The sequence below is a fragment of the Hemitrygon akajei genome, chromosome 10, assembly GCF_048418815.1.
Source record: "Hemitrygon akajei chromosome 10, sHemAka1.3, whole genome shotgun sequence".
In the NCBI taxonomy this organism is placed as follows: Eukaryota; Metazoa; Chordata; class Chondrichthyes; order Myliobatiformes; family Dasyatidae; genus Hemitrygon; species Hemitrygon akajei.
Window position 1 is genome coordinate 30075935 of NC_133133.1, and position 144179 is coordinate 30220113.

The 144179-nt window shown below is 40.0% G+C and overlaps 2 protein-coding genes across 2 annotated transcripts in view; both read right to left on the reverse strand.

Moving 5' to 3' along the window:
• Positions 1–16891: 16891 nt before the first annotated feature.
• atp7a (ATPase copper transporting alpha) lies at positions 16892–97884 on the reverse strand. The gene is made up of 23 exons (XM_073057985.1): positions 97766–97884; positions 94174–94314; positions 79492–79954; positions 77580–78308; positions 75019–75258; positions 63441–63604; positions 61998–62159; positions 60594–60670; positions 57014–57236; positions 55505–55738; positions 52206–52297; positions 51596–51723; positions 49056–49210; positions 40728–40862; positions 36076–36270; positions 34447–34629; positions 29431–29647; positions 24374–24523; positions 23526–23668; positions 22817–23020; positions 21692–21809; positions 18399–18501; positions 16892–18077 (listed from the first exon to the last, which is right to left on the reverse strand). Exons 2-23 carry the CDS (start codon positions 94273–94275, stop codon positions 17810–17812), a joined length of 4485 nt encoding a protein of 1494 aa, XP_072914086.1. The 5' UTR covers positions 94276–94314; positions 97766–97884; the 3' UTR covers positions 16892–17809.
• Positions 97885–134178: 36294 nt separating this feature from the next.
• cox7b (cytochrome c oxidase subunit 7B) overlaps positions 134179–144179 on the reverse strand; it is a 10569-nt gene continuing 568 nt past the window's right edge. The window contains exons 2-3 of the mRNA XM_073057986.1: positions 138029–138153; positions 134179–134383 (exon numbers count right to left, since the gene is read on the reverse strand). Of these exons, the coding sequence (XP_072914087.1) occupies positions 134306–134383; positions 138029–138153 (203 nt within the window). The 3' untranslated portion in view covers positions 134179–134305. The remainder of the gene's footprint in view (positions 134384–138028; positions 138154–144179) is intronic.

The window sequence follows — 144179 nt, forward strand, 5'->3', positions numbered from 1 at the left end:
CAATGTCTCTCTGCAATCTTTGACAATCCTCTACACTATCTACCACACCACCAATCTTTGTGTCATCTGCAAATTTGCCAATCCACCCTTCTACCCCCACATCCAGGTTGTTAATAAAAATCACAAAAAGTAGAGGTCCCAGAACAGATCCTTGTGGGACACCACTAGTCACAACCCTCCAATCTGATGTACTCCCTCCACCACGACCCTCTGCCTTCTGCAAGCAAGCCAATTCTGAATCCACCTGGCCAAACTTCCCTGGATCCCATGCCTTCTGACTTTCTGAATAAGCCTACCATGTGGAACCTTGTCAAATGCCTTACTAAAATCCATGTAGATCACATCCACTGCACTACTCTCATCTATATGCCTGGTCACCTCCTCAAAGAACTCTATCAGGCTTGTTAGGCACGATCACCCTTCACAAAGCCATGCTGACTGTCCCTGATCAGACCATGATTCTCTAAATGCCCATAGATCCTATCTCTAAGAATCTTTTCCAACAGCTTTCCCACCATTGAAACATACAATTTCCAGTGCCCCCAGTGTAGCCTCCTTATGTAAATTGGGAGCTACTAGATTTGTCTCGCATCTTGGCTCTATCCGCCAAAAGCAGAATTGTTGCTTGGATTTCCAGCATCTACAGATTTTCTTTTGTTTCCTGGTGACCAACCATTTGAATTCCTATCGTCATTCCCACAAGACATAGGAGCAGAATTAGGCCATTTGGCTCATCAAGTCTGCTCCACCATTCAATCATGACTGATCCTCTTTTCCCCTCCTCAGCCCCATTCCCTGGCTTTCTCCTTGTAACTTTTGATGTTGTGCCCAATCAAGAACCCATCAAGCTCTGCCTTAAATGCACCCAACGACCTGGCCTCCACAGCTGTCTATGGTAACAAATTCACCGCCCTCTGGCTAAAGAAATTTCTCTACATCTGTTTTAAGTGGACACCCCTCTATCCCGAGGCAGTGTCTCCTTGTCCTAAACTCCCCCATGGGAACCATCCTTTCCACATCTACCCTCATCCTTCTAAATTCCAGCAAGTACAGACCCAGAGCTATTAAATGTTCATCATTTGAAGACCCTTTCATTCCCAGAATTGTCCTTGTGAACCTCCTCTGAAACCACTTCAATGCCAGCATGTCTTTTCTTAGATGAGGAGCCCAAAACTGTCACAGTACTCAAGGTGAGGCCTCACCAATACCTCAGAGAGCCTTGGCATCACATCCCTGCTCTTGTATTCTAGACCTCTTGAAATGAATGCTAACATTGCATTTGCCTTCCTCACCACTGACTCAGCCTGCACGTTATCCTTTAGGGTATTCTGCACAAGGACTCCCAAGTCCCTTTCCATTTCAGGGTTTTGGATTTTCTTCCGTCTGTGCATTTATTTCTACTACCAAAGTGCATGACCATGCATTTTCCAACATTGTATTTCCTCTGCCACTTCCCTGCCCATTCTCCTAATCTGTGTAAGTCCTTCAACATCCTGTTTCCTCAACACTACCTACCTCTCCACCAATCTTCCTATCATCTGCAAATTTGGCAACAAAGCCATCTATTCCATCATCTAAATCATTGATATACAGCATAAAAAGAAGCGGTTCCAATACCGACCTCTGCAGAACATCACTGGTCACTGGCAGCCAACCAGAAAAGGTTCCTTTTATTCCCACTCGCTGCCTCCTATCAATTAGCCATTGCTCTGACCATGCCAGTAACTTTCTCATTCTGACATGTCGATCCTCTTCTGCCGCGATGAGGTGGCCCTCAGGGTGGAGGAGCAAGTACCCTCCAGTCTGATGGGATACACATGGATTTCTCCTTCCTGTAAATTTTTCCCTTCCCTTTCCCTCTACTATTCCCCACACTGGCCTCTTACCTCTTCTCCTTAACAGCCTATCATCACCCCCCCCTCCCCCGGTGCCCTTCTTCCCTTTCTCCTATGGTCCACTCTCCTCTCCTATCAGATTCCTTCTCCACCTTTTCACCTTTCCCCCCAATCTGGCTTCACCTATCACTTTCTTGCTAGTCCCTCCCCTCCCCTACCTTTCTGGCATCTTCCTCCTATCTTTCAAATCCTCAACAAGGGTCTCGGCCCAAAACATTGACTGTTTATTCATTTCCGCAGATGCTGGCTTACCTGCTGAGCTCCTCCAGCATTTTATGTGCATTGCAGTGAAGTGTGTTGTTTGCGTTAACAACCAACGCACCCAAGGATGTCGCCACACACTCCAGTGCCAACATAGCATATCCACAATGTATAACTGGAGAGGAGTTCCAAGTTCAAGTTCATTGTTATTCAGCCATGTACATGCATACTGCCAAATGTTCCACCTGACTAAAGTGCACAACAGGGTACACATAACTCACACACAACACATAGAATAATATTACCACAAATAAATTAACAAGTTATAATAATTCTGTAAAGAAGGCAGGTGGTATGCTTGAGTTCATGAGTCAAGGCATTTAAGAGACAGGAAGTTATGCTACATCTTGATGACATTCTTAACATTTAGAGTATTGTGTTCAGTTGGGGTTATAGGAAACATGTAGTGGTTTTGAAGATGGTGCAGAGCATATTTATCGGGATATTACCTGGTATGGAGGGATGTGTTATGAGTGCTTGGATAAGTTATAGATGTTTTCTCTGGAATGGCGGTGGCCTTGGGGAAGGCAGCATCTCTTTCCCAGTATTGAAATGCCTTATATTACAGGGTGTGTGTTGAAGGTGAGAGGAGGAATGTACAAACAAAATGTTCACAAAGAGTGGCAACGATCAGGAATGTACTGCCAGTGGCGTAGGTGTAAAGGCAGATAGCTTGGAGCATCTCAGAGTCTTTAGATAGGCATATTACAAAGAAGGCATGACCGCACCTCTGCTTACTGAGAAGGTTGTGCTGATTTGGCACGTCATTTAAAACTGACAAGCTTCTCTAGATGCACAGTGGAGAGCATCCTGACTGATACCACGGCCTGGTATAGAAACGCCAATGTTGAAGAATGGAAAACCCTACAAAAAGTGCAAGATAAAGCCCAGTCCATCACAGGCAAAACCCTCCCCACCACTGAGCACATCTATAAGGAGCACTGCCACAAGAAAGCAGCATCTATCACTGATGGCCCCCACCATCCAGGCCTTGCTCTCTTCTTGCTGCTGGCATTGGGAAGGAGGTACAGGAAGCTTTGATCCCATACCACTAGGTTCAGGATCAATTATTAATCTTCAACTGTAAGGCTCCTGAACCAGTATGGATAACTTCACTCATCTTAACTCCATAACCAATGGGCTCACTTTCAAGGACTCTACAACTCATGTTCTTAGTATTATTTACTATTTATTAAGCAGGGCTTGAGAAGCAGGTCCTGAAAAACCTAAAAAGCAGTACCTCCAGCATAGTAATCTCTGGATTGCTGTCTTGCTCTGAACCAGTGAAAGTAAGAATTAGACGGTTTGGCAAATGAAAGCCTAGCTATGGAATTAGTGCGGGGGGTGGGGGGGCAAGGTTTCAGATTTCTGGATCATTGGGATTTTTTTGGGGAAAGATATGACCTGCACATAAAGGACAGTTTACACCTGAACCTGATGTGGACCAACATCCTTGTGGGGAGGGTTTAAACTAATTTGGCAGTGGGATGGGAAGCAGGGTGATAGGGTTCAGGATGGGGCAGTACGTATACATGTAGATGCAGTGTGTAGCGAGACTGCAAGGAAGATAGGCAGATAGGGCAAAATTGCAGTCAATGGGGTGACTTGAACATGGGCAAAATAGAAAAGGGCAATGAATATATTTGAATGCATGCAGCATACAGAATAAGGCAGATGGGTTTGTGGGACATTTAGACGTGGGAATCACTGAGTCGTGGCTGAAAGGAGATCATAGTTTGGAGCATAACATCTAAGGATACATATTGTATTGAAAGGACAGATAGATAGGCAGAAGGGGTGGAGTGCCTCTGCTAGTAAAAGAAATTAAATCCTTAAGAAGAGGTGACATGGGATCATAAGATATAGAATCCTTGTGGGCAGAGTTAGACTGCAAGGATAAAAAGATCCTGCTGGGAGTTATTTACAGGCCTCTGTGCAGTAGCCAGGATGTGGGCTACAAATTACAACAGGAGGTAGAAAAGGCATGTAAAAAGGGCAATGTTATGATAATCATGGGGGATTTCCATATGCAGGTAGATTGGGAAAATCAGGTTGGTGCTGATGTGTATCAGTATTACAGTGGAGTAAAGAGAATAACAGAGGCTTATGAGAGGAGCTGGCCAAAGCTGATTAGAAGGGAATACTTAAATGATAATGGCAGAACGGCAATGGCTGGATTTTCTGGGAGCAATTCAAAAGGCACAGAAGAGAATACACACCAGAGATGAGTATTCCAAAGGGAGGATGAGGCCACCATGGCTGACAAGGGAAGTCAAAGACAGCAAAAAAGCAAAAGAGGGGTCATATAATATAGCTAAAAATAATGGGAAGTTAGAGCTGAGAAGTGTTTTAAAAACCAACAGAAGACAACTAAAAAAAAGCCATAAGGAGAGAAAAGACGAAATATGAAGGTAAACTAGCTAATAATATAAGAGGATACTAGTCTTCACTTGTAAGGCATAAGCAGTATGCCAGCGTCTCATGTCTCAGTTGTTATTACTAAGAAGGTGCTTGGGAAACTGAAAGGTAGATGACCTGGACCAGATGGACTATGCCCCCGGGTTCTGAAAGACGTAACTGAAGAGATTGTGGAAGCATTAGTAAAGATACTCAAAAATCACTAGATTCTGGAATGGTTCCTGAGGATTGCAAAATTACAAATGTCACTCCACTCATCAAGAAGGGAGTCAGGTAGGAAAAAAAGAAATTGTAGGCTATTTTGCCTGAATTCAGGGGTTGGGAAGGTGTTGGAATCCATTATTAAGGATGAGGTTACGGAGTACTTGGAGGCACATGATTTAATAGGCCAAAGTCAGCATGGTTTCCTTAAAAGGAAATCTTGTCTGACAAATCTGTTTGAATTCTTTGAAGAAATAACAAGCAGGATAGACAAAGGCCTTTGACAAGCCCATGGTATTACAGGAAAGCTACTAGCATGTATAGAAGATTGTCTGACTGGCAGGAGGAAAAGAATGGGAATAAAGGAGGCCTTTTCTGATTGGCTGCAGGTGACTAGTGGTGTTCAAAAATCTTAAGTGCAAAAGGACTTGGGAGACCTCATGCAAAATTCCTTTAAGGTTAACATGCAGGCTGAGTTGGTGGTAAGGAAGGTAAATGCAATGTTAGCACTCATTTTGAGAGAACTAGAATATAAAAGCAAGGATGTAAAAGCTAAGGCTTTAAGTTATTGGTTGGATGGCACTTGAAGTACTATGAGCATTTTGGGCTCATAAAAGAAAAGGACTTGCTGGCATTGGAAAGGAACCAGAGGAGGTTCACGAGAATGATTCTGGGAATGAATGAGTTAGCCTATGAGGAGCGTTTTACCACCCTGGACCTGTACTTGCTGGAGTTTAGAAGAATCAGGTGGGTTATCATTGAAACTCGAAGGCCTAGATAGAGTGAGCCATAGAACCATAGAACACTACAGCACAGTACAGGCCCTTTAGCCCTCCATGTTGTGCCGACCCATATAATCCTTTAAAAAAGTATTAAACCCACACTACCCCATAACCCTCCATTTTTCTTTCATCCATGTGCCTGTCCAAGATGCTCTTACATACCCCTAATGTTTTAGCCTCCACCACCATCCCTGGCAAGTCATTCCAGGCACTCACAACCCTCTGTGTAAAAAAACTTACCCCTGATGTCTCCCCTAAACTTCCCTCCCTTAAATTTGTACATATGCCCTCTGGTTTTCGCTATTGGTGCCCTGGGAAAAAGGTACTGACTATCCACCCTATCTATGCCTCTCATAATCTTGTAGACTTCTATCAAGTCCCCTCTCATTCTTCTACGCTCCAAAGAGAAAAGTCTCAGCTCTGCTAACCTTGCTTCATATGACTTGTTCTCCAAACCAGGCAACATCCTGGTAAATCTCCTCTGCACCCTCTCCATAGCTTCCACATCCTTCCTATAATGAGGTGACCAGAATTGAACACAATACTCTAAGTGCGGTCTCACCACAGATTTGTAGAGTTGCAACATGACCTCTCTACTCTTGAACTCAATCCCCCTGTTAATGAAACCTAGCACCCTATAGGCCTTCTTAACCACCCTATCAACCTGTGCAGCGACCTTGAGGGATGTATGGATTTGAACCCCAAGATCCCTTTGTTCATCCACACTCTTAAGTAACTGACCATTAATCCTGTACTCAGTCTTCTGGTTTGTCCTTCCAAAATGCATTACCTCACACTTGTCCAGATTGAACTCCATCTCCCATTTTTCTGCCCAACTCTGAAGCCTGCCTATATCCTCTTGTAACTTTCAACAACCTACAGCTCTATCCACAACTCCTCCAATCTTAGTGTCATCCTGTATTCCAAAATAACTCAACAGCAGTGCAAAAATCTTCATGGGTTCTTACTCTTTACTACAATCTTTGAGGTGCATTTTCCAGAGTGGATATGAAGAGGATATTTCCTATAAAGGGGGAGTATTGGACAAGAGGGCACATCCTCAGAATGTAAGGATATCCCTTTAGAACAGAGATAAGGAGAAATTCCTTTAGCTAGAGGGTGGTGTATCTGTGGAACTGATTGCACACATGGCTGTGGGAACCAAGTCATTCAGAAGTTGTTAAGTTCTTGATTAGTAAGGAAGTCGAAGGTTATGGGGAGAAGGCCGGAGATTGGGGTTGTGGGGGATAATAAACCAGGCATGATGGGCCAAATGGTTTAATTCTGCTCCTGCCTTATGGCCTTATAAAGTGGCCACCAAGTGTACATAGAAATTGACTTTGAATGATGTTGCCAATGGGATGTGTAGATTGCAAGTAAGAGAGAGCCTAGAAAAGATCCTTAGTTGTCTCCAATGCAGATGCAGGAGGGAGCTATTTTCTGATTATTAATCATCTTTTAACCAAGGAATAAAAACTTATGTGGTCGCATCCAGCTGTGAAAAAGCATAGAAAAGGAGCTTTACATTTGAAAGGATGCAAACATTATTTTCTGTTTGTTAATTACATTTTATTTATTTTAAGTTTACTATAACCACTTATATTCTATTAAAGCACAACCACCATTGAAAGAGTATGCATTATGATCAAAGATTAAGGGAGCTAGGGCTTTACTCTCTGGAGAGAAGGAGGATGAGAGGAGACATGATAGAGGTATACAAGATATTAAGAGGAATAAATAGAGTGGACAGCCAGCACCTCTTCCCCAGGGCACCACTGCTCAATACAAGAGGACATGGCTTTAAGGTAAGGGGTGGAAAGTTCAAGGGGGATATTAGAGGAAGGTTTTTTTACTCAAGAGAGTGGTTGGTGCGTGGAATGCACTGTCTGAGTCAGTGGTGGAGGCTGATACACTAGTGAAATTTAAGAGACTGTTAGACAGGTATATAGAGGAATTTAAGGTGGAGGGTTATATGGGAGGCAGGGTTTAAGGGTTGGCACAACACTGTGGGCTGAAGGGCCTGTACAGTGCTGTATTGTTCTATGTTCTAAAACTATATGTGATTTTTTTTGTCGTGAGTACTAAAAGGTGCTCAGGAGAAAGCAATGCAATAGATTCCCCCCCCCCCCCCCAAGCAAAAGGAACATATTGTAGTGCAATAATGAACATTTGAGTGGAAAATGCACCTCAAAGATTGTTGTGAAGAGTAAGAACCCAGACAGATTTTTGCACTGCTGTTGAGTTTTTTTGGAATACAGTTAACTGGTTTTTAAAAATTAGCTTTGGGTTTCATACGAAGTTTAGCTTCTGTAAAATATTAATCAGTTTGGATAATTAAGAGTTTAATTTTTAATCAGAAACCATGTATGCAGCACTGAGACATCTTCAGAATTAGTTGAGACTTTTGCTATGACTAAGTGTTAAATTACCTGGCCCTTAAAGATTCATTTTCAGTGATTTGAATCATATTCCACTGTAGTCCAGGGTCAAAGGACAAGAACAAGCTTTTGAATATGTAATCTCTGAACTTGATTTTTGAATTGGGTGCAGTGGAGAAGTACTTGAAGGTGGTTGGTCAAGGGCTTCCATCCATGTACTCATACACAATGAAAGTTGTCAGTTCACAATTTTATAGTACTACTTCACATTATTTTGGTAATATGTACACTAATCGCACTTAGAGAATCAAAGAACAACCATTATTGTCATGAAGGCAACATTTGGGCTTTTATTAGGGATGGGTGAGTTCTGGGCTGGATGTCCTGCTCAATTAAGGAGCATGATGCGTCTTCCATAGCCTCTCCTTTCCAAGTGTATTGATCGCCGCAGGACCACTGTTTGGCTTGCCTTGCAGGAGGTTCCTTGCATATGCCCTCTCCTACACTACTGTGCCCATAGCAACGCCTTCACGTGGCGTCCCTGTTTGTACTGAGTTTGCTATGTCATGGCGTGACCAAGTGTCCAGCAGTATGACTGGGTGGGCAGGCTGGACTCATTAGCCTTGGTTGGCAGCCAGCTTAGGAGAAGGACAATTCCAATTCCAAACCTGGGTAGATGGGACTCATTAGGCTTGCCAGGCAGTCTGTCTAGGAGAAGGAAAACTCTGATACTCAACCTACAGCTGTGCCTTTGTGGAACGTACCCCCAGCCTAAAGAGTGGAATCGGTCTGTGCGCATTGATCCTCACTATAAATCTTTGCAGCACAGGCAGGAAGAAAAGTCTATAAGCTGGAGTTTCCCTCCAGATCTTCGCAAGCGAAGAACCAGCCGACATCATCATGGGCCTTTATTGTGATTTATACATATGAATTCACAAAACTGCACATTAAATCTGGTCAACAGCATATCAACATTTTCAAAAATAAAAACAAATCTCTGAACTTTAATATAAAATTTTTGGAAAAGAGTAATACAGGTTTTTATTATTCTACACTTTAACACAAAGCAATATAATAAAGTTTATTCTAGACACATTGAAAGAATATTATGCTGTTTAGGAAGCTTAAATAACTTTCACTGTGGGAGAAAAATAGAGCACAGAACAACCATATCATTTGAAGACAACATTGAATCTGAGGAATAGGGGGCAAATATTGTTTATAAAATGGAATGTGAACAAATTATGAAATTAGTAAAATTCGCAGAACTGGTGTTTAAATGGCTAATTACTTTCATTTTAAGTGCATTTTAAGAAGAAAGTATTGATGCAATGCACATCATTGTTTAAACAGAGGATCAAAGGGATTTCAGTGGTCCGCCTGAACTTCCCTTGATGGGCCTACTTCATCCCAGCAACTGTAGATTTGTTCATATTTGTGATATACAACTTCATCCCAAATAGTTTCTGTTACGAAAATTATAGGAATCATTTGATTGGTAACCTACCACATCTATGGGCAACATAATCCAATGCTTTCAGAAACTTTGCAAACAGATTTTATTGCAATATGAAACTAATTTACAAGAGTGCTGGCTGTCAGCTTAAATTCATATTCCAAAGTCGCAGTAATTCGCAAATAAAAATACTAACATTCAAGGTCCACTTTTCTCTACCCAGGCAGTGGTCAATATATTTCTAAACAATAAACACGCTCAACAGTAATGACAGCTATAGAACGACATGGTAATTTTAACAACTTAATTTTTGGTCCTTATAATTTAAATAATGAACTAGTTAACTCAAGTTCAGCAATTTTTTTTCTCTTTTGTATTCATTCCCATCTGGGTTTAATGACAAATCGCCTTCCAAAAAAATCAGCGGGAGTGCCTGGTGCAGGAATTTGTATTGTGTAAATGAGAGAAACAAATTTAATGTTAGTAAGAAAATACAGGGTTTGGAAGTCATCCTGTCTTGTTTAAATGTGCAAACTTCACTTTACATATTGTCGAGGAGTGTGATAGGTTAGTGTTTTGAATCTTAGTGAGCTAACTATAAATGTCAAGTTACAAAAATCAGTCGGGGACCCATCAGGATTCAGACAAAGCAAATGCCCAACGGCTACTAATCCTCATAGTAGGCAACATTAGGATTTAACTTGAGCCTACATATATAGAAATAAACTTACTAACCCTGACCATACGGGATTAGAATGTGGGAGGGAACCAGAGCACCCAGAGGAAGCCCATGTAGTCATGTGGAGAATATACAAACTCCTTACAGACAACAGTGGAAATCAAGCACTGATCGGTGCTCACTGACTCTGTAAAGCGATTGTACTAACCCCTACACTAGCTTGCCGTGCATATATAAATATAAAGGAATGATTTTCTTAGCTTTGAAAGGAATGAATAAGAGGCAATGCTGTAGCTGAGTTTGTCAGGATATAGCATGGAAGAAAAGACCAAAGTACAATGTTGAAAGACATACCAGCAGGAGAAAATGGGACTGGGATCACTCTAAAGCAGGGGTTTCCAACCTGGGGTCCACAAACCTCTTGGTTAATGGTATTGCTTCATGGCATAAAAAATGTTGGGAACTTCTGCTTTAGAGCCGGGCAAATTTAGAAGTGCTTCTTCACATGAAAAATGGTCTTTTAACTAAGATAAGGGACGCAACATCTCTGGAATCTCTTTAGAGGGGGACTGTGGTTTTATCTAGATGGGTGAACTTAGATAAGCAATGTGACTTCTTTATCATTCCGACCACATTGTAGGGACTTGAGTAATGTAAAAAAATTTAGCATGAATATAAGTATCTTTGGTCAGATCGATTACACATAAAATGTATCATCTATATCAGAACAGGTTGGAGGGTTAATAGACAATAGACAGTAGGTGCAGGAGTAGGCCATTCGGCCCTTCTAGCGAGCACCGCCATTCACTGTGATCATGGCTGATCATACACAATCAGTACCCCGTTCCTGCCCTCTCCCCATATCCCTTGACCCCGCTATCTATAAGAGCTCTATCTAACTCTCTCTTGAATGCATCCAGAGACTTGGCCTCCACTGCCTTCTGGGGCAGAGCATTCCACATATCCACCACTCTCTGGGTGAAAAGTTTTTCCGCATCTCTGTTCTAAATGGCCTACCCATTATTCTTAAACTGTGGCCTCTAGTTCTGTACTCACCCATCAGCGGGAACATGCTTCCTGCCTCCAGCACGTCCAATCCCTTAATAATCTTATATGTTTCAATCAGATCCCCTCTCATCTTTCTAAATTCCAATGTATACAAGCCCAGTCGCTCCAATCTTTCAACATATGACAGTCCCACCATTCCGGGAATTAACCTTGTGAACCTACGCTGCACTCCCTCAATAGCAAGAATGTCCTTCCTCAAATTTGGAGACCAAAACTGCACACAATACTCCAGGTGGGGTCTCACCAGGGCCCTGTACAGCTGCAGAAGGACCTCTTTACTCTTATACTCAATTCCTCTTGTTATAAAGGCCAGCATGCCATTAGCTTTCTTCACTGCCTGCTGTACCTGCATGCTTGCTTTCATTGACTGATGTACAAGAACACATAGATCTCGTTGTACTTCCCCTTTTCCTAACTTGACTCCATTTAGATAGTAATCTGCCTTCCTGTTCTTGCCACCAAAGTGGATAACCTCACATTTATCCACATTAAACTGCATCTGCCATACATTTGCCCACTCACCCAACCTGTCCAAGTCACCCTGCATTCTCATAACATCCTTCTGACATTTCACACTGCCACCCAGCTTTGTGTCATCGGCAAATTTGCTAATGTTACTTTTAATCCCTTCATCTAAATCATTAATGTATATTGTAAACAACTGCGGTCCCAGCACCGAACCCTGCGGTACCCCACTGGTCACAGCCTGCCATTCCGAAAGGGACCCGTTAATCACTACTCTTTGTTTCCTGTCAGCCAGCCAATTTTCAATCCATGTCAGTACTCTGCCCCCAATACCATGTGCCCTAATTTTGCCCACTAATCTCCTATGTGGGACTTTATCAAAAGCTTTCTGGAAGTCCAGGTACACTACATCCACTGGCTCTCCCTTGTCCATTTGTAGTCTTTTGCTGAGGTAACATGAGCAGATTTAATCGTGAATCAATTCTATAACATATGATCAGAAGATGTAGAACCCTTGTGGGTGGAAAGAAACTGCAAGGGTAAAAAGACCCAGATGGAGTTATATTCAGGCCTCTGTACAGGAGCCAAGATATGGGCTACAAATTATAATGAGAAATAGAAAAAAGGGCAATGTTACGATAGTAATGGGGGCTTTCAATATGCAGGTAGATTGGGAAAATCAGGATGGTGCTGGATCCCAAGAGAAGGAATCTGAGTAGTTCTGGGCTTATCTTAAAAAAAAAGAATTGCTGGAATTGGAGAGGGTCCCAAGGAGGTTCATGAGAATGATTACGGGAATGAAAGGGTTAATGTAAGAGGAGTGTTTGATGGCTCTGTGCCTATACTCACTACAGTTTAGAAGAATGAGGGAGGATCGTATTGAAACCCTTTGAATATTGATTATCCAGGGCATCAAAGGTTAAGGGGAGAAGGCAGGAGAATGAGGTTGAGAGGGATAATAAATTAGCTATGATAGAATGGTACAGCAGACTCAATGGGCCAAATGGCCTAATTCTGCTCCTATGTATTATGGTCTAAAACAACCATTGATAAATTTACGGAGTCAGGGAATCCCCCAAATCTTCAAATGAATGATTAAATATCAAGCTAAGTTTTCAACTTCCAAATATATTATCATTGATGGATTCCAGATGAGGGAAATTATCAGCACTTGTACAACACCTTTTCAATAGCACATAACTGATGCATTATGATCTAGCATACTTCATTGATAATTCCTGCAATACAATGAAAACCTAAAGCAATAAAGGCTCGCTATCTTTGGCCCAATCATATCCCAATGTGTCATCATCAGGAATGGAGGTTTGAAAGGCGCCAGTAATATTTTATTTTGTAATATTCTAACAATTTTCATTAGGATATAGTCATAAAATGGGTGCTCAAACTATCAAGCCATAAAATATGTATCATCATTTTCCAAAAAGATTTAAATGTTTTGTCAGAATTTTTCACTCTAGTATTTCTTCAATTTTATTCAACAATTCCCCATTTTAAATTTAAATCAAAAATAGAAGTTCCATAGAGACTCTGGAAATACATCGAGCAAAGAAACTACTACCATTTTAAATGTGGAATGCTAATTCTTTTGATTGCAGCAACATGATTAATTTTTGCATCTATAATGTCAAATGTAGCACAAATGATAAATTACTACCAATTATATTTGATAAAGTTATATACGAGTATATTTTTCTGCTCAAGAAAATGAATTAACTATACTGTATATATCATAACTACTATCTATCATCTACTCTTGAAAGAACGAATATGCCATCACTTTTACAAAGACACGATCGTTGGCTTGAAATTTCTGCACAAGATTGTGGCAGTTGTACATAGAATTGCTGGAATTTATTTGTGTACTTCAGTAATTTTGGGATTCCTTTGCAAACGTGCACATCCCAAACTGCAACACAGCTGATTGTTGTCATCAAGATCACTGCAGTCTGGAAGTGGGCCAGTCTGTGTACAGTAACTTCTGACTGTGATTAAAGTATGGGTGGTATCTGTAGGTGAGCATGCGAGCCTGTCCATGAATGCCTGCGCCTGAATGAGGGTGCATGTTTCTATGCATGTCTGTGTCTGTCTCTGTATGTACGCACTGGGAGAAGTGCATCTGCTGGAAACCTTCTCAAAAAGGCAATGTTTGAGGAGGAAGACCATCTTACCAGGCAGCTTTGAAAGACAGGCATTCATAAGGCTTTTCCTTCAAAAAGAGTAAAAAAAAATGCAGCATATTTTAACTAATTAAAATGTTTTAGAATCTCCCTTCAAAGCACATTACCCAGATCATAAAAAATGCTAGCTATACCCAAGAGCAGATTATTCTGTGCCATATACAGAAGTGCCACCTTTAGGGAAAAATAAGAAATATTGGAAAGAAAAAAATAGTTGTTCTTTAGAAATAAAAAATATTTTTTATTTTAGTGTACACCACACAATGCCTAGGGCCACTGGCAGTCAAACTAAGACAATGCATTTTGTCAAAAATTTGCAGGATCTGGAAAAAGTGCAGGAGAAAAGGGCTACCATTTATTACTAAATTATTTTCAATAAATTGAGTTATAAAAAGTGTCTGGCATCTGGTGGCTAGTTGAAATATTACAAAGCCCCGGCAACATTTGCAATCTTTATTTATACGCAGCTAGCAATCCCCTTTTCTGCATCAACGGCTCATAAATGCAATACCAGCTCATTACTGCACTCCATTGCAATCCCAACCCCACAGCGAATAAATATTGATGATACTTAACCTACAATTGAAACAGGCCAAACACAATTGGGCTGAAAAGCTGGGAGGTAGTTTAATCAGGGAGAAATTACACACATTCAATGTTGGTTCCTTCAATTTTCTTGCCGCAGAATGTGTATGCAAATATTATTATGACAGGATTGGTCTCCTTCAATACCCTTTCTAATTCAAACTGGACAACACAAAGTTTTGAGGAGGGAAACACAGGAAGGAAAAAAAAAACTTCAGTACAATGGAACAACATAAGACTTGCTGAATTAGATGGGATGAATGACTAAACAATAGTATTTAAAATAATAATAAAGTGTGACTAACATAACAATATATAATGCAGATAAACAAAACCAGAGGATATCTCTCAAAGTAAACCATCTGCATATATTAGGAACCTGTGACTGAACATATTGCACGGAATTAGGTAGATATGTGTCTGACCCTTGACATTCAGACAATGGCAAAACTATTGCTTAGGTATTGCTAAGCAGAAACTATTGAGAAATATAGTAGGAGTAGATGAATCGCCAATAACCATTGTGATAAAATCTACTATTCATGTCGTACCTTCACAGTATTCTCTGACTTGCAAATCTAAGACTGAAACCAAGGCACCAGGGAAATTAAAAGATCCCAGTTAATAGAACAATCTGGTTGGCATATATAGATTATGCAACAAAGTTCTTTAAGTTCCACTATCATATATCTACACTCATTTCACTTCATATATCAAAACTGAGGTGACCCGATGAACTTGGAAGGATCTTTTTTGAACTTCTGCATCAAGAGGCCCTGGTTAAGAGAAAAAAGGAGGTGCATAGCAGGTATAGGCAGGTAGGAACAAATAAGCTGCTTATGGAGTATGAAAATGAAAGAACACTTGAGAAAGAAATCAGGAGCACTAAAGGAAGGCATGAAGTTGCTCTAGCAGACAAGGTGAAGAGGAATCCTACGGGATTCTACAGATATATTAAGAGCAAAAGATTTCAAGGGACAAAGTTGGTCCTCTGGAAGATCAGAATGGTAATCCATGTGTGGAGCCAAAGCAGATGGGGCTGATCTGAAAGATTTATTTTTGCCTCTGTATTCACCCAGGAGATAGACACAGAGTCTATAGAAAAGAGGCAAAGCAACATCAGCTTCAGAGACCCTGTACAGATTACAGAGGGGGTGTTTGCTGTCCTGAGGCAGATCAGGGGGATAAATCCTCAGGGCCTGACAAGATGATCCCTTGAGCCCTAAGGGAGGCGAGTACAGACTCCCTGTGGGAGAAAAGTGACAGATGGAATTTAATGCAGACAAGTATGAGGTGTTGCACTTTGGTAGGACAAACCAGGGTAGGTCTTACACAGTGAACGGTAGAGCACCGAGGAGTGTGGTAGAACAAAGGGATTGGGGAATGCAGGTCCATAATTTGTTGAAAGTGGTGTCACAGGTAAATAGAGTCATAAAGGAAGCTTTTGGCACATTGGACTTCATAAATCAATTTACTGAGTACAGGAAATGGGATGTTATAGTGAAGTTCTATAAGAAGTGGGTGTGACCTGATTTAGAGTATTGTATGCAGTTATGGTCACCTACCTACAGCAAAGTTGTAAACAAGATTGAAAGCATACAGAGAAAATTTACAAGGATGTTGCTGTGTCTGGAAGACCTAAGTTATAAGGGAAGATTGAATAAGTTTGGACTGTATTATTTAATAAGTAGAAGATTGGAAGGAGATTTGATAGAGATATACAAAATTATGAGGGGTATAGATAGGTTAAATGCTAGCAGGCTTTTTCCGATAAGGTTGGGTGGGACTACAACTACAGGTCATGGGTTAAGGGATAAAGGTGAGAAGTTTAAGGAGAACATGTGTGGAAACTTCTTCACTCAGAGGGTCATGAGTGTGGTGAATGCGAGCTGGATTTCAATATTTAAATGAAGTTTGGATAAGAACATGGATAGTAGGGATATGGAGAGCTATCGATGGGAGTGCAGTGCAGATCGATGGGAGAATGCAGTTTAAATGATTTGGTATGGATTAGATGGGCTAAAGGGCCTGTTTCTGTGCTGTACTTCTCTTTAACTCTATTTATGACAGATTACCTCAAGATGATCATTTTCTTTGGGAAAAAAATTGTTTCCTATTGCCCTGCAAAAAGAAAAGTCCTTCATTTTAATACAAAGAAAATTATTCCTGTATTTCACCACATAACAATAGTATATTATAAACAAATCTTAACGGAAGTGAAAAATAATAAACTATCTTTAGTAACATTTACACCTTCTTTGAGATGTTTTCCCCAGAACATAATTGTCATTTCTACTCCACTGCTGAAATAACTCAGCAAGTAGTGAGAGCAGCTATGTCTATTAGTAGATGCTGAAGGAAGGATCACAGATTTAAGTATCAAGCTAACTGGCAGGCATGGTTTATCTTACAAAAACAAAAGATAATTCCAGAATCACTGAGAAAGATCTTCTACCAAATAGGAAAAGGGCAGAGAGAGAATATTTCAACAGACTGAATGCAGTATCCAGTGCCAATTGCATGAGTGTTTATTAAAACACAACTGACTGGCATATAGCACAGAATCAAGTAATATAGAATAATTGCAACTTGACATTATTCAAATTGATGAGTAAAGTTTCTTTTAAATAAATTTGGAAAAGGTATCATTTTTAATCTCCTCCAATCTACTACCACAAAATTAAAGTTCCTTCTATGATTACAGCAAGAATACAAATCTGTCAAATGAAGTGAATCATCGATGAATAGCGTCACCACTGTAGTGTAGTGTGCTGCTAAACTGGGTTAACTACACTACAAACCCGTTTATCAAATTTAAGTATTAGTTCTGAATCTTTGATTTCTGAGGTCACTTTGGTGTGTATTACACATTGTATGAGCTTTTAGTGAGAGAAAATATACAAGAGTGTGGATGTGTGTAGGTCAGCAAGGACTTAAATGATGGATTTGGTCCTTACTGGACAGCAAAGGGTACCATAGGCACCATTTTAAATCTCTGGAGAGAATAAATAAGCCACATGCAGTTGAGGCAGCTCAGAATTCCAGTTCAGACATGTAAAATCTTAGCTGGGTGAGTTTTCAGTTGGGCTTCTAAATAGAGTTGTGAAAAAAATGGAGAACTAACATTCAATAAGCCCAACATAATCTTTGCTGGCAGATCAGAGGTTGGAGGTTCATGATTCACGCCACCTTTGCCTCCTGTATACAGCGATAAGATGGAAATCAGAAAAATGTCAAAAAACAAAGCCTCTGGATAAAACATCACAATCAAAAATATGTGTATCAGGTGTAACAGCTGAGTAAAGCATTGATCTCTCCTATGCTTTTCATTCATCCACAAGAGTTCCAGACAATGACATTCTGGAGCAGAGATGAAAAATTGTTGTCAAAGGGTCAAATCTCCTGTGTTCATCTCGGGTCTGCTCAAACAGCATCATCTTCATCTCTTCCCAAAAGGAGAGAGTGTTTGTCTGGATCATGCAGGGGAATGTTGGTGATCGATCGCCTTTCTGACCTGACAGAGTTAATGGAGGCTTGGCTGAAGTGTATTATTCGGTGAAGTAGGCTTAACTTTGGCGATTCCTGCCTCATCTCACCCACACCAATGTGCACACTGATTTCTGATAGAGACCTCTGCTTCATGTGACTCTGTGCTCTGGCTTCCAATTTGACAGGATTGGGCTTCTTGTAACTGTGAAGATAAAATAAAGATAAAATTATGTTTACTGTTGAAATGGATGGCCAAATCAGATAATAGATAAAAGAATAAAATTTAATTACTGTATTTAAAGATAGAATTCAACTATAAATTGCAATAAAAGTTTCCTCTGGAGGGCAACAATGTCTGTTGGCCATTAACCAACCTACCATTTATGTAATGCTTCCCATTGTAAGCACCTACCCAGTTTGCATTAAGGATTAATTAAGAACAAATCTGGTCCATTTTTTGTTCTCTGTCTCCAACCCAGTTAGCCACTAGCACAAATATTGTGTGCAAGAAACAAATACTTACAGCTTTAAAAGGAGTGAAGACAGGACGACTGAAACAGATGATGCTGCCATTGCAGCAGATCCCATCCAAGGTTGTAGTATCAATCCCACTGGTAGGAAGACCCCTGATTAACGAAAAATTATAGTCCGGTATTGGTTCAGAATTTAATTATTTTCATACTTTCTCTAAGTAAAGTACATACGTGTCACTATATACAAACGTGAGATTTATTTTCTAGTGAGCTTACTCAATAAATCTATAAAATAATAACCATAACAGAATCAGTGAAAGACTGCCCAACTTGGCTACTCAATGAAGGTGCAGATGATAATAAACAGTGCAAATAAAACTAATATGTTGGTACCCTTATAATTCAAAATTACAGGAATCTGAGTAGTGTATTATATTGTGGAATATACAATTTAGCACAGGAACAAGCCCGTTAGCCAGCAATATCCAGGCTGGCCACGATGCCAATATAAATGCCACAGCAGCCTGCATGGTGTCTATATCTCTCAATTCCCCTCCTGTTCATGTGTCTATCTAAATGCTTCTTAAACAATGATGCCATATCTGCTTCCTACACTTCTTTTGGCAACAAATTCCATGCACCTACCATTATCTATTGTTTTAAAAATTGCCACATAAATCTTCCTTATACTTGCTCTAACTTTCTACTTGCTCTAACATTAAAGCTATCATTCTTGTAGTTATCATGCCCACATTGAGAAAAATGCTCTATCAACCATGTCTAAGTTAATGATAATTTTATATACTTTTATCAGATCATTCTGCAACCACCACCACATCCAGTGCTCTGAAGTAGCCAATTCAAGTTTGTCAAACTTCAAAGTTCAAAGTAAATTTATTATCGAAGTACATACATGTCACTATATACAACCCCGAGATTCATTTTCTAGTGGGGATACTCAATAAAAATATATAGAATAATAACCATAACAGAATCAATTTAAGTCCACCCAACTTGGGTATTCAATGAATGTGCAGAAGACAACTATCTGTGTAAATATAAAAAGAAAGAAAGAAATAATAATAATAATAATAATAATAATAACAATAATAATAATAATAAATAATAATTAATTAATTGATATCCAGCACGTGAGATGAAGAGTCCTTGAAGTGAGTCCATTGGTTATGGAAACATTTCAATGATTGGGCAAATAAAGTTGAGTGAAGCTATTCCCTTTGGTTTGAAAGCCTGATGGTTGAGGAATAATACCTGCTCCTGATCTGATGGTATGAGTTCTGAGGCTTCTTTCAAGAACCATTCAAGAACATTGGTGTTTCCATACCAGGCTGTGACAGACCCAGTCAGTATACTCACCATGACATATCTATAGTATAGGTTCGTCAAAGTTATAGATGTAGTTGCGAATCTCTGCAAACTTCTAACTAAGTAGAGATGCTACTGGGCTTTTATCATAATTGCACTTGTGTGCTGGGCCCTGGACAGGTACTCCGTAATAACAACATCGAGGAACTTAAATTTGTTCACCCTCTCCACCTCTAATCCTCCCATGAGAACTGGCTCATGGACCTCTAGTTTTCTTCTGCAATCAATGATCAGCTCTTTGGTGTTGCTGACATTGAGTAAGTGATTGTTGTTATGACACCACTCCACCAGATTCTCAATCTCCCTCCTATATGCTGATTCATCACCACCTTTGATTTGGCCAACGGTAGTGCTGTCGTCAGCAAACTTGAATATGGTATTGGAGATGTGCTTAGCCACACAATCGTAATTGTAAAGCGAGGAGAGGAGAGGACTAAGCACGCAGCCTTGTGGTGCATCTGTGCTAATGGAAATCGTAGAGGAGATGTTGTTGCCAATCTGAACTGACTGAGATCTGCGAGTGAGGAAATCCAAGATCTAATTACAAATGAAGCTATTGAGGCCAAGGAGTTTATTGACTACGGTAGTTTTGAGGGGATGTTGATGTTGAATGCTGAGCTGTAGTCAGTTAAGAACATCCTGATGTATGCATCTTTGCTGTCCAAATGTTCCAGGGTTAAATGAAGAGTCAGTGAGATGGCATCTGTTGTGGACCTGTTGCTCCAGTAGGCAAATTGGAGCGGTCTAAGTCTCCTCTTAGGCAGATATGTTTCATCATCAACCTCTCAAAACACTTCAGCACTGTGTATGTAAGTGCTACTGGGCAATAGTTATTGAGGCAGGTCACTAGGCTCTTCTTGGGCTCCGGTATAATTGAAACCTGCTTGAAGCAAGTGGGTACCTCACACTGCTGAAACAAGAGGTTAAAGACCTCAGTGAACACTTCAGTCAGTTGATCAGCATACGTCTTTACTACTTGGCCAGGGACCCCGTCTAGGCCGGATGCTTTTTGTGGGTTCACTCTGCTGAAGGCTGCTCGCACATCAGCCTCAGAGATTGAAATTATAAGATCACCGGGGGGGACATTGGAGTTGATGGATCCCCAATGCTTTGACGGTCAAAGTAAGCACAGAAGGCATTGAGCTGATCTGGAAGTAAAGCCCTAGCTAATACTCCCAAATCCCGGTGAACCTCTTCAGCACTCTCTCCAAGGCTTCCACATCTTTCTTATAATGGGGTGACCAAAACTCTACACAATACTCCAAATGGGGCACAACTAAAGCTTTACACAACTGTAACATGACTGCCTGACTTCTATACTCAACATCCCAAATGAGGAAGGCAAGCAAACCATACAGCTTCCTTAGCACCCTATCTACATGCGTTGCCACTTTCAGGGAACTATGGACTTGCACCCCAAGATCCCTCTGTACATCAATGCTCCTAGGGATACTGCCATTTACTCTATCCTTTCCCCTTAGCTTTGACTCCCAAAGTGTAATATGTCACGCTGAAACTAATTTGCCACTTTCAAACAAAAAAAAACTTGTGCATGCCCATAAGGAGTAGAAATAAATCAAAACATCCATGCATAATAATGGCCAGATAAAGCTTGTAACTTGTTATGTAGGAATAAAGGCAAAGTAATAGATTCTCAGTAGAAACTACCATATACAAATATCAGATTCAGAGTTCAAATTATGACTCAAGTTGTTTGTTGATAGATCCCGAGGGAAACTGGGAAAAGGACATAAAACTGGTGTTTGGGGAAAATAATATAATTGAAATTTGTTATAAGATAGATCTTGACACAGTTATACCTGAAACAATGATAAATGAAGTTTAGTTTTGATAATTTCATGTGAACATTCATCAGAAGAATCCACAAGTGAGTGCATATGCATGCATTAATAGCAGAATATTTAAGAAAATTGAAGAAAAAATTGCTCATGCTTACCAGCAGCTATGGGAATACCAACAATATTATAAATTAAAGCAAACACAAAGTTTATCCGAATTCGCCGGACTGTCTTTTTGGACAAATGAATACTTGCCACTACATCAAGAAGATCATTCTGTAAAGCAAAGAAAAGTGATATTAGTATTTTTTGGTACAGCCTCTCTACACTATTTTAACTCCATGGTGGGTGGTGGGGGTGTGCCTGCTTTCTGCTAGAATAAGTGTAGGGGGGGGGGAAGGTTGATGCTTTTACTGCTTGTGCATGGAAGGAGGGTGGGGGGGCCTTGGGGTTCTTGCACTTTTTCCAAGATATTAATTGGCACCACTGAACCATTCTCCATGAGTATGCCAGGGATGCAACCCAAATAGGAGGAGTGCTGAGGTTAACTTAATTTTCACAATTTATTCTTGAGCACGTGGTTGCCATTGGCAAGGTCCTTTATAGAACGGTAGTGGTATGCCTTCTGTACCATTTTGCTAACCACTTCAAATAAAAAAAAACAATGATTCTGATAATCAGACTGGCATCCTAAGGGCAGACAAAGTAAAGATAGTCGGTCCTCTCTTCTAAAAAGAATGTTTATCAGTTAGTTGGGTTTTTAATGACATATCACAGTAATATCTCCTGGTCTCAGTTTTTCATAATTGTCATTTCTAAGCTGCCACAATCAGGTTAATTTCATAACCAATGAAAGCTTCAAAATTCAATTCTGATGAAGTTATCTTCCTGAAACTTCAACACTGTTCCTATCTTCACAGATGCTGCTTAAACTGTGAACTGCTTCCAGCATTTATTGGAAAATGCAAATACATTCTGGGTGTATAATATGTTATTTGTACAAAATTAATGGCCATTCATATTTTCTATGTGGGAAATCCTTTTTGAAGGCTTGCAAATTTTCAAGACAGCACTTCTCATTTTTATCCCAAAATGAAACCTCAATTGCCTTCAAAACAGCATTGTACCCTGTGCTTCTTCAACATCTTCATTCTAGTTCATGCTAATTTGCATCACCATTGTGTTCCGTGAATGCTGTTGACTTGCCTCATGGATTTCCCATGTTCAGTCGCTGTGCAAATATTGTTGAAATACAAGTGATCACGAAAGAGTTTTCCACTCACCCGAATTAAAACAACATCTGCCGCTTCAATAGCTACATCCGTGCCTGTTCCAATGGCAATTCCAACGTCAGCCATCGCCAGTGCTGGAGAGTCATTCACACCATCACCCACCATTGCCACAATATTCCCTTCCTTCTGTAGCTGCGCCACTTTTGCCACTTTGTGTGAGGGAAGGACTTCAGCAAATACCTTGGTGATGCCAACCTAACAAAAAAGGGAAAAAAAATCAAGTTATTAGATTAATCTTTCATAGAAATATTGAAAAATGAAATTAACGCATCCCACTCACACTAAAGAATGGCCTTTTCCCTCTCCTCACACCAAAAAAAAAGCACTATTCCAAGAAGCATCTTTGCTAAGATAATTTAATAACCATTTGCTTGAAAGGAGAAGCTTGTGATCCATCCTATGGGTATGACTAGCTCACCCAAGAGGGAAAATAAACACTTCCATCTTTGAAAATCAATCACTTCATCTCTGTTAAATATCAGACTGGCATATTGAAGCCAAATGTTAGATCACAGCTTTTGAGAACAATGTCATCAGGTGAGGACACGACTGCCCAAGCCTACCACGTTTCCTTGGTAAATCAGTCTGCATGTGTTCATTCCCAAAGCTCACAGTTCCACAGCTTGAGCAAGTCTTGGTCACTAAAGGTCTTGTTAGCACAACTGCACAAAAAATGGTAAATATTGAAACATCAACCCACCTGAGCAGCAATGGCCCTGGCTGTTTTACTGTTGTCTCCAGTCATAAGAACCACATCCAGCCCCATGCTCCTCAAAGTGTGGACAGCTAAGTCTGCTTCTGGCTTCACAATATCTGCAATCGCTACCATTCCACACAGTACACCTGTTTCGTTTAATGAAACATGGACAACAGAAACAGAAATATTAAAATCTGACATGCATAGGATAGAAAATCTTTCAAACTTTTTGAAAGTAATACATATGGTTGTGCTTTACTTTTATCTGGTCTATTCTGCTTCTTTGATTGATTAGGTACAGAAACCTTTTGAAGACACTAGATGACAGGACTTAGAACCTGAACAAAAAAGCTGTATAGGAGCACCTAAGTGGGTAAGGCAGCATCTGTAAAGGCAAGAGGATTGTCAACGTTTCTGTTCAAGACCCTTCATCAGGACTGGTGCTCTTGTAGGGTCGCAACTCAAAATGCTGACCATCCCCTTGTCTCTACAGATCGTGCTTGACCTGCTGAGTTCTTCCAACAATTAATCTTTTGCTTTAGAAATCTTTTATGCTTCATATTAATTGCAAATGTACAGCTGATCTATCGTCCCCAATTTATTCCAAATTGATGTTGAAAATGTCCCCAAAAGTACTCTGGGGAGACACCTTTAAATAAGAAGCATCAAACTGTACTATCTTGCCAAGTAACTGATCATTCTAGCACAAATCTAAAGTGGAAAAGTCATTTGATTACTTGGACAGACAATTAGAATTTATTCCTCAAAAGAGTTCAATATTCAAGCATGTCTTTGTTTTCTTCCCACGGTGGAAATACTTGACTGAAATGAGAAACTGTTCAAATTCTCACCATCCACAGTGACCAGTATCGCTGTATGACCCTGGCTTTCATGTTCTGTCATGCAACCATCCACATCTTTACTAATAATTAGCCCATTCCTTTTCATCCACTCGCGATTTCCAATCAGCACTGAAAAGATCTGAGATTTCCCTGGGCCTGCTTCAGTAAAGAAAAATCAATAAAAGAACGTTGGTGGTATTTTGCAGAACAGTGATGTTTCCACAAGGTTTGCTTTATTAATTAGATTAAATTGGGAAAACATTAAAAAATCAGATCCACAAAAAAAAAGACAATAAAACTCAACACGTTAAATTCAATACATAAGTAAGTCATATTCAGTGTAACTAGATACACAGTAACAATTGCTCAGTACTGCATATAGTTCTATAGTATCATATAGTAAACGATACTGAAATAATCAACAGAGTGTAGAGAATATTTACAAGAAAAGTAAGACGATAAAACATAAGAGCAGAATTAGGCCATTTGGCCCATCATGTCTGCTCCACCATTTAGTCATGGCTTTTCATATTTTTTTCATTTTTTCCCCTCCTCAGCCCCACTCACCGGCCTTCTCCCTGTAACCTTTGATGCTGTGGCCAATTAAGAACCTATCAATCTCTGCCTTAAATACATCCAAGAACTGGCCTCCACAGCTGCTACTGGTAACAACTTCCACAAATTCATCACCCTCCGGCTAATAAAATTTCTCAGCATTGCTGTTTTAAATGGACGCCACTCTATCCTGAGGCTGTGCCCTCTTGTCCTAGACTCTGCCACCATGGGAAACATCCTTTCCACATCAACTCTGTCTAAGCCTTCCAACATTCGAAAGGTTTCAATGAGATCCCCCCTCATCCTTCTGAATTCCAGTGAGCACAGGCCCTCTGACATCAAATGTTCCTCATGTGATAACACTTTCATTCCCGTAATATCCTTGTGAACCTCCTCTGAACCCTCTCCAATGTCAGCACTTCTGTTCTTTGATAAGGAGCCCAAAGCTGTTCATAATACTGAAGATGAGACCTCACCAGTGCCTTACAAAGCCTCAGCAACACATTCCTGCTCTTGTATTCTAGACTTCTTGAAATGAATCCTATCATTGCATTTGCCTTCCTCATCACCAACTCTCTCTGCAAGTTAACCTTCAGGGTGTTCTGCCCAAGGACTCCCAAATGCCTTTGCATCTCAGAATTTTGGATCTTCTCCCCATTTAGAAAATGGGGTCTGCACACTTACTTCTTTTACCAAAGTACATGATGATGCATTTTCAAACATTGTATTTCATTTGCCACTTTCTTGCCCATTCTCCTAATCTGTCACAGTCCTTCAGCAGCCTTCCTGTTCCCTCAACACTAACTGCCCCTCCACCAATCTTTGTACTAACTGCAAACTTGGCAACAAAGCATCTACTTCATCATCTAAATCATTGATATACTGTATAAAAAGAAGCGGTCCCAATGCCGACTCCAACAGAACACCACTAGTAACAGGCAGCCCACATGAAAATTTATTCCCACTTGCTGCTTCCTACTAATCAGCCAATGCTCTAACCATGTTAGCAACTTTCCTGTAATACCATGGACTCTTACCTTGGTAAAAAGCCTCATGTGTGGCACGTCAAAGGCCTTCTGAAAATCCAATTACACAACATCCACTTCATCCCCTTTATCTATCCTACTTGTAATCTCCTCAAAGAATTCTAACAGATACATCAGGCAAGATTTTCTTTAAAGAAAACCATGCTAATTTTGTCCTACCTTGTCCTGTGTCACCAAGTACTCCATAACCTCATCCTTAACTATTGACTCCAATCACTGAGGTCAGGCTAACTGGTCCATAAATTCCTTTCTGCTGCCTCCCTCCTTTCTTAAAAGAGTGGAGTGACATTCTTCCAGTCTTCCGGAACCATGCCAGAGTCCAATGATTCTTGAAAGATCATACTAATGCCTCTACAATCTCTACCACTACCTCTTTCAGAACCTTAGGGTGCAGTTCATCTGGTCCGGGTGGCTTATTTACCTCCTCTCTTATATAAGTAATTGCCCTCACTTCTCTTCCCTCACACCCTTCAACATCTGGTACATTGCTAATGTCTTCCACAGTGAAGACTGATGCAAAATATTCATTTTCTAGTGGTCCTATATACACTCTCATTTCTATTTTATTTTTTTATGTACCGGTACTTGAAAAAGCTTTTTCTATCCACCTTGATATTGTTTAACTTGTTTTCATATTTCATCTTTTCCCTTTTAATGATTCTTCTAGTTGCTTTCTGTAGGTTTTTAAAAGCTTCCCAATCCTTCATATTCCCACTAATTTTTGCTTTTTTGCATGCCCTCTCTTTTGCTTTGCCATTAGCTTTGACTTCCCTCGTCAGCCATGGTTGTACTATTTTGCCGTTTGAGTATTTCTTTGTTTTTGGAATACATCTATCCTGCACCTTCCTAATTTTTCCCAGAAACTCAAGCCTGTCATCCCTGCCAGCATCTCCTCTCAATTTACTTTTTCTAACTCCTCTCTCATACTACTGCAGTTTCCTTTACTCCACTGAAATACTGCTACACCAGACTTCACTTTCTCCCTGTCAAATCTCAAATTGAACTCAATCATATTCTGCTTCCTATCTCCTAAGGGATCCTTTACCTTAAGCTCCCTAATCACCTCCAGTTCATTACAAAACACCCAAACAGTATGGCTGTTCCCCTAGTCCACTCAATGACAAACTGCTCTAAAAAGCCATCTCAAGCCATCTTAGTGCAGCTTGTGCTCGAGCCTACTCGGGGAAAGGCTATCTTAGATTGGGTGTTGTGTAATAACTCAGATCTTATTAGGGAGCTTAATGTAAAGGAACCCCTTGGAGGCAGTGATCATAATATGATTGAATTCAACTCACTTCTATCAATATCACAACGGAATAAAGAGAATTACAGGGGCATGAGAGAGGAGTTTGCCCAGGTGAATTGGAGGAAGATACTGGCAGGGATGACGGTAGAACCGAGATGGGTGAAATCTCTGGGAATAGTTCACAAGGTGCAGGATTGATATGTCACATAGAGGAAGAAGTTCTCAAATGGCAACCAAGGCTGACAAGGGAAGTTAAAGGACTGCATAAAAGCCAAGGAAAGGGCATATAAGGTAGTAAAAGTGAGCGGGGTTGGTTGACTGGGAAGTTTTTGAAATGCAGAAAAGGCAACTAAAAAAGCTATAAGAAGGGAAAAGATGAAATATGAGGGCAAGCTAGCCAATAATATAAAGCAGGGTACCAGAAGTTTTTTTTCCCATTAAATAAAGAGTAAAAAGGAGGTGAGAGTTGATACAGGGCCACTGGAAAATGATGCTGGTGAGGTAGTAATGGGGGACAAAGAAATGGCAGGTGAACTAGATAGATACTTTGCAATTGTCTTCACTGTGGAAGACACTAGCAGTATGCCAGAGGAGCATCAGTGTCAGGAAAGGGAGTGAGTGCCTTTGCTATTAAAAAGGAAAAAGTGCTAAGCAAACTCAAAGGTCTTAAAGTGGATAAGTCACCTGGACCAGATGGACTACAAACCAGAGTCCTGAGCGAGGTTGCTGAAGAGATAACGGATGCATTATTCATGATCTTCTAAGAATCACATGATCCTGTCATGGTCCTGGAGGACTGAAAGATTGCAAATATCACTCCATTCTTTAAGAAGGGAGGAAAGCAAAAGAAAGAAAATTATAGGCCATTTAGCCTGACCTCAGTGGTTGGGAAAGTGTTGGAGTCTACTATTAAGGATGAGGTTTCCGGATACTTGGAGACCAATTATAAGACAAAGTTGGCATGATTTCTGTAAAGGGAAATCTTGCCTGACAAATCTGTTAGGGTTCTTTGAGGAAGTAACAAGCAGGATGGACAAAGGAGAGGCAGTGGATGTCATTTACTTGTATCTTCAGAAGGCATTTGATAAGGTGTTCAACAAGATAAAATCCTGTGGTGTTACAGGAAAGATACTGACATGGATAGAGGAATGGCTGACAAGCAGGAAGCAGCAAGTGGGAATAAAAGGGGCCTTTTCTGGTTGGCTGACAGTGACTAGTGGTGTTCCTCAGTGGGACCGCTACTTTTCACATTGTTTGTCAATGATTTGGGTAATGGAATTGTGGCAAAGTTTGCAGATGATACAAGGATATGTGGAGGGGTAGGTAGTGCTGAGGAAGCAATGCAATTGCAGCAGGACTTAGACAAATTGGAAGAATGGGCAAAAAAAGTGGCAGATGGAATACAGTGTTGGGAAATGTATGATAATGCATTTTGGTAAAAGGAATGTAAGTGCAGACTATTATCTAAAGTTCAAACATCAGAGGTGCAGAGGGACTTAGGAGTCCTCGTGCAAGACTTCCAGAAGATTAATTTACAGTTTCAGTCTGTGGTAAAGAAGGTAAATGCAAAGTTGGCATTAATTTCAAGAGGAATAGAACATAAAAACAAAGAGATAATGCTGAGGCTTTATAAGACACTAGTCAGGCCGCACTCAGAGTACTGTCAACAGTTTTGGGCCCCGTATCTAAGAAAGGATGTGTTGTCATTGGAGAAAATCTAGAGGAGGTTCACAAGGATGATTAGGGAATAAAAGGGTTAACATACGAGGAACATTTAGCAGCCTTGGGCCTGTACTCACTGGAAATTAGAAGAATGCATGGAGATCTCAGTGAAACCTACCATGAATTGAAAGGACTAGATAGGGTGGATATGGAGAGGATGCTTCCTATGGTGAGGGTATCCAGAACGAGAGTGCACAGCCTCAAAATTGAGGGGCGATCTTTTAGAACAGATGTAAGGAGGAATTTTTTTAGACAGAGAGTAGTAAATCTGTGGAATGCTCTTCTATAGACTGCAGTGGAGGCCAAGTCCGTGGGTATATTTAAGGCGGAAGTTGATCGTTTCATCAGGGCATCAAAGGATATGGCAAGAAGGTAGGCGTATGGGGTTGAGTGGGATCCGGGATCACCCATGATGGGCTGAATGGCCCAATTCTGCTCCTGTATCTTATGATTACCCAGGGCGTCACATGGTGTGTTCTTCTGTAACAGGTACTTACTTTCAGATTGGGATTCTTGGATGAGAGGGCGTGCTAAAGCATCACCACCGCTTTTCTCATCAATCTGTATTAGCACCATGTTCCGAGCATTGTTCTCCGTCACCTCAATGTTCTTGTTCTTTAACAGAGATTCGATGTTTGAGACTTTGCACATGATACCGCAGCCTGGAACTGCTTGAAAATCTGAACATGAGCCAAGCACTTCTGAACCTAGTTCCTAAAATGATAAAAATAAATTTCTCACCACTCCTGCTGTCAATCGTAAGTGCACAATATTAAGAAACCTCCATGAAATTTGGCAATTGGCACTTTTACTTGTGTATGGCTACCTCAGCTGCAATGTTCCCTCTAAGCCATGTGCGTGTGTGCACGCATACATCTTTTGCTACTAGAGCACAAAGGAATTTAAGCTGCCAACTAAAGGTTGTCATCCTGGACTTCGTTGGCCTGTTAAATATATTTCATGATCATACACAATCACATTTTCTTTTCCCGTTTCTGATGCGGATGGTGTTGACAACGTGACATTTGCAATGATTTGTCTAGATTCTGGAACTGGCTTATTTATGCTGTTTCCATTGAAGACTTAAAACTTCAGTGTGCTCATGTTGTTGTCATTGGGCAAAAAATTGCATGAGCATAAGATTTTTGTGCATACTGGTCATTATAAATTAGAGGGAACATTGCTCAGGTGCCTTGAATTAATCAACTTGTTTTGTAACTAGCTCTGTTCAAAATTTATGGAATAGTTACACATAAAAACACATGATATATAAAGAATTGGAACTTAATTCTTCAATTTTATCCTTCGAAGAAAACCTTCCTGGAAAAATTTTTTTTGTATTTTTTCCTTCCTACTATCACTGTATCAGCAATAAATGTCAACCAAGCTAAACATACATTTTTTCATTCATTTTGCTTTAAGAATCTAGCATTTGGATTTCAAACTGCTCACATGGACCACATCACCAATCCATATGTTTACGGGGATGCATGGTCAGTGGTCTGATTAGTAAATGCACCGGAAATGGAGGAAGAAACAAAAAGCATTCTCAAATACAAAAATATTGTTAATTCGGACAAAATCTGAACTTTTCTTTAAATCACTAACAATTCCGAATTGTGCAGAATACAAAAAACAGTAAAGCATGGTACACCCTCCAAACTGAATAAAAATAAAAACAGAAAAGTTCAAGCCTCACACACAACAAGGTGTGACTGTTTAGTTACGTTCAGTTATGCCATGTAAAACTAGGTAGTGCCGCACTATGGCTCTGAAGTCAATCTGATGTAATTGCACCAACAGCAGATAGCAATAAAGGTACAGCCAACGATCTGTTTGACTGTATCTACAATACCTTATCTTCAAAAGTTCTCTACAGAGCAAACTCAGATTCTCATCAATGCTAAATGATCACAATATATACACATCAGCAAAGGGAATGGACAAGTCCTTGAATATATAACAGAAGCAATGTAATCCATGAAGTTCATAGGCAAAGCACAAAAATCAAAAGAATGAACACTAATTTCAAAGCTTCCAAGTTCCAGTACAAATATTTCCTTGTGAGAGTAGTGTATTCTCAAACATGAATATGTTTACCCAGTGAAAATCACTGCCTTGTTCTATTTCACATACAAAAGACAAAAAATTTAAGATAAAATTTCTACTTGGTCTCCACCGAACCAGACTTCTGCTATGTACTCTTAACTTCTCCCCCTTCTCTGAAATTTGCTGGTTTACAACTTTTCCGAGTCTGACAAAAGGTTGACTATAAATATTAACTCAAGTTTCTCTCTCCACTGACAGTGCATGACCTGCTGAATATTTCTGACATTTTCTATTTTTCACTTTTTAACGGATAGCACATATGCTCGCTGGTTCGTCAGATTTTGAAGGGAAAACCCGGATGTCTATAATCAGCTGTTGAACAACAGAGCACATACACTAGGTGGTCATGTTATTACGTATACCTGTACACTTGAACGTTAACACAAATATCTAATCAGCCAATCGTGGCAGCAACTGAATGCATAAAAGCATGTAGACGTGATCAAGAGGTTCAGTTGTTGTTCAGATCAAACATCAGAATGGGGAAGAAATTTAATCTAAGTGACTTTGACCATGGACTGACTGTTGGTGTCAGACATGGTGGCCTGATTATCTCAGAAACTGGTGACCTCCTGGGATTTTCACGCACAGTAATTTATATAGTTTACAGAGAATAGTGCAAAAACAAAATAAAAACATCTAGTGAGTGGTAGTTCTGTGAATGAAAATGTCCTGTGAATGAGAGAGGTCAGAGGAGAACAGCCAGACTAGTTCATGCAAACAGGAAGGAGACCGTAACTCAAAATAGGATGCGTTATAACAGTGGTGTGTATTAGAGTGCATCTTGAAGTGAATAAGCTACAGCAGCAGAAGACCACAAACATACACTTGGTGGACAATTTATTAGATATGCGAGATACCTAATAAAGTGGCCACTGAGTGTACAATTTAGAATCAGAATCAGGTTTAATAGCACTGGCATACGTTGTGAAATTTGTAGGCTTTGCAGCAGCCATACAATGCAATACATAATAACAGAGAGAAAAACTGAATTACAATAAGTATACATATATTTATTAATTAAATAGTTAAATTAAATAAGTAGTGCAAAAATAGAAATAAAAAGTAGTGAGCTAGTATTCACGAGTTCAATGTCCATTCGGAAATTAGATGGCAGAGGAGAAGAAGCTGTTACTGAATTGTTGAGTTTGTGGACTGTTCAAATACCCACCAATTAAAACTTGTCTATTGAGTTGTTAATTAAACTCAGCAGCATAGCAAACTAATACAATAAAAATGGTAAATAACAAATTCTCCAGTCCATTGTTGACAACACCATGAGAGATCTGCAGTTGTTCAAATATAAAAGATCACTAGAGGGAGCGCCAGCAGTTAAGCATTGCTTTCAGGGCCGTATTTCCCTTTCTCAGTTTCACTCTCTCCCCTGCATCTGCTCTCAAGAGACATCTTCCATTCCAGGAAATATGATCTTTTTCAGGAAACATAGCTTCCACCCCCATCCTCATCTCCTACCCCATTTGGCACCTATACCATTCTCACACATCTCCAGGCATTCCTGGCTTAAAACTTATTTTTCTACCATAGAAACATAGAAAATAGGTGCAGGAATAGGCCATTTGAGCCTGCACCGCCATTCAGTATGATCATGGCTGATCATCCAACTCAGAACCCTGTACCTGCTTTCTCTCCATACCCCCTGATCCCTTCAGCCACAAGGGCCATATCTAACTTCCTCTTAAATATAGCCAATGAACCGGCCTCAACTGTTTCCTGTGGCAGGGAATTCCACAGATTCACCACTCTCTGTGTGAAGAAGTTTTTCCTCATCTCAGTCCTAAAAGGCTTCCCCTTTATCCTTAAACTGTGACCCCTCGTTCTGGACTTCCCCAACATTGGAAACAATCCCTTTAGAATTTTATACGTTTCAATAAGATCCCCCCTCAATCTTCTAAATTCCAGTGAGTACAAGCCCAGTCGATCCAGTCTTTCTTCATATCAAAGTCCTGCCATCCCAGGAATCAATCTGGTGAACCTTCTTTGTACTCCCTCTATGGCAAGAATGCCTTTCCTCAGATTAGGGGACCAAAACTGCACACAATACTCTAGGTGCGGTCTCACCAAGGCCTTGTACAACTGCAGTAGAACCTCCCTGCTCCTGTACTCAAATCCTTTTGCTATGAATGCCAACATACCATTTGCCTTTTTCACCGCCTGCTGTACCTGCATGCTCACCTTCAATGACTGGTGTACAATGATACCCAGGTCTCGTTGCACCTCCCCTTTTCCTAATCGGCCACCATTCAGATAATAATCTGTTTTCCTGTTCTTGCAACCAAAGTGGATAACCTCACATTTATCCCCATTAAATTGCATCTGCCATGAATTTGCCCACTCACCTAACCTATCCAAGTCACCCTGCATCCTCCTCACAGCTAACACCGCCGCCCAGCTTCGTGTCATCCGCAAACTTGGAGATGCTGCATTTAATTCCCTCGTCTAAATCATTAATATATATTGTAAACAACTGGGGTCCCAGCACTGAGCCTTGCAGTACCCCACTAGTCACTGCCTGCCATTCTGAAAAGGTCCCGTTTACTCCCACTCTTTGCTTCCTGTCTGCTAACCAATTCTCTATCCACATCAATACCATACCCCCAATACCGTGTGCTTTAAGTTTGCACACTAATCTGCTGTGTGGGACCTTGTCAAAAGCCTTTTGAAAATCTAAATATACCACATCCACTGGCTCTCCTCTATCCACTCTACTAGTTACATCTTCAAAAAATTCTATAAGATTCATCAGACATGATTTTTCTTTCACAAATCCATGCCGACTTTGTCCGATGATTTCACCTCTTTCCAAATGTGCTGTTATCACATCTTTGATAACCGACTCTAGCATTTTCCCCACCACCGATGTCAGACTAACCGGTCTATAATTCCCTGGTTTTTCTCTCCCTCCTTTTTTAAAAAGTGGGGTTACATTAGCCACCCTCCAATCCTCAGGAACGAATCCAAAATCTAAGGAGTTTTGAAAAATTATCACTAATGCATCCACTATTTCTTGGGCTACTTCCTTAAGCACTCTGGGATGCAGACCATTTGCCCCTTGGGATTTATCTGCCTTTAATCCCTTTAATTTACCTAACACCACTTCCCTACTTACATGTATTTCCCTCAGTTCCTCCATCTCACTAGACCCTCGGTCCCTTACTATTTCCGGAAGATTATTTATGTCCTCCTTAGTGAGGACAGAACTAAAGTAGTTATTCAATTGGTCTGCCATGTCTTTGTTCCTTATGACCAATAAATAAATAAATAAACAAATAAAAAAAAATCCAGCCCTATAATGCCATTGATAGCTTACACTGATTGTTTTTGATTAAAAAATAAATAGCAATTTTACTAATCATTTGAAAATAAATTAGAAGGAATGATCATACCTGTTTACAGTATTTGGTTACTGCTACACCCAAAGGATGCTCACTGTTCGTTTCTGCTGTGCCAATGATGGCCAAAAGCTTCATTTCAGATATGTAGCTACTTTCTGTCAGCATCTTCAAGTTCATTACTCTGGGAGTTCCATGAGTGATTGTTCCAGTTTTATCAAAAACTACTGTGTTAATCTGGATAAAATAGAAGTCTTATTAATTGACTGAAACATTAACGTCAACACACAAAACAATCTACTTAACTGAATGGAATTTCAGAATACCCAATCCAAGAATCTAATCTTGATTTTGCAAAAACAATGGAGCTGGCAAAATATCAATTCTAAACTAGCTTACAAGTTGATACAGCAAACTACTATTAATAGAACAAAGAGGTTAATGCAATCAGTACAGGGGGGAGAAATTAACATGACAAGGCCTGCTGCTGCTAAATTAACAAATTTCACGATACATGCCAGTGATAATAAACCTGATTCTGATTTTGAGATTATGATAAAGAATTATAACCAGTTGGGATAAAGCCAAGATACAGAAAATGGGAGAAAAAAAATTGGAAGCGGTGTTGGGTTATTTCCTGGATACTAAACGGGAACCGTGGTTGTTATAGTGAGGTATGTTATAAATAGGGGAATTAGAGGTGTTTCAGAATGAGAGAAAGACATTTAGGACTAAGATCAGGAGAAATTTCTCTTCCCTAAAAGGGCTGTGATGGCTTAATCACCATTTAGTCAAGTAGATTTCTGGATATTAAGGGAAGGAAGTGAGTCAAGATTTGCCCGAGAACATTGAATGTTGGCATCGGCTTGAGCAACTATGACCTGCTCCTGCTCCTAATTTTTAAGTACGGATTTTCTCTTTTGGGACACTGAGGACATTTTTTTATAAATGAACTGAATTTACTCTATGCATGAAATCAGGCATCAAATCATTACAAACCTACAATGGAATGGTATTTTTAAAAATGAAGCAAGAATACCTCTGTTGAGTTTTATTAGATTCTGGTTAGAGACCCCTTCTACATGAAGGAGCATAAAAATTCAGACAGACTTTCCAATGTATTATCAAGAAAGGACAGCAACAGATGAAACAATCCTCTATATCCACTATCAAATCAATGCAAAAGATTCTATGGAAATATTTCTTATGGAAACAGTTATCCTTTGTTCTCGCTAATATTACCCTTCAATAAACACTTCGAACAGATTGCTGATCTTTTTTCCTGTGTTAATGTGATCAACCTTCAAAAAGTATTTCTGTTGGTTGTAAAAATCTTGATATCTTGAAAGGGACATAAAGGGTTCTAAGCATCTTCTCTATTATTAAAAAATGTGCGTTAGTTTTCAAAAGATATTTCAGGGATGTTCAAGTTTCACAAACTAGAGGCATTGCACAAGAATTTGGCATATCGTTCTGCATATTAAAAACAGCTTTACACCTGTACCTCATTTACTCTTATTAATCAATTGTTGATTATGAATATGAACAAGTGAAATTCATGGGACACTTATTTCATCTGACCAAACATGTTTGCAAATAGCAGAAAATATCAGAATCCCGGAGTTCAACAGTTATAGTATGAACGAGAATTGCAAGGACTTGTCAGCCAGTTACTGCGCCTACCTTGTGTGCCATCTCCAATGGCTCCCCTCCTTTAATCAGGATCCCATTCTGTGCACCTACTCCAGTCCCCACCATTACTGCAGTGGGGGTCGCCAATCCCAACGCACAGGGGCATGCGATGCAAAGTACAGTGATAGAGGCTTGGAATGCAAAGCGTACGATCACCTCAGATTGAGCCAAGCTTTTGTTGTAACCCTATGCATGAAATAAAGCAACAAAAAAAATTCAGTCCAGATTAGAATGTATGAATCAAAATCTGGTTTATTATCAATGGCATACGTCGTGAAATTTACTGTACTATGGAGGCAGTAGGACAAAAAAAAATTATGGTCACAATAAAAATAAATAGATAGCTAGCTAGATAAATAAATAAATAACCTGGATTTTTCTTAAAAACAGCCTGAATTAAAAATAAACTAGATTAAAAATGGCCTGAATTATAAACGACCTGAATTTTTAAAAGTTGCCTAAAAAATTGAATTTAAATAAAGATGAATTTAGAAAAAAAACTTGAATAAAAAATCTGAACTTAAATCAAATTTTTAAAAATCCTGAATTTTACAAAAGAAACTGAATTTAAGATCTTAAATAAAAGCAAAAGAAATAAGAGCAGAAGTAGGCCATTTGTCCTCTTGGGCTTGCTCACCTTCAACAGGATCACAGCTAATCTTTGATGACAATTATCATTTTCCTGCGTTTTACCCATATACCTTCACTTCTCTGATATCTAAGTACCGGTATCTATAAATCTCAGTTTGACTGATGTTATCAAGTGAACCTCTAGTCACAAAGGTAGAAAATTCCAAAAATCCACCACCCTTTTCATGAACTTTTCATTTCACTCTTAAATAGCATATAGCTTACTATGACACCATGAACTGTAGTTCTGTCCAAAAGATTAGAGCTGAACATTTCAAAAATGAAGTTAGGAAACACTTTGACATCCACCTGCACGTGTATAAATGCGTTCTGGGAATGGCAATGTTCATCAATTGCCAATTTGAAATCTGAGACGGAGAAAGTGCTCAAGTGTTTGAAATCAGTTGAGTGCATCTCCCAGTTCGTTTCTGGGTCTGTCAAAGCAATGAGGCAGATTCCATAATGGATTCAGGAAAGGGAGAAATTACATAGACAAGTCAGGGTAAGTGAACATGAACGACTCCAGAGTTCACAATGCAGTTCACGTGGCTGCAGCAGCTCTGACAAACAGGGATTGCAGCAAGGAAGGAATGTATGTATGTATGGTCTATACTGTCAGCAGTTCCCAGGGGTATGGGCCAGACACAAACAAATCTGTTAGAGTAGACCCAATCAATATAGAAGGGGAACTGCACAAACCCTACAAACAATATCCCAAAAAGGCTAACACACTGGTAGCTGTTCAAAGTATAGTAAAGGAATTGAAACAACAGGATATACTGAAGTAGACTTAATTGATCACCAACTCACCCATGTGGCCAGTAAACAAGCCAGATGATCCTACTAATTGACAATAGATTTACACTGCACTCAATCAGACCACACCATGATGCCACCCCATTGTGACCAGTCAGCCACAGTCCTTAATGGCCTCTCCCCAGCACACAGAAAATTCAGTCCTAGATATTGCTAGTGGATTCTGGGGGGCTGCCATTAGCTCCCAGCTCTCATTTGCCTTCACTTTGGAAGGGCAACAGTATACATGGACTAGACCACCTCAGAGATTGTCTGCCTGGTCTCAGTGGTCAAGTAACCAGGACTTGTGATACGCACCACCTGCTCCCATAACCCTGAAGGTGCTGCACCTTGCTTAAGGGTGATTCGCAGCCTAGTGGAGGGAGAGTGCCTTACATCTCCTTTGGCAGAGATGTGTATCCACCCCACCATCCTGCAGAGGTAGCAGTGATTACAGCAGAGGCTCAAAGATGGGAAAGTAAAGAGCCAATAGGAGTGGGCAGATCAAAGGGCAAATAGAGCAGTAGAAGAACACGAGCCAACAGAAGGAAAACCTACCAAAGTCAGTCTAGTAAAACTATAAGAGGATGGTGGTAAAGGAGGAGAAGTGGGGAAGAGGTGAAGCAAAGGAGGGACCAGATGGTAGCTGGACGCATGGGGAAGGAGTAGCTATAGCCCCAGCATGTATCAGGCAGATACAGCTGAAGTTATATCATGGGACGATGCACCACTTAAGGTACAATATGATCATGACTCTCCAACAGTCTTGCTGGTGGCCAGGGACAGGAAGGGACGTTGAGAAATTTTGTCAGACATGTATCATTTGTGCCCAATATAACCCCAGTGGGGGAATAAAGATGCCGCTCGTAAACCAGACATGGCAGAGGGGCCCTGGGAAAACATTCAACTGAAATGCTACTGTCTAGTGATCACGGACCATTTCACCCGTGGTTACAGGCTTTCCAAACGAGAGAGTGTACTGGTAGCATAGTAACACAGATTTTAGCTCAGGAAACCCTCCCAGGTGGGGAACCCCAGCCCAGGTGGACTTGAATCAGGGAGCACATTTCACAGGGAAAGTGAGGAAATGTGCGAGCTGTTAGGGATTCAACAACGATTTCATGTACTCTACCACCCTCAAAGCTCGGGACGAGTAGAAAGGATGAACCCAACAATCAAAGCAGCCTCAGATAAACCTCCAACAGAGACAGAAAAGACAAGAGATGTATTGACTTTGATCATAGTCTATGACTTAGGGTCTTATCAATGTATTTTTGTCATTCTAAAGATAATAAGGTAAATAGACAATTGCCAGGAATATGATGACATGTAAAAGGACAGCCTCACCAATAAAACAAACCCAAATGTTTACCTTCCAGTTATGATATTTTAATAAACACTAATTTCTTATTAAATAACTTTACATAAAGATCAAAGATCCTTCATCAGAATAGGAAAAGAGAACCAAAACTAAATTGGCGACAATTTCTGGATTTTGTGTTTTATGTAAGATGGATGCAATTTATTTAGGTTGGTTTGAAAGATGGGTACAACTGTCTGGGGAAAAAAACAACCATCACGGTATCCAGCTATAATGTTCTAGAAAGTTCATTTAGTGGTGGGATTCCTCCTTTTAGACAAAAAGGTCACAGCATTAGTGATAAATCATTCTTCTAAGCCTCCTGTCATCATATTGGAAACTGATAGCAGACAGAGAGATTATTTCTAGTGGTTGGGGAATCCAGGGTAAGGGAGCAAAGTCTAAAATTAAGAGTCAGCTCTTTAGGTGTAAAATTAGGAACTACTTCACACATAGGGCGGTAGAATTTATGATTCCCAATCAATTGCCAACCTTAAATCTTAGATTTCTGTTTCTACGTATAATCAATGTAGATGAAATTCATAAAACATTTGATACTGCTGGGAAGAACAGGCCCCCAGTCCTCGGGGTCGTGTTGCCGATGGCCGTTGGCGGGGCCGTCTTAATACGCTCGGCAGAGGATGGTGCTCGGAGACGCTGTGCTGGAGGGGATGGTCGTTGGCTTGGAGGTTCGACGGACTCGTGGTCCGCTGCGGTCAGGTCGCTTTCGGTGTGTGCTGCGTCTGCGAGGCTGTCGGGCGGTGCTGTGGAAGTCCATAGCGGGGGTATTCCCCTCTGCCGCCGGCGTGGGATGGCGAGTCTGTCGGGACCCTGGGGACTTGTGGAAACTGTGTAGTGATTTCTTTTGAACTTATAGTCCTTCAACATCTTTGGACTATTTTTACTGTGCCCATAGTCTGTTTTTTTTTAATCAATTATGCTATTGTTTTCACTGTTGTAACTATGTGGTTTTGTGCAGGTCTTGTAGCTTTAGTTTTTGGTCTTGTTTGTCTGGTGGATTTGGAGCTCCTTTCCAGGGAACGCGCTAAGACGGTAGCGCAATATTAATACGCAGCATCCTCTCCGGCCTCTGGATTGGGGATTGCCAAACGTTATGTGGATTTTCTAGTGTAGTCTGTTTTGTCATATGCTTTTGTGATATCATTCTGGAGGAACGTTGTCTCATTTTTTAACTGCATTGCATTTGTGGTTTCTAAATGACAATAAACTGAATCTGAATACAGGCCAAGAGCGAGTACTTGGAATTTGATCATTTAGCACCCACAAATTGACTAAATGGCTATGATCATGGGATTAAACAGTTTCTTCGCCCTACCTTAATAATAATGTTCCTAAACTGTCATTTCAATATATATCATTGATGTATCTATAAAAACATAGGACTTGCGTGTTTGTTCAAAGTTGAACAATCCAACTTTTTCCAGTATAAAAATTCAGTCCCTTAAAGTAGGGGTAAGTTAAAAGATTGTTATTTGAAATGTTTTCGCAGCCTGGACTCCTCTTTTGACTTTACTATCAGTGTTTTTCAGCGTTACATTTAATTCATTTCACAAATTAACTTTTATTTAAAGTCATGCTTGTTACTGTACCAAAGACACATTGGTGAAAAACTATCACTGTGTACTAGGTCACCCAACTATACACCTGCAAGCATCTGTAGAGACTAAATGTGGTCACAGTCCCTCCAGAAACTCAGTGCACCACAGTTGATATTACCGGCTATTTAGAATCACAGTCAATACATTCCCCACTGCCTAGTTGAACCCTGATGTGCACTATGAGCAAACCACTTCCATCCTTTTAAACATCTTATTCTTCTGCTAATGCTCATACTTACAGGAAAGTATTTTTCGACAAGTTCAAAGTCGAAAAATCCAATGATAATCCAGGCAATCAAAGCAAGAACCGAAACTCCAACGATGAATGGGACAAAGTATCCACTCAGCTTATCTGCAAACTGTTGAATGGGGGCCTGAAAAAGAAACACCACAAATTGTGAATTCTCTTGTAATTTTCATTTAGAGAAGCAAATATCTAGAAACTAGTGAAATCTGGGGAGGCACAGAAAAAAAGGAGAAAGCCATTCTACCACTTCTCATGCTGGTAGGAAAGAACTTCTGTGAGTGAAATTAATTTCACTTGAACTCCTAAATATGGGACTATATTGATAAGGTAAACATCAAGATGACATGAAGCATTTTCCAACATCTGTGCCTTTTTTTCATAGTTGGAAATAAGAATCCTGGCCTAATCCCAAATGCCAGCAATACTTTCTGCTGGAGGATGCGAGAGAAGAAATTAAATGTATTAAAAGGCAATTTTTTCAATTTTAGAGTAAATGATTAATTGTTTAAAGCAATTAATTTAACATGCAAATAAAACATTAATTTCATATTTCAGTTGACTCAACACCATATTTTGCTGGTACAAGAATCCACAGGAGCATCTCTCTGCCTATTTTCATCTAACGTGGAAAAGTGAGGTGGTGTGTTCAGCCCAAGAATTCAACCAAGTTATAAAGAGAAGCATTATCCCAGAAAGATTCTTTCAAATCAGAGGCTTAGAAATATGACACAAGAATGCCTCATAATACTGAAAACCTGCTGCTTTGTTCTAAACAGCAAAATTTTGCTGCATTAAATTCAACTGATAATATACAAGTCTATATTCATAGAAAAACAAATTTCTACAATTTCCATCATTATCTGAAAAGACAGTCATCCCTTCTTCCAAACTGTTTAGCCCCTTCCTAGAAAAAAAGTGGGGTAGCAGAGTTGGGAAGCTGACAAAGCAACTGTTCCACAGCTCCAGTCCTGACCTCTGGTGCTTTAAGTATGGAGTTTGCAAGTTCTGCTTGTTATTACAAGGATTTCCTCCAGGTGATTCAGTCTCTTCCCACATTCCAAAGATACACACCAGTACATTAATTGGCCACTGTAAATTGCTCCCAGTGTATAGTCAGGTGGTAGAAACTAGACAAAGTTGTTAGAAATGCTTGGAAAATAAAATGGGTGTTGGAAACCACTGACTTTTTAAAATAATACTTTTTATAAGAGTTATACTTTTTAACAAACTGATGTATTTTTCACACTTATTGGCAGTAAACAGTATAGTATATAAACTAACAGTTAATCACCTTTCTCATTTGCTAAATATTAGCACATTACCCTCATGATGTAATTGTTTTAATTATATAGACCATTAATTAATTCATCACTATCTAAGGAATTGTTTTTACCTTATCTATAAAAGTGATTTTTTTCCCCCAGAAGCACCATCTTTTATTTCTCTTTACTCCTTTGTCTTACACCCCTTAGCATTAATTCCCCTCTCAGCATTATTTCTCAGCTCTTTATTTAGTTTGCTTAAAATCAACTGAAATCTTGGAATTAAGACTGCTTGTTATTCTTGACTCCTGGAAGAACCCTAAAGATCAGAAATTAAACAGAGATCTAACAATTTGGCACCTGAACACTGGACAATTACTTTGAAGAAAAAAATGGACAAATGGAAGTCAAAGTGCAGCTGGGAGGTAAGACGTTCCTATGTTCCTTAACTATCTGAGAATAAATATCTTCAGTACATCGTTTAAAGGGAGTTTATGTGAGTGATGTCTGTATTTTAGTTGTGGTGGGAGTTTTCATTGTGGTACAACCAGTGTGGCGCCGGTATGAATTACAGGAAATCTGGAGTCTGATATTGAATTCACAATGGAGTTGTGATTTGTCGGACAAGAGGTCAACAGAAGTTCTAAGATCTGGATGGATGTTTGTTTGGTTGCAACCTGATAGCATAGTCACAACGAGGTTGTGAGTTTTGTGAGATTTCTGACTTCTGAAAGTGAAGAGTACTCCTTAAGATCGAAACTAATGCAATGGCCAAAGCTGAAAGAAAAAAATAGTGGAAATCTTAAGGGCTTATTTAAACTTGACACAGTTTGTAAAGAATTATGGAAGAAATATGTTATCGATGCTAAGTCTGCTGAGGACTGGCTGACAAGTGCAGTTGAAGTGATATGCTGTAAAATCAAAAGGATGTGGTCGAGAACTAAAAAGAAAGCTTAGTAATTTTAACAGAGCACGTATTTATTGAGATAAAGTGCTGATACTGAAGCGCAAACGCGCTGATTTAGAGAAAAACACATAACATGGGGGGTTATATGGGAGGCAGGGTTTAAGGGTCGGCACAACACTGTGGGCTGAAGGGCCTGTAATGTGCTGTACTATTCTACGTTCTATACTCAAAGAGCGGTAGGAAAAGGATAATAAATCAGGAAAAAACAAATCTCTGTATTGACAGAATGGATTAAAAACAGGATGCAATTACGTCTGTACTCAAAAGCTGTATTCGGAGTTGCAAAGTGAAATGAGACGAATCTGTATGTCATTGGGCAGACCTTCAGTGGTCAGTGTTAACTGTGATTTCAACGTGATTGACAGGCAGCGAACACTGTCTCCAGAAACAGCGACACCTTTAGAAGTCCATGGACTGCAAATTGATGATGACAGTAACCAAAGATTCATTTATTATCTGACCATGTATCCGTATACAAATGTGAAATTTGTCTTTAGATTAGATTAGATTCAACTTTATTGTCATTGTGCCGAGTACAGATACAAAGCCAATGAGATGCAGTTAGCATCTAACCAGAAATGCAAAGAATAGTGTTATTTACAAAATAACTGCGAATAAAAAGTAAGTGCTACAGCCCACAAATATAAAAGTACTGAGACAGTACAATATGGGTGCAATACTGCTTAGCGCTGTGATGTGAGGTTCAGCAGGGTCACAGCCTCAGGGAAGAAGCTCTTCCTGTGCCTGCTGGTGCAGGAGCGGAGACTCCTGTAGTGTCTACTGGATGGGAGGAGAGTAAAAAGTCCATGGTTAGGGTGAGATGCACCCTTGATAATGCTTTTCACCCTGCCCAGGCAGCGTTTATGGTAGATGTTCTCAATAGTGGGCAATTGGGTGCCAATAATCTGCCGGGCAGTTTTCACCACACGCTGGAGTGCTTTGCGGTCCGATACGGGACAATTGCCAAACCACACTGAGATGCAGTTGGTGAGTATGCTCACAATGGTACAGCGGTAAAAGTCCGTCAGTATCCTGGGACAGAGGTGAGCTTTCCTGATGCTCCGCAGGAAATAAAGGCGCTGTTGCGCATTTTTGATCAGGATGAAGTATTTCCGGGACCAGGTGAGATCCTCGGAAATGTGGACACCAAGGAATTTGAAGCTTGATACAGATAGCCATGAAATAAAGGAAGAACATAGAAGTCTTTCACAGAGAGAGAGAGAGAGAGAGAGAGAGAGAGAGACATATCAAACCCATCCCCCGCACGCCCACACTTAAAGTAACGGCATCCTGGTCATCAACCGCCAACATCCCCTTCCCCGGCACAAAATGGCACATGAACATCGACATCCAAAAAACAACCGCTCCTCCACAGAAAACCTAGCATCAAACTCCAAACACCCTCCCCTGCATAACAAAACGGAAAATGAAAACCATAAGTCTAAAATAAGTCCACAGTCCATACACAAAATAATCAAACCCGTAAATGCAGAAGCATGGTATCATACTATGGTATCACCAATATTCATCGAAAGAGAGGGACACCACATGAGGCAGAGAGGCCTACCCACTCGCCACATCTGCAGCTTAATGTGAAAAAGACTAAGGTCCATGGTTCCCTTCTGAAGTTAATAGTCAGCTCCTTAGTGTGACAGACATTGAGTAAGAGGCTGTTGTTATGTCACCATTCAGCCAGATTTTCAGTCTCCCTCCCATATTCTAATTCCTCACCACCTTTGATTTGGCCTATGATAGTGGTGTCGTCAGCAGACTTAATATGGTATTGGAGCTGTGCTTAGCCATGCAGTCGTAAGTTTAAAGTGAGTCGAGTAGGGACTAAGCACACAGCCTTGTTGCTGCACCAGTGCTGATGGAGAGTGTGGAGGAGATGTTGCCAATCTGGGATCCAATTGCTCAAGGAGATTTAGTTAAAAAGGTATTTTTAAAAAGACAAACTGCAGTTTAGCTGAATAACAAATTGTGTATTTAAATGAAATTTAAATTTAAGCAAATTAGACTAATCAATGTTGTTGTGTTAAAACTGTTTTGCATTCTGACAGTATATGCACCAGTGAACCCCGCTGACCACAAAGCTTGCCATTGGCCCCTCTCTCGGCCTCCATGTATGCAGCTGTGATGGTGTAGGGGGAGTGTCATACACGGGCTACAGGAGGAAAGAAATGTGAAAGGGTGTCAGTCTCCAAAGCTCTGCCCAAGTGATCTTGCACTTGGGAAGAGCCCATTTCGTCCAGGTGTCCTGTGACTCCAACTCCATTGCCTTCAATACCTGCCTTTCGTCCTCACAGTTCCGCACCTCTGCCTGGACCATGTCACACTTATCCCTTGCACTTGCACTCCCCCATCGTTGGAAGTGTGCAGAACCAAGGCCTTGCTGTCCCAGGGCTGCCGAAGATGTTGCTCAGATGCAGGAACCTCTGCCTGGTCTATGGCCAAGGTAGTAGCTAACTTACGGCATAATCTTGTTGACTCCTGCTTGATTTATTAGCTTGTTGTTGGAACCCCTCAGAGTTAACAGAACTCTACACTTTCCCATCTTGAACTCCTCCACTATCGATGACAATGGGAGCTTTAGCTGGCCTGATATTATGTAGAACCCCACTGAAGAAAAACTTCCCCAGCTACCTCCACAGGTGCTTGTTGACTTCTACAGTGGTCACGGGGAACTTGTACACTGTGAAATGCCAGAACAGCCTTGGTAGAAGACCATATTGGTACAGCCATGTTTCAAATTTACCAGTGAATCTGGTTTTACTGATCTTCAATCTGCTTTACAGTATCGGTGATGTTGGTGCTGTCCGTCATTGTTGTTTTAAACCACTTTCCAAGACACTTTACTGGGTTGCCCTCTATGGGTGAGTAACTTCTCCCTGTACTTGAAGACCGAACTTACTAGTAACTGCGCTCTTTTCAAACACCATGCATCTGGACTTACTGGCCTTGTAGATCATCTTCGCCCTGGTAGCTACATTGTCCAGGGTTTCCAATACCCACCTTTCTTGGACCTGGGTTACAGTGGTTACTGTGATGTCATCCACGAACCTCCATATTGCAGGGTGTCGGATGCTGGGCTCCAAAACTGGGCCTCAGCTTATGTCTGCTGCTGCTGCTGGTGGGAGGAGGTTCATACCCATGACAAACAAGATGGGTAGGTAGTACAGCCGGTTGGAATCCCTTTTTGGAGGTCTTGCCACTGGTTGTAAAGTGGGCTGAAGTGAAGTGTAGCTTGAATCCTCATAGGTAGCTGGTGAAAATGTCTCACGTTACATATAAAGGTCACTCTAAAATGACCAGGATGGAAAGCTGTGGAAATGCATTTGCAGATGAAACTGCAAAAAGGGCAGTGAGAGAAGGAGTAAAGAAAATCGAAGAAATGGAAGGAAACCCAATAACTGAAACCAAATTAAACACTGTCACAGACAAATATGTGAGATTTTCAAGAAATGCAAGATCAGTGCTCAGATGAAGAAAAGTGGTACTGGATGGAAAATGGTGGGTTATTGAATGACGATGGAGTATGGAGATATGGCACTAGTCACAGACTGGTAGCCCCAGCTGAGTTGCTTCCTTACCTGGCAGAGCAGATATACTCCGTAGGACACTTTGGAGTGCAAAAGATGGACAGCAGATTCTCCCAGTGGTGGTAAAATTCAAAGTTCAGGATGCAAGCTTGACGAACAGTTGAGAGATGTATGACATGCCAGAAAACAAACCCCGGATAAACGGAGAAGTTACCTCAACTAAGTACTCCTGCCCCATCTGTTCTATTTTTACTTCCACAAATGGACTACATTACTTTACCAAAATGCCAAGGATATTGCGGGTGCGTTAGCAATAGTGGACAAATTTTCAAGATGGGTGGAAGCCATCACAGCAAGAAAAGCTTCTGCCACACACTCAGCTAAAATTCGGATTAAGGACTATATTCCTAGAAGGGGATTGCTGTGCCACATTGACTCTGACTGGAAATGTTTGTTAAGAATTGTGTCAATTCATGAACAAGTTAATTGTGCCATCGGCTAGTCAGGGCACATGCTTATTTGGAAAAACACTTAAAGGACAAAAACAAATTAAAAGAAAATGGGATTCCCTTTAACAATGTTGCTTAGTTGAGACAGGAGACTGCTGCAGAACAGTTTCTAATTAATGTCAGTCATCTGCACTTGCATGGCCATTAAACACTACACCATGGTTCAAGTGATTTTTATTACTGAGGGCTGGCGAGAACTGAGCATTGAGACAATTCAGAACTGTTTTGCTCACTGCAATTTCAAGCATTCAGGCCTGAAGATGCCAGAAACGGCCAAGAACAAGAACGGAAAGATTTCACTACTTCAACAAGTTCTAAACTATGAAGGATAAAGGTACTCGGAATCATCTAGAATGTTACAGTGAAAGTGAAGATTTGGAGGATGCAATCATCGATAGAATTGTATAAAGGCAGTCCATATTCTACACTAGTGGTCTGTACTGATTTTGTTCATTTACAGTTGATCAAAGGAACACATCCAGTGTACACAGGATGAATTCTTCTGTTGATAATACATTGTTTTATGGTACTGTAGTAACATTGATTAGTCTAATTTGCTTAAATACATTTAAATTTCATTTAAATACACAATTTGTTATTCAGCTAAACTGCAGTTTGTCTTTTTAAAAATATCTTTTTAACTAAATCTCCTTGAGCAATTGGATCCCAGATTGGCAACATCTCCTCCACACTCTCCATCAGCACTGGTGCAGCAACAAGGCTGTGTGCTTAGTCCCTACTCGACTCACTTTAAACTTACGACTGCATGGCTAAGCACAGCTCCAATACCATATTAAGTCTGCTGACGACACCACTATCATAGGCCAAATCAAAGGTGGTGAGGAATTAGAATATGGGAGGGAGACTGAAAATCTGGCTGAATGGTGACATAACAACAGCCTCTTACTCAATGTCTGTCACACTAAGGAGCTGATTATTAACTTCAGAAGGGAACCAGTGGTCCATGAGCCAGTCCACATCGTAGAATCAGAGGCAGAAAGGGTCAGTAACTTTAAATTTCTCAGTCTTTCCATTTAAGAAGACCTGTTCTGGACCCAGCACACAAGTGCAGTGACAAAGAAAGCACAGCAGCACCTCTACTTCCTTAAGAGTTTGCAAAGATTCGGCATGGCATCTGAAACTTTGACGAACTTCTATAGATATGTGGTGGAGGGTATACTGACTGGCTGCATCACAGCTTCAGATGGAAACACCAATGCCCTTGAACAGAAAATCTTACAAAAAAGTAGCAGATAGAGCCCGGCCCATCACAAGTAAAGCCCTCCCTGCTGTTGAGCGCTTCTACATGAAACGCTGTCAAAGCAAAGCAGCATTCATCGTCAGGGACCCCCAGCAACCCAGAACATGCTCTCTTCTCACAGCTGCCATTAAGAAGGTGATTCAGGATGTTCAGGACTCATACCACCAGGCTATTACCCCTCAAACATCAGGCTATTGAGCTAAAGGGGATAACTTCACTTACTCTATTACTGAACTGTTTCTACAACCTATGGTCTCACTATGAAGGACTTCATCTCATGTTCTCTATTTATTGCTTATTTACTGATTATTATTATTTCTTTATTTTTGTATTTGCACACTGGTTGAACACCACAGTTGGTGTAGTCCTTAATTGATTCTGTTATAGTTATCATTCTATGGATTTATTGAGTATGCCCGCAAGACAATGAATCTCACGGTAATATATGATGACATAGATGTACCTTGATAATAAATTTACTTATAATTTTTTCCATGAAATTTTAGCTAACTGGGGAAGCTGCTTAATTGGGCCAAAAGGCACTGGTCCTGATGTGTCCCAATTAATTGGAATCCACTATTTTTTAATTTTTCTCCAAGTTGACCTTAATATGTGAGGATGCTGCCTTGTTAGGACAAAACAAAGCCATGGATTTCAATAAATGACAAAATAATCAATAAGAGAAGTTGAAAAGCAAAATCACAAAAGAGTCGACAGACAATAATCAGCATTTTTTCCCAATTCCAATAATACAGAAAAAAAAAGCAGGCACAATTCTATACCTTGGAGGTTTGTGCTTCTTCAACCAGCTTCACAATTTGGGAGAGGGTAGTTTCTGACCCAACATGAGTAGCTTCAATCAGTAAAGACCCATGCTGATTGATAGAACCTGCAATGACACTGCTTCCCAACTTCTTAGTAACTGGCATTGCTTCACCTAGTAACAACAGAAAACCAAAGTGAGACCAAAATGAAATATTAGTACTACAAACACTCAGATTGCCAAATACCAAATTCAATAGCCTAATTTAAAGATCCCCATATAACAACAACTAACTCTACAAATTTTCAGTGAAAGCCATATCCAACGGTACCCTATCTAGGAAGAACAGATTATAACTTTGTTTTACTAAGTTTCAGATCAATATGGCAGTTAGTGTATTTCAGTTAACAGAATTTAATAAATAGCCTATAAGAGGTATGCAGTATGACCGTTGCATGATTAACAGAGATTAATTTCTCTATTTTGTCTTAATGATTCTCTGTTGACTTGCTAACCTTTAATCAAAATGGAGCAATTACACCAGTTCTACAATAGAAAGACTAAAGATGGATTTGACTTTAGTTCTTTCTATTCCACCTGACTTCCTACAGAAATTCAATAAAGTTAAAATTCTGAACACAAAACAAATTGAAGGAAATGAAAAGTATTAATTATTTGTGAAACATAGTTTAATTCTGTTTGTAAATACTATAGATTTGCTGACATTGATGGAGGACGAGTGACCATTTAACATGGACTCTATTTACAATGCCACATCAATATTGCTCATCAGCATTTAAGAGGAGCTTGGGTAAGTATATGGACAGGAGGACTATGTCCAGATGTGGATGAATGGGATGAGGCAAAATAACAGTTCAGCATGGGCTGAATGAGATGAAAGGCCTGTTTCAATGCTGTAGTGTTCTATGACTCTATAGATTCTCAATCCCACCATGGGACTCAATGCTGAGAAAATGAGAACCGGTCTAGATCTTCAAGAAAAGCAGGTCCTTTTAGGGGAAGAAATGCTCCTAAGATCACCTGCTGACTTCCTCAGTCATTGTTAAATGTAAGTACAAAACTTTTAAAGAACCTATTTTGAGCTGTTACTAATCGTTCTACCTTCACACTCTAAACACTTAAATACTTCTATATTTTATGTCTAATTGACAAACTCCAAGTATTTTTTCTTACATAGAAACATAGAAAATAGGTGCAGGAGTAGGCCATTCGGCCCTTCGAGCCTGCACCGCCATTCAGTATGATCATGGCTGATCATCCAACTCAGAACCCTGTACCTGCTTTCTCTCCATACCCCCTGATCCCTTCAGCCACAAGGGCCATATCTAACTTCCTCTTAAATATAGCCAATGAACCGGCCTCAACTGTTTCCTGTGGCAGAGAATTCCACAGATTCACCACTCTCTGTATGAAGAAGTTTTTCCTCATCTCGGTCCTAAAAGGCTTCCCCTTTATCCTTAAAATGTGACCCCTCATTCTGGACTTCCCCAACATCGGAAACAATCTTCCTGCATCTAGCCTGTCCAATCCCTTTAGAATTTTATACGTTTCAATGAGATCCCCCCTCAATCTTCTAAATTCCAGTGAGTATAAGCCTAGTCAATCCAGTCTTTCTTCATATGAAAGTCCTGCCATCCCAGGAATCAAGCTGGTGAACCTTCTCTGTACTCCCTCTATGGCAAGAATGTCTTTCCTCAGATTAGGGGACAAAAACTGCACACAATATTCTAGGTGCGGTCTCACCTCCCTGCTCCTGTACTCAAATCCTTTTGCTATGAATGCCAACATACCATTTGCCTTTTTCACCGCCTGCTGTACCTGCATGCTCACCTTCAATGACTGGTGTACAATGACACCCAGGTCTCGTTGCATCTCCCCTTTTCCTAATCAGCCACCATTCAGATAATAATCTGTTTTCCTGTTCTTGCAACCAAAGTGGATAACCTCACATTTATCCACATTAAATTGCATCTGCCATGAATTTGCCCACTCACCTAACCTATCCAAGTCACCCTGCATCCTCTGAGCATCCTCCTCACAGCTAACATCGCCGCCCAGCTTCGTGTCATCCGCAAACTTGGAGATGCTGCATTTAATTCCCTTGTCTAAATCATTAATATATATTGTAAACAACTGGGGTCCCAGCACTGAGCCTTGCGGTACCCTACTAGTCACTGCCTGCCATTCTGAAAAGGTCCCGTTTACTCCCACTCTTTGCTTTCTGTCTGCTGACCAATTCTCTATCCACATCAATACCATACCCCCAATACCGTGTGCTTTAAGTTTGCACACTAATCTCCTGTGTGGGACCTTGTCAAAAGCCTTTTGAAAATCTAAATATACCACATCCACTGGCTCTCCCCTATCCACTCTACTAGTTACATCTTTAAAAAATTCTATAAGATTTGTCAGACATGATTTTCCTTTCACAAATCCATGCTGACTTTGTCCAATGATTTCACCTCTTTCCAAATGTGCTGTTATCACATCTTTGATAACCGACTCTAGCATTTTCCCCACCACCGATGTCAGACTTACCAGTGATCAGAGATTCATCAGCCATCGAATGCCCCTCAATTACTTTACCATCCACAGGGAATTTGCCTCCCGGGACCACCTTTACAATGTCTCCTCGCTGTACCAATTCCACATCAACCTGCTCTTCACTATAGAATCATCATGGAAAAAAAATGGTAGCTATTACAATTTGTTCAAACATAGCAAGATTAAGGTTCAAGTTTAGTTTTAACTGTCACAGAGACATCGAAGCATACAGTGAAATGTGTCATTTGCATGTCTGACGATGTGTTGTGGCAGCTCAGTGTCACCACACTTCCAGTGTCAATGTGGCATGCCCACAACTTACTAAACCCCAAGATGGAATGTGGAGAAGAAACCAAAGAACCTGGAGGAAACACATACAATTACGGAGAAAATGTACAAACTGCTTACAGACACTGATAGAAATTGAACTGGTGTGCTGGTAGCTGGGTCATTAAAGTACTGTGCTAACTGGTAAACTATAGTGCTGCCACACAAAACAAGGAAAATAGTTCACAAGGATCACGGGTAAATATAAATGCACAGCTTTATATTGTGTGGAATAGTTAAGTACATGATCTACACTATTTTTTGGAAATGCGCACACCTTAAAATGGAATGGTGATCGTTTATCTTCACTATTGTTGCCTCAGTTGCCTGCAATGACATGAGCTTTGCAAGTGCTTCAGACGTCTTGCTCTGCAATAATAACAACGCAGGTACATTTTATTGTTATTACCTTTGGCTTATTATTGTCACACATATAGTTGCAAGAAAAAGTTTGTAAATCCTTTGCAATTACCTGGTTTTCTGTATTAGTTACTCATAAAATGTGGTCTGATCTTCATCTACGTCACAACAATGGACCCGCATAACCTCCCTAAACTGATAACACACGAACAATTGCACTTCTTCTCTGCCATACCGAGTACACCATTTAAACAATCACAGTCTAGGTTCAAAAAGGTATGTGAACCTCGGGTAATGCCTCCTACAAAAGCTATTTGGAGTTAAGTCAAGGAGGTGGGAAAAAACCCCAAGGGTATCTCACATATTGTTCATACAGATCAAATCATTTTGCAGCACATTGAGGTAGAACAAGGTGAAGCAATAACAAGGTAAAGTGTAAAAGCCACAGACAAAAGTACAGATAAACAATAAAGTGCAAGATCATAACGGGGTAAATTTTAAGGTTAAATGTCCATTTTATCATACAATAGGTTCGTTCAAGAGTTTGATTACAGCTGGATAGAGGTTGCCCTTGAGCCTAGTGGTATGTGCTTTCAGGCTTTTTTATTTTCTGCCCAATAAATTAAAAGTCTCTATGAATTGGGAATGTTATAATTATTAATGGTTTGCAGTATTGCCAATCAGGAAGTGGCAGCATAACCAAAACTAGACTAACTTTACCCAGTGAAGCAAGAAATACTCTGATAACATTACAATTCAGCCAATATTAATGCAATTGGACAGCTGAACAAGACAGGATGTCCAAAAATTCTCATGATATTTTACTTAAATTCAAGCGTCATCTGTTTAAAATAATTTTGTTTACAGTGGAATTAAAATTGCAAATCACTATGATCAAGTTTTCTGCAAATAATGACAAGAGCATAAACAATTTTAGTCAACTATAGTCTGAACTTAATATATTTAAACATATTCACAATATTAAAACATTGAAAATATCAAAGAACAAAAAGATCTTGCTCTTTGGATCATGTGTTTCTTATTGTATATCAGATATTTTGCAGTAAATTCACTATAAGCCTGTCAAAATAGAATAACCAGCTAATAATGCTATTTATCAGGTGTTCCAACAACTTACTTTAAAAGACCATGCAAGGTTTAGTAAGTGGGCATGTGGCACACAATCATAGATTAGATTAAGACAAACATACCCACTTAAATTTAATTGTGTTGCTAGTTAATCATTAGACATTTTATCTCAATCTCAAAGTTAAAAAGAGAATGTGCACAGTAAACAAAATGTTCGTGGGTGGATTGTAATAGAATAATATTGTTGGAATACAGGGAGTGGTTCTGAAGCAATGGATGAATTTCATATCTCTCTCTCTGTTCCACTATTAAGCTGCTGTGTCAGAAGGTGTGGCAGAGTTATTGCAGGTATAGAAACTTCTTGCATTATTTGAAGGAGAAGGCCTAATTTCAAAAATAACATTTTTTCCCTATTTGTTTTGACTGGAGTTTTGAATGCAGTTTGACATACAAAGAAATTGATTTCAGTTTGTTTCACAGATCATGTAGAATTAGTGACCTTGGATTAATCTACTCATTTATTCTTTCGTGTGAAATTGCACACAAGGGCATCTTATACCCAAAGACAGATTAATTTAAAAGTTTAATATTCCAGTGTTGGAACCACACAGGGGACCTTCACAGCTGAGTGAAAGTCATTTCTGGACAGCTACATTTTCTGAAACTCAGAACACAAACTCATAAAATTTTTTGTCTGCCAAGAAAAACACTGAATGAGAAAGTCTTACAATTCAATGGCTAAGTCAGACTGTCTGATCATGGCTGTGATAGTGACAAGAGCATTTGGTCATTAAGTTTAGAGGCCTGGATTAACAGTCCAATTACCAAAACTGAAATCTTACATTTAAATTCACTTAATAACCTGGCATTTAAAAGAAAGCTAATCATTCATAAGGCTGGCCAAAATAACTGCCAGATTATTGTAAAAATCTATTTTTTTTTTCAAATTTACCATCTTTGTCCAGTCGGTCCTATACATGAGTCCAAACCCACCAATGTGGTATAAGCCCTCTAAAATAACTTAGCTGCACCATTATCTTCACTGAAACAGAAAAAAAAACCCAAAAACCAACTAGACTAGTTGACCTAAGAATCAAATTTGAACACAACAATGCCACAGACTAGTCAAATATACAAAGTCCTTCTCACAATCATCTAGGGGCTACAGTCTAATTGGGAAAGGTCAGGCAATAGCCAGACGTAAGTTCTAATGACACCTAATATCATTTATCACATCTCAGCTTGCTTCACCCCTCCCCCACCCACCTGGCTTCACCTATCACCTTCTAGCTTATACTCTGTCCCCTCTCCCAATCACCTTATTCTGGCTTTTCTTCCCCCCAATTCCTTTCCAGTCCTGATGAAGGGTCATGGCCCAAAACATTGATTGTTTCTTCATTTCCAGAGACGTTGTCTGACGTACTTAGCATTTTGTAAGTGTTACTCCGAATTTCCAGGATTTGCAGGATCTCTTGTGTTTATGAGCTCTTATGATTCTACTCACAGTCAAACCATAGAGACGTGCCCAACTTTTGTACTGTATGTTGCATCCAGTCAGCAGAACAACACCAGTGATGCACTACTGTGGTATACAGACAGCTAGAACCCTGGGAGCCCTCAACACTAGCTTCACACCCCACACAGTCCATCAGGCCAAATTTGGACAAGGAAATCTTCTCCTGATACCACTTCCTGTCCCTCCTTATGCTAATTATTCAGTGCCTGTCAATGATAAACAGCATTAGGAAAGAGCACAGAATGCCCTCTGACCAGGGGACTTGAGCTTTCAACAAGACGTAGATCAGTAGTGTCACCAATGAGCAAATTTGCCAGGTCCTGATGGATATATCCACATCACTGGGTCTCCAGTAAGCGTTAAATGAATCAACACGTGTGATGAGCCTAATTGAGCTCATCCTCAGGTTCTCCATTGTAGAAATCCTCCCTCACTCTATCGTGAGTATCAAGTCAAGGAGTCATGGAGTCATTCTGCAAGGAAATAGGCCCCTCAACTCACTGACCATCAAGATGGTACTGCGCAGAGGTATCAAAAACACAATCGGTAGTTTCAAAACAAAGGAAAATGACGAAGAATAAAAATGAAATTGCAGTCACAACTTTGCTTACCTTAGCAATGTGCTCAAGCCATCGTCCCAAACCAATGAAGACAAACAGCATAGGTGGTGTATCAAAGAAGGTAACTGGATTTACTTTGGCCTTCTCCACCATGGCAACAGCCAGTACAACACAGGAGTACAAGAAAGCAACTGTTGTGGCAAGAACTATCAGTACATCCATGTTGGCAGTCTTGTGTTTCAGTGCCTTGTATGCTTGAATATAAAAGTACCAGCCTCCTACAAACTGAAAGAACCAAAAATAACTTTAAAATGCTGCAAGAACAAAACATATTCAACATTCTCAGCTAGTACCAAGTCCCACAAAGAGATGTGTGTGACAATCATAATATTTGTTTTTAGGTTCTGATGAAGCAGTAAAAGTGATGCTAGAATATTCAGGAGAATTCCCAAATTCTTCAGAATTGTACCACTGATCTTGTACACAAAAGCTGAAAAGACAGCTGTGACCAACATTGATGTTTATTCCAAAAAGCAATATTGCTGACAGTGCCTACTTCATGTAGTGGACAGAAAGCTATAGCTATGCACCATATCAGGTAAGCAAAGCAATACTGGGCCATGGCAGACACCAGATTAATGGTCATCCTCTCACCCCACAGTTCTAAGATATTTGCCTTTGTATTTTCCAAATTTAGCGTCAGTGGAAACAATACACAAGTGCAGTCTGCAAAAGGAAGATTATGGTTTTAAAAATGCAAAATATAAAAAGGAAATAATTCTAAAAGGAATGCTTCCTTTTGACAATTAAATCAAAGAATTAGAAAGTTTAGATTTAGTCTAGAGTTTCTATAACCATTCTAACATGCCTTGACTGATGAATGGTGAAGACAGAGACGACCACCCCACACACATAAAAGAAATCAAATTTTCACCAGTGCTTGCTATTCAATGTTGCCACAGGAAAACTTGTGTTTGGAAACAAGACCGGGCTCAGCCTTTGTAATTATTTGGGTTAGATCACATTTAGATTCTTGGTCTGTAGCACAGTTTTGCCTTGCATTATCCTTTATTTAACCATTTGTCTTCTATTCTATATAACCAATCCTTTTGTATTTTCATTCTTGTCCTCTTTTCCCTGCCTCGGTACACAGTTAAAAGAGTTACATTTTCCTCCCAACTTCTAACAAAAGACCATTGATGTAAAACTTCAACTGTCCCCACAAGCACTCCCCATTCTCCACCAGAATGTTGATTTCTAGTTAGATAAAAGTTGTGGCTGTTACACATTGATGTTAAAGCTAGCCCAAGCTCAAATGTTCTGGTGTGTACAAGACTAACAAGGAAACCAAACTTTTTACAAAGAATTAAACAACTTCAGACAAGGAAGGTGTAAAATAAAAAGCAACAAGTTTCACATACTCAGTTTTAAATTGGCTATTGATGGTGCTATCCGAATTACACAAGAAAAAGTTGAGCTGTATGACTCCTTTCCATAGTCTATGCAGTCTAAGCAGTAAAAACTAAATTCAGCACACCTCTGTTAGACAAGAATACACACCTGAACTGGAAGACAGAGAATGAAGGACAGCAAATTCATAATGGAGAGCCCTGGAAGGAGCTGCTGTTCCAGAAACATCGAGGCATGGTGTTGTTCAAACTCATCAGTAGATGAGCCATTCTGATGGCTCTTGTAGAATGCATGATCTGCAACAATCATGTAAATCATCATGACCATCACAGGAATGCAGAAAAACAAACTGATGAGAAATGATCTCTTCCATCTGCAAAGGGGTGGGGAGGGAGGGAGAAATCACAATGAAAACATCAATCACTAGCAGATGTTAACAAGTTAAAATATATACAGCCTTTAAAAGAGAAAAGGAAAACAGTTGTGAAGAATTTGGTGAAATGTCCTAATTTAGTGACAAGTACATGATCAAGTCAAGTTATTTTTATTGTCATTTCGACCATAACTGCTGGTACAGTACATAGTAAAAATTAGATGTTTTTTCACTAACATACAATCAATTTTAATGACTGTACATTAAGAGAAAAGTTAATTTCAATCCAATGTTCACAATATCCTTCCTTCAATTCCACTTTATTGATTTCTAAAGACATATGATTGATTAGAATTGCAGTGCTGCTATGTTGCAAGTTAATACTGATTGATTCTTAAATCACAAGGACAACAGGTACAAGTGATTTGGTGCAGCACAAGTGATTACTTAGCATCTCGCCTAGTCTGTTCACCTCGATACAATAGCATTTAGTAACCATGGTGGGGAAAATATTCCTGTTTAATTGATCTCAAGAGGTTCTAAGTAAGAAAGAAAATTTCTAATATGTTTTTTTTCTGTTAGTATATAGCTAGTGCACGAGAATGGATTGGAAGTAGTGGTATGTTCCTTGTATGAAATGTGGGAAATTTGGGAGACTTCCAATCTCCCGGTTAACTATTTCTGCACAAAGTGCATCGAGCTGCAGCTCCTTAAACACTGTGTTAAGGAACTGGAGCTGCAGCTGGATGACGGTTGGATTGTGAAGCTTTTAAAATCCAACAAAAGGCAACTAAAAAAGCCATAAAGAGAGAAAAGATGAAATATGAAGATAAGCTACCCAATAATATAAAAAATGCAAATATAAATATGCAAAAATATTTTTTCAGCTATATAAAGAGTAAAAGAGTGACGAGAGTGGATATTGGACCTCTGGATGATGGACAGGTAGTAATGACGACAAGAAATGGCAGACTAACTTAATAAGTAATTTGCGTCAGTCTTCACTATGGAAGATACTACCAGAATGACAGAAATGCGAGTGTCAAAGGGCAGAAGCGAGTGTCATTGCTATCACAAAAAAGGAGCTACAAAATTGCACATCACTTCACTCTTTAAGAAGGGAGGAAGGCAGAAAAAAAGGCAATTATAGGCCAATTAGTCTGACCTCAGTGGCGGAACAATGTTGGAGTTTAATATTAAGGATGAGGTTTCCGGGCATTTAGAGGCACATGATAAAATAGGCCAAAATCAGCATGGTTGTCTAAAGGGGAAATCTTACCTGTTGGAATCCTTTAAGGAAATAGCAGGCAGGATAGACAAAGGAGAGTCAGTGGATGTTTACACGAGGAAATCTGCAGATGCTGGAAATTCAAGCAACAAAATTCAAGCTGCTGCGTTCCACCAGCATTTTGTGTGTGTTGCTTGAATCTGCTGTGTTCTACCAGCATTTTGTGTGTGTTGCTTGAATCTGCTGTGTTCTACCAGCATTTTGTGTGTGTTGATTGAATTTCCAGCCTGGCCTGCTGTGTTCTACCAGCATTTTGTGTGTGTTGCTTGAATCTGCTGTGTTCTACCAGCATTTTGTGTGTGTTGCTTGAATCTGCTGTGTTCTACCAGCATTTTGTGTGTGTTGATTGAATTTCCAGCCTGGCCTGCTGTGTTCTACCAGCATTTTGTGTGTGTTGCTTGAATCTGCTGTGTTCTACCAGCATTTTGTGTGTGTTGTCAGTGGATGTTGTTTATTTGGATCGTCAGAAAGCCTTTGACAAGGTGCCGCACATGAGGCTGCTTAACAGGATAAGAGCCCACAGTATTACAGGAAAGGTACTAGCACGGACAGAAGATTTGCTGACTTGCAAGAAACCAGGAGTGGGAATAAAGGGTGCCTTGTCTGGTTGGGGGTCGGTATTGGGACTACTTCTTTTCACATTGCATGTCAATGATTTGGATGAAGGAATTGATGGCTTTGTTGCCAAGTTTGCGGACGATACGAAGATAGGTGGAGGGGCGGTTAGTGCTGAGGAAAGGACTTAAACAGATTGGGGGAATGGGCAAGGAAATGGGAGATGGAATATCACGTAGGGAAGTGCATGGTCATACGCTTTGGCATAAGGAATAAAGACCTGGTCTATTTTCTAAATGGGGAGAAAAATCAAAACGTAGAGGTGCAGAAGGACTTGAGTGACCTCATACAGGATTCCTTAAAGGTTAATTTGCAGGATGAGTTGGTGGTAAGAAAGGCAAATACAATGTTAGCATTTATTTTGAGAGGACTAGAATACAAAAACAAGGGTGCAATGCTGAGGCTTTATAAGGCATTAGTCAGACTGCATGTGGAGAATTGTGAGCAGTTTTGGACCACTTATCTAAAAAATAGATGTGCTAGCTTTGGTGAGGGTTCACGAGAATGATCCCTAGAATAAAAAGGTTAACATATGAGGAGTGTTTAACAGCTCTTGGACTATACCCACAATTTAGAAGAATGAGGGGGGATCTCATTGCTACCTATTGAATATTGAAAGGCCTATAAAAAGTGGGTGTGGAGAGGATGTTTCCTTTAGTGGGGGAGTCTAGGACCAGAGGGCACAGCCTCAGAATTGAGGGACATTGATTTAGAACAGAGATGAGGAAAAATTTCTTTAGCCGGAGATTGGTGACTCTGTGGAATTAATTGCCTCAGACAATGTGCAGGCCAAGTCATTGGATATATTTAAGGTGGAAGTTCATAGGTTCTTGATTAATCAGTGCATCAGCGTTACGAGGAGAAGGCAGAGAATGGGGTTGAGAGGGATAATAAATCATCCATGATAGAATGGTGGCGCAGACCTGATGAGCCGAATGGCCCAATTCTGCTCCTATGGCTGATGGTCTTAAGGACTGCTTCTTGAGATGACGTTCTCGATGGCAGAGAGGATTGTGTCCATGATGGTGCTGGCTGGTATTTGTTTTTGTTAATAATTTAAACCATTAACAAAACCAAAGAGAAAACATTTATTTACAAAATGATCATGGGAAAATTCGATTTTTTGTTCAATAAATAAGCTGAAGTTGAAATCACTGAATTCTGAGAGAAAACTAGATAAATGTATGAAAGAAGATTTGGACAAAGGAATATTTGATGGAGTTAGATCAGTTTTAAATTGCAGACAGCAGGTACAAATGAAATGCGTTGAATGGCCTCTTTTGGTGCTGCAAACTCAGTGATGCTCTAAATTATACTGGCAGACAATGGGCATGATCCATCAGAAACATTAGAAAGTATCATTTACTATGAATCATCCAATCACTTAAAAAATAACAGAAGTCTGCACAAATCATCTTAATTAACTGCACATTTATTTTGAATATGGACCCTACCGTCTGATTTCTTCACGATGATCCAAATGACTTGCAGTGCGATCCTTTTTGACTAGGGAAGCACCATAACCTAGACCCTACAGAAACAAATTCAGGATTCCTCAGATCTATTTGTTGCTTACACCATCCTAGTACAATCCTTGAACAGAATTTGCACTTGGGCTTTGATCATTGTTGAAAATTTTAATTCATTCATATTATTTAATGTACATCATTTATCCATGTTCAGCTAACACTGATAGCTTTCTTTTCAATGAGCATATTGAAAAACAGAGTAACACAGTTTGTGACCATCTTTAATGGAGCATTGCGATCACAGGCAAAACACTTCATCCACCAACAACCATTGTGTCAGGAAATTTAAGCAAAAACAGAAAATACTTGAAACAGTTATCACTTCAAGCAGTGCCTACAGAAAGAGAAATGGAGCTAACATTTCAGGTCCAAAACAATACACACAAAAAAGTTGGAGGAACTCAGCAGGTCAGGCATCAACCATGGAGGGAAATAAACAGTTGCCATTTTGGGCAGAAACCCATCAGACAGTCCTGAAGAAGTTGACCTCCATAGATCAAACATGAGGAAATCTGCAGATGCTGGAAATTCAAACAACAACACACACAAAATGCTGGTAGAACACAGCAGGCCAGGCAACATCTATAAGGAGAAGCACTGTCGACGTTTCGGGCCGAGACCCTTCATCAGAACTACTGAAAGGAGAGATACTAAGAGATTACATTTCAGTTAGTCCTGACGAAGGGTCTCGGCCCAAAACGTCGACAGTGCTTCTCCTATAGATGCTGCCTGGCCTGCTGTGTTCCACCAGCATTGTGTGTGTGTGTTGTTGACCTCCATAGATGCTTAGTTCCTCCAGCATTTTGTGTGTGTTGCTCAAGATTTCCAGCATCTGCAGAATCTCCTGTGACTCCATTTCAAGTCGAAGGCTGGTCAGTTTTTCTTTGTTCAGATTCTGCCTGACCTGTTACATGACCATCATTTTCTATTCTTATTGCAGATTTCCAGCATCAGCTGTAATTTTGACTTTCAATTACTCTAAAGGAAGTTGCCAGTTGTTTACACTCGTCAATAACTTCAAACAATTGCTTTTTTAACAAGGTGCAGTCATGGGTAAGACAATCTAACATCCACTTAACATGATCCCCTGTCTAGGCTACTAGTGCGGCATCATTAGCAAACTTCTGTTAGAACAGATAAAAAAGTTTTTCCACCCAAGTGCCCATAAAATATTCCTCATCTATGATAATACAACAAACAGAAGTATAATTGAGAAATTTCTAATCTATACTACAACATAATCAAGAGACAAACATTATAAACTCAGCTATAAAATATAAATAAAGTAGATTCAAAAGCAGCACAAGATATTAAAAAATAAAAATTCACCTCTATGATTTTTATGATATCGCGAGGTCCGATACACTCAGGATCAAACTTAACATGAGCTTTATTAGTCGCCAGGGCTACTGATGTGTACAAAATACCTTTGGTTTTCATGAGTGTTGATTCAATATTATGAACACACGAAGCACAGGTCATTTCTCGCACCTAGATAGAAAATTGTTAAAAAGACTTGGCTAAGTTACTACTTAGGAGTAAATTTTAAAATGTTTTCTTCATACCACACACATGCCAATCTAATGGTGCTTATTTCTAGACTACAGTCAGCACCCATGGCACTGCATCTATGATATTTTTATACATCAGGGAAGTGAGTGGGAATAGTGGTAGGTGATGGAAAGAAAATATTATGAGCTTTTTTTTTCTTCAAAACTCATTCAACAAAAAACTGAAGCAATGTATCTCTAGAACCAACTCAATACTTAGCTTGAAAGTTCAATTATTCAAACGAAACATGATGTAACAGCTCCTTCGGATCCAGAATTTTACCGATGTATTTATCACATGTACATCGTAACATACAGGGAAATGCGTCATTTGCGTTAACAACCATCACAACTGAGGGATTTGCAAGTATCTCCACACCTTCTGGTACCATTATGGCATGCCCACAATGCTTGCCAACAACATAGAACACAACAAGCCACAAAACGACAACAGTAAAATGGGCCCCCTTCCTTACTCCCACTCACGTTCAGACGTGGACGGTCCCCCAACTCCAGGACAAGCCTCCTGCTTCCAGTTTCCAGGCTACAGCCATCAGGCTTCAACCTGTGGACTACCAAACAACTGTCGGGCTCCTACCTTCAGGACTGACCCCCGGACTAGCCGATGACAGGACCCCAAACTCGAGACATCCAAACTAATCTGCCCTTATACCTCCTGCTGAACTGGACTCCTGGTTGAAGCCTGGATTGCAGATGTCCTTTATCACTTAACGAATCATTGGCTTTTGAACACAGAGCGAAGGCCCGAACTGTGAATGGCTTATATCACCCGTTGACATTGTTGGACTTTGAACACGGAGCAGAGCCTGGATGGAGATGTTCTTCTCACCCATCCACATCACTGGATTTCAAACACAAAACACGGAGCAGAGATCTGACCTCTAATTCCTCCACATCCCTGTCCCTAAATCCCAATCTAATCTCTAAATTCCCCAAGTCACCGTTCCTAAACCCTGACTTGACTCCTAATGCTGCTCTCTGTCCACAAAACCATTCCTACAAATTTAATAAACAACTAAGTCAGAGCCACAATCTCACCAGAGGCAGCAACTTGGTACTATCTTGGGAAAAAATTAGTGCCTGTCCACGATTACTGTACTTCTCAAGATGAAACACAGCAAGGTTGGTAGCAGTCATGTCTTACTACATCAGAGAATTTTCTTAGGAATTCTTTTTCACAATATTTTAACTGAATACTCACAACCAGTTCCAAATGACCATTTGATCCATCACTGTCCTCCAGCACAGAAGCACCAAACCCCAGTTCCTTTATTAACTCAGCGATGTCTGAAGGGTTTATGATGGCTGGGTTGTACCTCACTTCTGCTTTCCCAGCCATTAAAGCAACCAGCACGGTATATATACCTTGTAAGGAACAAAAGTGCAAAATGAAAGTCAGTCAAGATGCTGTATCACACTTGTGGATTTCAAAAGTACTGTAATTTCAAAATGGACAACATCACCATCAAAACATTGACTTTGAAACATGAATTTAACATGGGGGAGTTAATAACTGAGGCTTCTAAGAAAGATGCAAGAGGTTAAGAAAGCCAACTTCAGTTAAGTTACTTGATGCCAGACAAACAAATCACTGAAGCTAATAACTTATAGACTGTTTAGTCTATACCAAAAAAGAAAATTTATATCGCATAATTCCACATCCCAGCTCTTGTTATATGAGCATAGGATATATAGCATATATGAACATTTGGGAACCCATGGTCTAATTAGGGAGAGCCAGTATGGCTTTGTGCATGGCAGGTCATGCTTTATCAAATTGATTGAGTTTTTTGACAAGGTGACAAGAGAAATTGATGAGGGTAGGGTAGTGGATGTTGTCTACTCAAGCTGGAAGTTTGACGAAGTCCCTCATGGAAGGCTAATCCAGAAGATGAAGATGCATGGAATCCGCAGTGAATTGATTGTTCAGATTCAGAACTGGCTTGTGCACAGAAGACAAGCGGTAGTGGTTGAAAGGACTTATTCGAGCTGGTGGTCTGTAATTAGTGAAGTTCTGCAGGGATCTGTGCTGGGACCTCGCCGTTTTTGATGTATATAAATGACCAGGATGAAAATGTAAATGGGTGGGTTAGTAAATTTGCTGATGATACCAAGATTGGTGGAGGTGTGGATAATGTTGAAGACTGGCAAAGAATACAGTGTAACATAGATCAGTTCCAAATTTGGGCAGAGAAATAGCAGATGGAATTTAACCCAGATAAATGTGAGGTGTTGCACCTTAGTAGGGCAAATGTAAGGAGACAGTACACTGTTACGGGCAAGATCTTTAATAGTATTGCTGAGCAGAGATCTTGGGGTCCAAATTCATAGTTCCTTGAAAGTGGCTGCACAGGCCGATAAGGTGGCTAAGAAACCTTATGGAATGCTTTGCTTGCATTGAGTTCAAATGTCAGGAGGTTATGTTGCAACACTGGTTAGACCACTCCTGGAGTATTGTGTATAGTTCTGGTCACCCCATTACAGGAAGGATGTTGGGGCTTTGGAGAGGGTGCAGAAGAGGTTTACCAGGATGCTGCCTGGATTCAATGGCATGTGCTATCATGTGAATCGAATTGAATTGAATTGACTTTATTACTTACATCCTTCATATACACGATGTGTAAAAATCTTTACACTTCTATCTAAATATGCAATGTGCAATTGATAGTAATTTATAACAAACAGTATGTACAACAGGATAGTCAATATAACAGAAGTACAGTTGTATCAGCATGAGTTCATTAGTCTGATGGCCTGGTGGAAGAAGCTGTCCCGGAGCCTGTTGGTCCTGGCTTTTATGCTGCAGTACCGTGTTCCAGAAGTAGAAGCTGGCTAAACTTGGATTGTTTATAAGACTATGAGAAGCACAGACAGACTGGATAGAGTATCTGCTCCCCAGGGTTGAAATGTTCAATACCAGAGGGCATGCACAAGATGAGAGGGGATAGGTTCAAGGGGGATGTGAGGGGTAAACTTTTTACTCAGAGAGTCACGGACGCCTAGAATGCACAGTCTGGTATAGTGGCAGAAGATACATTTGGATAGGCACATGTTTGTAAGGAAGGTGGAGGGATCTGGACATGGTATAGGTAGGAGGGATTAGTGTTGGGGAGTTTTTGATTTGTTTTGGAGCTGGTTCAGCACAACATTGTGGGCTGAATGGCCTGTTGCTGTACTGTACTCATCCATGTTCTATGTTCTTGGTCCACAGGATGATTACCTGCATATTTGTGAAGGCTGGTTATTTAGAAATTAGATACTGTGATTTCAACATAGCTTTCAAAACAATTTTAAGTATGTGTCACTGGCAAAAGTGATGTTCAATATTTAGCTCCAAGTAACTCAAGAAGTCTGCTTTGATTTTTTAAATAGTTTTAATGACTAACAAGCTTCTTTAGAATTAAGTCAAGCATGTTGTTGAACTGAGGGAAAAAATGTGAACAATGACCTTTTCTTTACAAATGTTGACAATTTCACAATATTAGTACTAATCTTCAGAATATTTGTTTATTGAAGTACAGGAGGAAAAGGCCCTTCTGACACTTCAAACCACGCTGCCCAGCAATCCCCCAATTTAATCCTAGCCTAATCACAGGACAATTTAAACTGACCAATTAACCTACTACCTGGTATGTCTTTGCACTGTGGGAGGAAACTGGAGCATCTGGAGGAAACCAACATGGTCATGGAGAGAATTTATAGCTCCTAACAGGCACCAGCAGGAAATGAACATAGGTCACCGGTATTGTAAAACAGTGTGCTAACTACTACGCTACTGGGCAGTCTCTAATGTTAAGATGACATTATATTCCCAGATTGTCACGGTGTGATTTGAACACACGTTCATTGGATGAATAGTCTAGATCACTGAGTTAGTGACTTACAGGGAATTGCAGAGGAATGAGAGAGGAGCTGGCCAAAATCAATTGGAAAAGAACACTGGCAGGATTGACAGCAGAGCAACAATGGCTGAATTTCTGGAAGCAACTTGGAAGCCGCAGGATATACACATCTCAAAGAAGAAGTAGCATTCTAAAGGCAGGATGACACAGCTGTGGCTGACAAGAGAAATCAAAGCCAACATGAAAGCCAAAAACAGGGTGTATAACAAAGTGAAAGTTAGAGGATCGGGAAGCTTTTTAAAGCAAACAGAAGGCAACTAAAAAGTCATAAAAAAGGAAAAGATGGAATATGCTGGCCAATAATATTAAAGAGAATACCAAATGTTTATTCAGATACATAAGGTGTAAAAGAGAGGTGAGAGTAGATATTGGTCCACTGTAAAATGATGCTGGAGAGGAAGTAATGGGGGACAAGGAGATGGTGGATGAACTGAATAAGTATTTTGCATCAGTCTTCACCATGGAAGACATGAGCGGTATCCTGCAAGTTCAAGAGTATCAGGGAGCAGAAATGTGTGAGGTTGCCATTACTAGGGAGGAGCTTCTTGGGAAACTGAAAGGTCTGAAGGTAGATAAGCCACCTAGACCAGATTGTATATACCTCACAGTTCTGAAAGAGGTGGCTGAAGAGATAGTGGAGGCATTAGTAATTAGATAGTGGAGCTTTAATGAATCAATTGATTCTGGCATGGTTCCAGGGGAATGGAAAATAGCAAATGTCACTCTTCTCTTCCAGAAGGGAGAGAGGCAGAAGAAAGGAAACGATAGGCTACTTAATCTGACCTCAGTGGTTGGGAAGATGTTGGAGTCAATTGTTCAGGATGTAGTTTCAGTGTATTTGGAGTCTCATGATAAAATAGGACATAGTCTGCATGGTTTCCTGAAGGGAGATCTTCCTTGACAAGTCTGTTGGAATTATTTGAAGAAATGACAAGCAGGATAGACAAAGGAGAAACAGTTGGTGCTGTGTACTTAGATTTTCAGAGGGCTTGGATAAGGTACCACACGTGAGAGTGCTTAACAAATTAAGAGCCCAAGGTATTACAGGAAAGATACTAGCAGAGGCCAAGTGTGAGAATAAAAGGGAGCCTTTTCTGGTTGGCTGCTAGTGACTAGTGGTGTTCCAGAGGGGTCTGAGTTGGGACCACTTCTTTTTAAGTTATATGTCAATGATTTGAATGACAGAATTCATGGCTTTTATGGCCAAGTTTGCAAACAATATGAAGATAGGTGGAGAGGTAGGTAGTTTTGAGGAATTAAAGAGACTACAGAAGGAGTTAGACAGATTAAGAGAATGGGCAAAGAAATGGCAGATGGAGTACAGTGTCAGGAAGTGTATGATCATGCACTTCGGTAAAAGAAATGAAAGCCTACACTATTTTCAAAATGAAGAGAAAACTCAAATATCTGAGATGCAAGGGGACTTGGGAGTCCTTGTACAGGATTCCCCAAAGGTTAATTTGAAGGTTGAATCGGTGGTGAGGAATGCAAATGCAATATTACGGCTTTATAAGACATTGGTGAGGCCTCACTTGGAGAACTGTGAGCAGTTTTGGGCCCATTATCTTAGAAAGCATGTGCTGACATTGGAGAGTACTGTATTTGAAGGAAGTTCAGGAAAATTATTCCAGGATTGAACAGCTTGTCATATGAAGAGCGTTTGAGTCAGCAGTATAGGCTACTTTCTCTATCATATATTTTAAGCACCAGAGGAAATGTAACAACATTATCAGTATCCTGTTTTTCATAACTTGAGATACAAATAAACATCACTGAGCTCAGTGCTATAGTTACACAAATATAGTTTCATAAAGTCTAGAGAACAAAACAATGAGTCATAAGCACATTTAAAATAAGACAAAACATGAGAAAAATGCAGAACACAAGAAATTCTGCAGATGCTGGAAATCTAGAAGATGCTGGGTGAATGCAGCATCTATGGAGAGGAATAAGCAGTTGATGTTTCAAGCCAAAATTCTTCATTGGTGCTGATATCCTGAGTTCGTCCAGCATATACATATTCAACTTCATAAATGTTTATATATAATGTATCAATAGGAAATTATTAAGTCAAAGTCTGGCAAGAGAAAGGACTTGCTTTTTCCAGAGCAGCAATTTTAGTGAGAAAATTCATGACCAGCTGTGTGGAACATTTGAGGCTGTAAATTAATCTTGGATTAGCACTGTGATTGGTAAAGATGCATCAGTTTGAGGTTTCGTATGTAGACGGTTGAAAGTTATGACCGGTCTGATTCTGAAACCATGATTCTCCATGAAAATTAGATTTATTAGATCTGGAATACTGAAGGACACATGAATGGGGCTACAAATGGTTGGAAGGATATGCTTAGTGGCTACATCCCTTTTGAAACTACCGTAAAATACTTATCTGAAAAATGCACATCAAAATAAAGAGCTGGAGAGCGAGCATAAAGGACACAATTTTTTTTACTGCTAACATGGTAAGAAAAATCCAGAAATACTTTGGTGTATGGACTGTATGTATTTTAGGTGGGATAGAGCGATGGATGAACACGAGTAAATTGTATGCAGTTCTGCAATTAATACAACATTATGAGTTCAAGTTCAAATTTAATTGTCATTCAACCATGCACATATAACATCTAAATGAAACAGCATTCCTCCAGCTCTAAGATGCAAAATACAGTACATACAGTCACACACAGCACATAGTTATGATAGCATATACAGTCATAAAAAATAAATCATAATAATAGTAACCCAAGGTCCTGAGTGGCCTGAAAATTGATGGTGCATGGGATGTTGTCCCGGAGCTACGTTTCTGCAAGAGTGCAGCAGTTCCTCAGCATGAGCCACTGCAGCCACAGACAAACACAATCCAACTTGTCTTCCACTGAGCGAATGCTGGAAGGCAGGACTGATGGGAGGAGCCAGACCCCAACCCAGCATGTACTCCAGCACACCCGCTGCAGCTCTGCTCTCTCCCACTCTGCCTCTGGTGTCTCCTCCTCTGGGCGGCTGCAACAGGCACTGCCGCAGCATGAGGACCTGATCCACACAATTACCAAGGCCATGCAGCTCGCTTGCCATCGGTCTTACTAATGAACTGGACTTGCAGTATTTACATTACCAATGCCCAGTCACATTGATTGAATGAATGGCATAGTGATGATGTAAACCTCTTATAATACATATGTGTAAATTGACTGCACATTCCTTTAACACAGATATAAACCATGCCCTCAGAGATGGGTTGCAAATCAGCATTCATCCCATCAGTTACAAATTAGATCTACAAAATTATCTCAGATAGTTGCAGTACAAATAGGAATGATGAAAATTTTAAAAAACTGACTTAGCTATAATTTAATCAAGCATCTGAAAAGAATGCCAAATGAAACTTCAGTGACTTCTGGATGTAAAATGCAATCCCATTCAAAATAAGAAATGTTTCTTTTTCCTTTTATTTGATTTGTACTAAAGTAGAATTAAATTTAATAAAATCATTAAACAGATTGGTTCTGGTCAGATCAAGAAGGAAGGCATTGTACCTAAAAGAGCTGGTCTTTCTACAAGATTCAGAAGATTGGCTTTTTAAAAAGTGTAGATTAGTGAAGGAAATAAAAATTTAAAAATAGAACTTGTTATAGGTTACAGAGAAAGAATAAATTTAAGTTTGAACTGGGAAGTAGCGGATTGTGTCAACTTAAATAACATGAGATACAAAACTGGAAAGAGCTTACAACAGAAGCCTAGAATTACAGGAAACAAGGAAATAAACTGTACCAATAATAGTATTAATGAGAGGTGAGTTAGTGAGAGCAGACATATAACCTTTACCAACACTATTAATTATAAAATTATAAAAAGATCAATGTTCATAGTTGAAGTAATAATTATGATTTTACAGGTCAACTGGTATCTGAAACAGAAATGTTCTATTCTTCGAAACAAAAATGTTGGCTTATTGCATCAAATGGCAAATGTCGCAAACTAAAACAATTTATAATAAGCTTTACATCTTACATAGTTTTATGCAGTAGATCATTAGACACCAAGTTCTTTTGGGAATTAATTGGAACAAACAGCAATACAAACAGAAATTGAATTGACTTTATTTCTAACATCCGTCACATACATGAGTAAAATTAAATTACGTCTCTGTCAATGTGCAATGTATAGTAATTTGTAATAAGTAGTATGTATAACAGGACAGTCAATATAGCATAGAAATACAATTGTATCAGTGTGAATTAATCAGTCTGATGGCCTGGTGGAAGAAGCTGTCCTGGAGCCTGTTGGTCCAGGCTTTTATGCTGCGGTACCATTTCCCGGATGGTAGCAGCTGGAACAGTTTATGATTGGGATGACTCGGGTCCCCAATGATCCTTCGGGCCTTTTTTTACACACCTGGCTCTGTAAATGGCCTGAATAGTTGGAAGTTCACATCTATGGATGTGCTGGGCTGTCCACACCACTCTTTGTAGAGTCCTCCAATTGAGAGAAGTACAGTTTCCATACCAGGCAGTCAGGATGCTCTCAATTGTGCCCCTGTAGAAAGTTCTTAGGATTTGGGGATTCATTCCAAACATCTTCAACCATCTGAGATGAAAGAGGTGCTGTTGTGCTTTCTTCCACCACACAGCTGATATGTACAGACCATGTGACGTCCTTGGTGATATGCCAAGGAACTTAAAGCTGTTCACCCTCTCAACTGCAGATTCATTGTTGTCAATAGGGGTGAGCCTGTCTCCATTCCTCCTGTAGTCCACAATCAGTTCCATTGTTTTCGTGACACTGAGGCAGAGGTTGTTCTCTTGATACCACTGTGTCAGGGTGATGACTTCTTCTCTGTAGGCTGACTCTTTATTATTTTAGATAAGGCCAATCAATGTAGTATCATCTGTAAATTTAATTAGCAGATTGGAGCTATGGGTGGTGGCACAGTCATGTTTACAGAGAGTAAAGGAGGATATTTAGGACACAGCCCTGAGGGGCTCCTATGTTGAGGGTGAGAGAGCCCACTCTTACCACCTGCTGGTGATCTGACAGGACGTCCAGTATCCAGCTGCACAAGGCAGGGTGAAGGCCGAGATTTCTGAGCTCCTTGTTAAAACTGGAGAGGATTATGGTGTTGTATGCTGAATTGTAGTCCAAGAAAAGCATTCTCACATAAGCATCTTTCTTCTCGAGATGTATAAGGATGTAATAACCCCAACTGTTGCTATTGTGTCATCTGTCGATCGGTTGTATTGGTAGGTGAATTGTAGGGGTCCAGTGTGGGTGGTAGCAAGCTGCAGATGGAGTCCTTGACCAGCCTCTCAAAGCATTTGCTTATTATTGAGGTGAGTGCAACAGGATGCCAGTCATTCAGACATGTTACCTTGGTCTTTTCAGGTACAGGAACAATAGTGGATGTTTTGAAGCAGGAGGGCACTCTACACAGGGAGAGGGAGAGATTAAAAATGTCTGCAAACACACCTTCCGGTTGTGCCGCTCATATCCTGAGTACGTGCCCCGGGATGCCGTCTGGTCCCGCAGGCTTGCAACTGTCCATTCGTTGAAAACACCTGCGTACTTCATCCTCAGAGAGGCAGGTCGCTTTGGTGGCTCTCTTCGGGGCCTCAGTGTTGGAGGCATTGAACAGAGTGTAAAAAAGATTTAGCTCATCTGGGAGGGAGGCAATGATGTTGGTAGCACCACTGCGCTTAGCTTTGAAGTCTGCAATGGAGTGCAGACCTTGCCATAAGCTGCGTGTGTGTTGTTGGTGGTGAGTTGTGTCTGTATTGTCATTTCGCTGCCCAGATGACTTTGATGAAATAGGACTTAAGAAGGATGTTGCTTACATATGATTGATGCACACTCCGGTGATCAGGAACAAATTTAGTGATTGGTGTTCAATGCTGAGATACATCCTAGGATGTGCTGGGACACATTATCAGTGATGTAACCTGGATTATTTGGTCTTTCAATATCAGTCACACTCACCAAGGGAACCCAGTCAGGCCCCAGCTTGTGTCTCAGCAGCACTGGTCCACTGGCCACACCTCTTGATCCATAGCCATCAGAAAGCATCCTCAACAACCCATGACGGTCCTGATGGTTCTTTTCCCGCAATGCCAAGGAGACAGTAGGCTCCTTAGAGAGAGCAGCCACCGAAACCTCCACACCCCACCTTGCATTGTGCCATCTAACCGTGTCTTTGGCAATGCTCTACCAACTCCTGGTATTTGGCCTTGTCACTTCCACCATGACCACCTGCTTTGAGGATTCTGACAGAATGGCCATGGCAGGCCTCAGTGATGATGATGTGATGAAATCAGGGAACTTTAATTGCTTGCCAAGATCAACTCAGTTGTCAGTCAGATGCCCTGGTGAGCAGCAAGCTGGTGATCTGGGCTGAGGCTATGGTTGATCTCCAGATTTGACAAAAGCTATGACTTTCTGGGTTGACGGAGGTGCTTACTACTGTAAATGGCTGAGATATATTCTGCCACTGCCTTCAGCACCTAGTCATGGCGCGAGTGGTGACAGCCTTCTCCCAGGGCATTGGGCAGCTGCTGAGGATGTGTTCCAGGGTTCCTCTGCCAGGGCAGAGAGGACATGATGGTGTCTCACTTTTACCCCAAGCAAAAAGATTTGCTAGATTAAGCAAGACATTGTACACAACCTGGATAATGAACTTGATGCAAAGAGCTTCTGTCTGCCAGATACTGGACCAGGAGATCTACGCTCCCACCTTGTACAAGCTCTCTTTTGCCCATTCCTACCATCCTAGTGGTGCGCACTTCCTTGACAGCTGCTCACACCTCTTCCTGAACAATTTTGTGTCTGTCCTGGCCCTGGGTCCTGTCAAAGCAGGTTGAAGGGAAGCTGTCCAGCCCCGCCTGACCAGAATCCGCCATCCCTATCAGATCTCTGTACCTCAGACATGACTCAGCCATCTCTACTACGTACTGGGCCTTCCATTTCCTGCCTATCTGGACCTCAATGCCTGTTGACAAGACTTTGGGGTCGCTGGAATCTCTGTACAGCAACAATTCTCTTGTATGGGAAACTGTAAACTCCTCTTTCAGTCTGCTGAAAGGAAGCTGCAGTTTGTTCCTCTTCTTGTACAGAACAATGCTGTTCAGGCCCCTTGGGAGGAGCCAGCCATCTTCAAAGGTAGTCGGCTTGGGTAGGCAGCTCATATACCAACAAGGCCAAGAGGCTTTGGGGGAGGATGCCATGTTGGTAGATGCAGGCTTTGAACTTGCCAGCTAGGCCTGACTTGTCCACACTGGTGAGCCAGATTTCTGACTCCTTGCTGGTCTTCTGGATGGCAGCCGCATCTTTTAGACTGCAAAGACCTTCCTCAGGCTCTTGATTTGTTTCTCAGAGATGGGTGGGATAGCAATACCATCCATAAGACCATATGATATAGGAGAAGAATTAGACCATCATGAGTCAGCTCCACCATTCCATCATGGCCGATCCCAGATCCCACTCAACGTCATACACCTGCCATATCCTTTGATGACCTGACCGATGAGGAAACTATCAACCTCTGCCTTAAATATACTCACGGATTTGGCTTCCACCGCAGTCTGTGGCAGAGCATTCCACAGATTCACTACTCTCTGGCTAACAGAAATCCTCCTTACCTAATAACTATAATTTAGAAGATTGAGGGGGGATCTTATTGAAACGTATAAAATTCTAAAGGGATTGGACAGGCTAGATGCAGGAAGATGGTTTCCGATGTTGGGGGAGTCCAGAACAAGGGGTCACAATTTAAGGATAAAGGGGAAGCCTTTTAGGACCGAGATGAGGAAAAACTTCTTCACACAGAGACTGGTGAATCCGTGGAATTCTCTGCCACAGGAAACAGTTGAGGCCAGTTCATTGGCTATATTTAAGAGGAAGTTAGATATGGCCCTTGTGGCTAAAGGGATCAGGGGGTATGGAGAGAAAGCAGGTACAGGGTTCCGAGTTGGATGATCAGCCATGATCATACTGAATGGCGGTGCAGGCTCGAAGGGCCGAATGGCCTACTCCTGCACCTACTTTCTATGTTGCTATGTTTTTGTACTTATTTGTTATATTTATCAGGAATGCTGCATACACAGGGTCCTTAATATTGTCAATGATTCCTCCCATCTGTCCAACGATCTCTTAGATTCTGCACCCCCACTGCCCCCATCAGCATTAGGACAAGAACCGTTAGGATGGGAAATGGTTTGTTCCCCTATGACAAAAGACTTCTGACCTCCGTGCCACCACCAAGGTCTCATCACATATGAAGCACCAGTTGTTTACTTTTCAACTTGTATCATGTCATATATGCACCTTATTATTTGTTAATTTATTTTTAGTAATATTACTTTATGTGTTAAGTGTATGAGTTATGGGTATTGCGTATTGCACCTTGGTCTGAAGGAACGTTATCTCATTTGGTGGTATACATGCCCACGGTTGAAAATGAACTTGATATTTGTCAATAAAGAGAGATCTTCACATGCCCTTCGTCATAAAAATGATCACTAAATACATTAACTACAGGGCTTCTGATCAGATTCCTAGATTGGTCAATCCCAGCCAGGGCAGCAACTCATCAAATTACAGGTGACCATAGCAGCCTTTGCCATGGAAACGAAAAACAAAACTTTAAAAGTTGCTACTTGATCACTGCCCCGTTATTGCAGGTATTTACATTCTGATCGGAAGAGGGTGAAGCACAGAGAACTTCAGACAAGAATATTAGGAAAGTCACAAACCAAACCACTAAACATCAGTCTTGAGTGTGAAATAATCAACAGTATTCACTGAAAATGCCAAAAGCATGTCTTCCTACAAAGCAGAAGGGGAAAAAAATCCTGAAAACATCTATAGAAGTTAGAAGACAAATTTTCTTACCATCTTCCTGTTTCAAATTCCTCTCAATGTTTGCCACACAGGATGCGCAGGTCATGCCAGTAACCTGAATAAAACATTTTTCTGGAGCCAGAGACCCTGTGTTCTGTGAAGTGATGCCCAGCTCCTGGGGTGGCAACTCTTCTTTGACTTTGGTTTCACAAATACCATTTCTTATTTTTTTGTCTTTGATGGACACTTTGGGCAAAACTTCTGTTATTATCATTGCAGGTTCTGTGTTCCCTATAATAACATAATGTGCATTCCATTATCAGATACAGTAAATTAAATCATAAGGCATAGAAGCAGAATTAGACGATTCAGCTCATTAAGTCTGCTCTGTCACTTTCTCATGGCTGATTAGTTATCTACCTCAAACCCACTCTCTTGCCTTCTCCCATAACCTTTGACACCCTTATTAATCAAGAACCTATCAACCTTTGCTTTAAACACACACAATGACTTGACCTCCACAGCCACCTGCAGCAATAATTTCCACAGATTCACCGCCCTCTGGCTAGAGAATTGCATTAAAGTAATAAGTGTACATGAATGCATTAAGACCAGCAATTTAGCAAGTTTCCTTTTGATACCAGAAATTTGTTATCCATAGTGTTAGTAAGTATAATAATATCTCAAAATCACATCCCAGAAGAGCCTCTGCATATCTCAGCAAGTACAGCAATCACCCGTGCTTTTGACTGGAGTTACTAATTTATTTGTTATAACTAGTGTGTCTGAGACTATACCAGACATCCACAAAAAGGTGGCAGTCATTTGCGTTCACTGTTTCTGAACCCAGCTAACAGAATAATTTACATTTTTTCTTCTTTTAGTAATTTCAAAAGGAGCTCCCAACACTCAATAGTGTCAATTAATACTTAAGCCTTGACACTGAGCACTTCTAATTAACTGATTACAAGAGAACAACACTACAACCAAGCATATAATTTCCTCATATAATGTATCCAACTGCAATAGGAGCTGATGCATGGGGTTCACGAATGAGAAGACTAGCTGTTTATTTTCTTCTCCTGATCCAAGAACAGTAAGGTTACCTTAAGCATTGATTTGAACTCTGGCCAACATTGTCAATTTTCAAAAGCTGTATAGTAGTTCACTTTCATAGTCTACAGTGTTTACGTTTACCAGTGAAATATTGTTTAAACTCTAATTGTATGCCCACCATAAATAAATAGGCAAAATACTCCTTTAGGATTTTGCAACAATTATTTTGCTTCGCACTTCAGACACATAATTTAAGAGGGTAATGTCAGTACTTTAGTGTTAATGCATATATTGACTCTGTAAAATACAGCACAAGTTTCATAACTAAAATGGACTAACATCCAGATGTCTGAATCGCTGACATGAAGTAGGATTTGAATTCTTCCATGACAGCTGGGGAACCAAAATTCAATCTAAAATTTAAAAAAGTTATTAACAGAAATGGCAACTATGAAATGACTGGATAATGATAAAATGCTAACTGGCTTACTCATCTCCATGAAGGAAGGAGATCTGCCATCACAAGGTGTGATTGACCCTCAACTAGATTCTAAATGGTTTAACCAGGAAAGCCCACAAACTGTAAATGAATAAATTAAAGGTAGGTTGGAACCAAGCACAACAATAAACAAGAAATGGATGTGGTTGTGCCTCCACTGATTACTCTGGACAACAAAAATTTTGCTTCCTGAATACTTTTGAGTGTATCATATGGATTTTGGGCTGCTTACATTGAAAATCACCATGAAACTTCCCTATCGCTCAACATTTTTTTTGAAGTTGTCCATATTTGTCACTTCAATTCATAATTCAAGTCAGAATAACTAATGCCAAGATTAAGGAAGACATTTCAGTTGGTCCACAAATCAAACAGGTCATCAATGACAGGCAATTTGAAGAACTTCTAGTGAGACCGTTGAAAATCACATGGAAGGCACCAAACTGCGTGCAGCTGGTTGACAACATACTTCAAGCATACTAGAACTATGAAATGTAACTTGTCACTAAAGATTCATTTTCTACATTTCCACTTAGACTTCTTCCTTGCAAATCTTGGCACTGTTAGTGACGAACATGGTGAAAGGTTTCACCAGGACATTGTGGTCATGGAGAAATGGTGTCAGGACAACTAGAATCCATCAATGCTGGCTGATTATTCTTGGACAATTAAACAAGAAGTCTCAGACTCTAAGTACAAACATAAATCTTTTAAAATTTTTTTTAAACTTAGTTGAACTATTACAAAGTGGCAGCACCATTATGCAATTAAATGCATTATATTCAATGAAAGTTAATTTCTTGTTTCTCCAAATTTCTACATGATACAAGCAGTGTGAAATATTTGTGTTCAGCTTCCAGCAGTCTATCATAAACAAAAAAAATTCTGAGAAAGCACCACTTCTGAAAAAATTTGTTGTCCAGTGTTACAAGAGTGGTTATAATCTAGAACCAAACTATTCACCTTGTCTTTTGAGATCACAAGACTCCAAAAGGAAGATGAGAAGTTGATGTGTGAGATTTTAGAAGGAACAGCTATTTGCATTAAAGTGAATTACCTGGAAGAATGGCATCAAATCCCATATCATCTATCATGTCCCTCAGCTCCTCAGGGTTGGTAAATAGAGGATCGTATTCCACAGTTCCATTCTGCTGTGCCAGAGAAACTTGAACTGACATCACTCCACTTTTACCGGAAAGATTTTCCTCTATAGTCCTCACACAGGAATTACAAGTCATTCCTTTTATATTAATCACCGCCACACTGCTCAGTTGATGTTGTTTTGATTCAAAAGTTGGTTGAATTGAAGACACCAATGGATGTTGTGCAACAATAGGGGCAGATTTTGCAGACTGACATTCATCAGGGAGAAAAACTTTGAAATTTCCAGGAGGTAAGGCCTCAATAGCTTGTTGTAAGGCATTTGAAGTGATCATGGTTGGGTTGTATTGTATAAGAGCACTCTTACTTTCCAAAGAAACTTTGATTTTGTGCACAGCAGTAAGTTCAGATATGTTACTTTCAATGTTTGTTACACAGGAAGTGCAGTGCATGCCATCTATTCTAAGAATCAGATTTGTTAGATTGTTAGTCACCTCTTGTACAGTACTTTTTGTTGCCTGAGTTGCATTTATTAGACGTTCAATGTCAACGTCCAGTTTCATAGGTTTGGCCTTGGTCTTGATTGTGGCAAAGAAGCCAGCACTTTCGATTTGACTTCTGAGGTCCTCTGGTGTAATGAGGTGAGCTTGGTACACAATTGTAGCTTCCTGGCTATTCAAGGAAACTAAAAGAAACATCATTTTATTCACAAATAATAAAATTGTTAGAATTAAACAGACAAAAAAAAATCTTGCAGAACTTAATTGTTTCAATTACTACAATAAAAATGCAACCCTTCCAATAGTTTTTAATGGATAAAAACTCAAGATACATTTTCCATTGTTGAATTTTTCTCTAAATTGGCCAGCATTTTATATTTATCATTTACTTTCCCATATTAACACTACAGAGATAGCTTCATGCTGCTCTTTGAAAATAATTTCTTGTTTTTTCATTTTGAGACACAAAGAATGCAATGGACTGTGATTCTTGCATATTTATTTGATGAAACAAACTAATGGTTTATTTTGGTCACCTTTTTTAAGGTAATCGTTTATTAAGATTAAGGTTAACTATTTGTCACCTATACATCAAAATATACAGTGAAATGCATCATTTGTATCAAATCAGCGAGGTATATGCTGGGCAGCCCACCAATGTGGGCACATTTCCAGCATCAATATAGCATGCCTACAACTCACTAACCCTAACTATAATGAATGTCTTTGGATTACAGGAGAAAACTTGAGCATTCAGAGGAAACCCACGCGGTCATAGGGAAAATGATTAAACTCATTGACAGGAATGGTGATTGCTGGCACAGTAATAGCATTACGCTAACCGCTACGCCACTATGTCATGTCATATTATTACTGCATTTTACCAAAATTTGCTAAAGCTATCCATCTCCATCAAGAGGCAATCATCACCCCTTTTGGAAGATTGTGGTACAAATCCTATAACATCAAACCAACTACAATTTGGACTGATTATCTTTCACAGAAGTGAGAGACTACTACATTAACAGAAGAGCAGATTTCCAACTAATTCTTTAAATTGCTGCTAAGTTTGCTTTCTCAGCTGGATATAAGCAATGGCTATTTTCAACAACAGCAGGGATTTTCCAGAGCATTTGTGCAGAATTATAATTTACAACGCCCAACACAGATTGTCAGGTTCAGTTTTAGAGATCTTTCAACATGGACATTGGCTACAATATCATAAATGGAAGTACAATTTGTCATACTTTGTTGGCTGTAAAGCACATTGAGCTATCCTGAAGTCATGGTGGGCATACCTTCAGCTGTTAGCACTAGGAATGGTACACAGAATAAGGAAAAGGAAGAAAATTGAATTTTTAAAATTACCTTTAATACGTTGAACACCCTGCAGCTTCCCAACCTTGCCTTCAATTGTGCTGCAGCAGGAGTGACAAGTCATTCCTTCTATCCTCATCTTCACCACCATTTCACTGTCTTGTGTCAGCTGATTTTCCTCGGGCATCAACTGCTTCTTGTCTCCAGCCATGTCAACAATATCTTCATTCAAACTTGCTGTGTTGGAGACCGAAGGCAGGGCCCCATCATCTTCAACAGGTGGCTTTTTCCTCTTCTCATCTTTTATAGCGGATGCTTGGTTTCCAAGCTGCTGGCAAGGCTGGAGAGTCAGGCTGGGGTCATTGTGAAGGGCTGATTCTGGTGTAACGGGCACTGGACTTGTGTCAGTCAGAGCAGCTTCAAAACCCATATCATCAATTGCTTCCTGCAGCGACTCAGGGGACTGGAACTCTGGATTGTACACAATAGCTGCATTATGGTTTTCAAGTGACACCTGTATAAAAAGAGAAACTGAAAACTGAAATGCTCTCCAAGGGCTTTCAAAAAACCAGAGGGCAACTAGAGTAAAATAATACATTCAACCTCAAAAGAATGAAGTTAAAACAGAAGGACAAATTATGCTCACCCATAGGGAGCAGTTTGCTATGTTTTCTTTCACTCAGCTCATCACAGACCTCCAGTCAGACAAGATCCACAGGTCGATACCAGAACACCTGACCTTCCATTGGCCTTAGCACTGAACCCAACAATGGAATGGTGATGAACTGACCTGAGAGGACACGTGTACTGTGTTCCTTTTCCTGAGCTTCCGTTGCACAACTCCATTCTTTTCATTAAATTTCCATACACTTGAATGTGGTAACGGATGCTAGATTTCAAGTTTAGCACAAGTAAATGGCTTATTCTTTGTTAATATTCTTAATTTTTTAAAAATACTAATTTCTTCATAATTTTTCCCCAATTTAAAAAAAAACATTTAAGCCTCTTATATGGTTTTAAAGATCTGTGATTATTAGGGACATCTGGAAAGAGTTCAAAGGCCTTTGAATGTAGTCAGCTGTCAAATGGCTAACAAGGCATACCAGGAACTTTGCAGGAGGTTATCACCTGATACAATCACCACTCCACTTAGTGGCAGATAATCACCATGGCAATCCCTGAATATCCAGATCAGGCTAGTACAAAGACACATCAAGCTCAGGCAATCAGCCAACTTAATACAATCCAGCCTAATACAGTGCATTACAGTTAATTTGACCCACTGGTTAATTGGGACAGCCACTTACTTGGGACAATTTTTAAAGAACAAACCGTTTCTAATTACCTGCTAAACACTACACTGTTCTTTGAGTGAACAGATTTTAAACAGTCAGTTGTGTGTGTTTGCGTTCAAAAAGCAGTGATTTTTGTCACTGATAGTTGGCGAGAAATAAGCAGTAAGACAATTCAGAAATGTTTCGCTCACTGCGGTTTCGAGCATTCACGCTTGAAGATGCCAGAGACAGCCGGGAATTAAAATTAAATGATTTCACTCTACTTCAACAAGGTAGGAGTACACATAATTTGAAGGTATTGACAATCATCTTCAATGTTGTAATAAAAATGAAAATTTGGAGGATACAATCGTCGATGGCACTGCATGAAGGCGGTCCATTATTGACACTCGCTGTTAGCACTGAGTTTGCTCAGTTAGTGTCAATCAAAAGAACGCAACAGGGTACACTGAATGAATTTCTCTGTCGGTAACTACTAGGAACTGATACCACAGTATTATAGTACTATGGTAGTATTGGCAATGTTCTAACTAGTTCTGAATTTCATTTAAATACATAAATTGCTTCTCAGTTTTTTTTGTACCTTTTTAACTATTTCCATGAAACTTCAGCTAATTGGAGCAGCACTTAATTGAACCAAAATGTATTGGTCCTGATGTGTCCCAATTAATCGGAATCCAACATTTTTCTCCAAAGCATCTCGCATTCCCACCATCAAAATGTTTATTAGCAAGTAAACACATGCTCAAAAGCTTTGGATACAATAGAGAAATACTTTATAACGCAGCACATTTTCAATTAAGCTTTACTTCTGCAGATTTTCAATTTTATCATTAATCATCATGAAAGAACAAATCAGATTGTAAAGGCCAGATGTTAAGGCTCAAAGGTTCACTTTATTATCGAAGTATGTATGAAGAATACAACTCTAAGATCGTCTTCTCTAGATAGCCATGAAAAACCATGGAGGTCGATGAAAAAGACATCAACCACTCCCCCCCCCACCCCGTAGGAAAGAGAAAAAGAAACAAAAACTCGCAAACCCCAAATCCCCTCCCTCGCACAAAAACGGCAGCTAGAACATCAAACCCCAAACCCCCAACACTCTCCCTCGCAAAAAACATATCAGCCAGGAGAAAAAAATAGCAACAATAACATCAAACCCCAAACCCCCAGCACTCTCCCTTGCAAAAATCTAACATATCAGCCAGAAGGAGAAAAAAAACAGCAATAATAACATCAAACCCCAAGCCCCCAACCCCCTCTCTCGCACAGAAATAACTAACAGATCTCCCACATGGAAAAACACCACGAAGAACATCAGAGCCCCAAGTCCCCAACCCTTCCCTCTCTCAAAAACTAACATATCGCCCACAAGAACATGCAACCCCAAGCCCACCAATTGGCAACAAGACACAGAAACCTGAAGGAGACCAATATAAACTATAGCCCACACCAATAATCACGTAAATCTCAGAATCTGAAAACATTATCCGTCAACAGCGAGGACAGCGACTGCTGGAACTCAGTCCTTCTGTGGACAGCAACTACTGACCCACAGCCTCCAATGAGAGCGACCGGCTCTTCGAGGAAGCCCATTGATCGCTGTCCTCTTCTGGAATTCTCTTGGAGACAGCAGAGCGCTAGATCATTCGATCAAACTTCAAACCATAAGTCACAGGCTCCAACAGTTGCCAAAACACAATTAAAATAAAAAGAATAAGTAGAAGACATAGAAAAAGTTAAATAATTGCCTATTTGGAGTTGTCGCCTGAGGAATCATTGTTCACTGGCGCCATCTTGACTAGAAGACATACTGCTGAACAACCAGCTCCACAAAGCAATTCCTTTTTTAAAATAATGTTGTGCAAAATATTTAAAACATTTAAAAGAGGACATGCCCTCTTTGCATTATTGCCACCAGAGGTGGTGGTACAGGAGCAACACACACACACACACACTCACTCTGCTGTAGGAACTCAGCAGGCCAGGCAGCATCTGTGGAAAAGAATACAGGCGATGTTTCAGGCCAAGACCCTTTAGCAGGACTCATCAGGAGATACAGGAGCCTGAGGATGCACACTCGGTGTTTTAGGAACAGCTTGTTCCCTCTGTCATCAGATTTCTGAACAATCCATAAACTCATGAACACTACCTCACTATTTTGTTCTCTTTTTACACCCCTTAAAAATATTTCTTACTGTAACATACTAGTTTTGTTTTGTATTGCACTGTATTGCTGTTGCAAAACAAAAAAATTGCATGACATGTCAGTAATAATAAACCTCATTCTGATTCACTATATAGAATTGCTATTTAATTCATTTTCATATTTTCAATCAATGCCAGTCCACAGAATGATCCTATTAATTCCATTTCCCTACTTACCTCCTCACCTATCAACTCCACCAAATATCCCACTTGCTGCCTAGACTAGGGGTAATTTATAGATGCCAATTACCTTCCAACCAGCATGCTTTAGGACTGAGAGCAGAACAATGTAGTCAGACAGAAGAGATGCAAATTCTACAGAGAGAGTACCCAAGCTCAAGATCAAGCCCAGGTCACTGAAGCTGAGCCATCAGCTGCATCAAATGAATACAGGCATCAGCTGACATGGCACTGAGCCAGGCTGCCAGAAATCCAGAGTTTCTAGTTTGTCCGGAAATTTCCGATTTTAAAAAACAATGGGTTCTGGTTAATTAATACCCTAAGCATAGATATGAATTTCCACCAGCCGCAGATTAAAAAACATGGAAATCTTTGAATTTTAGATTATTTCAGCCTCAGCAAGAATCAAAGGCACTTGCAATAAATATAATGTATATATATATATATATATATATACACACACACACATATATATAATAAATAATGTATTTATTTATTATACAATAAATTTAAAATTAATCAAATTGTTAATCCCCAATTTTGGTGGCAGACCACAAAACATGGGAACAGAATTAGGCCATTCAGTCATCAAGTCTGTTCCGCCATTCTATCCTGGCTGATCCCAGATCAAACTCAACCCCACACACCTGCCTTCTTGCCATATCCTTTGATGCCCTGACTGATCAGGAAACGATCAACTTCCGCCTTAAATATACCTACGGTCTTGGCCTTCACTGCAGTCTGTGACAGAGCATTACAGAGATTCACTACTCTCTGTTTAAAAAAAAATCCTCTTTACCTCTGTTATAAAGGGTCACACCTCACTCTTGAGGCTGTGCCCTCTACTTCTGGATACCTCCACCATAGGACACATCCTCTCCACATCCACCCTATCCAGTCCTTTTAACATTCGGTAGGTTTCAATGATTTTTCTAAGTTCCAGTGCTTACAGGTCCAAAGCTGCCAAATGCTCCTCATGTTAACCCTTCCATTCCCAGAATCATCCTCGTGAACCTCCTCTGGACTCTCTCCAATGACAACACATCCTTTCTGAGATACGGGGACCAAAACTGTTGACAATACTCCAAGTGCAGCCTGACTAGTGTCTTATAAAGGCTCAGCATTATCTCCTTGCTTTTATATTCTATTCCCCTTGAAATAAATGCCAACATTGCATTTGCCTTCTTTACTACAGACTCAACCTGTAAATTAACCTTCTGGGAGTCTTGCAGGAGGACTCCTAAGTCCCTCTGCACCTCTGATGTTTGAAACTTCTCTCCATTTAGGTAATAGTCCGCACTATTGTTCCTTTTACCAAAATGCATTATCATACATTTCCCAACACTATATGCCACCTGCCATATTTTTGTCTATTCTTCCAATTTGTCTAAGTCCTGTTGCAATCGCATTGTTTCCTCAGCACTACCTACCCCTCCACCTATCTATGTGTCATCTGCAAACTTTGTCATAAAGCCATCAATTCCATTATCTAAATCACTAACAAACAATGTGAAAAGCAGCACTCCTGCTCCCTGATTCTGATGGAACTCTGGCACACTGCTAGCGTCTTCCACAGAGAAGACAGATGCAAAGTACCTATTAAGTTTATCTGCCATTTATTTGTCCCCCCCATTACAACCTCACCAGCATCATTATCCAATGGTCCAATATCAACTCTCACCTCCAGTTTACTCTTTATATAACTGAAAAAACTTCATGTATACTGCTTTATATTATTGGCTAGTCTGCTCTCATATTTCATCTGTTCCCTTATTATAGCTTCTTTAGTTGCCTTTTGTTGGATTTTAAAAGCTTCCCAATCATCCAACTTCCCATTCACCTTTGATACCTTATATGGCCCTTCCTTGGCTTTTATGCAGTCCTAAACTTCTCTTGTCAGCCTCGGTTCCCTACCCCTGCCATTTGAGAACTTCCTCTATGGGACATATCTATCCTGCACTTTGTGAACTATTCCCAGAAACTTCATCCATTTCAGCTCCGCCGTCATCCCCACCAGTATCCTCCTCCAATTACCTGGGCAAGCTCCTCCCTCACGCCTCTGTAATTCCCTTTACTCCATTGTGATACTGACACAAGTGAGTTATGCTTTCCCTTCTCAAACTGCAGTATGAATTCAATCATATTATGATCACTGCCTCCGAAGGGTTCCTTTACATTAAGCTCCCTAATAAGATCAGGCTTATTACACAACACCCAATCTAAGATCGCCTTTCCCCAAGTAGGCTCAAGCACAAGCTGCTCTAAAAAGCCATCTCGTAGGCATTCAACAAATTCCTTCTCTTGCGATCCAACACCAACCTGATTTTCATAATCCTCTTACATATTGAAGTCCCCCATTACAATTGTGCCATTACCTTTATTACATGCCTTTTCCAGCTCCCTTTGAAATCTCAACACCACATCTTGGCTACTATTTGGAGGCCCAGATACGATTCCAATAATATTTCTTTTACCCTTGCAATTTCTTAACACCACCCACAAAGAATCAGCATTCTCTGACCCTATGTCACCTCTTTTTAAAGATGTAATCCCATCTCTTACCAACAGAGCCACACCACCAACTATGCTGTTCAGGAGTATGCCTCAAAAACACAGCATTCATCATTTAGGACGCCCGCCCCATATACTTCTTGTGAACATTCACAGTTTTTACTATTGTGTATTGCATTGTATTGCTGCTGCTTAACAACAAATTTCATGACATATGCCGGTGATATTAAACCTGATTCTGATGATGGTTGCAGTCAAACTGTGTGTTCAAAGTTCATGCTTAGATACATCCACGTGGATGGGGTAAATGAAGGATATACATGAAAATCTCTGCAATAGCACGAGTTGTTTTTCAGAAATGAAATGGTTTTTAAAAAAAGCTAAAACAGCATCCTAAACATAAGAGATTCTGCAAATGCTGGAAATCTTGAGGTCCACACACAAAATGCTAGAGACTCAGCAAGTCATGAGGTATCTGTGAAGGGGAATTGATTGGAAAGGAAGCCACGATCAACCCCCACCCTCACCCTTTTACTCTGACTCATCTTCTTTCTCCAGTCCTGCTGAAGGACCTCAGCCCAAAACTTCAACAGTTTACTTTTTTCCATAGATACTGCCTGGCCAGCTGACTTCCTCCAGCACTTTGTGTATGTGTTACCACAATTATCCTGCTTATTTTGTATAACCTCATGAAGTGTTGAAAAGGATTACAAAACTAAGTGACAAAGAATAGCAGAATTGTACTGAATTGAAGGTAATGACTGAAGGGTGCATGCCATTCATTTGTTATGTTTCAGCCTAGCAAGATAAATGTATTGCAGAGAATTTAAACCTTACAGAATCAGTTCTCACAAAATGCAGAAGAGCAAATGCTTCATGCAACACATTTCCTCTGACCTATTTTGCGTTGCAGTGCCCAAACATGAACTCGGAGGAGATTGGTCTGAAAAGAGATTTTGTTTGCAACATCTTTGTGCTAATAAAATCAGATAATTGAAGTACAAATTGATTATAAGCCAAGTTCCAATGATAATTCATGGGAATAAAATCATTAACCAGAACATTAGACTTACAATTTAATCTCTGAGTTTTGCCTCCAGCTTTAAAAGGCAGGCATTTATTTGATTTGTCCAGTTACAGAGGTTACAAATCTATTTAACAGATCCCAAATCAGAACTTGAGTTTGGTGCTGCCATTATAAACAAATGACTCATGAAAATAAGATTAAATTTAGCAGCGATTAAAGATAGACCAACAAAAGTTTAAAAGAACAATATTGTCTTAAGGCCAGTACATAGACAGCTTTGAAACATTAATTTATGGTCATTCAAAGGATCTGGAAATTATACAGGGATTTAACTCTTGCCTGTGGAAAGCTGCTTCAGTTCTCCATTAAAATCACAGTGAGCAATCGTTTACATTAAGATTTGCGTTTAACATGGAAAATTAAGGGAATAAAATTTTTTTTAGATTTGTTTTTACAAGACTGTTTAATGTTTTTTTTAAACAGTTAATGGACAAATATGACACCTCTAATATACATTTTTTCAGATATTTACAGATTAGGAATTTTTTACATGATTTTTTACCGAATTACCCCTTGGCCTGCTCTTTAAATTTGGCTTATGTTATTTTTCAGTTTAAACCTTTTCAAAAACGATTAATAGCTATCATTTATAAACAGTTAATGAATGCTGGCATGTCGCCTAATGATAGGGTTCAACACACCTGGGAAGTAGAACTTCAACATTCACTTTCAGATAATCAATGGAGTAAAATTTATTATTTAGTCAATAATTCATCTATTTGCGCACGCCATATCTTAATTCAGTTTAAGATAGTACACAGGGCCCATATGTCCAAAGATAAACTGGCGCATATTTTTCCTAATATAAGCCCTATTTGTGACAAATGTAACGCAGAAGTGGCTACTCTAACTCATATGTTTTGGTCATGTGTAAGTTTAAATAATTTTTGGAGGGATGTGTTTGGAATATTATCTAAAGTTATAGATATGGATGTTCAACCTAATCCACTTACAGCAATTTTTGCAATTATTCCAGAGGAAGCAAGCCAAGTGTCTGCTTCTGCCCAACATGTGATAGCTTTTTCAACTTTACTGGCTAGGAGAGCTATTTTGCTACACTGGAAAGAATCTAATCCATCTACTGTTTTCTATTGGCTCTCCTCCATTATGTCATGTCTAAGCTTGGAGAAAATTAGAAGCCGGACATTTGATACATCCTTTAATTTTGAACAAGTCTGGTGACCCTTTATTCAATATTTTCAAATGATTTAATTTATTTTTATTTATTTACTTTTCTTTATTCTCTTTGGGGAAAATCCTTATCCATGAAGGTTCGGAGATGACTGGAAGGATGTGTTTTTTTCCCCTCTCTTTTTTTCTAATTTTATCCTCAATTGGACTGTCCAATCTTTCTTTTTCTTCCCTTTTTTTTCTTTCTCTTTTTTTTGTTTCAGTTTAGTTAGTGGGGTTTTTTTCTTATCAATAAAATTTCCAATCTTTTTTTATGATTGCTATGAGGAGTTGTAGTTTTTTTTGACCATTGTATATATAACAGCATAATATATTACCTATTTGATTTTGACATTATATACTTCCTGTTTTTACTATTGCTGTTATATGTCTTTTATATTATCTATTTGCTAAACTCCTCCTCTGATTTGTATATTCTTTATTTGAAAATCAATAAAAAATTGAAAAATGAAATGAAATGAAGATTTGTGGAGAATGCCAGATAAAATGCACTGTTCCTGGGTGGTAAAATAGGAAAGTTAGGGAAAAGAATCTACCCAAGTCGCATCAAATCTAAACTGGAACTGCAAGATTAAGAAGACATCTCCAGGTAGTAAATTCAAATTTTAAAATATTAATGCACAATTATTGAAAACCTCAGCAGGTCAGGCAACATCTATCGAGGAGAATAAACAGTTGATGTTTTAAGTGTCCTAGCCCAAAACATTGACCATTTATTTCCCTCCATAGATGCTGCCTGACCTACTGACTTCCTCAGTCATTTTGTATATTGCTCTGGATTTCTTGTGTTTTATCAATGCACTGTGGCGACCCATTTCCTAGCACACTCGAACCGGCTCACAATTAGCCAGCGCGCAGGCACAAAGGCTAGGTCCGCAACAAAGGGAGAAAAGCCTGGGGGCGTTTGTGAGTACGTGTCTCTTGGAGCATCCGCGCCCGGGGAGGGCGGGATGAGGGAGGCTTTAAAGCAAGGATGTGAAGTTCGAATAAAATTAACCTTGACTGCAGTTTACCGACTCCGTGTCGTTATTTTAGCGCTGCGTGTAGCACACCGCTACAGCACAATATTTTCAAGCGGGAGAATTTTTTCAATATACCTTTCCCTAGCCAATAAAATTTCACTAAATCTCGAGAAGGAATTTATTATGAATCTACGCCTTTTCGCAGATGGTTACCAACTAAAATGTCAGTCATGACAAAAACACACAGTTTTCAGGTCAGTCGTTGACCATCATATCTGCCAACTCAAGGCCTTACTTTGATCAAACATCACCTATTAATTCAAGGCTACTTCTTGATCTACCACTTTTAGAACAGTACAGCAAGGAACAGGCCTTTTGGCCCAAAATGTTGGGCTGAACCCGCTAAAAAGCAAATCAAATGCACCCAAACACTAACCATCCCTACCTATACCATGTCCATATCCCATCTTCCTTACATCCATGTGCCTATCCAAACATCTCTTAAAAGCCTCCAATGTATTTGCCTCGACCACAATACCAGGCAGCGCATTCCTGGCATCAACCACTCTCAAGAGTAAAAAAACTTACCTTTCACATCTCCTTCGAACTTACCCCCACACACCACCCAACGCCCTCTGGTATTAGATATTTCAACCTTGGGAAACAGATACTTTCTGTCCACTATGTATACCTCTCATAAGCTTGTAAACTTCTATCAGATCTCCCCTCAGCCTCCAGTGCTCCGGAGAAAACAACCAACATTTATCCAGCCTCTCACGATAGCACATCATCTCAAAACCAGGCAGCACCCTCTCTGAAGTCTCAACATCCTTTTTATAACGGAGCAACCAGAACTGTATGCAGTACTGCAAATGTGGCCTAACCAGTTTCATACAGTTGCAACATAACCTCCTGACTTTTGAACTCAATGTCTCAACTAATAAAGACAAGCATTCCATAAGCCTTCTTAACTAACATCGACCTGTGTAGCTACTTTCAAGGAGCTATGGACTTGGACCCCAAGATCTCTCTGCTCAGCAACACTGTTAAGAATCTAGCCTTAACAGTGTACCGTCTTCTTGTATTTGCCCTATCATGGTGTAACACATCGTATTTATCTGGGTTAAACTCCATCTGCCATTTCTCTGTCCATACCTGCAACTGATCTATATCATGCTGTATTCTTTATCAGTCTTCTACACTACCAACAACTTCGCCAATCTTGGTATCATCTGCAAATTTACTAACCCACCCATCTACATTTTCATCCACATCATTTATATACATCACAAACAGCAGAGATCCCAGCACAGATGCACTTATTACAAACATCCAGCTCAAATAAGTCCTTTCACCCACTACCCTCTGTCTTCTATGTGCAAGTCAGTTCTGAATCCAAACAGTCAATTTGCAACGGATCTTATGCATCTTAATCTTCTGGATTAACCTCCCACGAGGGACTTTGTCAAACATCTTACTAAAATCCATAGGACAACTGCCCTATCCTTATCAATTTCTCTCATCACCTTGTCAAAAAACTCAGTTAAGTTGGTAAGGCACAACCTGCCATGCTGGCTCTCCGTAATTAGGCCATGAGTTTCCAAATCCTCATATCTCCTATCCCTAAGAATTTTCTCCAACAATTTCCTTATAACTGGCATGAGACTTACCGGTCTATAGTTCCCAGGATTTCCCCTTGTTCCCTTCTTAAATAGAGGTACAACATTAGCCACTCACTAGCCCTCTGGGACTTCGCCTGTGGCTAAGGAGGACATGAAAATACTGTTCAAGTGCCCAGCAATCTCACTTCTTGTCTCCTTCAATAACTTGGGGTAAATCCCATCGGGTGCTGGGAATTTACCACCTTAATACTCAGTAAGAGGCTACTTCATTAGGAACTTGCTCTTTATTATTTACCTGCATTATGTTATTTTTGGCTATTCTTCACACTTTATTTTGCATTGTTATTGTTTTGGAAAAAAGAACAATGTATTTTCAGACTCCCTTTAAAATGACCTAAGCATGGAACTCAAATAGCATGAGAAAGCACCAGAACAAAAGCGGAATTTTTATCTTCTCAGTACCACTATGTTCTCTGATGATAAGGCCGGAAACTCAAGCTTCATTGAGTTTTCTGTTGACTTATAATGCTTAAAGTATCATTCATTGCAAGCTACCGAGGACAATAACCAGCTCACTGAAGAGGCAATTTGCACTAGATTATTCGAGAAATTTATGGCCAAGATGCAAGTTAAATATTTTCTAAACTAAATAACAGGTTTTATGTTTATCAACTGAATCACCTCATGACCAATGTTTAAAGAACCTACAAGAAAAAATATATGAGGTCATCCGGCCTTATCATCAGGCATCAACTATGACACAAAAAGTTAATGCATTTAATATTTCCCTTATTGAATCAACCTTTCCCACTGAAGCCATGGTTATTTTTTTCTCTTGAAAGGTCACTTAGTACACAAACTATCAAGAATATTACTTTGGCCCAAGGATATGAGCATTTGGTAATACTTGTGTAACAGTTCAAAATTAGAGTTCAGCTACATACAAAGGTGACATATTACTGTAAAATCTGACCCAATCACGAAGTTCAGAGAAAGATAGTAATCAAAAAGTCTTTGTACAATGGCTTATAGAAGTCAAGGAAAGCAAAGCACAAACAGATACATGACTTAAGACCATAAGATTTAGGAGCAGAAGTGGGCCATTCAGTCCATCGAGTCTGCTCTGCCATTCAATCATGGGCTGATCCACTTCATCCAATCATCCCCACTCCTCTGCTTTCACCCTATACCCTTTGATGCCCTGGCTAATCAAGAACCTATCTATCTCTGCCTTAAATACACCCAATGACTTGGTCTCCACAGCTGCTGTGGCAACAAATTCCACAGATTTACCACCCTCTGACTAATTTCTCCACATCTCTGTTCTAAAAGGACGTCCTTCAATTCTGAAGTCATGCCCTCTTGTCCTAGAATCCCCTACCACGTGAAATAACTTTGCCATATCTAATCTGTTCAGGCCTTTTAGAATGTTTCTATGGGATTCCCCCTCATTCTCCTGAACTCCAGGGAATACAGCCCAAGAGCTGCCAGACGTTCCTCATACAGTAACCCTTTCATTCCTGGAATCATTCCCGTGAATCTTCTCTGAGCCCTCTCCAAACTGCACACAATACTCCAAGTGTGGTCTCACGAGTGCCTTATACAGCCTCAACATCATATCCTAGCTCTTATATTCTATACCTCTAGAAATGAATGCCAAGGTCACTGTAGTCTTCAAAAGAACATATCACCAAAACAAAAGCCATCACTAGCATGGAAAAGCAAATCAACAGTTAAAAACAAGAAAGTCCCAAGTAGTATCCAAATTTACAGGCACAGGAGGCACAAGAGCAACACTCAACAACTCAAGAACAGCTTCTTCCCCATCTCCGACGGATTTCTGAACAGACCATGAACGCAACCTTATTATCCGTTTTTTTCTTAACACTGTTTATTCTGTATTTTAGAGCAATTTTATGTCTTTGCATATGGAAAACCCTGAACATCCACTGCATAGCACCATCCAGAGACAGAGAAGCAGCTTCAGCGGCAGGTTGCTATCGATGCAATGCTCCTCAGACAGGATGAAGAGATCATTACTCCCCAATGCCATTCGGCTTTACAATTCAACCGCCAGGGGAAAGATATGTTAAAGTGCCGGGGTTATGACTGAGCTTAAGTTACCATTCAATGTATTTTAGTAAACTATTTAAGAACTTTTTAAAAGCTATTTATTAATGCTTTTTTTGAGAGGGTGATTTTAGATGCATATCATATTTATACTGAGTTAAGTATTGTATGTAATTAGTTTTGATACAATAAGTGTATGGGGCATTGGAAAAATGTTGAATTTCCCCATGGGGATGAATAAAGTATCTATCTATCTATTCTGTTGCCACAAAGCAACAAATTTTGCATGTCTAAGTCAGTGGTAATACATCTGATCTTGTTTCTAATTGTTTCAATAACTCTAATGACTCTTCCACTGGCCTTCTTTGCTCCAGTGTAAGTGATCTACTGTCTCAAGACTTTGTTCATAATTATAGGTTTCTCAAACATGATATCACCTCCATCAGCCTACACTATACACACCAAAATAACAGTAAACACATTATGACTGCACACTAAGCAATACATGTCTAAATTTCTATCTTTCCTTTCTACTCCTATTCATGTTCTTCTTTGTGCTGTCAATCCTGCCTCTAACGGCACATCAAAAAAATCATGAATTCCAGTCTCATTCCAAAGCCTTAAGCATTTAATTCAAATTTAGTATTCATTGCTATGTTAGAAAAGTACCACTTTGTTAGTTCTGTTGGATGAGAAATTAAACAGAAGCTGTAATTAACCAATCAGATGGTCAACGCTACCCATCGAAAAACATTAAATTAACATTATTTCACAGCTGTTTGTGAAGTCTACAGTGTGCAAGTGAGCTGCAGAACCTTCACAACATTATAAAAAGAAACTAACCTTCAAAAAGAATTCTATTAATTATATTTTTTAAATGCACAGTTCATCATGAATGCACCTTCTTTATTACAAACCCAGAAGGTTCACTATGTCTTGAAGAACATCTGGCCACTGATTTTGCTGTTTCGATGCTGCCATCAGGTCGAAGGTACATGCGACTGAGGACTCACAGCACCAGGCTCATGAACAGTTACGACCCCTTAACAATCGGGCTCTATTGAGACGTTCCCACAACCATATTTCCACTTTTATTTTATCTTGTTCTTTCATGCTCTCATTATTTATTGCTATTTATTTATATTCACATTTGCACTGTTTGATGCTTTTTATGCTCTTCCACTTTCATTGATTCTGTTTAAGGTTACCACGGACTTGCTAGGTATGCCTATAGAAAAAACCTCAGGGTTGTATGTGGAGACACGTATGTACTCAGATAATAAATTTTACTTTGAACTTTACAACAATACTTGAAATAGCACAAGTCCAAGCAAACTGCCATTCTCCCTGAACTCAGTTTACTCAAGCATTATTTTCTAAATTGCATTCGTGCTTCAAATGGGCTCCAACAAATAATATCATAAAAAGGGGCATGGCTCTCATGTCGTATGCCATGCATTATCTCAACCTACAAAATTCAAGGATAATCAAATGAGAGGGCAACAATAGGTTACATAGCATGATTGCATTCTTTCCTCACTTCTATCATTAGGTGGTAGAGGGGAGGAGGAACGGAAAGCGCTTGCATTTTTTACGATAATAACCTTTACTTTGCTGACTCCTTGTAATTTTGAAATCTGTTGTTCAATGGTCTGTACACAGGAATTGCAAGTCATTCCCTCCACAGATATCGTAATGCAATACATTTTGCCTCTTCCGCTCTCTCTTCTTTGGTCTTCACATCACTGCAAAAATTAAAGAGCAAAATTACAATGACAGCAAATCACATTTAAACCACCAGACTGCTCTGACGGGGCCACACACCAGCCAACTAGGTTTTCTTCCACATTTACAATGCATATCCTCAAAAACAAAGTGATGCAAATTTCTTCATTTTAGCTTGGAGAAGGTTACGAAGCATGAAAAAAATTAGATCACAATGGACAACAGCAACTTTGTAAGTTAAACACTTTAAACTTCCCCAAGTCTGTAGCACGATCAGATAGAATGAAATACTGATCAACACAATGAAATACTAGAACATGCAATAAAAATCGTGGTGGAAAGGGTGGCACTTTAATGAGATCCTACATGTAGAAATCCATTAAAAAAGATTATCTCTCAATTGAAAACTAATAGTAATAATGCATGTTTTGGAGCAATTGTTAATTAGTTACCTTTAATTATTTCAGTTTCTGTAAACTTACATTTCATCTATGCTCTACAGCAATTTTCTCTCCTTCAATCCTTCATAAAAGGTGGATAAAGCGGCTGTTCTGAAGTTCAGAAACTGAAATAATCTTTTTTTTCCCCTTTATAATCGCCTCTAAAATTTGGAATAATCAAATAACCTGATCTAAAAATATTAACACTGATAATATTTTGTATCAACACTACTTCCCTGATTCAATCACAATATAACGTCAAAACATAAAAACATATTTCAACATCTTCGTGTGGTCAAAAATACTGAATTTCTGTTGGCTTAGATTATTTGAAAAATAAGAAATTAATTTTAGCCTTCAGTTCACTCATTGGTATACACCCAAACCCTTTTTATTCAATGTTGATTCAGTTCACACTGTTGTTATTTTTCCACCAAGACACACAATTATATGACTCTGTAATCTATATTAGCAAACTACAATTTTAACCACATCTACCTGCGTGGTTTCCTCACTTGCCATACATATCATTAAATAGCATCTTTACAAATGCCACCTGTATAATTACATTGAAGAGATACAGAAGTATCAATGAAAACTTGCTTGCACCCTTGCCTGTGCAAGTGAAATGCAAATTTAAGTGCAATTCCAAAGCATGTTATGTGGAGACTGAACCACAGTTGTAATGCCCTGGTTCACATCTTTACTGTCATGCTGTAGGTATTTCATTTAGCAGCTCTGTAAGAGCTCCTGTTCTGCTTTCAGGTTGTTTGGGTTATTGTTGAAGATAAGGGATGATGTGGCAAGTGTGTCATCCAATTAGCGGGAGGTTTTCTTCGTGACGGACAATAAGGTTGGGCCTGGGGGTTTTTTGGTCGAGAGGAGATGAAGAGAGAAGGTGCTGGGGAGAACCGGTTGTAGCATAGATTGCTCGAGATGGATTGTGAGTGACGTTCGGAAGCTGGTGTGTGCTTTCACGTTGACTGAGGGACCAGCGTGTGAGTGACAGAGAAGTTCAAGATGAGCTCCAACTTGTGCACATTGGACTGTTTAATTAGAATGGGCCCTTTTCTTTTCGTTATTCTTTACTAACCCTTCACTGAAGATTCATAAATATAATTCCTTTAATCGTATGCAGAGTACTGTCTGTTATTTCGTGGCATTAATTTGTAACAGGGTAGCAAATGACGCAGCATCCACACAAATCAAGGTTTGGGATGGGATCAAGTGCGGCTCAATCTCACGAGTTTGGTAAAGTCGGATTTTGTCTTCCCTAGGCTTATGCAGCCAAGGAAACCAGGGTGTTTCACAGTGCTGTAAGAATGTACCATTGCCAGAACTTAAAGAGGCCCAGAATAAATAAAATTTATTTCAAAATTGTTACCCTTCCCAAATGGTACTAAAGTATTTGTTAAGATTTACGAGAAATTCATAACTGGGTTGCTTCCGAAGGCTTTCAGATTATGAAAAAAACTGAATATGAAAGCAGAAATGTAGACTTCATAATAATATTGCACAGTAGATTAGGTTGAATTATGAACACGATACAATTGACTTTAATTCTCAGTTTGGATAAAACTTCCGTGGAGTTAATACTTAGCTTCTTTTCTCAACTTCTCAACAACCATCTCCCATCCTATTTCATCAAACATCCAAACAACGATCATAATTTCTCCCAATTAATCAAAGTTCAAAGCTAATTTTATTATCAGAGTACACATATGTCACCACCTACGACCACAAGATTCATTTCCTTGCAGGCATACTCAGCGAATCTGTAGAATAGTAACTATAATAGGATCAATGAAAGATCGAGTGGAGTGTAGAAGACAACAAACTGTGCAAATGCAAATATAAGTAAATAGCAATAAATAACGAGAAAATGAAATAACAAGATATTTGGTTGTGGGAATACATCAATGGATAGGCGAGTGCAGATATCCCCTTTTGTTCAGAGCCTGATGCTTGAAGGGTAGTAACTGTTCTTGAACTTGGCAGTGCGATTCCAGAAGCTAAAACCAAATGTATTCAGTAGAGGTCACAAATTCTATTCCCTATTTGATCTTGCTAGTGTCCCATCAGAACTCTACTTCCTAAATGGACTCTAGTTAGCCTGCAATTCTGTTTCCTTACCATCATTGCTTATGCAAAAACACCAGCGACATAAATACTCCACACAAATTCAAGTTGTTGTTTCCATTTCTAATTGTTCTGGCTTCTGAAATTCTTATGCATGCTTTTAGTACCTCCATATTCAATTCTTCCAACTCCTCCGTGAACCAAAATTCAGAAAACCTACACCAGTCCACTGACATTCCTTTCAAAACTACATAGATTCCTGACCTAACAACGACTCAAAATTTAAATAATCTTCGTCAGCAAATCTGTCCATGGCATTACCTCTTTTCATCACTACGACTTTCTCCAATTCCACCCACTTCCACGCTAACGTCCTTAGAATCGTCTATTTTCATCACTAGCTGTTTCCATTCTAAACTCTGAAAGTTCTTCCTGATATGGCCTTGTTCTGTAGAAAATCTTCCTCACACTTCATGGAACAAGACTTTCGTCAACCCTATCAATAACCCAGTCTTTGACTTGCTGTCAATTTTTACTTAGTCATTTCTATACAACCTTGTAGGACGCGTTTGAGATCTTTCACGGTTAACTGAAATGAAATCTGTTGCTACAGCGTCGCTATTAAGACTGATTTACTATAAGTTATTGCAGTGCTAGCTTTCAGTTAGGATCTCCTACCATATATTCAATTTATGCATGAACAAAGGCTGTGTTTAATTTTAAATTTATAATTCATTTCTTGTGTTGCAGTAATTAGTTTGATGCTTATTTGAAATGAACACTTTAAAAATCCATCCTCGTTAGTTTCATTGCTAATAAGAATTTCCAGTATTTGCTTTCATTCTGCTCCGAGGAGCCTTAAGAGTCTCGACCTGCATCCGACCCTCCTACTAAACACAAAATCAGATCTTTAAAAACAATAAGGCTTTTAATTTGCGCCGAGATACGTTACCTTAGGCCTCGATCGCAAGGTAGCAGCTCACATTCTACGTGCCTAGTGGCACAGCGGCTCGAAAGCTTTTTCCACCCGGAACCGATCAGCTTGGCCACTGCTCCCCCCGGGATGAGATTGCCAAGCGGAACCCGCTCCACGCATGCGTAGAACCCGTGACGCGGCTGATACTGATAAAGTTGTGGAGGACGGGGTGGAGATTGTGAAGGGTATTTGTGGCCTTTAAATGTCATCTAAAGTGAACAAAATGTCGTCGACGGACTGCTAATAATAGTGAAAAGACAGGTGCGTCAATGGAATATGACTTACTGGGAGAGAAATTGACCAATGAGGTGTGCGCCCGTTAACGAACCCTTGTGGTGTCCCAGTATCATAAAGCAAGGGAATTGAACAGCAGTTGGAAAGAAACGACAGACAAAAATGAAAGGCGTTAAGTTACAGATGCCTGAAACGAAATTGAAAGTGAATTCTGGAAATAGCAGCATTCCGAGAAAACGAGTTAATGTTTCTGGTCAATGACCCTTCTTCCAATTTAAAACTGTAGCTTAAAGAATGTTTCTGTAATGAAACCATTTCCACACGTCAATCATACCCTTGAGTATCTGAGAGGTGACAAAAAGTCACAGACTATCGCAATTATTTCACTTGACTGTCCTGTTGTACATATTTATTACACATTACTATAAATTGCACATTTAGACAGACGTAAAGATTTTTACTCATATATGTGAAGGATGAAATAAATTCAATTCAGTACTCCTTCTCCACAGGCAGAGTGGTGGAAGAGAAATAGGGAGTCTGACACAAAGCTTCTGCATAACCTATGGTCAATTAGAAGTTACCAGGTCAGTAATTACTTAACAAAGAGTCCCTCCACGTTATGTCAGGAGTTTAGAGCAAAACTGGAACAAAATGTTGATGATCTGCCTCTTCAGCTAATAGAAAATTGACTGCAGTCTCACCCGCACGTGTGGTATATAGTATCCAGGCTGCAGGAGTTTGGGGGAAGAAGAAGACTGGTGAGGGAGCTAGTTATCTGTGAAATGTATTGCACCATTTGTTATTAGGGAGCTTAATGTAAAGGAACCCTTCGGAGGCAGTGATCATAATATGATTGAATTCATACTGAAATTTGAGAGGGGAAAGCATAACTCACTTGTATCAGTATCACAACGGAATAAAGGGAGTTACAGGGGCATGAGAGAGGAGCTTGTCCAGGTGGATTGGAGGAGGATAGTGGCGGGGATGACAGCAGAACAGAGATGGCTGAAGTTTCTGGGAACAGTTCACTAGGCGCAGGACAGATATGTCTCAATTGATAGGGGTAGGCAACCATGGCTGACAAGGGAAGTTAAGAACTGCATAAAAGCCAAGGAAAGGGCATATAAGGTAGCAAAAGTAAATGGGAAGTTGGATATTTGGGAAGCTTTTAAAATCCAACAAAAAGCAACTAAAAAAGTTATGACGAGGGAAAAGATGAAATATGAGGGCAGAGTAGGATACCAAAAGTTTTTTTCAGTTATATAAAAAGTTAAGGTGATGAGAGTTGATATTGGACCATTGGAAAATGTTGCTGGTGAGGTAGTAATGGGGGACAAAGGAATGGCAGATGAACTTAATGGGTGCTTTGCAACTGCCTTCACTGTGGAACACACTAGCAGTGTGCCAGAGGGCCATGAGTGTCAGAGCAGAAGTGAATGCCATTGCTATTACAAAGGAAAAAGTGCCAGGCAAACTGAAAGGTCTTAAGGTGGATAAGTCACCTGGACCAGATGGACTACATCCCAGAGACCTGAGAGAGATTTCTGAAGAGATAATGGATGCATTGGTCATGATCTTCAAAGAAGTACTTGCTTCTGGCATGGTCCCAGAGGACTAGAAGATTGCAAATAGATAGCTTGTCTCCAAAGATTGAGACGGGGGGATGGAGAAAGCAGAGAGAGGTGTCAGAAATGGACCAAGTGAATATAAGCGCAGGGTGAAAGAGGAGAAGTTGATGAAATTGCCAAGCTCAACATGGGTGCTTTGTCAAACTGAGCCCTTTCACACAAGTGGCGAATTCAAAAGTAATATATATAAAATGCTATTTTAATACATTTACTTTTTTAAGAATGCTATGCATACTTCCTCTTTGAAACTGTTTATAATTCTGTGCGTGATTATTGTAATAAAAAAGTATCCTTCGTTCTAAACTACGCAACAGTGAGTTTGTCTAATTAATCTTGCATTTCATAGGATAACTTCACAGTTTTCACATAGCTCTCTAAAGTAAAACCTCATTTAGGTCTCCCTTTAAGATGGTAGTGTGCCAAGATGCAGCGGCCACTCCAGGAACAACCAAAGGTGTAATTGTTTGTCCTTTACATCTTTATTTTACAATCACTGGATATTAAGGAAGTCAAGTACTGCAGCTCTAACCCATCAGCGGGTTATTTGATAGCAATGTAACTGGACTTATTGAGTACCATTGTTTTGTTGTTTGGATTTGTTGTGTACCATTGTGATCCAACAAACAGTGTGAGTGATTATCTTGGACATTTTTCTTGTGATTTAAGACCCTGTTGAACATTGATATTTTAGAATGCTTCAAGTCTGGTTCACTGGTTCATTGGCAAGACCGACAGTAGGGGATACTGCGTTACCTCAGTTGTGGTGCAGACTAGGCCCTCGTGTCAAGGAGTTGCCTGTTGCAACTGCCCATGGGAGGAGATGCTGTAGGTACTGAAGGAAAGGTTACAGGCCACTGTGGGTGTACTGGAATTCCCTCCCCACCAATCTCCCTTGAGGCACATATCCCTGCAATCAGGCTAAGAGTTACATACACAAGAGAATTTGTAGATGCTGGAAATTGTAATCAACACACACAAAATGCTCCAGGAACTCAGCAAATCAGAGTCCTTGACCATGGCCCAGTCCACCAACACAAAATATATATTGTTTGATTAAGCTTTCTTTGTTGTTTACACAATTCATTACAGATTATATGTAAAAGTATGTAACTGACATTCATAATTATGCCACCATGTTATAAGTGCACACCTCACTAATAGTAAAACTGAAGCAACAGGAGTTATCCCCAGCCCTGCTGTGTTTCCTTTTGATAAATTTCAGGAGTTTCCAAACATAACAACCACCATGCAGAGCCCTAAACAGTCCTTTCAAGTGAGGCAGTGCTTCACATACAAATCCAGTGGTGTCACCTATTGTATCCAGTGCTCCCATGACTGCTTCCTCTATATTGGTAGGACATAGATTGGGGAATCGCTTTGCTCCGTCCACCACAGTTTCCCAGAGGCCAACTATTCATTTCCAATTCTTGCTCCTGCACTGACATATCTGTCCATATCTTCCTCCACTGATTCATTTATTTATCATGTGCAACGAAATATGCAGTGAAATGTGTCATTTGCATTAATAACCAGTACAATCTAAGGATGTGCTGGGGGCATGGCCACAATGTTCAGCACAACAACAACATGGTATCACATATGAGCAACACACAAAATTCTGGTGGAACTCAGTAGGTCAGGCAGCATCTGTGGAAATGAATAAATGATCAACGTTTCAGGCGAAGACCCTTCATCAGGACATATATGAGCTTCTCCAGTTCACACCACATAAGAGTCACATATTTCAAATAACAGGACTTTGTACAATAAGATAAATGATCTCGTTTCTATATCAGTAGATTATCGAGATCTATCCTCTTACTGTGACTGATTAAACTGAGCTGTATGGAAGCTTTTACTGAATTTTTTATTTTCAAAAATTTATTCATAATAAAAGACATATACATACAAAGAAAAACAGTGCAAAAAAAACCTTGACATTCATGATTATTACATTCAGTAGCGTAAAATTTTAAAGAAAAAAGAAATGAACATAACACTATAACCACTCAAGTAGCTTCCAGAAGGGATTGTTTTAAAAGGCTCTCCACCTAAGTCTACTCCTCTTTCTGGTGGCAGAGCATCCTAGATCGGAAAATGTAGAACCTTTAATAACTCAGAGCAGATATTCTGGAGAGGCTCTAGTTCATCTCCTGACACAATGTTTACTTCTTAAACACATTGGGGTCTTTGTTCCACCCTCTGAGATATTAAGCAGAGCACACAGCATTGTTAATGATCCCATTCACCTGCCCAACAAACTCGTTGACCCCTTACCATCAGGCAGGAGATACTGCAGCATTAGAGCAACAAATGTTAGTATGGGAAACAGTTTCTTCCCCCAGACTGTGAGACTCCTCATCTGCCAGCCACCCATCCAGGCCTCATCATGTATAAAGCACCAATAGCATTACACTGTTTACTTTTTAACTTGTTTTGTAAATGCACCTTTTTATTTGTTAAGTTTTTTGTGGTAATATTACTTTGTGTTGTGTGTGAATTTTATGTCCAGAGAAATGTTATTTCGTTTAGCAGGACACAAATGTGTATATAGTTGATTGACAATAAACTTGAACAAGGATAACAGTAAATAATTAGCTACAGTTTCAATAGCTAGAATCACCTACTTAACTTTAACATTTTGAATGTAGACACCTAACTTTGCAGAATAGCTTATTTACAATGGTAACACATCCCAACTAGCAGAACCCCTTTGAATATTCCTTAGAACCCCTTTGAGTTGCTGGTTCAAGAACTTTTAAGCACAACTTCACACACCCAAAGTATAGATTTGTTACAGTATTGAGGAATGGCTTCATGAATATCCAACTAGCCTGAGTATTAAGTGACCTGTCTTGCATTGTGTATAAAGTGGCAGGGATGCAGCTTGAAAAAAAACATGTTAATATAGGACCTGGCCATGTAATGCTTTTCCTGATCTCATACTAAAGTTTTCAATGAATACCAATTAACATGAATGTTCATCTATCGTTCCTATTGGTACAGAATCTGAATGTCCCACACTCAATGATTGGTTTCACTGGCCTTAATGTATCAGCTGAAGTTAAATTGTGAACATGTTTTATTTCCTGAAGACTGGTTCTCATTTTAATTAATCCGTAGTTATGCTATCCATTATTCCATAACTCCAGAAAAAACCTTAACGCCCATCAACTACCAATTGTCTTTGTATCCTTTTTAAAAATCTTACTTGGAAATTCTTTGTTTTAAAATCTAGATATTCAAGAGCAACATTTTTTTCAAAATCTGCCTTGAAGGAAGACAGTCAAAAAATCTCAAAACATGATACTATAAACAACATTGGCCCATCATTACACATCCTATCTTCTAGCCTTTAAGCAATGTTTGCAGCTGAAGGAAAACCAAAATGAAACTAAGAAAAGCTACCAAATTAACATTTACATCCAATCATCCTTCGTCAGAGTGATCTGTAATAAAGTGATAATTCTGTTTCTCTTTCCACACTTACTGCTTAGTGTTTCCAGTACTTGTTTATTTCACTTTTCAGCATCAGCTGTTTTTTTAAAAATTTCCAGACTTACTGCTTAGTGTTTCCAGTACTTGTTTATTTCACTTTTCAGCATCAGCTGTTTTTTTAAAAAATTTCCACACTTACTGCTTAGTGTTTTCAGTACTTGTTTATTTCACTTTTCAGCATCAGCTGTTTTTTAAAAAATTTTCATTGGGTCTGTCAAATATTAAGGAAATCCTTATAAACAGTTTTTATGGTCAGTTTATCAAGACATTACACAAAATGATTGTTGAATTTCGGCATGATTAGATAGTCTTGCAAGAAATCTCTTGCACAACTGGTGTGTCACAATGTCAACCTCACACAGGATCTTACTGTAAGGTAGCGGCAAGCTCTGACGCAGCAGCATCCATGGGGCTAGACAAAGATATTATTGTCTTTTAGTATTTTTTACGATCACAAGGCCTTACAGGACCTTAAGAATGTAAAGTACTTTAGATCATCAGCAAGTTGCTCGTTGGCGAAGAAACTGAAGGAACTAGACTTGGTGCGAATCGTGCTGCTGTCTGCATCAGTGAGGAGTCTAATCCGAGCAATTGTTTTAGTTACTTTTCTTGTGATTGCAAGACCCTGTTGGACATTGTTAACATGGGATGCTACAAGTCCAGTTACTCCACTGGAGGCATAGCATACAAGCTGGAGTCAATGCTGCCCATCCATGCCCACTTGGCCATATTGAGTCCGACTGCAGACTGCTGTAACATTCATGGTCTTGGACTATATTTTTTGTGTGTGTGACTGTATTTTACAGATATCCTTTATGTCCTTGCTACTTTATATGTGTTATATTTGCCTTATGCTATGTATGATTGTTGGTACTGCGGCTTGCATCTTGGCCCGGAGTAATGTATTGTGTGGCTGTATTCATGGCTATGCATTTATGGTTAAATGAGAATTGAACTTGAACCTGACCTTTTGAAGTACTGCAGCTTAGGCACATTAATCACTTCTGCTTTCCATGTAACAACCCTCAGAAATGAAAATACTTCCTGAGCTTTCTTTTGACATTATTACCTGCACTGCACACCATTTGGCACAGGAGTTGGTCTGATGTTTGCGGCATCCTGAAAATCTAAATCTTCAACGAAAGTAGTTCTTTACTTTCTGCGAATTTTCTGCTTTGTTTTATTTTAAACCTCTTTCACAAAGCATGCTGAACTCCAAAAGAGAAGGCTAAATTCTGTGACCATTTACAAACTGAGAACAAAAAGAAGAGGACACTGGTTTCCATTTTAGGCGTGTTTTCCCACACACTCTGCATACAACATGAACAGAGTTAAGACAATATATTAGAACAATTATCTTGTAAAATGTGTCTCTATCCATTGTACAACCAGATGCATGACAAGAAATGTGCAGTAGTCTCAAGTCACAAGATGTGAATAGCTAGGCTTCTAAATTCTCTGTGGTTTCTGCAAGACAAGCAGCTGTTAAAATGACCACATGCCATATATTTTTTTACATTTTTCCTCTCACTTCCCTGAATGCTTCCTATTGTCTTAAGTTGTTGAGATTTAAAATAAAGAATGCATCATAAATATTCCTTTTTTAGTGTTTCTGCAATTCTGGTTGATTATTAGCCTGTGAGTTAACTTTCTAGTGTACACTGATAATACCCATCTCTGCCACCAATCTTGTTACCTTTGGTGTCTGTATATTTTCAGACTGCTTATTCTACATACATTGGGTGAATATAAATTTCTTGCAAATAAATTCTGTTAAAAATCAAAGGCAACTGTCTGAAAGTGCATCAGAATATTTCCAGGGTTTATATCACAGATCTTTGGCTTTGGAACACATAATCCAGAAAACAGTAAAACCATCAAATTTTACCTCCAAAGTATGTCCAACTCTGCTCCCACCTCAATTCACCTGTGCATCAATACCTTTATTTCATCTAAACTTGACTATTCCATTCATAAACGAGAAAATCTGCAGATGCTGAAAATCGAAGTAATTAACACCAAATGCTGGGGGAGCTCAGCAGACCTGGTAACATCTATGGAAAAGAGTAAACAATCGACGTTTCAGGCCGAGACCCCTCATCGGGACTGGAAAAAAGAGATGAGACGTCAGTATGATTTGACCGGAAGGATTTTTCACCTTTTTTTTGTAATTATATCCTCAAATGGAACGCCCAGTCTTTTTCTTTTGTTTTAGGTTAGTTTAGTAGGGTTTATTTTCTTCTCAATAATAGAAATTTTGAGTCTTTTTTTTGAATTGTTAAGAGGAGTTGTGGTTCCTTTTATATATTAGCTCAATATTATACTATATATGATCTTGACAGTGTACACCTTTTATTTGATTGTACTTTTATTGAAATATGTATTTGATATAACTTCTCCTCTGATTTGTATTTGTCTTTTTTTAAATCAATAAAAAAAGATTTAAAATGAAATGAGAAGTCAGTGTGAGAAGTGGGGGAAGGAGAAGAAGAAGTATAAGATAGTAAGGGATAGCTGAAACGGAGAGGGGGAGAGGTGAAGGAAAGAGCTGGGAAGTCGATTGGTGAAAGAGATACAGGGGTGGAGAAGGGGGAGTCTGATAGGAGAGGACAGAAGGGCATGGAAGAAAGGGAAGGGGAGGAGCAGCAGAAGGAGTTGATGGCGGATAAGAAGATAAGGTGAGAGATGGAAATGAGAATGTGGAATGGACAATGACAGGAAGTTTGAGAAATCAATGTTCATGCCATCAGGTTGGAGGCTACCCAGAATATAAGGTGTTGCTCCTCCAACCTAAGTGTGGCCTCATTACAGCAGTAGAGGAGGCCATGGACTAACATGTCAAAAGGGGAATGGGAAGTAGAATTGAAATGGGTGGTTACCAGGAGATCTGGCAGATGGAACATTGGCGTTCGGTGAAGCAGTCTCCCAATCTATGTCGGGTTTCACCGATATACAGGAGGCCACACCGGGATGACCCCAACTGACTCCCAGGTGAAGTGTTGCCTCACCTGAAAGGGCTGTCTGGGGCCCTGAATGGTAGTGAGCGAGGAGGTATGGGGCAGGTGAGGCACTTGTTCCACATGCAAGGAGGGAGATCAGTGGGGTGGGACGAATGGACAAGGGAAATCGCGTATGGAGCAATCCCTGTGGAAAGTGGGTTGGAAATAAAGATGTACTTGGTGGTGAGATCCCATTGGCAATGGCGGAAGTTATGGAAATTTATGTGCTGGATGCGGAGGCTGGTGAGGAGGTAGGTGGTAGATGGACATGAATTTCATTCATATCCATCTTCCTATGTTCTATTCTCTTTAAGACTGTGATCATCAAAAACTCTGCTGACTATTTCACATTTCCCATTAAATCTTACCCATCACTTTTCTGCTTGCTGGACTATATTGACTTCAGAAGCAATACGTGAATGTTAAAGATCTCACACTTTTCAGATGCCTCGCTCCTTCCTATCACAACAATTTCTAGCATTACGCCATGATTGGCCTTTCATGAGATGATCTCTCACCTCTCAATCATCTCTTAATTTAACTGCTCTATCATTAGTTGCTGCGCTCTTAGCTCAGAAAGGTTAGACTTCCACTTTTCTTTTCCTTTTTATATGGTCCTTAAACCTTACCTCTCTGGCCAAGTTCTCAGTCATGTACCTCCTTATTTAGCTCAGTGTCAAATTTTGTTTGATATTAAGTCTTGTGAAGCACCTTGGGATGTTTTCTTCCGTTAAAATATTGTGTAAACCTGATGTTGTTATTTCATGTATTTTAAACAGAAAAAAAACAAAAGTTAAAACTACTATTCCATTCATTATAAAACATTCTTGTCAACCTTCAGTGACAGCCGTAATTCTTAAGCACACTAAATTGTGTGGTCAAATTCCACACCGAAGACTTGGCCTCAGATATCTGGACTGTCAGTTCACTGGAGAAATGGGACTGATTTGATGACTCATGTAAAACGCAGAACTTCTGATAGTGCAGTATTCCCATAGTGCAGACATCAACAGTGCTGCAATTTCAGGTGAGATATTAAAACCCCTCTGGTGGATATGAAAGGTTTTACATCATGTTCTCTCACACTGGTTTGTTAAAGCTTGCTTGGTGTAATTTGGCTATAACACTTTTCTTACATTACAAAACAACTCAAAATATAAAGTACTCAACTGGTTGTAAAACATTTAGGAACAATATGTATTATTTTTGGCTTGTAGTGTTGTGTACACTATCTGTTCCTTTGTGTGTAAGTTTAAACCTTCATCCCTATCTTTAAATGCTTCCATTCTCTGCAATCCTGTCTAATTTATATTGCTCAACAAACAATCAATAATATCTACCTTCTACCACAATCCTCATACTTAGCTGACTTCATTCCCAAATGACTAGGTAATTTGTTTTTCAGAAGATGGTGATTAACTAATCCGTGAAACAAAAAGAAATATGCAAATTAGTTTGAGGTTCATATAATTAGCACTGGAGAGAATAATGATGCATATTAATCACCTTCATAATCTGTTTAGCCCCAATCAAATTACAAAAATAATTAGTTTTTTGCATAACCCTACCACCCAATCATCCCCATTCACCAATTTGCCAAACAAACACCTAATTTCTCTTCCTAAATTTATTAACACATGTATTATGCTGCTAGGACATATTGTTTGTTTCCAGATTCAGTACTCCATGTGTTATTGTTAACTGATCTCAATCTGATAGAGAAAATACCAGTTGTCCCAGTACCACTGTCTAAAGTAGGAATATAAAGAGGTTTTCCAAACAAAGCAGCACTTAGCAAGAATGTGATTGCTAGGGAGCACAGAATAAATTTCAATCTATGTTTCTTACAGTTTTGTATCCAATTAGTGTTGAATTCATAAAAAATCTGTTGTTTACTCAACTGAAGTACATAGTCAATACAACCGTTAATAAGGCTAGCACACACAATGCCATTCCCCAAAAATCAAAAATTCTAGATGTGCAAGCACATACTGTAGGGAAACTGCAGAGAGCTGATGCTCTACCAGAATCAGAATGAGGTTTAATATCACTGGCATATGTCATGAAATTTGTTTGTTTTGCAGCAGCAGTACACTGCAATTATAATAATAGAAACTATAAATTACAATAAGAAAATATATTTTAAAATTAAATTAAATAAATAGTGCAAAGAAAGAGCAAAAACAAGGTGAGGTAGTGTATACAGGATCATTGTACACGATGATGCATATTAATCACCTTCATAATCTGTTTAGCCCCAATCAAATTCCCAAAATAATTTTTTTTGCATAACCCTACCACCCAATCATCCCCATTCACCAATGGGGTGAATTGGTGAATTCAACTCCAACTCCAGCAAGTTCAGACACAGATCCATCAAACACTCCTCATATGTTACACCTTCCATTTCCAGAATTATTATTGTGAATCTCCTCTGGATCCTCTCCAATGTAGCACATCTTTTCTCAGATAAAAGCCCAAAACTGCTCATGATACTCCATATTATCTGACCAGTGCTTTATAAAACCGAAGTATTACATCCTTGCTCTTATATTCTAGTTCTCTTGAAATGAATGTTAACATTGCATTTATCTTCCTTACTACCAACTCAACCTACAAGTTAACCTTTAGGGAATTCTGCACAAGGACTTATACGACCCTTTGCAACTCAGATTTTTAAATTTTTTCTCCATTTAGAAAATAATCTATACTTTTATTTCTCCTACTAAAATTATGACCATACACTTCCCAAAATTGTATTCCATCTGCCACTCCCTATTCTCCTAAACTGTCTAAGTTCTTCTTTGCCACAGGCAGCTGTGGAAGCCAAGTCTTTATGTATATTTAAGGCTGAGGTTGATAGATTCTTGACTGGTCAGTGCATGAAGGGATATGGAGAGAAGGCAGGAGATTGGGGCTGAGAGGAAAATTGGATCAGCCTTGATGTAATGGCAGAGGAGACTCAATGGGCCAATTGGGCTAATTCTGTTCCTATATCTTATGGTCTTCTGTAGCCTCTCTGCTTCCTCAATACTTCCTGCCCTGCCACCTGTTTTTGTATTGTCCACAAACTTGGCCACAAAACCGTCAAATCAGTCATCCAAATTATTGACATAAAACATAACACAAAGCGATCCCAATACCAGTCAGCCAATCTTCTATCCACGTGAGTATCTCTCCTGTAATACTATGGGCTTTTATCCTGCTTAAACAGCCTCATGTGCAGCACCTTGTCAAAGGCCTTCAGAGAATCCAAGTATACAACATGAGAAGAGGGCATTCCTAGGGCATGAGAGTCCTTAATGACAAATGCAGATTTTTTGAGGCATCACCTTTTGAAGATGTCCTTGATGCTGGGGAGGCTAGTGCCCATGATGGTGCAGGCTGAGTTGCAACTTTCTGTAGCTTTTTCCAATCCTGTGTAGTTGCCTCTCCATGCCAGTCAGTGATGCCACCAGTTAGAATGCTCTCCATGGTCCAGCTGAGGATATTTGCTGGGGTCATTGATGATATACAAAACTACTCGAACTACTAGTGAAATATAGCCCCTGTTGTGCCTTCTTTGTAATTGCATCAATATGTTGGGTCCAGCATAGACCTTCAGAGATGTTAACACCCAGGAACTTGAAATTGTTTATCCTTTCCACTTCTGATCCTTCGATGAATACTCATGTGTTTCCCTCGACTTCCCCTTCCTGAAATCCACAATCAATTCCTTGGTCTTACTGAAGCTGATGAGCCACCACTCAATCAACTGATCTATCTCACTTCTGTACACCTCCTTGTCACCGTCTGAAATTCTGTCAAAAATAATTCTGTCACTGGAAAATGTAGAGATGGTGTTTGAGCTGTGCCAAGCCACACAGTCATGGGGTGTAGGAAGAGTGGAACACTGGGCTAAGCATACATCCTTGAGGTGCGCCAGTGTGGATTATCAGTGAGGAGGAGATATAACTTCCAATCCGCACTGACTGAGTCTCCTGGTTCATCCATGGCTATTGGTTTGCATATGTATGTTTTTGAAGGCACTCACTCATCTACACAGGTCTTGATGAAATCAGTGACAACTGTGTCATAGTCATTCAGTTTCAATGATAAATCCCTAAAATATTGTCCAGTCCACTGACTCAAAGCAGTTCCATAAGCATTCTTCCATCTCCCTTGGCCATACTTTCTTGGGCCTCATTGGTGCTATGGTCTTTAGTTTGGCTCCTCTGGTTCCACTGGTGATATGTTGGTGATAGTTTGTCAGAGACTTCTTCAAGCTAGCCTGGTTGAAATCCCCTACGATGATAGGGAGGCATCAGGGTGCGCTGCTCCATACTGCTAATCATGATGCCCAGTTCCTCCAGTGCCTGTCTGACTTTGGCTAGGGGTTGAATGTGCACTGCTACCAGGATGACAGCAGAGAACTCCCTCGGCAGATAAAAGGGATGACACTTGACCACTAGATTTTCCAGGTCAGGTGATCAAGACTGAGATAGAACCACCACATCTGTGCACCAGGGTTCATCGTGAAAGACAGCAGTCCTCTCTTTGCAGTGGATGGTAAAGACACATGTCCAAAATGGTGGGGGTGAGCCCTGTTTCCGTGAAGCAAAATACACAGCAGTCCCTAATGTCCCTCTGCAATCTTGCTCTGACGTCTTCAGTTTTATTTTCCAGAGATCTTATTTGCAGATCGCATTTTCCTCGTTTCTTTTTTCTTAAAGGGGAATTGTGTTTGCAACCTGAGACTGCAGTCTGGGGTCCGCCAATTTTGAGGATTGATAGATTTTTTTAAATGTCTGAACACAACATTGCTTACTGAACCAGTGAACTCCGTGAGGAGTCTAACACTGATCACATTCACAGTGATAGTGATGAGGTCCTCTCAGGAAGCCTGGGATTTCTTTATTCATGAGTGGACTCCTAAAGTGAGTCAGGTTGTCAATCGGCCTGTCATGAAAAAGAGTTGGCAAAGAACTTGTAGATTCAGATCAAGATTTATTTATTTACTGCATGTCCATTAAAGCATACAGTGCAATGTGTCATCTGTGTTAACAACCAACACAACCTGAGGATGTGTTGTAGTCTGCCCACCAATATTGCCACACATTCCAGCACCAACATAGCATACCCACAATGTTCAGGAACAACAACGGCAAAACTTACCTTTCTGCTGTTCTGATAAATTTACCATATAACCATATAACAATTACAACACGGAAACAGGCCATCTCGGCGCTTCTAGTCCATGCCGAACGCTTACTCTCACCTAGTCCCACCGACCTGCACTCAGCCCATAACCCTCCATTCCTTTCCTGTCCATGTACCTATCCAATTTTACTTTAAATGACAATATCAAACCTGCCTCTACCACTTCTACTGGAAGCTCATTCCACACAGCTACCACTCTCTGAGTAAAGAAGTTCCCCCTCATGTTACCCCTAAACTTTTGCCCCTTAACTCTCAACTCATGTCCTCTTGTTTGAATCTCCCCTACTCTCAATGGAAAAAGCCTATCCATGTCAACTCTATCTATCCCCCTCATAATTTTAAATACCTCTATCAAGTCCCCCCTCAACCTTCTACGCTCCAAAGAATAAAGACCTAACTTGTTCAACCTTTCTCTGTAACTTAGGTGCTGAAACCCAGGTAACGTTCTAGTAAATCTTCTCTGTACTCTCCCTATTTTGTTAACATCTTTCCTATAATTCGGTGACCAGAACTGTACACAATACTCCAAATTTGGCCTTACCAATGCCTTGTACAATTTTAACATTACATCCCAACTCCTATACTCAATGCTCTGATTTATAAATGCCAGCATACCTAAAGCTTCCTTCACCACCCTATCCACATGAGATCCTACTTTCAGGGAACTATGCTCAATTATTCCTAGATCACTCTGTTCTGCATTCTTCAATGCCCTACCATTTACCATGTATGTCCTATTTTGATTAGTCCTACCAAAATGTAGCACCTCACACTTATCAGCATTAAACTCCATCTGCCATCTTTCAGCCCACTCTTCTAACTGACCTAAATCTCTCTGTAAGCTTTGAAAACCTACTTCATTATCCACAACACCACCTATCTTAGTATCATCTGCATACTTACTAATCCAATTTACCGTCCCATCATCCAGATCATTAATGTATATGACAAACAACATTGGACCCAGTACAGATCCCTGAGGCACACCACTAGTCACCGGCCTCCAACCTGACAAACAGTTATCCACCACTACTCTCTGGCATCTCCCATCCAGCCACTGTTGAATCCATTTTACTACTTCAGTATTAATACCTAACAATTGAACCTTCCTAACTAACCTTCCATGTGGAATCTAGTCAAAGGCCTTACTGAAGTCCATATAGACAACATCCACTGCTTTACCCTTGTCAACTTTCCTAGTAACCTCTTCAAAAAATTCAATAAGATTTGTCAAACATGACCTTCCACACACAAATCCATGTTGACTGTTCCTAATCAAACCCTGTCTATCCAGATAATTATATATACCATCTCTAAGAATACTTTCCGTTAATTTACCCACCACTGACTTCAAACTTACAGGTCTATAATTGCTAGGTTTACTCTTAGAACCCTTTTTAAACAATGGAAGAACATGAGCAATATGCCAATCCTCCAGCACCATCTTCGTTTCTAATGACATTTGAAATATTTCTGTGAGAGTCCCTGCTATTGCTACACTAACTTCCCTCAAGGTCCTAGGGAATATACTGTCAGGATCCGGAGACTTATCCACTTTTATATTCCTTAAAAGCGCCAGTACTTCCTCTTCTTTAATCATCATAGTTTCCATAACTACCCTACTTGTTTCTCTTACCTTTCACAATTCAATATCCTTCTCCGTTGTGAATACCAAAGAAAAGAAATTGTTCAAAATCTCCCCCATCTCTTTTGGCTCCACACATAGCTGTCCACTCTGATTCTCTAAGGGACCAATTTTATCTCTCACTATCCTTTTGCTATTAATATAACTGTAGAAACACTTTGGATTTATTTTCACCTTACTTGCCAAAGCAACCTCGTCCTGACGAAGGGTCTCGGCCCAAAACGTCGACAGTGCTTCTCCTTATAGATGCTGCATGGCCTGCTGTGTTCCACCAGCATTTTGTGTGTGTTGTTTGAATTTCCAGCATCTGCAGATTTCCTTGTGTTTGTCGTATCTTCTTTTAGCTTTTCTAATTTCTTTCTTAAGATTCTTTTTACATTCTTTATATTCCTCGAGCACCTCATTTACTCCATGCTGCCTATATTTATTGTAGATATCTTTCTTTTTCCGAACCAAGTTTCCAATATCCCTTGAAAACCATGGCTCTCTCAAACTTTTAACCTTTCCTTTCAACCTAACAGGAACATAAAGATTCTGTACCCTCAAAATTTCACCTTTAAATGACCTCCATTTTTCTATTACATCCTTCCCATAAAACAAATTGTCCCAGTCTAGTCCTATCCTTCTCCATAATTATATTGAAACTAATGGCATTGTGATCACTGGACCCGAAGTGCTCCCCAACACATACCTCCGTCACCTGACCTATCTCATTCCCTAACAGAAGATCCAACACTGCCCCTTCTCTAGTTGGTACCTCTATGTATTGCTGCAAAAAACTATCCTGCACACATTTTACAAACTCCAAACCATCCAGCCCTTTTACAGTATGGGCTTCCCAGTCAATCTGTGGAAAAGTAAAATCTCCCACAATCACAACCCTGTGCTTACTACAAATATCTGCTATCTCCTTACACATTTGCTCCTCCAATTCTCGCTCTCCATTAGGTGGTCTATAATACACCCCTATAAGTGTTACTACACCTTTCCCATTCCTCAATTCCATCCAAATAGCCTCCCTAGACGAGCCCTCAAATCTATCCTGCCAGAGCACCGCTGTAATATTTTCTCTGGCAAGCAATGCAATACCTCCTCATCTTGTCCCTCCGATTCTATCTCACCTGAAGCAACAAAATCCAGGAATATTTAGTTGCCAATCACACCCCTCCTGCAACCATTTTTCACTAATAGCTACATCATATTTCCAAGTATCAATCCATGTTCTAAGCTCATCCACCTTTTTTTACAATGCTCCTAGCATTAAAATATATGCATTTAAGAAATTCTCCACCTCTTACTCTCTGTTTATTACTAACAGTGCAAACAACTTTACTATCTTCTTTTTCTTCCTTCTCCCATACATCTGTTCCTACACTCTGGTTCCCCTCCCCCCTTGTATCTAGTTTAAATCCACTGGACCCTCTCTAGCAAACCTACCCGCAAGAATATTTGTCCTCCTCCAGTTCAGATGTAAACCGTCCTGCCGGAACAGCTCCCACCTTCCCTGGAAAACTGCCCAATTATCTATAAATCTGAAGCCAATTTTACCAATTGTAAATTCTGTTTATTGTTGTCACATAAGGTACAGTGAAAATCTTTGTCTTGCATATCATTCAAACAGATCAACTCATTACAACAGTGCATTGAACTAGTACAAGGTAAAACAATAATAGAGTGCAGAATAAAGTTTGCAATTACATTAAAAGTGCAGTACAGTGGGATACAAATTGTCCTACTGAACAATAAAGATATAAATCACATTAACATATCTACAAACTTCCAACAATTGAAAGTAAGAACTCCTGCAATGGAACATGCCTAAGGGCAAAAGCCTATCATTTCAAGGGTACGTTTCAGTAATTAGAATGTAGTTCATGTCTGCAATGGGCTTTATGAATGTGAATAGTAACTTAAATTTGATTGCTTTAGGAGGGGCACATTAAATTCTCATATGTGATATACATCTGTTGGCTGTAGTAATCAAATAGTTAAACAACCATCCCAGAATGGAAGAATGGATAGTGTTTTTTGCCTGTTTGACGGTTGCCACATGTGAGGATAGTTAATAGTCCGTGAAGCTCTCTGAGAACGCTAAGAAAATATAAGCGAGAAGGCCAATAATGACATAGGTGAAGGAGTGAATCTCAACCTGATTGATTAAACATAGAATTATAGATTACCAACTGATAGAAACATAACCAGACAGAAACTGGACCAGCATAAGATAAGAAGCAACATAGCAGTGTCAAGTTCTCATTGAGCTGCAGTGATAAATGGGAAATTAGCCCACTTTCCTACAGGCTCACTTAGCTCACTCAGAGGACTCATAAACTGGAAGTAAATGACTAGCCATCTGGTTGTAATGTGATAAAAAATAATGGATTGACTCTACTACATTTCTAATGACATCGAAAACCTCAATGACAGGTAGAAGAGCTGGCTGTACCAAAGTAATAAGAGATAACTAGAGGCTTAGGTTAAGACAGTGAAATACTTACCTTGTGAGATTTGGTATGAAACTCACATGGTAAAGCTCTCTGGAGCAATCAATTCCGCATTCCTCTGTGCTTGATTGGCTCACTACCAATGTAACATAATTAGTGAAGTGGAAAATGGAAGTGACACTCTGCACTAATAGTCCAGCTTTAACAGGCCAAAGATGGATGAAATGAGTTGTACTTGGACTAGGCAATCAAAGTCACTGTTTCTTTGGGGGGAGAATAGAAGGAATAGGAGGGAAATGGATCTGAGAGACAGGATTTAATCCTTAACAAACCTAGGACAGCAATAGAATCAGGTATTGGTGCGTGGCCAAGTAGTTAAGGCGTTGGTCTAGTAATCTGAAGGTCGTTAGTTCGAGCCTCAGCTAAGGCTTGAGCAAGGCACTTAACCATATATTGCTCTGCGACGGCACCAGTGCCAAGCTGTATCGGCCCTTGCCCTTCCCTTGGACAACATCGGTGGCGTGGAGAGGGGAGACTTGCAGCAGCATGGGAAACTGCCAGTCTCCCATACAACCTTGCCCAGGTGCAAATCCATGGTCCTCTCGAGACTAACAGATGCCTATTTTTTTAATAGAATCAGGGATTGTAGAAAGACTCTCTGCTCCTAGGACGCAGAGAGAAAAATGGAAGCTGCAGAGATGGATTACCTTGTGTAAAGTCAGCACAATATTGTACACATACACATCTTTGCTGCGTTCAATGATTTCTGGGAATGAGAACCATTCTCTGCGGCGGGTTACTTGGTTACTGCTTTAACATAACAAATAATGCTATGAACTTTTACACAAACAAGATGCATAATCAGAAATGTGATGATCACTGCCTATTTCTGTTGCTGATTAAAGGACAAATAATGGCCATGATATTGAGAATTCCACTGCTCTTTTATGAACTAGTGTTTTTCTTTCCACCCGATGGAAGATAAGACCTTGAAAGACAGTTCTTGCAATAGTTCCGCAGGCACTCAGTACCATAGTGTTTTCTAGATTAAACTATGTGCTTGCTTGGTGTAGAACATGGGCCAATATCTGAGTCAGCATTGCAATCAATCATTTTTGTGACTTATTTTTGCAAGCAGTAATCAAAAAAAATCGGAAAATCCTCCTATAGTAAGCGGCTAGTTGTAACAATTAACAAACTTGGAGAACATTCAGTGGCAGAGTCAGCTGCCAGTGTCAATAAAATTCAAACATTCACATGACTAAGGTACAAAATTTATGAAAAGGGGATCATAAGTATGATCAATACGAGCAAAATTCTAGTGCAGCAAGTCAGTAGGATGAACGAAGTTGGAGAGGAAAGAGAAACCCGAACATGAATAAAAATGAAAGAGCTTTAAATGACTTTTTCAAAATATCATAGAATGGTAACAGCTCGGAAAGATCACACCAGGCTCATTTGAGGGAATATATCTATTTGATGATTGATACATATAATGATAATCCATTGTGCGACTTGATTTGATTTTATTATTGATTTGATCCAACATGACTTGATTCTGTTCTTCTAGAAAAAGCAAGAAAAGTAAGAGAACATTTAAACTATATTCAGATGTTGTAACTGAAGATTTAGGTGCATTTATCACGATGCTTTATATCAACCTATTGATAATTTCCTCTGATCTCAGAAACAAATAATCACCATAGGATTATACTAGTAACTTCAAGAGAGCAATAAAAAACAAATATATTCATAAATATGTTTCTGTATACTGACTCAAGACACAGTATTTGCAAATATCAAAGTTGCTCCCTTAAATATTGTGCCAAAGGTTATATTGATGAGAATGTAGTTCTCTCTTTCTGTTAGTTTGCTGTTTATCCACCTGTATACTTGATGTCTGTAGCAGAGCAATGCAGTTTTGGGACTTTACACAAATCTGCTAGCCAGCAGCTTGTTGCTGTCTGAGAAACGGAATTAAATTTTTTATCACAAATGTATGACATGGAATTTGCTGTTTTGTGGCAGAAGTACATTGCAAAGACATAAAAATCCATAAACTACAAAAATAATTGAAGTGCAAAGATGAGGACTGATGAGGTAGTGCTTTGGGGTTCATAGACTATTCGGAAACCTAATGATAGCGGGGGAAGATGTTGTTCCTAAATAGTGAGCGTGGGTCTTCAAGTGGCTGCATCTCCTTACTGATGGTAGCAATGAGAAGAGGACATGTTCAAAGTTCAAAAGTTCAAAGTAAATTTATTATCAAGGTACATATATGTCACCATATACAACCCTGGGATTCATTTTCTTGTGGACGTACTCAGTAAATCCATAATAGAATAATAACCATAATAGAATCAATTAAAGACCTCACCAACTTGGGCATTCAACCAGTGTGCAAAAGGCAGCAAACTGTAAATACAAAAATAAATAAACAAATAAATAAATAATAAGTAAGCAATAAATATTGAGAATATTAGATGAAGAGTCTTTGAAAGTAAGTTCAGTGATAGGGCAAGTGAAGTTATGCCCTTTGGTTCAAGAGCCTGATGGCTGAGTGGTAATTACTCTTTGTGAACCTGGTGGTGTGAGTCATGAAGCTCCAGTACCTTCTTCTCAATGGCAGCAGTGAGAAGGGACCATGACCTGGGTGGTGGGGATCCCTAACAATGGATGTTGCTTTCCTGCGGTAACACTTCGTGTAGATGTGTTCAGTGGTGTGAAGGACTTTACCCATGATGGACTAAGTCATTCCGTTCAAGGGCATTGCAGTTTCTATACCAGGCTGTGGTGCAGCCAGTCAATATACTCTCTGCCACACACCTATAGAAGTTTGTCAAAGTTTTAGATGTCTGCTGAATCTTCACCAACTCCTAAGGAAGTAGAGGCAGTGCCATGCTTTCTTCGTAATTACACTTACGTGCTGGGCCCAGGACAGTTCCTCTGAAAAGATAAACTGAGGAATTTAAAGTTGCTAATTCTCTCCAACACTGATCTTCTGATGTGGACTGGTTAATGGATCTCTGGCTTCCTCCTCGTGAAGTCAATAATCATTGAGTAAAAGGTTGTTGTTATGGCACCACTTAGCCAGATTTTTAGTCTCCCTCCTATATGTTGATTCATCACCACCTTTGATTCAGCCTACAGCTGTGGTGTGGTTAGCAACTTGAATATGGCATTGGAGCTCTGCTTAACCACACAACCACAGGTGTAAAGCAAGTAGAGCAGGGGCTAAGTGCACAGCCTTGTGATGCACCTGTGCTGATGATTATTGTGGAGGAGACGTAGTTGCCAATCTGAGCTGACTGAGGTCTGCAAGGATATATTTATTGAGGCCAAGGTCTTGAAGCTTATTGATTAGTTTTAAGGAGATGATGGTATTGAATGACAAGCTGTAGAAAATGAAGAGCTTCCTAATGTATGCATCTTTGCTATCCAGATGTTCCAGGGTTGAGTGAAGAGCCAATGAGGCAGCATCTGCTATGGTCCTGTTGCTCTGCTAGGCAAATTTGAGTATGACAATTTAAAATATTGTTGGGAGAGGCAGGAGTTGATATGTTTCATCACCAACCTCTCAAAACACTTCATCACTGTGGATGTAAGTGCTACTGGACGATAGTCATTGAGGCAGGTTACCATGTTCTTCTTAGTCACCGGTATAAGTGAAGTCTGCTTGAAGCAGGTGGGTACCTCAGACTGCCAAAGCGAGAGGTTAAAGATCTCAGTGACCACTCCAGTCAGCACAGGTCTTTAGTACTTGGCCACGTAAGCCATCTGGGCTGTATGCTTGCATGTCAGCCTCAGAGACTTAAATCACAGGATTATCATGGGTGGTGGGAGTTCATGATGGTTCCTTTATGTTTTGCCAGTCAAAGTGAGCATAGAAGGTATTGAGTTCATCTGGAAGTGAAGTCCTGTTGTCACCAATGTTGCTTGATTTAATATTATAAGAGGTGATGGAGTTCAAGCCCTGCCACAACTATCGGCAATCCTTCGTTGATTCAAGTTTAGGCTGGAATTGCCACTTCACACATGAGATGGCCTTCCAGTGATCGTACCTAAACCTCTTGTAACTCTCTAGGTCACCAGACTTGAATGCTTCTGATAAGGCCCTCAGCAGTTTGTGAATCTCATGGTTCATCTAGAGCTTCTGGTTGGGGAAGACGGAATGATTTTGTGGGGAACACTGTGACAATCATAGCACCAACTTGAAACAATCCCATAGCCACTCCTCTGCCTCCCACAACCACCTCTTTGTTGTCCTAATCTCTGGAGCTTTACTCTTTAGCCTCTACCTGGATGCAGGTAGGAGAAGGACAGCCAAGTGAACAGATTTATTGAAATGCGGTCTGGGCATTCCTCATCTTAGTATAACAGTGGTCTCATGTGTTGGGGCATCTGGTGCTACAGTTTATACCCTGATGGTAATTGGGCAGGGTTTTCTTCAAACAAGCTTGGTTGACGTCCCCAACTATGATTTGAAATGTGTCGGGATGGACTGTTTCTTGTTCAGAGATGGAATCTTGAGGTATCTCAAGTGCTTGATTGTAGTCTTCTGTTGTTGATACGTAAACTAGGGTCAGGATTATGAAGTCCACGGTCATTTCCTTAGCCCAGCTAATGTTAAATTGAAATTGACTGTCACATTATTTTCAGCAGTGAAGACAAATTTTCTCCATGCCAATATCAACGCTGTATATGACCCGCTGCATAATGCAGAAACTTTTGGATTCATCAATACAAATGTATCAGACAAACACGCACCAGATCATAACCACGACATTATGAGGGGGAGGGGAAATTGAAATAAACTGGGGAGAAACATTTGGCTGGTTAAGAACTCTCCCAACACTTGGTCACAATTTTTGATGAGAAATTTGAGTGTCTGTCTTTTCAAATGTCTCATCAAATGAGAGTTGGAATGCACCCAGTCAGTGAACAGGAGCACAAGAAGAAGCAGCAACTTCACTTAGGTCCACGGTTGAAGATTAAAAAGGCAGCACTTCACGGCAGTTTTCAGAGTTGGACTGCACCCAATCAGTTAACAGATTCATTAGAAAGGGCAAATAAAAATAAGGCAGGGGCAAGTGGAGCAGCCATTGTGTGAGTGGGCCAGTGTTGGAGTGGCTTTGGCTTATCAGGTTTGGGTGAGGTAAGTATCTAGTAAGTTTCTTCTTTGCCACCTTTATTCTTCATTTCTCAGTTGTTGGAGCAGAATTAGTGCAGTGGAAATGGCTCCGGGGCTGTGCTTTGATCTCTGTGTGAGATGTAGGAATTCTGGGAGACTTCCAGCCTTCCTGATAGCTACTCTACACCAGATGCACTGAGCTGCAGCTACTCTGAGAACATGTTAACGAACTGGAGCTGCAGCTAGAAAACCTTTGGCTCATATAGGAGACTGAGGAAGTTATAGATAGGGGTTAATAGACAATAGACAATAGACAGTAGTTGCAGGAGTAGGCCATTCGGCCCTTCTAGCCAGCACCGCCATTCACTGTGATCATGGCTGATCATCCACAATCAGTACCCCGTTCCTGCCCTCTCCCCATATCCCTTGACCCCGCTATCTATGAGCTCTATCTAACTCTCTCTTGAATGCATCCAGAGACTTGGCCTCCACTGCCTTCTGGGGCAGAGCATTCCACATATCCACCACTCTCTGGGTGAAAAAGTTTTTCCGCATCTCTGTTCTAAATGGCCTACCCCTTATTCTTAAACTGTGGCCTCTAGTTCTGGACTCACCCATCAGCGGGAACATGCTTCCTGCCTCCAGCGTGTCCAATCCCTTAATAATCTTATATGTTTCAATCAGATCCCCTCTCATCCTTCTAAATTCCAGTGTATACAAGCCCAGTCACTCCAATCTTTCAACATATGACATCCCGCCATTCCGGGAATTAACCTTGTGAACCTACGCTGCACTCCCTCAATAGCAAGAATGTCCTTCCTCAAATTTGGAGACCAAAACTGCACACAATACTCCAGGTGGGGTCTCACCAGGGCCCTGTACAGCTGTAGAAGGACCTCTTTACTCCTATACTTAATTCCTCTTGTTATAAAGGCCAGCATGCCATTAGCTTTCTTCACTGCCTGCTGTACCTGCATGCTTGCTTTCATTGACTGATGTACAAGAACACCTAGATCTCATTGTACTTCCCCTTTTCCTAACTTGACTCCATTTAGATAGTAATCTGCCTTCCTGTTCTTGCCACCAAAGTGGATAGCCTCACATTTATCCACATTAAACTGCATCTGCCATACATTTGCCCACTCACCCAACCTGTCCAAGTCACCCTGCATTCTCATAACATCCTCCTGACATTTCACACTGCCACCCAGCTTTGTGTCATCGGCAAATTTGCTAATGTTACTTTTAATCCCTTCATCTAAATCATTAATGTATATTGTAAACAGCTGCGTTCCCAGCACCGAACCTTGCGGTGCCCCACTGGTCACAGCCTGCCATTCCAAAAGGGACCCGTTAATCGCTACTCTTTGTTTCCTGTCAGCCAGCCAATTTTCAATCCATGTCAGTACTCTGCCCCCAATACCATGTGCCCTAATTTTGCCCACTAATCTCCTATGTGGGACTTTATCAAAAGCTTTCTGGAAGTCCAGGTACACTACATCCACTGGCTCTCCCTTGTCCATTTTCATAGTTACATCCTCAAAAAACTCCAGAAGATTAGTCAAGCATGATTTTCCCTTCATAAATCCATGCTGACTTGGACTGATCCTTCTACTGCTATCCAAATTTGTCGTAATTTCCTCTTTTATAATTGACTCCAGCATCTTTCCCACCATTGACGTCAGGCTAGGCGGTCTATAATTCCCTGTTTTCTCTCTCCCTCCTTTCTTAAAAAGTGGGACAACATTAGCCACCCTCCAATCAGCAGGAACTGTTCCTGAATCTATAGAACATTGGAAAATGATAACCAATGCATCCACAATTTCTAGAGCTACCTCTTTAAGTACCCTGGGATGCAGAGCATCAGGTCCCGGGGACTTATCAGCCTTCAGACTCAACAATCTATCCAACACTGTTTCTTGCCTAATATAAATTTCCTTCAGTCCATCCTATACCCTAGTTCCTTTGGCCACTATTACATCTGGGAGATTGTTTGTGTCTTCCCTAGTGAAGACAGATCCAAAGTACCTGTTCAACTCATCTGCCATTTCCTTGTTCCCCATAATAAATTCACCCGTTTCTGTCTTCAATGGCCCAATTTTGGTCTTAACTATTTTTTTGCTATTCACATACCTAAAGAAGCTTTTACTATCCTCCTTTATATTCTTGGCTAGTTTATCTTCGTACCTCATTCTTTCTTGGCTTATTGCCTTTTTTGTTATCTTCTGTTGCTCTTTAAAAGCTTCCCAGTCCTCCGGTTTCCCGCTCATCTTTGCTATGTTATACTTCTTCTCTTTTATTTTTATACTGCCCTTTACTTCCCTCATCAGCCACGGCCGCCCCTTACTCCCTTTAGGAACTTTCTTCCTCTTTGGAATGAACCGATCCTGCACCTTCTGCATTATTCCTAGAAATACCTGCCACTGTCTTCCCTGCTAGGGTATTGTTCCATTGAACTTTGGCCAGCTCCTCCCTCATAGCTCCATAGTTCAACTGTAATACTGACACATCCGATTTTCCCTTCTCCTTCTCAAATTGTAGGTTAAAACATATCATATTATGGTCACTACCTCCTAATGGTTCCTTTACCTCGAGGTCCCTGATCAAATCCGGTTCATTGCACAACACTAAATCTAGAATTGCCTTCTCCCTGGTAGGCTCCAGTACAAGCTGTTCTAAGAATCCATCTCGGAGGCACTCCACAAACTCCCTTTCTTGGGGTCCAGTACCATTCTGATTCTCCCAGTCTACCTGCATGTTGAAATCCTCCATGACAACTGTATCATTACCTTTGCAACATGCTAATTTTAACTCTTCATTCAACTTACACCCTACATCCAGACTGCTGTTTGGGGGCCTGTAGATAACTCCCATTAGGGTCTTTCTACCCTTAGAATTTCTCAGTTCTATCCATACTGACGCTACAGGGAGTTACAGGGAGATAGTCACTCCTAGATTGCAGGAGAAGGAAGGGAAGTGGGCAGCCAGTACAAAGTACCCTTGTGGCCATTGCCCTCAGAATTAAGTACTGTATACCACTTTGGACATGTTGAACGGGACGACCCAGCAGGGGGATCCACAGTGACTGGGTCTCCAGCACTGAGTCAGGTGCTGTGGCTCAGAATTGAAGAGAGGTGCAAAGGACTGCATTAGTGATAGGAGATTCCATAGTTAGAGAAATAGAGACAAGATTCTGTGTATATGATAGAGACACCCAGATGGCCTCCCAGCTGCCAGAATCAGGGATATTCGGATCGGGTCCATGGTATTCTGAAGGTGGGGGTGGTGAGCAGCCAGAAGTCTTGGTACATATTGGCACCAATGACATAGATACGAAAGGTGAGGAGATCCTGAAGAGAGCCTTTAGGGAGCAAGGTAGAAAGCTGAAAAGCAGGACCTCCAGGGTAGTCTGGAAACGTTGCCAGTGAGGGTAAGGATCAGAGCATTTGGCAGATATATAGTATATGTGGGTTACACTGGAACCTGAGGGGACCAGTACCCTTGTGGGTTAGCTAGGGATGTTCAGGAGGTTTAAATTGATTTGGCAGAGGGATGGGAAGCAGGATGATAAGGGCTGAGGTTGGGGTAGTTGGTTGACAAACACAGGCAGTGTGTAATGAGACTACTAACAAGGATAGACTGATGATAGGATGAAATTACAATCAATGAGATGAGTTGCAATATAAAAGGGGGACAAAATCAAAAAAGGTGACAGATACAGGACTGAAGGTGTTATACAGTATTTGAATGCATGCAGTATATGGAATAAGAGGGATGAACTTATGGCACAGTTGCAGATTGGCATGTATGACACTGTGAGGATCAATGGATCGTGACTAAAAGAAGATTATAGTTGGGAGTTTAATGTACAAGAATACACATTGTATTGAAAGGCCAAGCAGGTAGACAGAGGGGATGAGGTGACTCTATTGGTAAAAATTGAAATCAAATCATTAGAAAGAGGTGACATAGGATCGGAAGGTGTAGAATTGTTGTAGGTAGAACTAAGAAACTGCAAGGATAAAAAGACCCTGATGGGAGTTATATACAGATTTCTGAACAGAAGCAAGGATGTGATCTACAAACTACAATGTGAAGTAGAAAATGCATGTCTTGACTTAGAATATTTCTTTCCCTTTGGGATGTATATATCTTACGCCTTCTGAATTGTTCTCTGAAATTCCAGCCATTGCTGCTCTATCATCATCCCTGCCAGTGTTCTTTATCAATTTTGGCCAGCTCCTCTCCCATGCCTCAGTAATTACCTTTACTGTAATGCTAATACATCAGACTTTAGATTTTCCTTCTCAAATTGCAGGGTGAATTCTATTGTATTATGATCACTTGGCCCTTTGGGTTCCTTTACTTTAACCTCACTAATTAATTATGGTTCGTTGCACAACACCCAATCGAGAATAGTTGTTCACCTTGTGGGCTCAACCACAAGCTGCTCTAAAATGCCATCTTGGCGGAATTTTACAAATTCCCTCCCTTAGGATTCAGCATCAACCTGATCTTCCCTATCTACCTGTATATTGAAATCTCCCATGAGCACAAATTAGTGGGAAGTTAGAGGATTGGGAAGCTTTTAAAAACCAACCAAATAGAAGTTATAAAGGAGGAAAAAATGGAATACGAAAGCAAGCTGGCCAATAATATCAAAGAGGATATCAAAAGTTTCTTCAAATATATGAAGTGTAAAAAGAAGTGAGAATAGATATTGGACCATTGGAAAATGATGCTAAAGGGGTAGTAATGGGGGAACAGGAAATGATGAACAAACTGAAAATGTATTTTGCATCAGTGTTCACTGTGAAAGACATTAGCAGTATGCTGGACATTTGAGTGTCAGGGGACAGAAGTGAGTGAAATAGCCATTACTAGGGAGAAGGTTCCTGGGAAAATGAAAGGTCTGAAGGTAGGTAAGTCAACTGGACCAAATAGTATTGTATACACCACAGGTTTCTGAAAGAGGTGGTTGAAGAGATTGTGGAGGCATTCGTTGTGATCTTTAACAAATCAATTGGTTCTGGCATGGTTCCACAGGAATGGAAAATTGAAAATGTCTTTCCACTCTTCAAGAATGGAGAGAGGCAGAAGAAAGGCCAGTTAGTCTGACCTCAGTGGCTGGGAAGATGTTGGAGTCAATTGTTAAGAATGTGGTTTTAGGGTACTTGGAAGCACGTGATAAAATAGGCTGAAGTCGGCATGGTTTCAGTAAGGGAAAATCTTGCCCGACAGATTTGTTGGAATTATTCGAAGAAATAACCAGCAGGATAGACAAAGGAGAATTGGTGGATGTTGTGTACTTGGATTTTCATGTCTTTGACAAGGTACTGACCATGAGGCTGCTGATGCACCATCAATAACTCTCGGAGACGTGAGGCAAGAGTTAGGCTTTTATTAGCTGGAAGAAAACACTGTCAGCAGCAAGAGACCATCACACAACATCCTGGAGAATGAGGGAGGAGCAGTGCCTCCAATCGCCTTTATACAGGGGTCTGTGGGAGGAGCCACAGGAGCAGTCAGCAGGGGGGCATGTCCAGACAGGTATATGTAGTTCACCACAGTCAGTGACAAGTTAAGAGTCCATATTATTACAGGAAATATAATAGCATGGATAGAGCATTGGCTGATTGGCAGGAGGCAAAGAGTAGGAATAAAGAGAACCTGTTCTGGTTGGCTGCAGTGACTAGTGGTGTTCCACAGGGATCTGTGTTGAGACTGATTCTTTTTACTTTATATTACAATGATTTGGATGATGGACTTGAAGGCTTTGTGGCCAGATTTGCAGATGATATGAAGATAGGTGTAGGGGTAGGTAGTGTTGAGGAAGCAGAAGCTACAGAAGGACTTAGACAGGAGAATGAGCAAAGTAGTGGAGATGGAAGTGTTGGGAAATGCATGATCATGCACTTTGGTAATAGAAATAAAACTGCAGGCTATCTTCTAAACGGCTAGAAAATTCAAAAATCTGAGATGCAAAGGGACTTTAAAGTCCTCGTACAGGATTCCCAAAAGGCTAATTTACAGGATGAGTCAGTGATGAGGAAGGCAATGGATTCTTAGCATTCATTTTGAGAGGACTAGAATATAAAAGTAAAGCTGTAATGTTGAGGCTTCATAAGGTACTGGTGAGGCCTCGCTTGGAGTATTGTGAGCAGTTTTCAGCCCCTTATCTTAGAAAGGATGTGCTGACATTGGAGAAGTTTCAAAGATGGTTCACATAAATGATTCTGGGATTGAAAGGTTTTTCATATGAGGACCATTTCAGGGCTCTAGGCCTGTACTCACTGGAATCCAGAAGAATGAAGGGTGACCTAATTGAAACCTATTGAATGTTGAAAGGCCTTACTAGAGTGGATGTGAAGAGGATGTTTTCTATGGTAGGGAAGTCCCAGCCTCAGAATAGAGGGATGACCATTTAGAACAGAAATTACGAAGAATCTGTGAAATTTGTTGCCACAGACAACTATGGAGGCCAAGTCTTTGTGCATATTTAACACAGAGGTTGATCGATTCTTAATTTGTCAGGGCATGAAGGGATACGGGAGGAGGCAGGTGATTGGGGCTGAAAGGAAATAGATCAGCCATGGTGAAATGACCAGTACAATCAATGGGTCAAATGCAGACTTCAAAGCTAAGCGCAGCGGTGCTGCCAACATCGCTGCCTCTCTCCCAGATGAGCTAAATCTTTTTTACACTCAGTTCGATGTCACCAACACTGAGGCCCCGAAGAGAGCCACCAAAGCGACCTGCACCTTGGTGATCTCTGAGTTGAAGTACGCAGGTGTTTCCAATGAGCGGACAGCCACAAGGCTGTGGGACTGGATGGCATCCCAGGGCGGGTACTCAGGATGTGTACGGCACAACCGGCAGGTGTGTTTGCAGACATTTTTCATCTCTCCCTCTCCCAGTGTAGAGTGCCCTTCTGCTTCAAAACATCCACCATTGTCCCTGTACCTGAAAAGACCAAGGTAACATGTCTGAATGATTGGTGTCCTGTCGCACTCACCTCAATAATAAGCAAATGCTTTGAGAGGCTGGTCAAGGACTACATCTGCAGCATGCTACCACCCGCACTGGACCCCTACTATTTGCCTATTGACACAACCGATCGACAGATGACGCAATAACCACTGCTCTACACATCGGCCTTACACATCAGGAGAAGAAAGATGCTTATATGAGAATGCTGTTCTTGGACTGCAGTTCAACATTCAACAGCATAATTCTCTCCAGGGTTGACAAGAAGCTCAGAAACCTCGGCCTTCACCCTGCCTTGTGCAGCTGGATACTGGACGTCCTGTCAGATCGCCAGCAGGTGGTAAGAGTGGGCTCCCTCACCCTCAACACAGGAGCCCCTCAGGGCTGTGTCCTAAATATCCTCCTTTACTCTCTGTATATCCATGATTGTGTCACTACCCACAGTTCCAATCTGCAAATTAAAGTTGCTGACGATACTACATTGATTGGCCTATTCTCAAATAATAATGCAGCCTACAGAGAGGAAGTCACCACCCTGACACAGTGTCAAGAAAACAACCTCTCCCTCAATGTTGCAAAAACAAAAGAGCTGGTTGTGGAGTACAGGAGAAATGGAGACAGGTTGACATCAATGGATCTGGGATTGGGAGGGTGAACAGCTTTAAATTCCTTGGCATACACATCACCAAGGATCTCACATGATCTGTACATACTGGCTGTGGTGAGAAAGCACAACAGCGCCTCTTTCACCTCAGATGGTTGAAGAATTTTGGCATGAGTCCCCAAATCCTAATGACTTTCTATAGGGGCACAACTGAGAGCATCCTGACTGACTGTATCATTGCCTGGTATGGGAACCCCATTTCCCTCAATTGTAGGACTCTGCAGAGAGTGGTGCAGACAGCCCAGTGCATCTGTAGATGTGAACTTCCCACTATTCAGGACATTTACAGAGAAAGGTGCGTAAAAAGGGCCCAAACGGTCATTGGGGACCTGAGTCAGCCCAATCATAAACTGTTCCAGCTGCTACCATCTGGGAACAGTAAGGTAGGTCGCATCCAGAATTATTTCCAGGGAGTGGACGATTTTCTTCTATGCCACTCTGACGTATTGGGAAATCGCGTACTTTGCCATTGCCTTCCTCTGGGTGAGGTTTTTTTTAAAAGAGATCACCAGCTCTTAATGGGAGCCGGCTGGATTTGTCCAGCGCTGATGCCACTACTTCACCAGCTGGCAAACATTATCGCAGCATAAAAACCAAGACCAACAGGCTCTGGGACAGCTTCTTCCACCAGGCCATCAGACTGATTAATTCACACTGATACAATTGTATTTCAATGCTATATTGACTGTCCCGTTATACATACTTATTACAAATTACTATAAATTGCACATTTAGACAGTCACAAAGATTTTTACTCCTCATGTATGTGAAGGATGTAAGAAATAAAGTCAATTCAATTCAAATATTATGGTCCTTTTTTTAATGATTATTTAGAGATACAGCCTGGAATAGGTCCTGCCATGCCACCCAGCAACCCCCGATTTAACACTAGCCTAATCATTAGACAATTAACCTACCAACTGCTACGTCTTTGGAATGTGGGAGGAAACCAGAGGTCCCAGAGAAAACCCACCCATTCCATGGGCAGGACATACAGACGATGTCAGATCTGAAACTCAACACCCCACGCTCTAATAGTGTAGCACTAACTGCTATGCTCTGATGGCGCCCATGAAATCCTTCCATTGTAGTACTTTTACTTCTAGAAAGTGATTAGAACCACTTTCGACTAACTTCAGTTAAACACACTAAATCCTGGAGGAACTTGGCAGGTCAGGCAACATCAATGGAAGTGAATAGACAGTTGACGTTTTGGGTTGAGACCTTTCATCAGGACTGGAAAGGAAGGGGGAATTTAAAATGTATCAGACCAATATTTTAAGTGATTCAAAGTGACTGAGGGATGAAGGCTTTTACAGGTTGCCATGAAAATCCTAACAAAAACATCAATTCAACTACATCAATAATCATTTTGAAAAGTTATTTGCTGATATAGATAGCAACAAAGGTTGTAAACTCTTAAGTTGAAGCATCCCATCAGCCCTAATAATCATGTGACTTATCCACAAAGATAGCTAGCTGTACTACAGCCCCACCTCTCGAGTAAACGTCTAACTGCAAGATGAACTTTGCATTTAATGGTTGATGTGAAGAATAAAAGCCTCTTACATTCTTCCAAATATTTCAGACAACTAGGTTTGGAATGTAGTTACCCGCTGTACCCTAGGAAATGGAGTGGCCTATTTAAGCCTAGCATGTTACCCTAAAGTAATAAGGAACAAATAATCTCTCTGATATTGAACAAAGTTTTTAGATAAATATTACTCAGGAAACCAGGACTTAGTTCCATGTTTTCTTGTTTGGAATAATGGCTTATGATATGGTATATCCATCTGGGAATGCAAATAGACCTTCAATTCAAATGTACCAGCAATTATGTAGAGCTTCCTCATTATTGCTCTTAAGCATTAGTCTCCATTTTTCTGGCCATTTCGCTACTGTCAGATTTGAAACCATAATTCAGAGGGTGGCAAATAAGGCAAATAACCCATTAAGGCAAATGAAAGGTTTGATTTTCTGCACAAGGAATAATATTGTTTCCAATCAACTCACATTAGCTAAAACTTACATAATGACTTGTACTTAACAGCAGTTTTAGCATGACAAATAGCCTAGCCACAAAATAATTGCCAAACAAAACCGGACAGACACATAAGCCTCAGTCTAATTAAATATTTGAGTGTTTCTGAGAGGGTGAAGGGGTATAAGGGATGTTGAAATACAGTAAGATTTAAGATACAATTTTGAAGCTCTGAGACTTGACATTCAAAGCACACCTACCAAAAATGAAGGGATTAAAATCTGGGAATACTGAAATATTGAAGGTCAGAATTGCACAAGTCCAAATGGTAATGGATGAGAACATATTGAGATTTAAATGCAGGAAGCAATTTCAAGCAATCTTAACCAGAAAACAACAGATCAACAAGCACAAGAGCAATGGGACTTAATGTGGAGTGTAGAATTAAATCACACATCACAATGATGAAGTTCTAGAGAGGTAGAATAAGATCAGTTGGTCATAAGTGGATTCAAACTATCATACTCAGAGGCATGACAATGAGTTTTGGCAGGTGAACTGAAGCAGGGCTCAAGTTTGGCATTGCTTCAAGCTTTAAAGGCCTTGATTACACAGCCCAAATTTGACATCAAAACATCTGGTTCAGTCAAAAGAATGCAAATACTGAAATCTCAAGCAACGCACAAAAAGCTGTTGAAACTCAGGTTAGGCAGCATTTATGAAGGGAAATGGACAGTCAGTATTTCAGGCTGAGATAAGGTCTCGATCCAAAATATCAATTGCCCATTTATGCTATAACCATTTGGAATAAAGCAATGGAATGATTAACTGGAGAACAAAAGGGTTTGAGACAGGTGTTAAAATAATCAGCTTTGGTCTTTCCAAAGTAGAAAATTTATCCTCATCGGTTTCACATACCAAACACAGTATAACAATTTAGAATTCAGAAATACAGCAAGGATAAGATTATTAGCATCAGTGTATGTGCACAAACAATTTTTGTACAAATTTGCCAAGTATGTGGTTGAAAATGAGATTCCCGGATGGTATGCTTCCTCCCAGGTATCAGGGTCCAGGACATCTTAAATTGAGTCCTCAGCATTCTTAAGCAGGCAGATAAACAGCCAGAGGTCGTGGTCCATACAGGTACCAATGACATGGATAGGATGAATGATGAGGTTCTGCTCAGGGAGTTAGGTGCTAAGTTAAAGGGCAGTACCTGCAGAGCTGTGATTTCAGGATTGCTACCCATGTCACATGCTAGTGAGGCCAGAACTAGGAAGATTATACAGTTTAACATATGGCTAAGGAGTTGGTGTAGGAGGGAGGACGTAAGATTTTTAGTTCAGTGGACTCTCTTCCAGGGAAGGTGGGACCTGTACAGAGGGACGGCTTGCACCTAAACTGGAGGGGGACCAATATTCTAGTGGAAAGTTTTGCTAATGCTGCATAGTGGGGTTCAAACTTGAGTTACATGGGAATAGGCACCAGAATGCTAGAACAGTTAGTGAAGAGGTCATAGAGGTAGATGTTGGTGAGACTCAGGAATCAAAAGGTTGAGCATGGTGTAACTAGTGTCCTGAGCAATGTATATTTCAATGCAAGAGTTCAGGGCATGGATCAACACCTGAAATTATGATATTGTAGCCATAGTGAGACTTGGTTGCATGAGGGGAAGGACTGGCAACTCAATATCCAGGATTCTGTTGTTTTAGACATGACCGAGAGGGATGGATTAAAGGAGGAGTATTGGCATTACTAATTAGGGAAAATGTCACGGCAGTGCTCCGTCAAGACAGACTGGAGAACTCGACTAGTGAGAAGTTATGGGTAGAACTGAGAGATAAGATTGAGAGAACATTTGATAGTACTGTAGACAAAATTATGAGGGGTATAGATAAGGTAAATGCAAGCAGGCCTTTTCCACTGATGTTGGGTGGAACTACAACCAGAGGTCACGGCTTAAGAGTATAAGATGAGAAGTTTAAGGGGAACATGAGGGGAAACCTCTTCATTCAGAGGGTCATGAGAGAATGGAATGAGCTGCCAGCACAAGTGGTGCATATGAGCTCGATTTCAACTTTTAAGAGAAGTTTGGATATGTACATGGATAGTAGGGATATGGAGGGCTATGGTCCCCATGCAAGTCAATGGAAGTAGACAGTTCCGCATGGACTAGACGGGCTGAAGAGCTTGTTTCTGTGCTGTACTTCTCTATGTAGGAAACGTCAGCAACAATGAGAATCCTTTTGAGCACTAGTAAACATGAAGTGAATACAGACAATTCTTACAGAAACAACTGAAACTAAGAGTCACACAAGCATATTGGGGGATGGTACACAGGTTTAGTTCCTCTTTATCTGTCATTATTTCTGACATCAAGGAACCATTTCTCTAATGGCATGATGGAAACCTGATTAAAAGATTCAAGGTTGGAGCTTTGGAATGAATGGCAGAGATTTGAAATCAAATAGGATTTAAAATAAATGAGAGTGAACCAGCCAGAAGTTAATTATACAATCTAAGATGATTACAGAATAATAATGATAATAGGAGCCAAAGTGGTGCAATCAATTTTTAAATGTACAGCAAAATTGGTAATTCACTATTCAGTAATCTTATGAAAAACCATCAATATGAAGTTTCAAATCTAATCACTTTTTGCAGATGTTGTTTGACCTGCTGGGTCCAGCATTGTTTCTTTTCAAATTGACAGCACCTGCAGGTTTGTATATTTTTTTTATTTCCTTTATCCACTGTATCAGTTCAAATCTGTAGCCCTTGAACATAGGGAATAAAAATAAATGCTTTAGTAGTGATCTGGGCATCAGAAAGCAAAGACTCTCCAGATTACAAATCTTAGCACTAAATATAATTGACATCTGGCAATAAGGATATATTTGGAGAGAAGCATAAAGGTTGAGAGATGAGATGGGGTACAGATTACAATTAGCTCCCAAACTAAGGAAAAAATGTTTAAAATTCATGTTCTGAATGCTTTCGCTGAAGAGCAAGTGGAAGCAAATGATACATTATCTTCAAAGGCTTTGAATAAATGCACAACTTGCTAAAATCACAAGGCAATGAGGAAAAAGCAGAGGAGCAGGACCTATTGGATAACTCAACCAGGGTCGATAGTCTAACTGACCTCCTGTTCTAGGAACACCATGTTCCTGTGACCTATAGTTTTTGAAATATTACAGCTGACATTCTTAGTGGCAAATTAGCTTTGAGAATTATCATATACGTCAATTAGGTTTAGGATCCTTATCAAAATCCGCTGTGTAGCATTTCTCCAGTTCCAAACCTTCGAGTTAAAATTCCTTGTTCTGTACTCCTTCAAGAAGAGCATGTTGCTTTTTTCCTGCAATATACCCTTGTTCCTTTACTCCTGTACTACAAATGTTTGCTTTGTCTAAATTGGGTTTTAGGACAGAATAGCCTTATCTGTCTCTGCAATTCCCCCAGTTTTCATTTGTATAGCATTTTTAGATATCTAATGTGAAGAGTAAAACTTAGCTGTACAGTATTAACTTAAGGAGATATGAAAATGCAGATGCTGGAAGGCGGAGGAAAACTGTCAATATTTTGGGCAAGTCCCTACATCAGGACTGTATTAATTTAATCTCTATTGATAACAAACCCAACTCCGGCATAGTGCCAAGCCCAGCTGCAAAAGGAGGAGGGATGGACATGGAGCAAGCAACCCCATCCCATAATAACCCAGTGGAAAAGATTTGCCAAAAGAAGCTCCCAGACATCCCTCTGGGATGAGGAAGGATCTTCACCTAGAAGACACATATAGAAGGGCTACACTTGGACTTGAAAGACTGACCCAGGACAGAGGACTCTGGCAAGCTGCTGTTGGCAACCTATGTCCCAGTAAGGGTGATGGGCTTAAGAAGACTAAAACCACACAATCTTTTGCTTCATGCATAACATACCCAAAAGTAAATAAAAATTCCAAAAAATACAATCTGTTTTATTAAATTTATTGATTTACTATTGATATTAAAGAGGGAAATTAGTACAGCACAAGCCACGAGGCCATAGGCAAGTTCAGCCTATCTGTATTCTTCATTGCAAACACTTGGTCCTTTTGTCTAATCTGATCTCCATTCTTTAGGAGTGATCTTGCCAATGGGTGACAAGTTCCACGTGATTCCACCCTGTGTAGAAACCTACATGTAAACAAAGAATGAGAAAGCGTCTATTATTTTCACATTCTTGGAAAACAGAACTTTATATAGGGACATCGTTTTCTCCAAAACAACTTCATTTCAGTATTCCAGCACAAAAGTTTGACTTCCTATGTTTGCTTGATTTTCTTAAATAACTTTTGCACACTGACAAAACCACAGCAAGGTACCCTTGAATTTATTTCAAAATAACCAACTTTAAAACATTAGATAATGCATGCAGGGTCCATAAAGATCACCATTCCTCCAACTGTATCACTTATGGAATTATAATAGATGATTGACCCAACACCAAGAACCATCTTTCTCAACCCAGACTGTTCTTAAGACATTCTTTATCAAAAAAAATTAAAATCATCCAAAAAGTTCTTAACATTAAAAACTTCTGAAAGACAAAAAAAACCTCAGTTTTCACTGATACCTGCTAATAACACAACAAATGTTTAATAAGAGAATACAGGTTCCATACATAATCCTTTTGTACTTCATGGTAAATGATTTAGTGGCTCCAGATCCTACTTTCTTTAGAGAGAGCGGGGTGGCTGGAAGAACTGTCAGTGAACACACATCTAGCCATCCTAAATTGAGTGACCTCTGCTGCAAAAAGTATGAAGATTTTTTTTTTTAGAAAAAAAAAGTCCCCAGTAAAGAGAATCATAGCCTTAAACATAAAACTTGAAGCTCCAGAAATTTCTTCATCCAAAGGAACTGGAATAAAGTATATAAAGTATAGCCAGTTTTAGTTAATTCTCATATGGAGACCACGTTCAGTTCTGCGTAATAAGTCATAATAATAGATGAAGCAAAGTCACTAGAATAAGGCTCAAGCCTAAAACCTAGGATGGTTTGCCATGGCAACCATTTCACTTCCTTAAGTATCAAAGTAAGAACTGATATAATTAAGCCTCTTAAAGATCATATTAGAAGAATTTTATAGAAACCTTTTCTTTCTGGGGAGCCTAACAAGACCATATCTTTTAAGGTAAAACTCAAACACTCTGGGATGGTAAATCACTGTACACAAGTAGAAATCTGGAACTCTCACTCCAAACCCAATGAGGATTGACACAAAATCCCAATACCAGATCAACTGAAAAACTTTAAAATTCAAAGTAAATTTATTATCAAAGTTCATATATGGTCACCATATACAACCATGACATTCAATTTCTTGTGGGCATACTCAGTAAATACAAGGAAACAATGTAAGACCATTCCCAACAGGATGGACAAACAATGTGCAAAAGACAACAAACTATGCAAATACAAAAAGGGAAATAAATAAATAAGCAATAAATATTAAGAACATGAGATGAAAAGCCTTTGAAAGTGAATCCACAGGTTGTGGGAACAGTTCAGTGATGGAACGAAGTTATACACACTGGTTCAGAAGCCTGATGGTTGAGGGGTAATAACTGTTCCTAAACCTGGTGGTGCAAGTCCTGAGGCTCCTGTACCTTCTTCATAATGGCAACAGTGAGAAGAGAGAACGGCCTAGAGGGCAGGGGTCCTTAATGACGGATGCTTCTTCCTGTGACAGCACTCCATGTAGATGTGCTCAATGGTGGGGAGTGATTTACCCATGATGGACTGGGCTTTATCCACTACTTTAGACTCTCCACCAAACACCTATAGAAGTTGTCGAAGTTTTAGATGACATGCCAAATCTTCACAAATTTCTAAGTAGAGAAGTTGGTTTGCTTTCTTCATGACACTTGTGTACTGCACAGAGGACAGATCCTCTGAAGTAGCACTGAGAAATTAAAAGTTGCTGATTCCCCCCCCCCCCCCCCAATGAAGATAAGCTCATGGACCTCCAGTTTCCTCCTCCTGAAGTCAATAATCATTTCCTTGGTCTTACTGCTGTTGAGTCAGAGATTGTTGTTGTGGCTCCACTCAGCCAGATTTCCAATCTCCCTCCTATATGCAGATTTGTCACCTCTTTTGATTCAGCCAATGACAGTGGCATCATCAGCAAATTTATATAAGGCACTGCAGCTGTGCTTAGCCTCACAATCATAAGTACTTAGAACAAATGTTGATTAAAATCTTATATAAAAAAATCAGGTGCAAAACAAAGATGGGTAAAATAGATATTAACCAAAATCTAATCTGAATGACAGATTTTAATGACTGAACAGTTTCCTCCAGTTCCTATACTATTAACAAATCCCATAACAGCTTAATCTGAAAGGTTAAACTTCAAAACGTGTGTCTGCTTTATGGCGAATATCATATGAAAAGAATGTCTATTAAATTTAATGAAACAGAAAATACTGGAAATATTCTGCAGGTCAGGCAGCCAGCATTTGGGGATAGAGGAAATACAATAGCAGCTCCTTTTGACCATTCATCAGAACAAGCTGCCAAGTATTTCCAACATTGTTCCCTCAGGTTTCTAGGATTTGCAAGCATTTCATATCTCTATAAAAGTACTGTGAGGTTTATAGTCAGAATTATGGAAATGTAATCATAGAAAGAGCCCACCATATTCATGCCAATATCTTTAATCATCTACTCTAATCCAATTTGTCCACATCATGACTTTATCCTTCTATACCTTGCCTATCAAAGATGTCCAATTGTCTCCTAAATGTAGTAATCATATCCGATTCCTTCACCATTTCTGGCAGCAAGTTACAATTATCAATCACTGTGTAAAATGAAGCAACCCTCAGATCATATCACTTAAATTTTATGCCCTTGTCTTTGAAACCCCTACCGGAGAAGTAATGTTTTGACCATCAATGCCTCTCATTTCACATTCTTCTATTAAATCACCATTAACATCCTTTTTTCTAGGGGGATAAATCAGCCTATTTAATCTCCAATGCAAGCAATATTATGGTGACTCTCTTTTGAGCCCCAGTACAATGTTCATCCTACATATATATTGGACTTATAATTTAACTCTAAAACTGAAATTCTCAGTTTTGGCAAAAAGTACAAAGATTCAAAGATCCATTTTAAGTATGAGTCACAAACATGCACTTCTCTATTTTTGAAAATAATTGGCTTGATCAAAATTGAGAAAACTTGTAATATTGAAACTCCAATAAAGTAATATTTTGATGTTCAAGCTCTTCATTAATGGTTAAATAAAAATTATACAGGTTGCTTCAACACAATTTCAGAGCCTGCAGGCCTGCACTCCCGTCCATGCTGCTCTTCAGTGTTGACTCTCTGGAAGACAAGACTTTTGTCTGCAGCTGACCCAGTGCAAGATGAGGAACTGCTGTGTAATTATTCTTGCAGAATCATGGCTCCAGGACAACATCCCGTATATCATCAATCTTTAGGCCGTGCCACTCAGAGACTTGTGCCAATATTACTTTATAAGTATGTATGCTGTGTGTGACTATACGTATTATGTTTTGCACCTTCGCCCTGGAAGAAAGCCGTTTCATTTAGCTGTACACATGTGCATAGTTGAATTACAATTCAACTTGAACTTAAGCATAAAAAGTGTACACAGATTCCATTCATTGTCAACCAATGACTTAAAATAAGTTAAAGCAAATCAGTAGTTTACTGTAGTTATAAAGGCTAAGGAACCATTCTCAAAGAATGTGAGTTTCTGGAACTGGTTAACTTTCAAAATGCAGAATATTCACTCAAAATACTTACATAACTCCAAACTGCAACACAGAATACTATTCCTCCTGCCAGGACAGCGTTTCCATATTTATCATGGAAGTCAGGACCTGCTTTCTGATGAGCTCGTCTTGCTGTAATGTGGCGAATGCTCTGACCTAAATATTTTTAAAGATATCCACAGTTAACGTTTTTAAATTCAGTTCACTTCATGTTCCTATGCACAAAAAATTCTCAGAATTAAAAAAAGACTCTAGTATTTCTCCAACCCTTCCTGTAACCATATCAGCCATTTACAACCATTTTTCAATCCATTCTGTTACAACCTCTTATATGCTTCAATGATATGAAAATCCATTCTGCATCCAAGAGTACTTTTTGGAAGTTCATTTACAATATTTACATCAATCCTCTGCCATTTAACCAGTAACATACAACTGTTTTTCTAAACAAATCCACGCAGGTCGCCAGTTATTGCTCACTGAACAGTTAATCAGAAATAAACATTGAAAATAGTAATAGGAGTTGGAGAGTTCTGAAGAAGGGCCTTGGCTTGAAACATCAACTATTTCCCTCTGTATTTGCTATTCGACATGCTGAGTTCCTCCAGCATTTTGTGTTGCTCAAGATTTCCAGCATCTGCAGAAGCTCAAGTTTATGGTAGGCCCTTTAAGCCTACCCATTAATTTAATATCATCATGGCTGATCATATGAATACCACATTCCAATTCTTCCCATGTTCTTCAATGCCTTAGTTTAGAAATGCATCTACAGGTGGCCCTGCTTTTCGAACGTTCGATTTACAACAACTCGCTGTTACAAAAGAATTACATTAGTACCTGTTTTCGCTAACCAAAGAGAATTTTCACTTTTACGAAGAAAAGACGCCCGCTTTATATGTGTGTTTACCCCGAGAAAGACTACAATGACCATGAAGCCTTGTGTGGGCAGTTGTTTGAGCATGCATATACGTGCATCTGCGTGTACGTGTGTATGCACGTACGTGCCGATTTTTTTTCTCCAAATTGATTTTGGTTCGCTGCCTTCCCGAGTTTGATAAGTGAAACTACACCGTACCTGCAATATTTCAACTTTATATAGGGTGTAAATTTATTATATCATTCCTGCTTTTACTAACTGTTAGTGTTATTTTAGGTTTTATGTGTTATTTGCTTTGATTTGGTAGGTTATTTTTTTGGGTCTGGGAACGCTCAAAAAATGTTCCCATATAAATTAATGGTAATTGCTTCTTCGCTTTACGACATTTCGGATTACAAACAGTTTCATAGGAACGCTCTACCTTCAGATTGCAGGGGAAACCTCCATTTCCATAAATTCAAAGTAAATTTATTATCCAAATACATAAATGTCACCATATACAACCCTGAGATTCATTTTCTTGTGTGCATACTTAGCAAATCAAAGAACCATACTAGAATCAATGAAAGACTGAACTAAACAGGTTGGACAAACAACCAATGTACAAAAGACAACTATGCAAATACAAAAGAAAAAAGAAACAATAATAATAATAAATAATGAGTGTCCTGAGGTTGTGGGAATAGTTCAGTGATGGGACAAGTGAAGTTATCCCCATTGGTTCAAGAGCCCGATGGCTGAGGGGCAGTAACTGTTCCTGAACCTGGTCGTGCAAGTCATGAGGCTCCTGTACCTTCTAACCGATTGCAGCAGAAAGAAGAAAGCATGACCTGGGTGCTGAGGTCCCTGATGATGGATGCTGCTTTCCTGCAAAAGTAATTCATGTACATGTGCTCAAAGGTGGGGAGAGCTTTATCCGTGATGGACTGGGCTATATCCACTACTTTTTCTAGGATTTTCTGTTCAAGGGCATTTAAGTTTCCATATGAGGCTGTGATACAGCCAGTCAATATACTCTCCACCATACATCCAAAGAAGTTTGCCAAAGTTTTAGATGTCATGCCAAATCTTTGCAAACTTCTAAGGAAGTAGAGGCACTGCCGTGCTTTCATCATAATTGTACTTGTATGCTGGGCCCAGAACAGGTCCTCTGAAATGATAACTCTTGAGGAATTTAAAGTTGCTGCCCCTCTCCACCTCTGATTCTCCGATGAGGACTGGCTCATTGACCTCTGGTTTCCTCCTCATGAAATCAATAATCATCCTCTTAGTCTTGCTCATATTGAGTAAGAGGTTGTCATCGTGGCAGCACTCATCCAGATTTTCAATCTCCCTTCTATCTGCTGATTCATCATCCCCTTCGATTTGTCCTACAACAGTGGTATCATCGGCAAACTTAAATATGGCATTGGAGCTGTGCTTAGCCACAGTCATAAGTGTAAAGCTACTAGTGTAGGGGACTAAGCATACAGCCTTCTGGTGCACCTCTGCTGATGGTGATTTTGGAGATGTTTGTTGCCAATCCAAACTGATTGGGGTCTGCAAGTGAGGAAATTGAGGATCCAAGTGCACAAGGAGGTACTGAGGCCAAGGTCTTAAAGCTTATTGAGCTGTGGTCGATAAAGAGCCTCCTGATGTATGCACCTTTGCTGTCCAAATGTTCAGGCTTGAGTGAAGAGCCAATAAAATGGTACCTGCTGTGGACCTGTTATGCCAATAGGCAAACTGGAGCGGATCCAAATTGTTTCTGAGGTAGGAGTTGGTATGTTTCAGCATCATCCTCTCAAATCACTTCATCACAGTGAATGTAAGTGCTACTGGACTACAGTCTTTGAGGCAAGTTACCACGTTCTTCTTGGGCACTGGTATAATTGAAGCCTGCTTGAAGTAGGTGGATACCTCAGACTACCAAAGCGACAGGTTAATGATATCTGTGAACACTCCAGTCCATAAGATAGAGGACCAGTAGGCCATTCAGCCCATTGAGTCTGCTCCACCATTCAATCATGGGCCGATCCAATTCTTCAAGTCATCCCCACACCCCTGCCTCCTCCCCATACCCTTTGATACCCTGGCTAATCAAAAACCTATCTATGTCTGCCTTAAATACACCCAATGACTTGGCCTCCACAGCAGCTCATGGCAACAAATTCCACAGATTTACCACCCTCTGACTAAAGTAATTTCTCCGCATTTCTGTTCTAAATGAACATCCTTCAATCCTGAAGTCATGCCCCCTTATCCTAGACTCCCCTACCATGGGAAATAGCTTTGCCACATCAAATCTGTTCAGTCCTTTTAACATTCGGAATGTTTCTATGAGATCCCCCTGCATTCTCCTGAAGTCCAGGGAATACAGCCCAAGAGCTGCCAGCTGTTCCTCACACAGTAACTCTTTCATTCCTGGAAGCATTCTCGTGAATCTTCTCTGAACCCTCTCCAATGTCAGTATATCCTTTCTAAAATAAGGAGCCCAAAACTGCACACAAATCTCATAAGTGTGGTCTCACGAGTGCCTTATAGAGCCTCAACATCACATCCCTGCTCTTATATTCTATACCTCCAGAAATGAATGCCAACATTCCATTCGCCTTCTCCACAACCGACTCAACCTACAGGTTAACCTTCAGGGTATCTTGCACATGGACTCCCAAATTTCTTTGCATCTCTGCATTTTGAATTCTCTCCCCATCTAAACAATAGTCTGCCCATTTATTTCTTCCACCAAAGTGCATGACCACATACTTTCCAACACTGTATTTCATTTGCCACTTCTTTGCCCATTTCCCCTAAACTCTCTGCAGGCTCTCCGTTTCCTAAACACTACCCGCTCCTCCACCTATCTTGTGTCATCGGCAAATTTAGCCACAAATTGCTTAATACCATAGTCCAAATCATTGACATACATTGTAAAAAGCTGTGGTCCCAACACCGACCCCTGTGGAACTCCACTGGTAACCAGCAGCCAGCCAGTATAGGATCCCTTTATTCCCACTCTGTTTTCTGCTGACTAGCCAATGCTCCACCCATGCTAGTAATTTCCTTGTAATTCCATGGGCTCTTATCTTGCTAAGCAGCCTTATGTGCGGCACCTTGTCAAAGTCCTTCTGAAAATCCAAGTACACCATGTCCACTGCATCTCCTTTGTCTACTCTATTTGTAATTTCCTCAGAGAATTGCAGTAGGTTTGTCAGGCAGGATTTTTCTTTCAGGAAACAACACTGGCTTTGGCCTAACTTGTCATGTGCCTCCAGGTATGTCGTAATCTCATCCCTAATGATCAATTCCAACAACTTCCCAACCACTGATGTCAGGCTAACAGATCTAGTTTCCTTTCTGCTGCCTCCCACCCTTCTTAAATAGCAGAGTAACATTTGCAATTTTCCAGTCAAGTGGTACAATGCCAAAATCTATTGATTCTTGAAAGATCATTGGTAACGCCTCCGCAATCTCTCCAGCTATTTCCTTCAGAACCCAAGGGTGCATTCCATCAGGTCCAGGAGATTTGTCCACCCTCAAACCATTAAGCTTCCAGAGCACCTTCTCAGTCATAATTTTCACTGCACAAACCTCACTTCCCTGACACTCTTTGAATGTCCGGTATACTGCAGCCCATTCCATGGGTTCTTATCTTGCTAAGCAGCCTTGTGTGGCACCTTGTCAAAGGCCTTCTGAAAATCCAAGTACACCACATCTACTACAGTCAGTTGATCAGTTCAGGTCTTTAGTACTTGCCCACGGAAAGCATCAACCTCACCTAGATGGAATGCTTCTTGTGCATTCAACCTCCTGAAGGATGCTCTCGTGTCAGCCTCAGAAACTGGGATTATTTTTAAAAACTGAGATACAGCGCAAAATAGGCCCTTCGAACAATGCAGCCCAGCAACTCCCGATTTAATCCAAGCCTCGTCATGAGGCAAGTTACAATGACTAATTAACCTTCCAATCCGTAGGTCTTTGAAATACATAGCCCTCCATTTTTCTTTCATTCATTTTCCCATCATAGATTTCCTTACATAAGCCTTTGCTGACTGGTTTGGTGCGGAGTATACAACTGTCAGGTCAGCAGAAAAGGTCACTGGCTGCAATCTACCATCACTGCAAGACTTTACGTGTCAAGGACAAGGAAGCAGGCAGGAGAAAGCAATGCTGACATGACCCACCCAGCAAACTGCTTTTTCCAAAAGTTCCCTTCTGGAAAGCACTATAGTGCTTTAAATACAAACACAGCAAGCCATCTTAAAAAGTTTCTTCCCTCAGGCTGTTGATCTGATAAACCATTTTAGTTAGACCTGACCACCCCCATCTATACCCCATCATTGCATTGTAAACACTTTAAATCATGTTTTATTATGCTTAAATCATAAATACATGCTGGCATTTACATTTTAATCCTTAGCTGTACTTTAACCTCTAGCTTTATTTTTACATAATTATTTATGTATAAATGTTGAATGTTGTTTTCCGTTGCTGACCAACACATCACAGCAAATTCCCTATACATGTAAATGTATACGCTGAATAAGGTTGATCCCTGATCGTTAAATGTATCTCCCTTCACCAGCACCCCTGGTGGGAGTTCTATGCACCCACCGTGTAAAAAAAAACTTACCCCTAACATTACCCTATACTAAAAATTATGCCACTTCAGAATTTAACCTCCTGTAAACATCTAGTGAAACAAACCTAATTGAACTCGTCTATCATCAAATAGCAGTCCAACCATCCCAAAGTCAAGAGCAGCATGGGTTTCAAATTCATTTCTCCCTTTCACCATCTAGTATGGAGGGTGGGGGGGGGGTTCCTGCACAATACTGAAGTAAGTTGCAGAAACTTGTAAAATCAGTCATCCCCATCATGGGTACTAGCCTCTCTGGTATCCAAGACATCTTCAAGAAGTGGCGCCTTAGGAAGGCGGCGTCCATTAAGGATCCGCAGCACCCAGGACATGCCCTCTTCATACTGTTACGGTCGAGGAGGTACAGAAGCCTGAAGACACATACTCAGCAATTCAGGAATAGCTTCTTCCTCCCCAGCATCCAATTTCTAAATGAACATTGAACTCATGAACACTACCGTTTTATTTGATTTTTGCACTACATATTTAACTTAACTATTTTATATATACATACACAGTTTTTTTCTCTATATTCATTTATCATGTATTTCATTGTACTACTGCCATAAAGCTAACAAATTAAACCCGATTCTGATTACTACTCTGCTCCTATATCTTACGGACTTTAGGCCTCGCGGGTGATGCTTAAAATCACACAGCCATCTTGACAATCATGAAACTGTCCCT

What these genes read in the sequence shown, in the direction of transcription:
- atp7a (XM_073057985.1), bottom strand. Translation starts at nt 94,275, where the DNA reads ATGTATTGCATTACGATATCTGTGGAGGGAATGACTTGCAATTCCTGT. An exon ending in ATTTGATGCCATTCTTCCAG is followed by an intron (nt 75,259 to 77,579) that starts GTAATTCACTTT and finishes ATGTTATTATAG; the next exon opens with GGAACACAGAACCTGCAATG. An exon ending in CCAAGAATCCCAATCTGAAA is followed by an intron (nt 24,524 to 29,430) that starts GTAAGTACCTGT and finishes TCTTTACTGAAG; the next exon opens with CAGGCCCAGGGAAATCTCAG.